This window comes from Orbicella franksi, chromosome 10, assembly GCF_964199315.1.
Source record: "Orbicella franksi chromosome 10, jaOrbFran1.1, whole genome shotgun sequence".
NCBI lineage: Eukaryota > Metazoa > Cnidaria > Anthozoa > Scleractinia > Merulinidae > Orbicella > Orbicella franksi.
In genome coordinates, this window is record NC_138154.1 from 8985859 (window position 1) to 9121780 (window position 135922).

Sequence of the window (135922 nt, forward strand, 5' to 3'; positions counted from 1 at the left end):
CTCGTACAGTTATCGTTCTATTTTGGTTGGTCATTCGGATGGACCTTTTGGGAGCAAATCTCCCATGGTGGGGACCTTTAACCTGTCAAATGCCCGTCAAATGCCCGGGAAGGGATGACAACACTTGGTATTGACAGAGCCATTACGGCTCAGTGATGTTGTCCATTTCTCATTGAATACTCTTCCGATGCAACCAAAGGTACGAACAAACTTCTAAAGACTGCTGTGACAGATTCTTTATCTCAATTAATTAACCGACATAAGACAAATTCTCCAGTAAAGACGACGTCAAGAGCTAAGTACTGAGGCTCGAGATACTTACAGTCAAACCTGTATTAAGCGGACCCCATATTAAGCGGGCACCCTCTATTAAACGGACAGCAGTGCAAGCTCCATTTTTCTTTTCCCACATTCACAGTAAATAATACCTGTATTCAACAGACACCTCTATTAAGCGGACGCGGACAACTTAAACTTAACTTTTATGGTCATTTCTACTGTTAGAAAACTGCATTAAACGGACACTGCAAAAGAATGCATGATTTTAAAATCTTAAAAGTTGTTGTCACTGACTAAAAATCTTAAAATAGACGTTTCGGCTAAAATACTATAACCTTCTTTAGTGATGAAATGAATGTTAATGGCGTCTAAATGTAAATGAGATGTTTATAAGAATGTGAGGAACTCGCTAAGGATTAATTTAACATTTTGTAAATGTCTGGAATATGCGCGTGGTCATTAATTGAGTTCGGTTCGCGAATGGAATGCCATTAACATTCATTTCATCACTGAAGAAGGTTATAGTATTTTAGCCGAAACGTCTATTTTAAGATTTTAAGTCAGTGACAACAACTTTTAAGATTTTATTACTATGCCTGACTACAGCAACAGTATTTTTAAATGCATGATTTTTTTGTCCACGTTTTAGTAGATCGGTCATTCAAGTTTGCCAACAAACTGAGCTGTCACAGAAATGTAATCTTTTGTTATTCGGTTTTATTTTTACAGAACTTTTGTTCTTGTTTGATTTTGTGAACCTTCACATGATTCGATCAATATAGATACTGTTACTGTATATTGAAACCGCTTTGCCTCATGCACTTGTCATTGTTTAAGGAAATACGGTGGCAGAGTTATCGATCGTTCACAAGAATGCTATTTGTCCCTTTCAAGGTCTTTTAATACCGACCAGTATTGATATGACCCTTTTAAGACGAGGCGAATTCTGAGGGAACCTGTTTTCAAAGGACATCCTGTATTAAGCGTACACTAGCAAGGGTCCTAAGGGTGTCTGCCTAATACAGGTTTGACAGTACTCCCTAATTCTCGAATGTCACATCAACCGTCATGTGCTGAACTTCGAAAAAAAAAAAAACTATTATCATGCAAGTATGTTTTGTACTGCTCGGTTATGTAAGTACCACAGCAGGCTCAGTTGGGTACATTGGTTTTACTGAGGCTCGTTCTTGTATTAGAACTAATTTTATATTCAGTCAACCGTTCTTCACAGTCAGTGAAACGAAATTCCTCGATCCCATCGGAGAAGGTCGATAAGGTTGGTTTCCAAAGCAAAAGTTTTCAGGGAAATTGACTGGCCATGGGAGATTGGACGTTCCAATATACTGAAAACTTAATCTGTAGAAAACTTCATGATATATTCAGTAGCTCCTGGGCCGGGTTGTTCAGAGCCCGATTAAGCTAACCCAGAGAAAGGTAGAATTTTGATTTGAGTTTTGTAACTTTGCGGTGAGGTTTTCTGTATATTTTTTGGCCTTCTGTTTTGAGCTTTAATAATCACTATATACACAGAACAAAGCAGCAAAAACATTTGTATAGAAGAAAAAGTTATAATTCGGTTAACTTTGACGAAATTTCACACCGGAAAAACACTTTTGGAGAACTTAAATGGTGAACTAAATGCGACTAAATCTGTTCTTTAATACATCTTTCTTTTTCTAGTATCTGAGTTACTCGACCGTTCGCTCGTTAGATTTTTTACGAATGGTTTGCAGAGTCTGCAGACGGCGCGTAAGCCAATTCAATGACAAACCTGCGAAAACAAACCCACTTGTAACCCAATTTACCGCAAGAAAAAAAGATAAACATGTTATTGTCCGGCTTAGGGTCGGTCCGTATAGTGAAAAACTGTGACTTCGACCTTGAAAATGCTGCCCTCGACCTGCGGCCTCAGGCAGTATTTTCAAGACCTCGATCACAGTTTTTCACTATACGGACCTCCCAGCCGGCCAATAACATATATGTTTTTATTTAAGATCCTTAAAGAACCTGCTTTAACTCGTTTCATGGCCTCAGGATACGAGGTCAACCCTTAGCAGTAAACCAATTGGCTATAATCACTGTTGTTAAGGATGTGATCACAGACTGACTGAACCGTAGTGTATTTTGAGCTAGGCTGGGTGTTTCAGTTCGCTATTTTGAACTGCGGTCCACCGAAATTCCGCTTAAGGATCGAACCTAATTTTTCATTTTCTAGCCTAGAATGTATTAGCAATCCGATAAGTAAGCAAAAGGAACAGATTTTTGGTGTCGGCGTGTTGATTTCCTGCTTTAAATGAGCAACGAAGGAGAGGAGAATAGTTTTAAATGAAGTAAAACTGGTTTACGAGTGATCTAGATGAAATCAGTACTGAAGTCGGGGTAAAACGTCAAACATGATATGACGCGAGCCTATTGTTTATAGTCTTTCTGGCATCTCGATGAGTCAATGCGTTCGTTACCACGAACTTGTCAAATTGCAGAACACAGAAGATACTCTACAGTCAAATCATGCAATAAGGTTCAGTTATGTCCCTAAAAACATCTGGCCATTGGGCCTTATAGACTCAGGTTTTATATTTTAACAAAGTTTATACTCTTCTTCCAAAAAGATCACAGGCGGCCCAGACGTTGAACACGATTAATAAGTGACATTATTCTGTTGGCGATTGCGTTACAATTTTAGCCGTTTATAAGACAACGTATGAGAATGCTTCGAAAATTACTCTAAATGCTACGTGTAGAAAACAATTTGTATAAAATGGCTTACCTTGTGTTTGCATTGCGTTATTTTGATGTCTCTGGGTTCCTGGAGGTGGTTTAGAGCCATTCAGGCGAGTTTTACTTTCTGGCGGTTCGCTTCCCCTAAAGAGAAACGAAAGGCGGGCGACCCACTGGCCCGACGGCACGCACTCAAAGCTCTGTACAAACATGGTCTAATCTCGTCAAAATTGCCTCATGGCAGCCCTCGATTACTCTTCTTCCCTTTCGCTTTCTCCCAAGGTTCCAAAGTTTATGTTAATCGCCCGAGAATCGCTGGTTTTCCAGCTCTTGCTTTCCATTTCTGCTCCGTCTCGATCCGTAACCGATTATCTTGGGCACAGGATTTGAATTTTAACTTAACGACCACGCCATCGTGACAAAGTCGCCTCCAACCGCCGAGAGGCACGGGACATTTTTTGATCCTGCAAATTGCACCGTGCCGCAGTGTTAACAGAAATTAGCGCCTAAAAGCACTGTTAATTGCAAAAATACAAGAAGTAAACAATGTTCAGCTGAATTTAGCGCCTAAAAGCACTGTTAACTGCAGCGAGAGATGGCAACAAGTAACTGACCAATTCCCCGTGCCTCTCGACGGTTGGAGGCGACTTTGTCACGATGGCGCGGTCGTTAAGCTAGAAATTCAAATCCTGTGCCCAAGATAATCGGTTACGGATCGAGACGGAGCAGAAATGGAAAGCAAGAGCTGGAAAACCAGCGATTCTCGGGCGATTAACATAAACTTTGGAACCTTGGGAGAAAGCGAATGGGAAGAAGAGTTATCGAGGGCTGCCATGAGGCAATTTTGACGAGATTAGACCATTTTTGTGGAATTTACGGAGCTTTGAGTGCGTGCTGTCGGGCCAGTGAGTCGCCCGCCTTTCGTTTCTCTTTAGGGGAAGCGAACCGCCAGAAAGTAAAACTCGCCTGAATGGCTCTAAACCACCTCCAGGAACCCAGAGACATCAAAATAACGCAATGCAAACACAAGGTAAGCCATTTTATTCAAATTATTTTCTATACGTAGCATTTAGAGTAATTTTCGAAGCATTCTCATACGTTGTCTTATAAACGGCTAAAATTGTAACGCAATCGCCAACAGCATAATGTCACGTATTAATCGTATTCAACGTCTGGGCCGCCTGTGAAAAGATCAACTTTCCAAGAAACGCTCTCCGGTGTATTCTTACGGTGTTTTCAAAATTTAAATTCTTAAATTTTAACCTCAGTCTCAGCTTTGTTACCAAAAGGGTTCCTGCAGAAAAAAAAAACACCGTTTGTTCTATTCAGGTTCACGTTCGACCAAGTGACCACTAAGCCTGTGCTAAAAGGTCTTATTAGAAATTAAACCAATAACCACATAGACCGCGTTTCAGTAGAGTGACTTAACAAATGTGTTTATCACTTTTAAGTCGAATTATACCATAAATTTCTGAAACGAAGTATTAAATTTAATTAGATCACACGTTAAATCAAGATAGGCCCATTTTGTTTTGTGGAAAGCGGAAAGTAAAACAAGCCACAGTTTTTTAAACACTCTCTAAGAATTGTCCTTTGTAAAAGAGAAGCACAATGAGAGCTTATTTGTCTTAATGCACCCTTCAACGCTATTTACAGTATCCTGGAAACATGGTTTCTTATCGCGTAAAATGTATTCTTTTAGCTCGTTAAGTGTCGACAAAAGCTTTTATTATTGTGGTCTTTCGATTTTCTCGTCGGAGAAAGTGTTAAGTAGAATTTTTCCTCAGTTTCCAACCGCTTTGGTTGCTAAAGAGTGGTTCTGCCTGTAATATTCCTAGCGGTATGTATTTTCTGTTACTGGATAGTGCACGGCTTAACAAGATTTGTTCCTTATTTCGGATTCGTTCAGTTGCATGGGGGGTTAAAATTAGGAGAAATTCTTTAGATTATTTGCAAAGAGTATTCACGAGCATTGCATCCAAACGTTATCAAAGGCAAGGTAGTTTCGTTGGTTTAGTCGTGTCTGAGTTTCGTCTTGTGCACTTAAATATTCGTACAGCAAGTTAAATAATTCACGTGTCGACTGAGAATAAAGACTTCAAGTGGGTGGATCTGTCAGATTATTTTATCTGCGTTCAACGGGCTTGAATTTGAACTCTGTGAAATAGATTAGAGCCATTGTGTGGGCGGCTTACGTTTGTCAGAAAAGTTGAGTGTGGTACAACATATACGCATATTTACTCTAATCTATTTCACAGACGTGGAGTCTCTCGATCATTAAGCGAAATTCACCGAGTCTTTCAGTTTTCCAATTTAATATTTCGTTTTCAAACAACCTGTGCACATTGCCGCTTTCTCGATTAGTTACGTTATCAATTGTTTTAGTAGAGGTCTTATTCTTGTCTACAGTCTGCCTTAGTCCACGTGTCCAGTTGATGGCAACGGTAAACAACATAATTTTCATGCCTTCTCAAAAGGCTCTACATTTGAATATTCTCGTTTACAACGCACGATTGGTCATTAAAGGTCATATTTTGGAAAAAAAAATTGTTTAGGTGACCTCTCCTGAAAACTATTCGCTACACGGAACATTTTATGTGCAAGGAGAAAGATCAGATATCAGTGAGAAAGCGCAGGGGCATCCAACGGATCTTTTCGGTAAATTATCTGTTCAGAAGCCCTTTAAATTAGAATAATAAGAATGCAAGATGAACAATTTATGATTTTTCTGTTCAGGTATATACCCAACCCCGGCTTAACAGCTTAACAATTTGTTATAACAGCCTTGCATGCTTTACGTTGTGGCAGATGATATACCTTGGTGTTTTATCGCTTGGCCTGACCCAGGTTAAACTGCGATGGCGTGGATAGTTCTCAGTCCATTTGACCAGGGGTATTGTGGCACAATATGTAGCCTTAATCGATAGCAAAACTCGGTTATACCTTAGATGTATCATGTACGTTGGAAATATTTCGCATTTTTAAGCACCCAGACATTTTCTCGACTTATCATTGAATATGGGCATTGAAATAAAATGTTGGTTGTTTTAGCATTTACGCGGAAAAGCCGGTTCGTCAACGGTTTGTGCAAATGGTAAGCAAAAATCTCCGATGGTAAGTTCCGTTCCAATTAAGTTCGACGTTCCGTTTACTATGACAATATGACCGAAGTTACCGGAAGTTCAGGGGAAATGGTAAACAATCATTGATTTAACTATAAACAGATGGGAATTCACAGCAGGACATTTTCAGGAATTTTGAAAAGTTGGTTTTTGTAAAGGGCGGAAGACCGAAAAACTCGGAAATTCGAAACCAGGCTGCGTTTGAGCTAGGCGGGCCCTCCACCACTGTGCAATCAATCTACCCCCCCCCCCCCGCCGATATATGATTTATAGATCTATTGTTCGCATCGGTTTTTTTGTTGTCATTTTTTTCTAATCCCTTTTTTAATTTCACTTCACAGAATATTCTTATTGCGACACCATGACGGGAATTCGCTTGTGTTCTTTCAAACCCCTCGTTGCTTACTTTGGAATCGCCATCTTGGTACTAATAGCAAGAAGAAATTTCCTTCGGAAGAATTCACCTTCCACGAAAGGATGGAGTACATTCTATCAAGAACTCGCACTACAATTAACCCATTCGCAAAGTACGCTTGTATTTTATGATACTAAGTCAGGATTTCTTTTTAGAATTGAGAAAACAGAGCTTTGCAAGGCTATTTTCTTGTAGGAAACTGGATTTTCAATAGAGTAACAAAACTCACATTACTCGGACGGCTTTAACCTGAGTGAGGTAGTAAAATAACATGGAAGAGTAAAACATTTGGAAGCTGATTTAGCTTGATATTTTTTGTCTATTATTTAATTTTTACAGTGCACACGAGGTCCTTTAATCCCGAACGTGTACCAGAGAGCCTTACAAGACTATTACGAATGTACGATGACGTCAAAACGTTCGTCATGTTCATTGGATACCCCCATACCATAAAAGTGTTACAGGAGCCATATTGGACGCACATCCTGAAATTCCTATTCCTCAAGAATACGATTTTATTGGAAACTGGAGGATGTACCAGCACAAAAACCTACAGGACTCTGGCCAGCAAAAGCATATGTTGGTTTTCGATATGCATTATCTTTCTACTTTTCAAGCAGTCTTCAGAAACAAAGCCAATAAACCGAGCCAATTCTGGTTATGGACTTCTAAAGGCAATGGTATACACTATCACTTTGTTCCTGATGCATGGCAGGGAACAATTGGTGGGAAAGTAAAGGTTAAGCAATTTTACTTCTCGATTTACTGAATTTTCCAGTTAGATAAAAAAAACTTGGTTGATGCATGATTTTACCAGCTGATATGAGTTTGCTGAGCAACGATTGAAAAAACTCCAGGAAGAAAAAATGAAAGTGAAGGAAACAACGAAAGAATTTCTCATTTTCACAGAATGGAGTAGTTTTGAACCACTGCTATGAGTGGATAATTGGCTGCTTTATTGACTGATGACTAACCAAAAGGAGTAACAACAATAACACGACCAAAAATCCACGTGTTTTGACGAACGTGTTAACTCTACTAGCAATCTTTAATAAACAAGTTAAAATCATTTTGCCTGACCATAAACGTTTTGGATATTTCCGATGTTTTGTTAATTTAAAAAGGCACGCTAGTCGCCAGAAAAGAGCTGGAATATTGTGGAAAAAGTCATTTGATACATCAGCATCAGATCGAGGTTATAGCCATTTTATTGTATATGTGATCTAAGCGTGAATATGGTATTACAACCTGCATCGTCCCCGATAGACCACATTCGATATATCAGTATTCTGACACGGCTCCGAGGCTTTCAGGACAAACGTCTATATTTGATGCATGGTGTTTTCTTTTCATCCAAGTCTCTTTTGGGGATCGAGGGACAAAAGAACTTGAAATTTGACAATGTTATCCTGAAAGCCTCGGCCCCATGTTAGAATATCGGATATATCGAACGTGGTCTACTATAAATAATTACTTAATCTTAGAACCTGATAAAGTGACCATGAATAGGTTTGTGCTATGCTTTTGAAAAGCAAATTGAATGTTTGCATTTCACGTGGATTGACAGGTTTTCTGAGATGGAAGTGGATGGGAAACATCTAAGAAACTGATGGAAAAACCAGGAACCTTTAAAGTATTTGAAGACATCCAGAATGTAGTTGGTGTTCCAGTCAAGTTTATTTACGTTATTTCAAATCCATAAGATGTCATTGCTTCCAGTGTAATTAGTCACCCGTTTGACCCCCACAAAAAGGTAAGACAAAAAGGTATGAAGCGTTAATGTAACACCTGGGTTCTAGAGCAGATGAAGAAACGAGTGATAAGGTTTGTTTTAAGCTCAGATAGTGATTTTTCTCATATATGACTCAATGCTTAGGATGTGACAGCCTTCTTGTTTGATCGGTGGTAAACAGACACGGTAGCCATATGGAGCATTTGCCTGAGAATAGCAGCTTTCACTTAGGAATTCCACATGTAAGTAAAGGAAAATATCAGTTCTATCTATGAATATGGAGTGAAAAGACTTTGAGCTTTGTAGCTGCCATGCATATCTGTCTTGATGATTTGAGAGACTGTTTTCAACTAATGAATATTGATTCTTATTTCATTTTCAGATGAACGACACCGGAGCAGTTCGCAATGCCGTAGAAAACGTCTTTACACTTGCGGAGACCAATGAACGAATAAGGAAGTTATACGGTGATGCAGTCTTGGACATCTCTAGCGACCAACTTATTTTTAGCTCAAGGGAAACGCTAAAGAAGATATGCATATTTTTAGACGTCACGTGTGTCACAATATTGCCTTCTATGTTCTTTATTTAACGACGCAACGGGTACTACACGACACCAAAAACGGCCAACATGGCGGATACCAGAGGTTCTTCTTCAAGCTCCCGAGGCCCGATGGGAGGACGTGGCATGACGTAATATGACATCTCCCTTCCTTTAAATTTAACAACAACAGCAACGAAATGGAACGTATTCTATCCCTAGTCTCACCTCTCCTGAGTCGGTGCCAAAAATTAATGTGAATTGTCATAGACTCAATCAATCCGACTGACAAATTAAATTTTTTGAGCTTCGCTGTTTCATTTCGATTTACTAACTTCTCTTTGTCGTAGTCACTTTTGGAATTTAACACTCAGGGTTAAATTATTAACACAACGGCTTTGTGCATTCGTACTTATTAGTCTAAGTCCCGAAAACTCTTAAATGTGTTACACTTAACATTTAAGAGTCCCTGTCCATAAATACGGAAAATAACTCGGCAAGGGTCGAAAATTCGATTTCGCTCATATTTTTACGGTAGATAGGCTAGGGCATGACAAAAACTACTAGATAGTTTTTTTGGCAAAATATCCTTTTATTTCAAAGAAATATGCAAATTACCAAATCCCGTTAAAATTGTCATTTGACGCACCATTTTATTAAATACGTTTGAGAGCCTCGCGTGGAAAACCACATCATTCTTTCGTCTTTAAAACATTCAAATATTTTTGTGCAATGCTGAAATGTGTACTGGGTTGATTTTAGGGAATGCTGCGTTGTCTTTTTGGATGCAAAAGAATTAAATTTCAAAGACATGTATTTCATTCACTTAAAAGTACTCCGTGAAAATAATTGATTTTCACCATGTGCGAAACCTTCAAATGGATTAAGCTTCTGGTGGTTGAATTGCAGAAGGATGGCCTACAGATTCCTGTAAAAATTTCTTTGGGCAAATGATTGTGGGCGACGCGAGATCTTTTCAAAGTACGTCAAAAATGCAGATATTTGACCATCCGTCGTCAAATTTCAATTTACGGGTTAGACATATATTTTAGCACGCGCCACATGTCTTGAGCTATATTAAGTTGAAATAGACACAGAGCTGATAATGATTTCGAAATGTTCTATTAAGCGGCCACCTCCCATTTCCCCGAGGGAAGCCCACTGTGTTATATGTAAACCAAAGATAATTGCACAGCGCGAAAAGACCTAGGTATGAGGTTAGCGTTTATTTTCGAATATTTCGTGTTAAAGTAATCCTCGGCCATGGCACAGTAAACTACATGGAAAAGTCACAGGTTTGCGATATCCGTGCATGATGATATCAGTAAGTTTCATCAAAATTAAACGATTGCAGAAAAGAGTATTTCTTCATTTCATTGTAAACTCTTTGCTTTTGTTCCTCAGTCCACACCACTGTTGTTCTTGTTATCGATGGTTTGCCAAAAAGGATGTTTTCTGCTTGATGAAGGTAATCCTCAATACATTTGACTCGTAAAAATGAACATATTGTCTTCATTGTTTCTCTCGGTTTTAATATCAGTTCATGGCTTAAAATGTCCAACACTGCTTGATCGCCATAAAGCTGTTTTATTCTTTCGTTGGTCTCGATAAGCTCAAAGAAGGACTTTATGGCATTGTCTAATGCTGCGGGTTTGTCTATCTGAAAATTGATAAAAATAAATAGATATACATCCATAAGTGATCAAAGTGGCTGTGAGCAACTGAACTCAGAAAATAAATTATAAAAAGTCAAGTTAAAAAAAAAAACACAAACACAAAAAATACTCTCTAGACCGTCTAAACAATTGACGAATCACAGAGTGGCTGTGAGCCACTGAACTCGGATAATGATTTATGAACGGCTGAGAATGGAGTTTTTGCATTAATTAAATAACGCGAGTCCATTCATAGCGTATGTCCGAACGTAGTCGTTCGAAATTAAGGTTACATCGTGTTGTACAGTCTCCCACTACTCCAGCTCCATTGAGTGACGAATGACGCCATTGTCAAACATCCAAACAGATCCACGAATCAGCACGAATGAGAAACATGACCAGAAAGACAGCTATTCACCTCCTCGAACAATGAGCCATCGACTCGTAAGACTTTCGCGCGACTCTTGCGCCTGCTGTTCTAACAACCAAGCGTATATAATTTGTAGAAAGCAATATAATAAATATGTTTCAACGCATTTCTTCAGATGTCGATATGGCGCAGTAGAATAGGTGATTGCCCGCCAAGCGAGGGATTGTGAATTCGATGCCTACCGGGCTCAATATTTTTTTTTCAATTTTTTCATTTTTTTTTACTTTTTTTTGTTATTAACGGCTACTCGTACCCTCGTGTGCTGTTTTCGGGTTTCCCACTAAATTATTTCTAAGTTTTTCAGTACCTTGGTTTCCCCGTCGTTTACTTGAAGTCTTACGTTAAAGAGCCTCAGAACCCAAGTCGAGATTATGTCGTAAGGATTTCTAATGACGTGAAGAAATTTTAGGGGAATTCCTAGAGTTTCGTTAAGTTCCTTAAGAATCGAAAACTTCTCAGGTTTCTCTGTTAGCTCCATGGTTGTTCCTCCTCCTCTCTTGTCTCCAATGACCTGTAAATTGAAGGACCACTGACTGTTATAATTCACTTAATACACTTTTTAGCAGAAATACAGACAAACCAAAAACCGGCACAAAGAAGTGGATTTGAGAGAGAGCCATGTAAAATGATGGCAAATCTCCCAACCCTAGGGGTGACTGTTAGTTTAATTATAGCAAGGATATTTATTTCAGCGTTGGAGCCTTCGTCTAGCTGGATAAGTGAAGCTCACAGGAACGAATAGCTTTTCCCCACTTGCCCTCTTGCCGACCGAGTAAACGTTATTTTCCACTTCTGGTGACATTGTTTATCTCGCTAGAAAGAGCTAGAAGTACCAAAATGAACGAAGAAATTCGGGAAGTAAGGATTCGATACACCCTGCTTATGGCTGGTAAAAAACCCAATTGGTTAATCCTAGAAGACACAACGATAAATGGTATGGAAGGCGTATGCTATACGCCGAAAAACCTATGTCATGTTATAAAACCCTTGCATTTGCATTGTCTATGGTAGTCTGAATTCTTGCCTCTTCCTATTAAAAATAGTCCTTGAAGATTTTGCAAAACTGTCTCCGTATGGTGGAAATTTGTGAACACTTCATTTTCCTGAAATCGTGCGTACAAATTGAAACAGATCCTGCGCATGCTCTGTTAAGACAGAAGCTGAAGCAAAAGTGGATTATATTTACACAGGGCCTAAATGATGTGAAGTTTATATGAAATAATTCATATATGAACTGCGGTTGTAGATGGAAGTGAAGAATGATCATCGCAGTAAATTTTCCAATTTAAGCAATTGGAAAGAAGAAGCCTGAAAAACTCAATTAAGTGGCCTCGCTCCCAATGCGTGGCTTCATAGCTCAGTTGGTAGAGCATCGCACCGGTATCGCGGAGGTCACGGGTTCGAATCCCGTTGAAGCCCTGATTTTTTTCAGGCTTCTTCTTTCCATTTGCTTAAATTGGAAAATTTACTGCGATGATCATTCTTCACTTCCAACAGGGCCTAAAGTTCAATGTTGACTAATAACATTCTTGGTACTTTCCGAAAGTAAGCTGTTCAAAGTATTTTACGTCAGGAAAAGTAGTAAAGTGCAAGTGGTTTCTTGAATTGTGGCGGCGATTGAGGCTGAAAAAAAGTACAATTTCCCACACTTAGGGGACAATTTTTCCCTTTAAAAGTGCCATTATACCTTTTTTCTCCCTGCCTGTTCTTGGGATTATCCAAGCTATAAAACCGTAACAGGAAGCTACAGATCTAAATCTACTTTGCAAGAGAAAATCCGAGATTTCTTGGTGTTGTCTTAACATAAAGGAAAAGTGTTGGTCCGAAACTGCCTTTCAGTATTCAATTACATCGTTGCCACATTTTACCTGTAGGCGGCCTACAGGAACATATTCAATATTTTTTCTTGATGAAAAGCAAGCGAAATTTAAAACTGATCGCCGTGGGCTACTGTTGAGGTTTAAGAATTAATTTTTACGAAGGTACCTATGAACGACCGTTTCCAAAAATATTAAGACTAGCTATTGTCCATATACACCTAATATGTCCGGCGTCAAAATGAAGACATGGCTTGCAGATGAAAATTCGGATGACCTTGGTGGGTGTCGAATGTGTCAAAAATGTAAACGACATTCGACTATATGAAGCACAAGACAATCGATCAGAATTACCTTGAGTTTGCCGTTGAAAGTTCCTTGCCACGCGCCGGGAACATGATACGAATAGATTTTATCGTCAATAATAACAGGTTTTTTAGCTCGAACCCCGAAGGCTGCTTGCCACGTGGAAAGTGAGTGTAGATTATAAAAGAGAAGATATTTTTTCATGTCAGAGTTTCTTAGGGCGTGGTCTCGGTAGACGTTCCAGCGCTGTATAATGTGATATTCATTAGGAATGATGATTTCTTGATGTGCGTCTAAAATGGATCCCACCAGACTGTGTGAACTTCTCGGGTATCCAATAAACATAACAAACGTTTCAACATCATCGTAGAGCTCGTAAAGTTTGGTTAAGCTGTCAGGAAGGCTACCAGGTATGCAATGAGAGTCCTGAAAGACTATGCAAAAGACCGTAGCATAAAGCACCCGGTAAATAATAGAATCAGCAACAATAAGATGCAGACAAATAGTCAAACTGAAAATGAATGGGACTTCGGGGCTCTGGGGAGGTTTCTATCACAATCGCAATTAACTAGAAACAATGTCAGAACCCCTAAGTAGTTTACATTCGCTATTAAGCAAAAATTCACCACTTTTCATTAATAATTTCATAAACAAGAATTTGATATTCGCAGTTTTTCGCTATTAATTTAATAAGAAAATTGAAATGCAAGCAATATTTGCATTATCGTTTTACAGTAGCTTTACAACCATATGCATATGCGAATGTACTATCGTCTCGAACCCATCTTTCATCATCACAAAAATTAAAGATACTTTACTAACGGATAAATCATAAGATTTACCTCTTAAAACATTCATTTTATTCATCATTGGACCCTTACTGAACAATGTATCTTGAGACCGTTGTAATCTTACATGTTTTTTTTTTCATGTCATTTTTCTTCACACATCACTACCTTCTTTTTTTTTTCAAATAAGCAAACATTTTACTTGTCGAGCCACAGAATTCACCTGAAGGAAAACCTCCGCATTCATCTTTCATTTTCCGATGAGTTATTTGTTTTCATTAAAATATTGTTTGGAATTTACGTTATAATCTGAGATATCAACCATTCTTTTTTCCTTCAAAAGTTTTCATGTACATATTAAATATTTCCTCTGTCCAATTTGGTGTGTAACCTTCATCAGATACTTTCCTCTTATAGAGCGTTTTCACGTGACGTCATCAGATTCTCAAATCCAAAACTAAAGAGCCATCAAAGTTTTTAATTCTAGTTAGGCATAAGAGGTACTAATTTTAGATCTGTTTGCAACTTTCCAGCTCAATAGCGTCCTTCGTTTGGAAACCAGCGCATTTTGAATTTCAGAGTTATGGCGGTGCGTGACATAAAGCTACGATCGCGTTTGTCGAAAAGTATGCATTTATCTCGTGCTTTTTAGCCGTTTGAGACGTTAAAGTTTTTGGAAAAGTGCTTGTTTAAATGTTTGTTCGTTCAGTTCAGTTATTCAGCCGCCTAGTTAGCCAAAGCAAGTTCCAGATGTTAACACTATTTTCCTGCCGCCATATTGGTGTCCACAGATGAACACCAACATGGTCGCTCCATACTAGGCTCTGTAAATTTGCATGGAACATTTCGACGAATATCTCAACTTTGGGACAACGCACACACTTTAAACTTAGAGAGCTGTGTTCTTTAATTATCTTCTATAACATCACAATTTCTTGACTTTATCCACTGAATGGTTTTTGATTTTATTTTTTATTGCGTGACAGTGAAAACGCTCTATATTTAGTTTTTCTACATTTTATCTGCAAGTTAAAATTGCGGTTTATTTAATTTTCTTGGCTTGTTACTATGGTACAGTACGTTACAGCGGTTATCAATCACACGCGACCTTCAGCGCCAAAAAAGTCTAGACACAACCTAAGTTTTGGTGGACGTCAATCATCTCCGCCTCCTTGCCGACTGTATGCAAAATTTACCTGAAAGTTAAACCCTGCAGCCGTCCACTCGTAAAAATTATCATTTTACTTTCGGTATGTACGGCTAACAACTGCATCCTTGAAATCTATAAATGAAAACGTTTGTCGGGTTTTTCAACGGCCATGCGCATGCATGAATGACCCCGAGAGCAAGCAAATCTACACGCAAACAAATTATTTCTGCACGTATTTTTCTTGGGGTTACGGACTGAACAATACTTAGTTCTATGAAACTTATAACTTATTACCTTACAAAATTATAAGGTTTATAGGACGTTTAAGTCTTGTTCAGTCCGTAGCCCCAAGACAAATACCTGCAGAAGTAATTTGTTTGCGTGTAGATTTGCTTGCTCTCGGAGTCATTCATGCATGCGAATGGCCGTTTAGAAACCCAACCTGCCCGTCTTCAGTTATAAATTTCAAGGAATATTTACCGCCAATGTATTTAGTGAGCTAGCCGTACATACCGAAAGTAAAATGATAATTTGTTCTAGTAAACCGCTGTAAGGTTTTACTTTTTCAGGTAAGTTTTGCATACAGTCGGGAAGGAGGCGGCGATGATTGACGTCCACCAAAACTTAGGTTTTGTCCGGACTTTTTTTGCGCTGAAGGTCGCGTGTGATTGATAACCGCTGTAAGTCCTGGTAAAGTCCAAACTTTTTTGGTTTTGGTAATGAAAGTTTATTAACTAGAAATAAAAAAAACTGAATTGCAATCTCAAATAATTTATATGATTCAAATGGACCAAAATTCAATCAAATTGTACGTAACGAGATTCGTAAAAGCATTTATTCAGATTCAGTGCAATCATCTTTGCTAGTAGTGGTTATTTACATACAGTCTAACCTCCCTCAAGCGACCACCCAAAATGTCAAACCTACGAGAGATGGTCGCTAACGAGAGCTAAGACCATATTGGGCCAACATTTTGCCTCATTAGAATATGGTAACTGAATAGAATTGCCCCATGCGTCAATGCCGATGCGATGTTTTATTCATTTGAAAAGGCATTTTGAAGAACAAAAATCCGGTTTTTCCCATAGAGAAATTTCCGTCTCTTGTACTACCCAGGAATACGATAATGTTACAACACCTTATTTTCCAATTTACCCTCTATTTTCCGTCGAGTGGTCGCTTACGGGAGGTTAAAAGTAAAAGAAAATTTCAAACTTTTAGCTGTAAAAGTGGTCGCGGTCGCTTTCAAGAGGTGGTAGCAGCAATCTCAACGTCAAATTGAGAACGCCTTAATGGTTTTCAAGACTTTAAACGGTCTTGTTCCGGAATATCTCACGTCTAAATTTATAAAGCGAAATGAATCAAGCTATTCTCTGAGGGACTCGGTAAACAAACTTGTTGTCCCCTTTCCAAGAACTAACTACATGAAAAATAGTTTTAGTTACAGCGGCGCTACCCTTTGGAACAGCTTACCATGTAACATTAGAGAGTCTGGTTCATTAAACAAATTCAAACGCCTTCTCTACCATAATTTTTAAGCACGGCATTCATGGAAACCAGGATTTTTCTTAAGTGGCATATCAATGCGAGTTAATATAATGTTATGATTTGGATTTTTAGTCATTATTATGTAACTTTTTCTACCTGATATTTTTACCGTGTATAAATAATGATTAAAGAAAGAAAGAAAGAAAGTGGTCGCTTACAGTAGGTTCCAAATATAGTGATTTGACTGAGAAACTTTTGGTATTTTGGAAAACTGGTCGCTGAGGAAAGGTGGTCGCAACCGGAGGTTCGACTCTATTATAAGTGGGTAACAGTTAAATAAAGTCGCACGTGGCTAAAAATGATAGTCATTTCACTTCGCTGAAAGGTTTTCGTATGACTTCAAGGTTTGAATTGTCCAATTAAATTTCTCTTCATAATGTGTAAATGGCTTAGACCAATCAGGTTGGGCGTTACAATTAAATTAAACTGACGCCAACTTTGACCATTGCACTCGCTCTATAGTTTTTATTGAATGAAATGGCGGCGTCGGCGAGATTTTTCCTAGTTTCTGAAGATACTATTGCCCGTTTTATTCAAGAAACTGAAAAAAAAAAAAAATACCGAGCGGGACCGGGCTGTTGAGGGCTTTTTGAAGGCAAACAAAAAGTTACAGGATCTTGAAAAATAGGAAGCACAAGAACTGGATCTTGCTGTGAACGATCATCTCCACTTGCCGCAAGCATCGAAGGAAATCTGGAGAAGAAAAACTGCAGATATTCTACTACCCGGTCAAATAGCAATATTTTGCTTTTTCTGTGACACTCAACGATGATTAATTAGTGTATGTTTGCTCTTTCGGGGGCTGTTTGCGCAGGAGCAGATGATTGATTAAACTAAGCTCTGTTGTCCTAGTTTTTAATACCTTATCGCGAATGAGCGAATATTCGCGCTAACCTGACGCTAGGTTCTTTATTGGAAGTTGTACAGGTTCGATTTACGTCTTTGTTGCGTTTTATCGATGATCAATCTTAGCTAATCTCTAAGCTTTGTTCGTTCGCAAAAGGGTCCAAAAGAGGAATCCTCGCACCTTTCGCACTCTTCCGTCGCTACCGGCTCCGTCATATTTCGCTTCAAGCTTAATTTTATGTTTTTGTCCTCTCTCTTTATTACTTGTTTCACACACTTCACGATATCTAGTTTAGTAATTTTTGCTGGACTTTGTACTTTACTTTGTGATAAAGTCTTTGTGCTAGAATTTAGATATGGAGTTTCACCATTTTCGTCAATTTTTGTCCGCCATTTTGTCTGTCGGAGCTGTCACGATCATTTACAATTTCACCTTTTTGCACTCAATTTTACTTTTCTGCACTGAGAAATATCACTGATTTGGGATTAATTGACTTGTTTCTTAGCCAATAACAATACGCAAGTTGCTGCTTGTATATTATCATGATAACAGATGGATTAAAGAAGATAGTGTATTTACATATGCACATGGTTATGTTAAGTTGATATTAAAAAATGGCGAAAAATTAATTTTTAGCTAGATTTCAAATCTTCTTACAAAATTGTTATTGAAATTTTCGATTAACAGCGACTCTAAACTACTTAGGGGTTTTGACATTATTATTAGCTTACTGTGATCGTAATAGAAATTCGTGCCAGAACCCCGACGTCCTGTTACAATATGGACACAATAGATTGTTTATTGACATTGATATGATTCACGTGACATTTGATCATAGTATGATTGGCATCACTTATATGTTCAATACTCGCGATAGCTCACTGAACGTGTAAGATCACGAAAGTAAGAGACTTTCGATTGACTCCTGAAGAGCCGTTTGTACGTCTCCTGATAGTAGACCAAACCGAACGTGTTACACGTCGCAATCCTGATCACACGGAATATAATTATGGTAAATAATTTACACCTCGATCCCTTCCCGAAGTAGAGGCCAAAAGGAGGCAATGAACACATCTTATGACTACAAATTAAGATGATTTCCGCAGAATATTCGAGCAATAATGGCAAAAAATAAGTTACCAAAAAAACCTCATGGCATGGTAATATTTTGACTACAGTTAAGAAGATTCGAACTTATCAAGACTTTAGCTCTGTACTTAGTACCCGTCATTTATTGCACTCCTCCGCTCTTGTTGCACTCGCTTATACACGCCATAATCAGTTTAACACTTATTACTTATTTCAAAATTATTTGGATGTAAAGTTTGTGATTAACTTACTTGACAAGGATTGGTTTAAAGTTGAGTCTTCTGGAAACGATGAAATCTCAGCTGAACCGTTCCAAAGATACCGTCCAACGATGAGAACGAAAAGTAAAAATGCAAAGCAGATAAGGAGATATTTCAAAGGTTTCACACGGAATTTCATTCTTTCCTGTTACGTTCTTTGAAATGATTTCCAGGTAATTACCAGCAGCTGTTTGGCTTTCACAACGACTTTGGCCTTCTTAGCTTGGGGAACGTCTAATGGCGCAGGTTAAAATCAACTGCAAAGTGTGTTGGTAAAGCATGAGGTCACGTCGATGAGTCATAGAGGCGCTAATATAAACGAAAAGGTCGGACGTGGTTTCATTGAATATAAATGCTGCTATGCGACTCGCTAAGCCGTCGTTGCGTATGATACAATGAATAAGCAAATATAGCCCCAGCAGCATCAAGATTCTCCGATATGTTTGTACCTTCAAACGTTGTCTTAATTGTTTGATGTACAGCATTTCGTTAAGAGGAGGACCTTCTTAGTTGCTTTAACGTGTTCAAAAAAATGTAGAAATAAATTTGACTGTTTAATCATGGAAATGCTGTACATCAAACAATTAAGACCACATTTGAATGTATAAACAGATTCGATCCGCGCTTGTCTTTATTTACCTTAATTTGATTTATGTAAATTTGCAGGTCTTTACTCTTTTGAACTCGCTCTTTTTATTCATTCCTTGATAATGGCGTCATGAGGTCGCCGAAAAGTGGGAACATGATTTCGTTAGTTTCTACTCGCCTGTGCATTTCTAAACCTTTATTAACAACAGTTAATTTGTACCTCAAATAAAAGGGAAAAAATTAACATAAAATATTTTTGACGTAAAAAAGGTAACAGGGCAACAAAAATAACCATACGAAGCTAAACTAGTTAGCTGCCTATTAAATGATATAAGTACAGTCGACTCCCGATAACTCGAGCCCTTGCTAACTCGAACCTCGCGCTAACTCAACCCAAAGTCGATATCCCCTGGATTTCCATCATACATTTACTGTAATTTTACCCTCGATAACTCAAACCTCCCGCTAACTCGAAGCAATTTTCGTTTCCCTTCAGGTCATTTTCTATATAATTCTACCCTCGATAACTCGAACCGTGTCTGTCAATACGTGACAAGTCAAAACAAACAGTGTACTGTACATTACACACAAAGTGTCAGTTCAGTTTATACGAAATTAAGCGTTGAAATGTGTTGTTCCATTTTCACTCGGCTTCCCTATTCTGTATAATTAAATTTGATTAAAATGTACACTGCATGAATATAAGAAGGAAATCCCATGCACTTTGAAAATGTAAATCGCATGAGCTTCGTAACGGTAGCCCGACAATGGGGCCATTTATACGAGAAAAATAATCCGCAGCTTACACAAGCCGCAAATTGAATAAGACGCGAACTTGACCATTTATACGTGCGTGGCTTATAGAAGATGCGAAAAGCTCGTATAAACGGTTCACGGCTTATTCGCGACTAATGCCTCGCTTCGGTGTTCGTTGTCATAGCAATCGCGGTCTAGTCAAGGAGCAACCAGGAGGAACGAAACGAGACGGCAGGCTTCTTCGCGAAGAAAACGATGACTCTTCGGGTTTTTATTAAAAACTAAGCTTCAGTTAAGTATTTTGCACTACGGCTTCTAAATGAAATTTTTGGAGTCTCTGAAAAAATATGAACGAAAGCCGAGACAAGCTGAGGCGATCAAGAATGGTGGGAGCGGAATGTGCAGGAGATGGATCTACATCTTACATTTTAACCGAGATTTCAGGCAAAACTTCAGGGTGTATATCGCCAGGAATTTCTTGCTTTGGCCTGTGCTCCTCTTGCGGACGCGACCGCGGATGAGGCATCAACTATCGCATCCATTTTTTTTTCCAGATCGGAACTGCACGAGCGCTTGAGCGAGCGCGGGAAAAACTTGCGCTTGCGCAGTGTGAGTTCGCGTCTTAAGTAAGGCGCAAACAAGCCGCGATACCATTTATACGAGTGGCTTCGCGTCTTACATAAGCCGCGGCTTATTTAAGCCGAGCTCAAAATCCTCGTCTTACACAAGCCGCGGCTTATGTATGACGTGAACTGACTAAAATGTATCGTTTATACGGCAAGCTCGCGTCTTATTTAATCCGCGGCTTGTGTAAGCCGCGGATTATTTTTCTCGTATAAATGGCCCTATTGTCCTCTTTAAAAAAGCCTGTACGGTTCACAGTTCCTGGGCTTCTCCCTGCCACTTTCCTTTGTTATATCTTGCACATTACGTTACGTTCCCATTTATACAGTAATTTAGAGATGTATAGTTTTATTTTCACTCGACTTCTCCATTCTGTAATTAAATTTAATTAAAATAGTGCATGGATAGAAAAAACTTAAACACCGTTTTCCCCTTATTTCCGGTCATTTGTACTCAACTGCCGATAACTCGAACCTTTTTCAATTTCCCTTGAAGGTTCGAGTTATCGGGAGTCGATTGTACTAAAACCTTTGGTGAGAGTATTCATAATTAGGTACAGTGTAAATGAATAAAAACATCTAGATTGATTAGTTAATTTAGGACGTTCGCGCTAATTGTTTATGCACGTCCGTACCTCGCACGCAAATTCACACGCCACGTAATGCATCGATGCGCGCGCTAAGTAAAATAATGAACAATGATAGGGCAGATGGCCATTGCTATAGCTTTGCCTGGATTTAACGATCTTGGACGTTCGGTGACCCCTATTTTTGTTTTGATGGATCATTTTCTCTATCGATTTTCTAAGTTTAGCGAAAAAATGAAGAAAATCTGTTGACTAGAAGTTTACACTTTTTGCAAAATGCACCATCGAATTCCGTTCTTTTTAGCTCTTCGTTTATCTGTGCGACGGTTTCAAATGCCTCTTGAAGGGTTAAGTTTTGTGAAAACGTTGGTAACATTTGGAATTATTTACGCCACAGACCCACTTCTACAAAATATGACCAAGATCGTTTGCCTCCGTTAACTCACCATAAATATTTTAAACTACAAACCCCTGTAGACCATGCTGAATAACGAGCGCAAATTTTTCAAGATCAGGGTAGTTTTCCACACGCTTTTATCTCTGAAGCGAAGTCGGTGACCTCCAATTTTTTTGCATTTCTGACACGAGTAACTCATTATCTGACTGCAGTAAAAATTAAAAAAAAATCTATCAACTGGAAAATTTTCGCGCGAACGTTCTTAACAGCGGTCGGAATCTACAGTTCAACTGAGTTATTGCACACTAATAGACACAAAAGTAACAAAGAAAAAAAAAAAAGGAAGAATAAAACATACAGGGGCAAAAAAAAGTTCTGTCAGGTAGTATAGATATCAAAATGAAATCATTGTTAATACCTGCTAGTAAGCTTTGATTTAATTTGACGTTTGAAGGCTCGATTATTTAGGGTCTTATTTGAGTGGTCAATTTCATTCCAGAGTTTTGGCCCTGAAAATCTAATGTTAAATTCATATAGTTAGGACGAACTTCGGGTAGATAGAAAGTGGATCGAGAAGCAAAACGGCCACTTGTATACTGTGAATTTGCTGGACATACTCACAGTAGATAATGTTTATTCCCTTTACGCTTTAAAATTCACTCACCGCTAGCGTTAACGATCACTATCCAATATATTTCGCGAGACGTTCTATTATGCTATTGACGTGGATAGTTACAAGACCAAAGCAACAAAATTTGTACAAGCCGTAAGTTAGATCGAATACTGGCTAGCAGATATTCTCGTTTAAGGCAATTGATATTTAGAAAACCATACCACAACACCTAACAGATCTGAATGAGTACGCTCTTTCTAAAAACATCAAATGCTATCCACTGTCTAAACAATGTCCAAAATCGTTCTCTCCTAAATCTTGCCCGTTTTATGTTATACTTTTTTTTTGTTTCATTCACTGTTATTGTAATTTGCTTCGTTCGTTTGTAGTTTATTGTTTATTATTTTATTAATTTCTCCCGGCGCTCTTTTCTGATACCTCCCCTTTACCGAAAAGTAACTAATTTTGTAAATATGGGGGCCAACTTGGAGATTGTTCGCGCTGATATTAAAGCTAGCAGCTACAGAACTGAGCCGACTTTATGTTAGAACTGGCATTTCAAGAAGCATAAGCCTCCGTTGCAAGCTAGTTCCAGTCCAATACCGAGAATACGAATATGGTCTATTGGAAAGTCCAAAATGTGTCTCGTGGCAAAACGACGCCTACTTATAATACATGACACTTTGGTTCTTGAATGGTTTTCTTCCTCACGAAATGTTAAATTTGCCTTTTGGTACGGAATGCTGAATTGATTTCCCCTGCGATTTAAACTAACAAAATTTCGACTTCTCATTTTAAGAAGGAAACTTCACATTTTGGCGAAAAAAAATGGCGCCCCGTGCAATCTAGGCAGACCCCGTGTTTTCTACCAGAACCAGTGTTTTCCACACCCCGTGTTTTCTAGACTCCGGCCCCTCGTTTTCCTCTAGCTCATTGGCGATATCAGCCTTCTACTTTGCAGCAAATTTGTGTCTATTCGAAGCGACGAAAATTAGCATCGAATACCTTGGCCGTTGGTTGATGAAATCGTAACATTTTCCGGATTTCTTTTGATAAATACAAAAAAGAAAGATAGTTCTTTGTACCTGTGTCAAGATATTTCGAGAAACTGCATTGGTAGACCCAGCACTTAAGTAACAAGAACTCCTTCGATCCGCTATATTGGAGGGCCCGCCAAGATCACTCAAATTCGGCCCTCTCGATATTTTCCAAATAACAAGACTGAATGCCAAATTTCATCAAAATACGTGAGGTACGGTTTCCGCGACATTTTTATATAGCTCGAAGATAACTGACATTTTCACACACACCCCCACCCAGACGTTCTTATCACGGAGAGCTTAAGGAATGATGTTCAGACAGGGCTTAAAGGTCCTTAGAGGTAAGGCTTATATGCTATTTCGGAATTGGCCTGGTAACCTGGCCAATTCGATATATGTTGAAATTCAGTCACAATTGTTTTAGAACAAAAATTCGACACAAATATTGAAAATTCGACTTCCTTGCGTTCTACGCAAGCAATGGCGAGACTTAATATTCGAGCTTATAAAAACTCAGATTGCCCTTCCCTTCTTGCGAATACAAACACACTGTGCCGCATAAATTTGGATTTTCAGACGCTGAAACTATAGTCTGTAATTTAGTTTAGCACTCACAGGTTATTTGGCTGGTACATAGCGCGAACTGGGCACGCGCCTCCCCGATGGTTATGCGCGCGCATGGCATTTCCCGACCAGTTTTAGACAACATGTGCACAAATATCTGCGTATTTTCACGCGTGGATTTTGCGTTGATATCCCCAATATTAAATTTGTTCTGAGTTGAGCTTATAACTGAAGCAATTCTTTTTTGCGTTGAAAATAAAAAAAAAAAAAGAAAATCAACAGTGACACGCACGCGCCCAGTGCAAACAGATTCTCTATTAATCGATATGCTGATTCGACAAACGCTTTGTTTAACAAGGTAAGTTTGTTTGATCTTTAAGAAGTCTCCTTTCCAAAAGTGAACCTTCATTTATTTATAAAGCAAACCCTATTAGTGAATTGCTAGTAATTTAATTGGCCGTCATACTTGACGTCATCTAACGGTCTTAATTACGTGACGAAATAAACAAAAAATGTGCGCGCGCCGAATAAAGTTTGTTCGGTGGTGGAAACTTTTCGGATGGTTGATTGAATCGATCAGCATGATTCGTTGGATATTTCTAAGCGTTTCGTTGGTTCTACTAATAATAGGACAAGTGGATTACAAAGGTAGTGTTGAGGGCTAGAGAATATATGAATTGTTAGACTAGATGTTTTAGTCAAAAAAGAAAAATTCAGTTTTTCAAGCGATGGCTTAGAATACTTTTCTCGAGAAAACTAATTTGTCAGAAAGAACTTATTTCCACTGAGCAAAAATATGGGAACCATTCACTTAAGCAAAATTAACTAAACGGTATCTTAAAATCCTTTGCTCTTATAGTTTTGTTGTTTCACACGACCCATTACTCCAAAACACAAATTAGCTTGCTTTCCTCTAGATTAGCGGCGAACGCGCAAAGGATTAAACACTAATCTGAATTCACGCCAACCGAGTAATTAATTGATTTAGTCATGAAAATGCGCTTTTTAAGATGAGCAAGTCGTTTTTCTCGGAGCTCTATGAGAAAAGAAAGCCGACCAAGCGCACAAAACAGAAATACAACTTATTATATTTTATCTTTACTCATAGATGACACAGGCGTGTTTCACAACACCCCTAAAGAAGTAAGACAACTTAACTCGTCCTTCTTCCAGGTTTGTTTCCATAGCTTTGTATTTGGAAGTAATAAGTCGTGGTTTTAAGGCCGATGAAATTAATTACGGTGTACATATACTTAATTGTCTTTTTCGAGCCAAGTCTCCAGCATTTACAAAACAGAAAGTGTTTCTGTGTTCCTATAAAAAAAGTCATGATAAGGGAAAAATTGTCGCTCCGTAATTTCCAGTACTCGCATGATGCAAATTAACCTTGGACTCTCTGTACGGGACGGAAAATTTCTCCGTCTTTTTTTTCGGGACAAGCTGACTACAAAAATACAAGTTATTTTCCAACAATTTTACGATTCATTTTTCTCCTTTTATTTACGTTTTAGACTGGCAGTGTTCAATTAACTGCAGCGTTTAGTTGCGTTGATTTTACAGGATTAATCAAACTGATTTATTTGGAGGTAAGCTAGAAGAGCTGTACTTTTTTTTATGGATTATTAACGAACACTGCAATTAATCATAAATTTGAACGAAGACTCATACCTCGGAAAATTTGGGGAATTAACGGAGCTATGGAAAAAAAATGCAAGCCTCAAGTTTTGGTTTTCCATCCACTGGCACGTCCCTACGGACTTTTCATCCTTTGTTACTGTCACTTACAGTTAAGTACCGCTGAATGTGAATACATAAGCCTACGTTTCTCCAGATTTCTTTCATTTCAAAACGTTTGTCTAAGAAAAACGTTTTGATTAATAACGTTTGTTATTTAAACGCACTTCCCGATAGCCAAAAGCATTTGGAAGTGTTTTATTGCAGTCGGCTCATCATCGGTGTTACACACAGGAAAGGAAAGATAGTTGAAAGAAAAAGAAAAGAAATCTGTTATTCTTAATTAAAGTTGTTTCACCTACGTAAGCCATAAAACAGCCAAAAAATTTTCAAGAGTGATCGTGCGGGATTATTCGGGACAATGCGGAGGGAATATTAGACCGACAGTGGAGTAATCTGATTTTTGATTTTAGTTATTGGTCCTCTGAACTTACAAAGTCGTGTGATAAAAAACGTTATTGCTTCTTTTCAATATTCTAGTTGAAAGGACTATCGATGGTGACATTGCTCGCCAATATTCCCCTTGGGTATTTTATGGTAAGTGTATAAATACAAATAACGTCTTGGATTTAATCCTTGGTTGAGGTGTCGCGAGTAAGTTAATTGAGTTACAACTTTTTTCAGGGATGGCTGTTTAAGAAAGCGTTTGGACGTAAAGGTGATTACTTTTACTCGTTTACTATTCTGTATATAAACAGAAATTATTTTTGATTGGCTCACACCCTTGTTACGAAAGACCGCTTAAGATTTATGTCGTTCTAACAAGGATTTTTTTCTCAATTTATATGTCTAAAACCATTATCTATAGGGAGCGCTGTTCCTTAAAAATACCCAAAATGCTTTCATCATTCCAGTAACTAATACGCGGAGTTTAATACGAAACATTCGATTGCCACGAAACAAAAATGAAAGCAGGAAACAATGTTAACGGTAAGATTCGGAAGCTGAAACAAAATCGTTAAAAATATGAAAATATGTATTTAAAATTAAGGCTTAGGAATTTCAAAGACGCCCTAAAATCGCTTCAACATTCCAAGCGATTTGATACATTCTTCTTCAATCCTATAAATGGAATAAACAGCTTGTAAATCGACCTTAATTATGTTTCGGTTTTCTCTTCTCTTATTAGACAAGGAAAAGGAACAATTGCTCTTGCAGTTAAAACAGTATCAGAAACTTTATATGAAAATGGAGGTAAAGACTGCATACATGACTAAAAAGTTGTCAGCTAACACACAATATTTTGGATTGCACCATGATATACGATTTTCCAATTTAGCGAACACAAGGTAACTTTTTTTAAGTTCACTTAGTTTAAATGACTAGTAAGTGATAAGCAATACATGGGTCAAGTGCTGTTGTTTCTAATCACTCACTGGCCCATCCACATGATTCATATTTGTGATAAAATTTGTTTCCACGGCTACTGCCTCCGCAGCTGGCATTGCTCGTAGGCTCGGAGGATTAGTTTCGCGTTGACTGGATAATCCAGTTCAGAACATCTGACCACATAAATGTCTTTAAGCCTAACTGCAGGTTCGTGAAAGTATTCAGCTAAAGGGATTACTACAGTAGTCCCTCGTTTTGGTTCAGTTGAGCGTGACTGAAAGCATACAAGAATGCGTGAAAATCGGCTCGCACAAAAAGAAACGACTCGCCAGATGGTTATCGCGTTTTAGCTCCTAGTTACTCTGAAAAAAAATTGGCGAATTCTAGTGTAGATTCTCGCAAAGAAAATTAATTGCATAGGTCATGTTTCCTCTTGGCTGTATGTCAAAGTAACTTAACAACATTTTTGTTTCATAGAGGACGCACTTGCAGGATAGACGTGCAAGAATAGACGCCAGAAATGACTTGGGCCGAGCAAATGCCAGGCTCCAAAGAATGGAGAGAGAATACAAGAAGGTAAAAGACGCATAACCTACAGGGATAAAACCTCTTACCAAAAGAAATGGTAAAAAACGCTTTCCATACAATACTCAATTCTCTTGCGAAAGTAGCTAATAAACTCGCGCTTTTCCAGTCTTTTTTTTATTAACAGTAGGCTACAAGGATCATTAACCTATAAGGACAAGTTTAGTTTTTCCACAGGGCTTTGGGATGTACCAGTTATCTTGTGTTTTATTTTCACAATTAATTATTTCAGGTAATTAACTATTTAACATGAATTATGCGTTTGCTAATGTTGTCAATATTAGTATTTTTGTTTAATTTTTTCAGTTGGCCTCGACAAGTGTTGAAACATCAGAATTAGGAAAGCAATCGGCAAGAGCTCTGTATGAAGAAAAGGTTTGTAGATATTTACGTTTTCGTGATTCCCAGTCGTGAGACATGCATATCGTCTGATAAATTCATCTCTCCCTTGTGTTATGCAGCTCTCAGTGACACCTAACAATAAGAATTCTGTCAAATCCGAGGTAAGTGGCAGGTTATCTTGTCAAGCAGAAACTCGTGAAACAAGCCCAGACACAGAAAGGGGCATGATATCACAAGTGGAAACTTTTTTTTTCAGTTGTATGTCTATCAGAACGTAACATTATTCCTATTTAGCTTACTGATTTTCAGTCAAACGCTTTTAACAGTGATAAGAATTCTGTGGATAAAAACAAAAAGAAAACGAAATACAAAAAGGTTGCGTTAGGTTAGTAAGTTAATGTAAGGTCGCCATGTAGTTTTTTGGCTGGTTTGTGGTACAAATATTTACGTTATTGATGAAATAGCGCTGTTTTCGATGGGATATTTATTTGTGCATAGCGCTGATGATTGTAACTCTTTTTAGGTATCCCCAATTAGCAGCAATGCTAAATCTCATTGACACGTAAATAAAGTTATTATTATTATTATTATTATTATTATTATTATTATATAACAGCATTCCAAATCTGAAGTCAATACTTATTCCAGCAATGTTTGCTTACAATGCTTACAATATTTGCAACATCTTTCTATCAACCAAGCGATAGGTGAAGAGATGTTTAAGATATAATTTCAATTACTGATCAATTCTGCTTTCTGAACTGTGGGTGGTTATTGACTGAAAATTTGCATTGATGTTTGGTTCTTTTTAGCTGACGTCATGGAAAGATAAAGCTTCTGAAAAAGAAAGGCAACTGGCCGATACATTGATCGAGGTAAAGGTAGCGTGGCCAAGTGGTTAGGGCGTAAGGACTTTGAATCGGGAGGTCGTGGGCTCAAGTCCTATCTGACCAAAAGCTGGTGTTGTTCTCGATAACTGACCGGGGTCCAGTACAGTTTATAACAAACCTAAAGTATTTATTTTTTGCAGTAAAAGCTATAGTAGCAAGTGGAATCCATTTTTTATTTATTTTTTCTTGCCTTACAGGCGAGAAGGGGAGGAAGAACGTTTTTAATATAGCAATTAAGCCGATGGCCTACATCGAAAGTGCGATAACAAAAGAGGCGCCGGCCTTCAAGAAGGACGGATATCGTCTTTTGTTCCAATAACTTTTTTTTTTTTCGTTTGTTCAGCTCTCTGTGGTGTCTGACAGTGAGAAATCTTTCAGAGTGGAGGTACGTTTTCACTAGATTTCTCAAAACATTAACGAAACAGGAAGCGATGACGAAATTATCAAACAAGAAAGTAAAACTTGAGGTCACCGGGTCTAACAATTTGGAAGTAAAAGTTTTTAGCAGTGATTAGCAGCTTCTGGAGACATCACGATGGGAATTCAAAAATGGGAATTATCTCAAGAAAACTGGGTCAGGAACATAAGTCCATGTTTGACCATTTTAAAAACTTGCAGATGAGAACTAACTTTCAAAATCGAAGCCCCTAGTCACGTTCAATATTTGTCCTTTTTTCAGCTGGCCTTGACAAAGGCGAAGCTGGATATCATGGATAAACAACTTAATTTTTGTCATCCACAATATCCAGCTTCGCCTCAGGTGATTCTATTAGTTTGTTTAAATATGGATAATACTTTTTCAAAAGGGAAATTCGGCTTTGGTTACTCAATACGTAGGTTTCTAAACTTATCGTATGGCAAAAACGAAAAATTACAAATGATTAGATGGAAGCCATGATGGCTGCTCAGTTGGTAGAGGATTGCAGGAAGTATTGCAGATGTCATGGGTTTGAATCCCGTTTAAGCCTGAATCTTTTTGCGTAGCAAACTCTTCAACGTCTTCCACTGCAGCAATCAAATGCCGCTATCAGCTACCTACTAAATATAAAATATATATCATATAACCCGGCATACCTCAAAGCAGTTTGCCAAATTATATCATTTGCTTAAAGAGTATTTGACGATGTTAAGAACTAGCAGATGAGAGCTACATTTGAAAATTGAAGCCCTTACTTACTTTAGTAGTTTAGTTACTTTTAAATATTTTTTTTTTTAGCTGGCCATGACAAAGGCGAAGCTTAGCATTATGGACGATAAACTGTTAAATTCTGCCAAAGAGGTAACTCTATCAATTTCCTTAAATACTTTAATATTTTTGGGAAACGAAAAATTCTGCTTAGGAACCTCCATAATTAACTTTTCCATAATATGGAAACTATGATAGCTCAGTGGCTAGAGTACCTGCACCGATATCACGGAGGTCATGGCTTTGATTTCTGTTGAAGCTTGAAGTTTTTCGGGCGTCATTTTCCCAGTTGCCTAAACTGCATGGAAAACTGCGACGATCTTTAGTATTTCACAGGGCTAGCAAATAACCGGCAATAATAGGGAATGCCCGTCTCGCCCTGCACGATTAGGACAGGCCCTGACATTTCATGCACTCGACAAGAGACGTTCAAGATATAATTTCCAATACTGGTCAGCTCCGCTTTCTGAACTATATAGAATCATTTATTACGAATTTGCATTAATGTTGGGTTCTCTTTAGCTGGCTTCATGGAAGGATAAGGCTTCTGAAGAAGAAAGGGAGCTGACAGAGGCACTGAACGAGGTAAGATGTTTACCAGTTTGCACGGATATAGGAGGCAGCGTGGCCGAGTGGTTAGGGCATCGAACTTGAAACCCGGAAGTCGCGGGCTCAATTGCCAGTTCTGACTTGTGGCTGGTGTTGTTTTTGGTAGTCCCTTGTTGTAATCCCTAGCCACGCTTCAAACATAACCAACTGGTTTGCCTTCTGTCGGTTCAGATTTCTAATCGCTTATCTTTTGACATTTAATTGCTCGGCCCCACTGACCAGGGGTTAGAAAAGTTCATGTATTATATTTTTTTTATTCTAGAGTATTTCCTTTTTGCCGCAAAAGTGAAATCGAAGTTTTTCTTCCTTTCTGTTACACTTATGAGAAGGGGCGCGGAAGGGGGCGCCGGGAGATCTTAATTTATTGCTTTTTGGTACAGCCAGTAGGCCAATGGCCTGTATCGAGACTGTCCTTTTATAGGTTTGTAATTAATCAACAAGAGTTAACCATGGATAAAGAGATGTTCAAGACATGATTTCAAATACAGATGAATTCCGGTCCGCTATCTGTGAAAATTAATACAGAATTGTTTGCGTTTATGATTTTTTCTTTTTAGCTGGCATCATTTAAGAATAGAACTTCTGAAAAAGAAAGGCAATTAGCAGAAGCGCTGACCAAGGTAAAAGTTTCTAGAATGCTACAAACCTAAGGTATTTCCCATCGCAGTAAAGTGATAGATAGCCCTGTAATTATTGTCGACGTTTATGATCGAAGTGGAGTTCAATTTCATTTAATCATTGCGTGACATGCGAGGAGGAAGAGGTTATAATACGAAAGAGGATTTTGAAATCTTCCTTTCAGCTCAGTTTTTCTTATGGTTGGTCTGTTCTTTTGTTCGAGCGCTCACGTTCTACATGTACGTTCAATGTTTTTGTAACTTTATGTAAGTGAACTGTCAAGAGTTAAAATCCAGATTGAGTATGCTCTCTGAGCTGTGATGAACAATGATAAAAATTTCAATGAACAATGAAAAAACTTTTCATATAATTAATGGATGGAACTAACCTTAACTGCATTAATCAAGCCTGCTGTGAAACTCTATGTGTGCAATGGTCTAGCACATATATTGATCTACTTAGTACTAGTGGGTTATTCTAATCTAACTGGCAGGCAATTTTTTCATCTTTCAGGCTAAATATGTACTTATGTATATGGTACTTTTTTTACCAAATTTCAGCCTGAGTGTTCTTAATCAACTTGTTCTTTTATGCGGGTTTTTACTGTAGCGGTGTTTTCGATGGGGTATAGCAGCATTCCAATTCTGAAGTCAATACTTATTCCAGTAATGCTTGCGGTAGCGTTTTCCAGTAATGATTGCTTACAAACCTTACAATGTTTGCAACATCTTTCTATCAACCAAGCGATAGGTGAAGAGATGTTTAAGATATAATTTCAATTACTAATCAATTCTGCTTTCTGAACTGTGGATGGTTATTGACTAAAAATTTGCATTGATGTTTGGTTCTTTTTAGCTGGCGTCATGGAAAGATAAAGCTTCTGAAAAAGAAAGGCAACTAGCCGATACGTTGAACGAGGTAAAGGTAGCGTAGCCGAGTGGTTAGGGTGTAGCACTTTGAATTCGGAGGTCGCGGACTCAAGTCCTATCTTATCGGTAACTGATCGGGGCCAATATGGTTTATAACAAACCTAAAGTAATTATTTTTTTGCAGTAAAAGCTATATTAGCATAGTGGAATCCATGTTTTTCTTTTTTCTTGCCTTACGTGCGAGAACGGGAGGGGGACGTTTTCAATATAGCAATTAAGCCGATGGCCTACATCGAAAGTGCGATAACAAACAGAGGCACCGCCCTGATACCATCCGTTGTTCTAATAACTATAATTTTTTTGTTTGTTCAGCTCTCTGTGGTGTCTGATAATGAGGCTTCTGTCAGAGTGGAGGTACGTTTTAACTGTATTTCTCATTCTCATAAAACATTAACAAAGCAGGAAGCGATGAGGAAATTATCGAACAAGAAAGTAAAACTTGAGGTCACCGGGTCTAACAATTTGGATGAAAAAGTTCTTAACAGTGATTAGTAGCTTCTGGAGACATCACAAAGGGAATTCAAAAATGGGAATTCATTTCAGGAGGCTTGGTTGGGAACATAATTCTTTGTTTGACGATTTTAAAAACTTGCAGATGAGAGCTACATTTCAAAACCAAAGCCCTTGGTCACACCAATATCTGTTATTTTTTCAGCTGGCCTTGACAAAGGCGAAGCTGAATATCATGGATAATCAACTTAAATTTTGTCATCCATAATATCCAGTTTCGCCTTAGGTAATTCTACTAGTGTGTTTAAATATGGATAATACTTTTGGCAAAAGACAAATTCCAAAGCAGTTTGCCAAATTATATGATTTGCTTAAAGAGTATTTGACGAAGATGAGAACTTGCAGGTGAAAGCTACATTTCAAAAGTGAAGCTCTCATGATCAGTTGCTTTAGTCACTTTCAACGTTCGTTTTTTTAGCTGGCCTTGGCAAAGGCGAAGCTTAGCATCACGGACGATAAACTGTTAAATTCTGCCAAAGAGGTAACTCTACTTATTTCTCTAAATACTCATAATATTTTTGAAGAAAGAAAAATTCTGGTTTGGAACCTCCATAATTAGCTTTCTCATGTTAACGCATGGCAACAAAAATATATACAAATAGATATATGGAAACTATGATAGCTCAGCGGCTAGAGCACTTGCACCGATTAAATACACACCAACAATTGTCATAACGTTGATCGCTCGCTGATCGCAAAGGGAATGCTTACTAATATGGCAAGTGTTCCCTTATACTTGCCGGACGTGGCGTGGAATTTCCGTGGCGGTATTTAATTATGATAAACAAGTCTATCACTCATATCACAGAGGTCATGGGTTTGAATCCGTTTGAAGTTTGAGGTATTTCAGACTTCATTTTCTCAGTTGCCTTTATTGAGTAGAAAACTGCGACGTTCTTTATTATTTTATAAGGCTAGAAAATAATCAACAATAGCCAGGAATGCCCGTCTACATTAGGACAGGCCCTGACATTTCATGCACTCGACAAGAAATGTTCAAGATATAATTTCCAGTTTCGCTTTCTGAACTGTGTAGAATCATTTATTACGAATTTGCATTAAAGTTGGGTTCTTTTTAGCTTGCTTCATGGAAGGACAAAGCTTCTGAAAAAGAAAGGGAACTAGCAGAGGCACTGAACGAGGTAAGATGTTTGCATGTTCAGACGGAGATAGGAGGCAGCGTGGCCGAGTGGTTAGGGCATCGGACTTGAAACCCGGAAGTGGCGGGCTCAATTCCCTGTTCTGACTTGTGGCTGATGTTGTTCTCGGTAGTCCCTAGTTCTAATCCCTAGCCACGCTTCAAACATAACCAACTGGTTTGCCTTCTGTCGGTTCAGATTTCTAATCGCTTATCTTTTGACATTTAATTGCTCGGTCCCACTGACCAGGGGTTAGAAAAGTTCATGTATTATATTTTTTTTATTCTAGAGTATTTCCTTTTTGCCGCAAAAGTGAAATCGAAGTTTTTCTTCCTTTCTGTTACACTTATGAGAAGGGGCGCGGGAGGGGGCGCCGGGAGATCTTAATTTATTCCAACTGGTTTGCCTTCTGCTGGTTCAGATTTCTAATCCCTTATCTTCTTTAATTTATGTCTGTTTCTGACATTTTTACATTTAATTGCTTGGCCCCACTGACCAGGGGTTAGTAAAGTTCATGTATTATATATTTTTTTATACTATAGTATTTCCTTTTTGCCGCAAAAGTGAAATCCAAGGTTTTCTTCCTGTCTGTCACACTTACGAGAAGGGGGCCGGGAGGGGGCGTCACGAGATCTTAATATATCGTCTTAAATACGACCAGTAGGCCAATGGCCTGTATCGAGACTGTGCTAACGAAAGGAAACACAGCGTCCTTTTTTAGGTTTGTAAATAATCAACAAGAGCTAACCATGGATAAAGAGATGTTCAAGACATGATTTCAAATACAGATGAATTCCGGTCCGCTATCTGTGAAAATTAATACAGAATTGTTTGCATTTATGATTTTTTCTTTTTAGCTGGCATCATTTAAGAATAGAACTTCTGAAAAAGAAAGGCAATTAGCAGAAGCGCTGACCGAGGTAAAAGTTTCTAGAATGCTACAAACCTAAGGTATTTCCCATCGCAGTAAAGTGATATATAGCCCTGTAATTATTGTCGACGTTTATGATCGAATTGGGGTTCAATTTTATTTAATCATTGCGTGACATGCGAGGAGGAAGAGGTTATAATACGAAGGAGGATTTTGAAATCTTCCTTTAAGCTCAGTTTTTCTTATGGTTGGTCTGTCCTTTTGTTCGAGCGCTCACGTTCTACATGTACGTTCAATGTTTCTGTAACTGCGTAAGTGAACTGTCCAGAGTTAAAATACAGATTGATTCTGCTTTCTGAGCTGTGATGAATAATCATAAAATTTCGCATTAATTATTGCATACCTTTTTAGCTGGTCTCATGGAAGAATGAAGCTTCTGAGAATGAAAGGCAATTGGCAGATGCGTTGAACGAGGTAAAAGTTTCTGGAATGCTACAAACCTATGTTAGTTGCCTTCTACAGTAAAGTGATATATAGACCTGAGATTATTGTCAACGTTAATCACCGAAATGGAAGAGCTTCATCTCCAAACATAAGCTCGCCAGTAACTACTTTCAGAATCTGTCGTTTTATTTTTAGCTGGCCTTGACAAAGGCGAAATTGGACGTTGTGGAAGACCAACTGTTAAACTCTACAAAGGAGGTAATAACTTTGTTGTTTCTTTAAATATAGATAAGTGCATTTCTCTTAAGTGGAAACTCTGCTTCCAAACCTCAATAATTAGCCTTCGATTGCTCTAAATGTGAAGTATTCAGTACTCGTTAAATTAACAATATAATATTTGCAATAATACCTGTTTTCTTTTAGATGACCTTGTTACATGAACAGATTTTGAACAAGGACGAGGAACTGGCAGTGAAAGACAACAAGGTAATAACCTCCATGCTTATTGTTATCTTACGTCACCTTCCCTCACGAAGCATCAACGGGCAATGAAGTGATGTTTTTTCTCTTTTGAGTTGTGTGAAGTTAGGTCACTTGCTTCACTCACTACTAGCTTCATGACTTTACTAGACTTTATGTGGAGACGTTCTCGTTAAAAAAAAAAAAATTACTCTCGCTCTTGCACCTTACCTCTGATCTTAGGGACCTTTTATTTTCCTTTATTCAATGAAGGAAATAGCAAGGTCCCTAAGATGAGACGTGAGGTTATAGCTGTATAGACCTTATTCATAAATGGCTGACAATTAAAATTCTTTTGTATCAATTTAATTTACCCCAACTAACCTCGTTTGAGAGTAAAAATTCTTTTGAATTATCAACTCGAAAACGAGGTTAGTTGGCTAATTTTAATACCCACAAAAGAACTTTTAATTTTCAGCCATTTATGAATAGGGTGTATGTGGAGAATCAAAATAACGAAGTTGTTATACTGTAAGAGAACACGCATTTGAACACGCATTTGAAACCAGGTACTCTCTTTTATTAATTCCATAAATTCCTTTGTCATACAGTTTCGTTAGGGAGGATGTTTCTTAATTAAAGCTGGACATAGTTTGAAAACGGATTTTACGAGTGGTGGCGCATATTCGAAAATTACCAGAAAGATTAAATTTCTGTTGAATGGTATTATCAATATAGAACTGTTTGTTAAAAGAAGCAAAATAGGACTTTTCTTTTACCATCATTTTAAATGGATGTGTCGCTGGTAAAAGTATGTTGTGAGGAAGGTTAAAGAACTGGAAAGTTGCCGTTTTCATTTCTTTTACCTTTCTCACAACCTTCTAGATTTGTTGTGTAACTTCACTTACCTCACAGATATTTTGTGCTGTTTACTTTAGAACTAATACATGTAAGTGAGATGGAATGGAGTTGAAGTACCTTTCTATTAGATGCAGACAGTAAGAATCATAAACCATAATAATAACCCATCGTCAGTGCCATCAACATCTATGTTAAAGTACTTGAAGGTCTTTTCTGTTAGATACGGATAATAAGAAAGATAAACCATAATAATCCATCACTTTATACAAAGAAGAAAAGGGTGGTTACTCTAAACTGCGATTTAAACTACCTATAAGTAACTGTAATCGCCAACACCATCACCATGTACCAACGCGTCTCTGCCGGAAATGAGGACCACAAAAAAACGTGGAAAAGCAAAAATAATTCCAGGGCTTGGTTCTGAGGTTTTTACAGTATGAGTTATATTACCAAGTGGTACTGGGTCGTGTGTTCTCTTACCTTGGGTTGTGCGGAGTTAGTTCGTTCTCGAAAATTACTGATGAAATTTTAGAATATTGAGTTAGCTACAAATATGAACAAATATAATTCTGCTTTTTCAAAGTAAGTTAGAAAATGTTGCTGTTCATTTCCTTGTTTCATTAAATGGAAACATGGTGAGCAAGAACACGGAAATGAAAGTTGTGGAAACTAACGTAGCAACTTAGCTATGTTTTATCTTTGCCTTTACTTTGTGGACAATTTTACCATTTACACTACAGTGTAGGTATTAGTAACTGAAATAGACTAGAGCTAAAGGTGTTACATGCGGACAGTAACTATGAAGGCCCGTTTGTTCATGATGACCACGGAGAGTTAACTGAACCGTTTTAGTTCTTTTGAATTGTTAACAATTGCTTCCATCTGGTATGCCAAACAACCATCGAGGAATAAACAGTCGTTTTTTATTATTTTGGGTCCAGCAGAATGAAGCCATTCTTTAATCTCACCGATGAAATTTTAAAATTTTATCTTGACTGATCAATTAAAAAAAATGTTTTTAAAAATGGAAATATCTTGCTTTTTTGAATAAAACAATGAAATATTCACAATGATAGCTGAGTTCCACTGGATTGCCTCGTTTAAGGAAACAATTGTGAACAGAAACAATGAGTTTAGGAATAACAAAGAAATAAATATTTCTAACAATATCAGTCTTGATTTTTGGTAGGTTTCTTCAATGAATGAGGATATTCAGAAAAAAGAAAAGGAGCTCGTATTGGCAAACAACGAGGTACATGTAATGAGTTGAAGTTATAATATTGTTCCTCGCCATGTCCAGCTCCTTAGAAAGATATGTTGAGTTATTGCACTTACCTTGTAGATAATTTGTGCCGTTTACTTTAGCTCCAGTAGGTAAAAATGACTGAAGTAGATGCAGACACTGTGAAATGATGAGAAGACAATTTCACTTATGACCATGTCTATTATCTTAAAACATTAGCCGTTTATTTGGACGTTGTTTTGAATTCTTTCAAATCATCAGCATCAACAGCACCTCCACTAGTTCTAAGATCAACCCCGTTCCCTTCCCGAAAATGAGTTCACTGAGAACGAAAAAGGAGGAGGTGTGATCTTGGGTACATTTTCATCTTTCTAAAACAAACGATAACATTCTTACAATAATGCTTGAAATTTCTAGATGACCTCACTACATGACCAGTTTGTGAGAAAGGTGAAGGAAATTGAGATCGCAAAGAAGGAGGTAATGACTTCTAGATGTGTTCTGTTATCGTACTTCCATTGTAGCCTGATATTAAGTTTACCTTGGCAGTGGTAACAGAGCACTATGAAATGCGTGTCAGTTCGTTGGTTAAGGACATTGATTGAAGAGACCTTTTCGATAATGTTTAAATTCTAGATTGCTGATTCCATAAAATTTCAACTTTTGCCGTTCGCCGTTCGTAAGTTAGTCGATTTAGATTGGAGTAACTGGAGCGAATAGAAATCATCCTGTCAATGCATTGAAAATTGTCAAAATTACGCCAAAATAAAAGGAAAAAGATTGTTTGTTTTCTAGCATGCGTAGCTTTCTCAAGAAATAAAACTTCATAAAACACACATCGACTTTAGCCGCCGCCATATTGCATTTCCACTAAGGATCAGTGCCTTTCTACGGACAACAATTACTTGTTTGCCTGAAAATTATAACCAATTTGTTGAAAATAGGGTTATTTTATTCGATTTCAGCGTTTTTACGTGGCATAAAGTAAAATTCAAGCCAATAAAGCTTGAGGTAAATGACTTACGTGACAACCTGCCTCTTGACGTCGAAAACGCCAGACGAAAACATCGAACGCGACGTCTGGTTCTGGTCACCTGACCCCTAGCCGTTTGCGGTAAAGGTGGATCTAAAAGTCTATAATTTTCGCTTATACTCCAATATGAAAAGGCCCAAAACACCAATATGGAGATATTTTAAAGCGGATTGTTGAAAAGAGAGCAAATTTAAATTTTTAAACCAGATAACGAAATATTTACAACAATGTCTTGATTTCTTTTAGATTTCTTCATTGAATGAGGCACTTCGGAAAAGAGGAAAGGAACTCAAATTAGCAAACAACGAGGTAATTTCATTACGTGTGTTTCATAATAGCATTTTCAAACGACAACACACTTACAATAATATCTGAAATTTCTAGATGAGATCATTACATGACGAGTTTGTGGGAAAAGCGAATGAACTGGAGATCTCAAAGAAAGAGGTAACGACTACAGATGTGTTGTGTTACTGCTGCACTTACCTTGTAGCCTGATGTTTTGTTCTGTTTACTTTGGCAGTAGCAAGAGAATAAATATACATAACAATATCAGTCTTGATTTCTTAAAGGTTTCTTCACTGAATGAGGGCCTTCGGAAAAGAGGAAAGCAACTCGCATCAGCAAATAACGAGGTAATAACTTCATTACGTCTATTTGATTAATGTAATTACGTTGTACAGTTTACTTCAACTCTGAATTGTAATTTCTATCTTTATGCTCCTTTTAGCTCTTTGAATCAGTCTGTAACATGTACTTCATGTAACAGTTTTTAATGCTCAAAATTATCTTTGGTCCAGGTGGTTTTACTGTCAAACAAGCTCAGTGCGATGAACGAAATGGAACTGTCATTAAGAGCTGAGGTAAGACTAAAAGCATTTTTACTTAAAAAAACTGTTGCATTGTTAGAATAATGAATGAAAGTGATTGTCGTCAGGAGAGTTAGGAAATCGTTTCAGATTAATACGGTTTTAAATTTTAAAGTGGTCTTTCACTTAAATGGAAGTTATAAATGATACTCGTTTTGATATGCAGTTATTGAAAGCTAGAGAAAAGGACTGCAAGGAGTGTAAGGGATTACGGTAAGAAACAGTTCTTGTGAATTTGACGCTGTTCTTTAAATGTTTCTGTCTTTCTCTGGATGTATATTAAATTTCAAAAAATTTTCAAAACCGAAATTGTCTGAGGTCATTTGGTATGAAAAAAACATCCAGAAAAAGGTTTTCGTCATCAATTCCTTTCAGAAAATAATATAACCATGTATGGATCACCCTTGGGAGGGGTGCGTTAAACCTTCGACAACAACAATTTTTTTTATTTTTTCTGACGCTTCAGTAAGATGTATCAAGACTTGATGTCCGAGTATGAAAATCAGGACAAGTTCAGGAGAATTCAAGTGAGTGCATTGACGCTAAGTACTTTCGATAACAACTGAAATCATGAAATTATTTTCAGTAGTTCTTAGTTAAGAGAACCTGTTAGGGGTAAATTCCGACAAGCGACATGGCCTTGAAAAGGCGACATGAGAGCTATGAATTAGCGAAGAACGACGGAATACTCCAGCGAAATAGAGAAAGCGACACCAATGGCAAGATAGACCGACAACGAATTTTGGAACTGAGAATACATCGATTGTTTTAAACGTCTGAGTCGAAGTGAAGACGCATTTCCAGAGTTTTAAATGTGTTTTCCTCTCTCACGCGCGGTGTCGACGGGTCGTGAAACCCAGGCTTTCTTATATATGCTAAAACGGCCACGTCCAATAAATCGAGTCCGTCATTGCTGAGTATTTTTTCTCACTCTCAGCTGAGTGAGCCCTAAAACGCGTAAAAACACGCTTAAGGAAAAAGGAAAGAGATCTTCGACCGTCTGCTTCATATTTTTATGAGTGGGTCACCAGTGAAAGAATATGAAGTTGTATTATCAACAAATGGCATTATGGAAGGAAAAGAGAGACAGGGGAAAGCTGCCAAGGTCTTCTCGTCTTCAGCAGAAGATAAGGGTTACGCCAAATTCAAAGGAAGAATATAGATAGGAGAGATTATCTCATTGAGGCCGTTGAGATGTTGAGTTAAAGAACGGTTGTTAAACATAACATGGTAAAAATAGTCATAGGTTCGATTGTACATTAGGTACAAATACTGACTGGAAAATGGCTGAAAATAGCAATTCCGAGCCTCTAAATTTCAAAAGTTCCTGGGGGAGCATGCCCCCACATCCCCTAGGAGGTTAGCAACTTCAGCGCTCGAAAGCATGCCCAAGCCCTTAGGAAGCATGCCCCCAGCCCCTTGGAAGATTTTGAAAAATTGAAGTTGCTAAGAAGTCTTTTCCTTCATTCTGAGTCGAAATATGATGCTTTAAAAGTAACCATAAAGTAACCATTAAATCCACTGACTGGAGAAATGCTGGTTCTGCATAAGAATTCCTACTGCTAAAAAGTGGTCGAAGCAAGTGCAAAGCATACAAGGAGTAAATTATATCCAAAGAGATACTTAATTATATATGTACTTGACTAAAACAGCAAGGAACCTTCAATGCGTGAGAAATAATCGTTTCAGCGTGACAGCGCAAGGTTGAATTCGCGTGCGTGAGCCTCATGCTCAATGCGTGAGACTTGAGAGCACTGTGTCGGTTTTTTTTTTAATAAACAAAGGTGTTACGATGTGTTATACATGTAGCTTCGTTTTAATCGAAGAAGGTCAAATTTCCTGACACAACTCCTCTGAGACGAAATTCCGACAGGCGACATAGGAATCTTGCGAAATGCCGACATGGCTGGTGGCGAATTTCAGACAAGGGACATGAGCACCCCCCCCCCCTAACGTAACAGGGCCTCAGTTAAGCCCTTGCAATTCTTTAAAACTGTAATGTTTATCAGAAATCAGGGATTATCACTTGTATCATGAAGCTACAGGAGTATTTCAATTTCAAGGGTAGAATAGTAATGACGAGTCCTTTATTGATCCTAAATTTCCATTATTTTGATACTTGTTATAAATTGCTCATATTTATGTTGAATCTTTTTTAAATTTAGCTAAACAAAGTGAGACTACAGGCTGATGTGTATTTGGTAAGTATAATAATTGGCAAATGGTTTTCACGTATGGAAAAACAATATTCCTTTGGATCAAATTCCATGTAAGCGTGATATGATTGTCCATTTGATATTGCATTTTTTCAACCACTACTATCTTTTTATCTTTTTATCTTTTAGCAAGTGGCAAATGACCGTAAATGGCAAAATGACATTCTCCGAGAGAGGTACGTTATAAAATGCGCTTACATTTAGTAAATTCTCACCACCTAACACAGTGTCCAAGAAAGACTTTTTTCCCATCAAAAGAAAAATATTTTTCACCATGCCCATTTATTTCTTTTAAAGTTAAAAATTAAGTTGGGAGATTAAAGGTATTCTTTCAGGTAGATGCTTCGATGACAAGTATATCAGTATCTTTCCTGTACAATGGTGTTGTCTTGTTAATTCAGCGACAATCATGCAAGAATCAAAAGCTTTGAATTTTCTCATAAGATCCAGCATTATAAGTGGAAACGGATCTGACAACCTCCGAAGCAAAAAGTGACAATTTGACCACCCCCGTATTCCAAAGGGGATTAAAGCACCAAACATAATAAAAAATATCTGTGAATCTCGGTGAAGTGGGGAATAATCAGTTCAATTCACTAATTAGGGAGCTTAAACAAACCACGACGGCAAACGAATGTGGACAACGAAAGCACTTTTTTGCAATTTCGTTTTAAATTTGAACGCTTTCTTCACACATTTAGCTGGAGCTAACTCTGAAGCCTGTATACCCACTGAAAAAATTTAGATATAATGCGATATTTGTGAGTAAAATCACTTGGCGTTAGCCTCGGGGTCGTGATCGTCGTTGCTCCGTATTTTCTATCAAGGGAATGCTGATTGACTTTCAGAAGTTTAGAAGTTTAGCAGCAGTACATTAAATCGTTTATAGAAATATATCTCTGGGTAACCTCCATGTTGTTTTATTTATAGGTTGAACTCTTTAACGCGACAATTCAAACCCCCATGATATCAGCAACATTTATTCTCTTGGATGAGATATGTCCTACATTTTTATAAAGAAGAGCTCCTTACTGTTGTTTGTATATAGATTCTAATTGTTAAGAGTAAAGTTATTGTTCTTCATTCGTTTTGTAATCGTCATTGATGACAAGAACACTTCTTTCGTAAATAAAAGGCCCACTGGTTCAGTGGCACATTGATCGATACTCGATATACGTGTGTATTTTATTTAACATCCTCAAAGAACCTGCTTTAACTCGCATCATGGCCTCAGAATACGAGGTCTACCCTTAGCAGTAAACCAATTGCCTATAATCACTGTTGTTAAGGATATGATCACGTGCTGACTGAGGCGGAGTCTATTTCGAGCTGGGTAGGGATTTTGAACTGCGGCTCACCGAAATTCCGCTTGAGAATCGAGCCTAATTCTTAATTTTCTAGCCTAAGATTTATCTGCAATCTGATAAGTAAGGAAAAGGAACAGATTTTTCGTGTCGGCGTGTTGATTTCATGCTTCGAATGAGTAACGAAGGAGAGCAGAATAGTTTTAAATGAAGTAAAACTGGTTTATGACTGATCATGAGGAAATCAGTAAGTCGGGGTAAAACGTCGAACATGACAGGAGGCGAGCCTATTGTTTATAGTCTTTCTGGCATCTCAATGAGTCAATGCGGTCGTTACCACAAACTTGTCAATTGCACAAAACAGAAGATATTCTGCAGGCAATAAGACACGCTCATAGCTTAGGTTGAATTATGTCCCTAAAAGCATTTGGCCATTGGGCGTTATAGACTCAAGTTTTCTATTTTACAATCCATCCAAGTGAAGCGTACCCCTTAAGATTACATTAATGAATTGATTATTTGAATATTGAAGCCGCTAGTCCTTTCAAGAATGCAATAATAAATTGATTATTGGAAAATTGAACCCACTAGCCGTTCCAAGAATACAGCTAATGGGTTTAATGTTCAAAAAATTCAATTTAATATTGATTTTAGAAATGACTAGCGAGTTCAATTTTCAAATAATTAATTCATTAATGTATGTAATCTTGAGGGGTACGCTTCACTTGGTTTGACTGTAACAAAGTCTATGCTCTTCTTCCAAAGAGATCAACTTTCTAAGAAACGCTCTCCGGTGTATTCTTACGGTGTTTTCAAAATTTAAATTCTTAACTTTTAATTTCAGTCTCAGCTTTGTTACCAAAAGGATTCCTGCAAAAAAAAAAAACAATGTTTGTTCTAGTAAAAATAGAACTGTAACCAGGATAAGACATATTGGAATAAAAACGTTCTCTGGTTAAAAATATATTAAAAACATAAGCTTTCGGCTATCAGTCTATAGCCTTTAACGAATGAAAAATGTGGCGCGCAAGCGAAAATATATACGAATGGGGTGCGAAGAATTGAGAATAAAAACAAGCGTGAAAAAAGCTAGAAGATAAAAATGTAAATGAGGCCTGATTACAATAAAATCGAGTATTGCCTAGGCAACGGTTTTGAGTTGTTTTCCGCGTCGACGGTTTTTGCTGTGTGCCAAGATTCTAGTGTTTTTCGAACGCGGTAATTGCCTTTGTCAATGACACAAGCATTGTCGAAATCAATGGAGTGATTGTTTTGCCACGCATGGTTGGCAACATTAGAGCCATTTGAATAGTTCTTCAAGTTTCGTTGATGTTCCTTTTTTCGGGTTTGGAAGCATCTTCCGGTTTCTCCTATGTAATTCCAAGGGCAGTCTTTACATGGAATTTTGTAAACAACATTACATTGAAAATCGGAGGGTTGTCTGAACTTTGGTGACGGGAATTCTTGTTGAAGGGTTTTAAGTGGTTTGTTGACAGCTCGGATATCATTTTTGCGGAGTAATCTTGTGAGGGGCTCGGTTAGGCCGCTGATGTAAGGGAGACATGCAAAACCCTGGTACATATTAGATGGATCAGCCCATTTTAAGAACATAGAAACCAGTTCTTCTGGTGGAGGAACTGTAGATGGGGGTGGCTTCTTATTGAGAATGTTAGAAATAACAGCCGGTGGGTAACCATTAGCTTCTAAAGCGGCCCTAACATGATTGGTTTCACGTGTTTTTCCTTCAAAGTTGCTAGGGAGGTTGGATGCCCGGAACAAGAAGGTCGAGGCCGTGCTGATTTTGTGTTCTTTTGCATGATGGGAAGAGAAATCCAAATAACGGTTAGTATGGGTTAGCTTCCGAAATATATAAATAAAGGCAACTCCATTTCTTCTGGAAACCAAGGTGTCTAAGAAGGCAATTTGGCCGTTGTTTTCAAGTTACATCAGCGGCCTAACCGAGCCCCTCACAAGATTACTCCGCAAAAATGATATCCGAGCTGTCAACAAACCACTTAAAACCCTTCAACAAGAATTCCCGTCACCAAAGTTCAGACAACCCTCCGATTTTCAATGTAATGTTGTTTACAAAATTCCATGTAAAGACTGCCCTTGGAATTACATAGGAGAAACCGGAAGATGCTTCCAAACCCGAAAAAAGGAACATCAACGAAACTTGAAGAACTATTCAAATGGCTCTAATGTTGCCAACCATGCGTGGCAAAACAATCACTCCATTGATTTCGACAATGCTTGTGTCATTGACAAAGGCAATTACCGCGTTCGAAAAACACTAGAATCTTGGCACACAGCAAAAACCGTCGACGCGGAAAACAACTCAAAACCGTTGCCTAGGCAATACTCGATTTTATTGTAATCAGGCCTCATTTACATTTTTATCTTCTAGCTTTTTTCACGCTTGTTTTTATTCTCAATTCTTCGCACCCCATTCGTATATATTTTCGCTTGCGCGCCACATTTTTCATTCGTTAAAGGCTATAGACTGATAGCCGAAAGCTTATGTTTTTAATATATTTTTAACCAGAGAACGTTTTTATTCCAAAATGTTTGTTCTATTCAAGCTCATGTTCGACCATGTTGACCACTAAGCCATGGCTCAAAGGCTTTATTTGAAATTGAACCAAGAACCACATAGACCGCGTTTGGAGTGACTTGGCAAATGTGTTTATCACTTTAAACGCGATTTATACCATAAATTTCTTAAACAAAGTATCAAATTTTACTAGATCCTACGTTAAATTAAAATAGGCCGATTTTGGTTTGTGGAAGGCGGAAGTAAAACAAGCCACAGTTTTTTCTTAGCATTGTCCTTTGTAAAAGAGAAGCACAATGAGAGCTTATTTGACTGAATGCATGCTTCAACGCTATTTACAGTATCCTAGAAACGTGGTTTCTTATCGTGTAAAAATTGATAACTCTGGCTCATTAAGTATCGCCGAAAGCTTCCATATTTCGGTCTTTCAATTTTCTCGTCGGAGAAAGTGGTAAGTACATTTTTTCATTACTTTGCAACCGCTTTGGTCGTTAAAGTGTAGTTCTGCGTGTAATATTCCTATCGTGTTTATTTCTTGTTACCGGATAGTGCACAGCTTCACAAGATTTGTTCCTCAGTTATTTCGGGTTTCTTTGCATTGGGGTTAAAATTATGATAAACTATTTCCTTTAGATCATTTTGCAAAGAGTGTTCACGAACATTACGTCCAAGCGTTCAAAGGCAAGGTGGTTTCGTTGGTTTATTCGTGTCTGAGTTTCGTCTTGTACACTTAAATATTCTTACAGAAAGTTAAATAATTCGCGTGTCCACTGAGAACAAAGAACATAAGATGGATCTGTCAGATTATTTCATCTGCGTTCAGCGGGCTTAAATTTGAATGAATTTAGGTCCGTTAAATAGACTAGAGAAATTGTATGGCCGGCTTGCGTTTGTGAGAAAAGTGGAGTGTGGTTCAGCTTGCGTTCTGCATACGCAAGCTGTCCACATATTTACCTTAATCTATTTCACGGACGTGATGTTTCTGGATCATTAAGCGAAATTCACCGAGTCTTTCAATTTTCTAATTTAATATTTCGTTTTCAAACAGTCTATGTACAATTTCGCTTTCTCGATTAGTTACGTTCAGTGGTCAATTGTTTTAGCAGAGGTGTTATTCTTCTCAAAAGTCTGCCTCAGTCCATGTGTCCAGTTGTTGGCAACGATTTGTTCGGTAAACAACGTAATTTATGTGCCTTTTCAAAAGACTCTACATTTGAATATTCTCGTTTATAATGTAAGCGTTAAAATTTAGTCCCGTACGATTGGTCGTTAAAGGTCACATATTTTGGAAAAAAATGTTTAGGTGACTTTTCCTGAAAACTATTCGCTACTCGGAACATTTTATGCTCAAGGAAAAGGGACATTGTTTATTCAGTGGGTGTAGTAAACCGAAGAGAAATGAAAATAATAAGAATGCGAGAGGAATAATTTATGATTTTGTTTGGTTCAGATATATACCCAGCTTGTTCAGATATGTACCCAACCCTAGCCTGCGCCGCAGAGTCTAAAACGGGGATTTTATGACACGTCCGGCTGCAACGCAGGCTAACCTAGCCCCGGCTTGTTTTTTTTCTTCAATCGCCAACTTAACAGTTTGTTATAACAGCCTTACAAGATTTACGTTGTGGTAGATGATATTCATTAGTGTTTTATCGCTTGGCCTGACCCAGATTAAATTGCGATGGCATGTATAATTCTCAGGCCATGTGACCAGGGGTATTGTGACACAACATGCAGCCTTAATCGATAGCAAAACTCGGTAATACCTTAGATGTATCATGCACGATGGAAATTTCATATTTTCAAGCACCCAGACATTTTTTTCGTCTTATCTTCGAATATGGGCACTACTAAAACATGGTTGTTTTAGCTTTTACGCGGCTGGTTTGTGCAAATGGTAAACAGAAATGATTTATAGATTTATTATTCGTATCGGTTCTTTTGTTGTCATTTTTTTCTAATCTCCTCTCTTTTCATTTCACTTAACAGAATATTCCTATTGCGACAACATGACGGGAATTCGCTTGTGTTCTTTCAAACCCCTCGTTGCTTGCTTTGGAATCGCCATCTTGGTAGTAATAGCAAGAAGAAATATCCTTTGGAAGAATTCACCTTCCACGAAAGAATGGAGTACATTTTATCAAGAGATTGCACTACAATTAACCCATTCGCAAAGTACACCTACATTTTATGATATTAAGTCAGGATTTCTTTTAAGAATTGAGAAAAAAGAGCTTTGCAAGGCTATTTTCTCGTAGGAAACTGGATTTTCAATACAGTAACAAAACTTACGAGATCTACATTACTCGGACGGCTTTAACCTGGAAGAGTAAAACGTTTGAAAGTTGATTTAGCTTGATATCTGTTACTTTATTATTTAATTTTTACAGTCCACACGAGTTCCTGTAATCCTGAACGTGTACCAGAGAGCCTTAAAAGACTATACCGAATGTACGATGACGTCAAAACGTTCGTCATGTTCATTGGATATCCCCATACCATAGAAAGTCTTACAGGAGCAATATTGGACGCACATCCCGAAATTCTTATTCCTCAAGAATACGATGTTATTGGGAACTGGAAAATGTTCCAGCACAAAAGCCTGCAAGACTCTGGCCAGCAAAAGCATATGTTGTTTTTCGATATGCATTATCTTTCTACTTTTCAAGCAGTCTTCAGAAACAAAGCCAATAAACCGAGCCAATTCTGGTTATGGACTTCTAAAAGCAATGGTATACACTATAACTTTGTTCCTGATGCATGGCAGGGAACAATCAGTGGAAAATTAAAGGTTAAGCAATTTTGCCTCTCGATTTACTTACTTTTCAAGTTAGATAACCAAACTTGGTTGATGCATGATTTTTCCAGCTGAGATGAGTTTGCAAGACTGAGCAACTATTGAAAAACCTCCACGAGGAAAAAAACTTGAAGGGAACAACGAAAGAATTCCCCATTTTCACAGAACGGGGTAGTTTTGACCAACTGCTATGAGTGAATAATTGGCTGCCTTATTGATTGATGACTAACCTACAAGAACAACAACAACAACAATAACACGACCAAAAATCAACGTGTTGTGACGAACGTTTTAACCCTAGTAGCACTCTTTAAGATACAAGTTAAAATCAGTTTACCTGACCATAAACGTTTTGGTTATTTCTGATGTTTTGTTTATTTAAAAAGGTAAGCTAGTCGCCACAAAAGAGCGGGAATATTGTGGAAAAAGCCATTTAATACCTCAGAATCAGATCGAGGTTATAGCCATTTTAGTGTATTATGTTACCTAAGCGTGAATATGTTATTACAACTGGCATCGTCCCCAATAGACTACGTTCGATATATCAATATTCTAAGACGGCTCCGAGGCTTTCAAGACAAACGCCTATATTTGGTGGTGTTTTCTTTCCATCCAAGTCTCTTCTGGGAGTTTAGGGACAAAAGAAACTTGTAAATTTTACAATTTTATCTCGAAAACCTCGGCGCCATGTTAGAATATCGGATATATCGAACGTGGCCTATCGTAAATGATTACTTAATCTTAGAACTACATAATGTGACCATGAATAGGTTTGTTTCATAATTACTTGCTTCTTTGAAAAGCAACTGAAATGTTGCATTTCACGTGGATTGACAGGTTTTCGGAGATGGAAGCGGATGGGAAACATCTAAGAAACTGATGGAAAAATCAGGAACCTTTAAAGTACTTGAAGACATCCAGAATGTAGTTGGTGTTCCAGTCAAGTTTATTCACGTTATTTCAAATCCATACGATGTCATTGCTTCCAGTGTAATTAGTTACCCGTTTGACCCCCAGAAAAAGGTAAGGCAAAAAGTTATGAAAGGTTAATGTAATACCTGGGTTCTGGAGCGGACGAAGAAACGAGTGATAATCTATGTTAAGTATAGATAGTGGTTTTCCTCATAGGTGAAATAAAATGTACAGACTCAATGCTTAGCATGTGACAGCCTTGTTGGTTTGATCGGTCGTAAACAGACATGGTAGCCATATGAAGCATTTGTCTGAGAATAGCAGCCTTCACAGAGGATCTCTACATGCGAGTAAAGGTCAATATCAGTTGTTCTACCTTTGAACATGGGTTAAAAGACCTTTGGACCTTTGTAGCTGCTATGCATATCTGTCTTGATGATTTCAAAGACTATTTTCAACTAACGAATATTGATTCTTATTTCGTTTTCAGATAAACGACACCGGAGCAGTTCGCAATGCCGTACAAAACTTCTTTACCGTTGCGGAGACCAACGAACGAATAAGAAAGTTATACGGCAATGCAGTCTTGGACATCTCTAGCGACCAACTTATTTTTAACTCAAGGGAAACGCTAAGGAAGATCTGCATATTTCTAGACGTCACGTGTTATGATAGCTACCTTAATAAAGTTGAAAGGCTATTGAATGGTCATTCCATAAGAAGTCGAAATCTTGTTGCGTGGAGGAAAGAAGACAGAGATTTGATTACTACCGAGGGGGCAAAGTACTCTTTCCTTCAATCTTTTACCTTTGACGATGTTTCCAGCTTTACTCACTGAATTAAACTAGTAGTTTAAAACGTTTGTCGAATAGATACATTATATCTATGCGTTTTGACCAAATCGCACAGGAATGCCAACGAAAAGTATCAACAATGGGAAAGATTGTGAAAAAGCCAATTTATGCATCAATATCAGATCGAGTTTATATCCATTTCATTGTATATTGTTACTTAAGCGTATCTATTGTATTGAATACAACCTGCCTTGTAAAAGCTCGTTCCTGACTTAAATGTCTGTAGAATTACTGATTGCTAGTATTGATCCTTGTTCACTTAAAATAATGAAAGGAGTCTTCTTATTAGAGTACAGCTGACACCATAACCGTAGACCTGTTTAAGAGCGACAATAAACCATTTCACTTCTTTTCATGGGCCACTACCAGTCCGTTACCCTGTCACGTCGATTTATATGGTTCTGCTAATGAAATGACAGTTTTCAGATGCACAGTGAATTGTCATAGACTCAATCAATCCGACTGAAAAATTAAATTTTTTTGCGCTTCGCTGTTTCATTTCGATTTACTAACTTCTTTTTGTCGTAGTCACTTTTGGAATTTAACACTGAGGGTTAAATTATTGCCACAACGGCTTTGCACATTCGTAATTGTTATTAATGTTATTATTATTAAAAATGTTACTCTTAACATTCTTAACATTTAAATCTTTAGGAAAATGATAAGTTAGATTTTAAGTTTGGAGCTTTTTGCGGTTTTATCGAGGGTATAGGGTTAGGGTTAGTTGGTGACCACGGTAGCAGGGTCAATTTCAACTTGGTGGCAGGGAACATTAGCACATTTGTGATGAAAACAAGGCAACTAGGACCTCCCCACACCTGGGATACCCTCAGTATCATCCTCTATAGAATCCGTTGTCACTATTGCTCCACTGCGCATTGAGATAACATTGATCTTCAGTCAAATTAAGAGGCTATTAAGAACAAAAGGATTTTATACTAAAGAAAATAACGCTTAGCGTCCGTCCCAAAATTGGACGTTATTACAAAAAAGTAAATAAGCAAGAGCGCAACTTGTGAACCACGTAAGGTAATGTGGCCGAGTTTTGAAAGAACGTAAATCATCATTATGACCGCAGCATCAATTAGTGTATATTTTCGAATATTTCGTGTCCAAGTAATCCTCGGCCATGGAACAGTAAACTGCATAGAAAATTCACCGGTTTGCGATATCCGTGCACGATGTTATCAGTAAGTTTCATCAAAATTGAACGATTGCAGGAAAGAGTATTTCTTCATTTCATTGTAAACTCTTTGCTTTTGTTCCTCAGTCCACACCACTGTTGTTCTTGTTATCGATGGTTTGCCAAAAAGGATGTTTTCTGCTTGATGAAGGTAATCCTCATTACATTTGACTCGTAAAAATAAACATATTGTCTTCATTGTTTCTCTCGGTTTTAATATCAGTTCATGGCTTAAAATGTCCAACACTGCTTGATCGCCATAAAGCTGTTTTATTCTTTCGTTGGTCTCGATAAGCTCAAAGAAGGACTTTATGGCATTATCTAATGCTGCGGGTTTGTCTATCTGAAAATTGATAAGAACACAAGTAAAAATTATTCGTCAGTGGAAAACGGTATAAATTTTTGGACTACTAGTATTTAAAAAAATACCACTCGTGGACCACTATATTAGTTCAAAAGGGTAAAAATTTTTGGACTACAAGTATTTAAAAAAATACCACTCGTGAACCATTATATTAGTTCGCAACGGTATAAATTTTTGGACTACAAGTTTTTAAATATCTACCACTCGTGGACTGTATCAGAAACCTAGAAGTATCAGCTTTGCAAATATGGTTTCAAATTCTCCAAAGATTTTAACTGACTTCAGGATTTCGTTATTGAAACTGAATCTCACTGCTGAAATTTAGCATTTAAGAGCAGCTTCGCCTAAATATCAACTAGACTTGGAAATAGCGAAAAAATCGAATTTCTTCAAACTCGCCCAGAATGAAGCCCTACGGGCACTAGTTACAAAAATATTGTTTTAAGTTCGATAAATCAAAAATTATTTTTTTTACGCAATTTTTTCGTTCGATGCCCCAAATCGGCCAAAATCGATCGAAAATGAGCGGCATATTCAGAGGCTCGTAAACTCAAAAGTAAAAATCTTCATAACAAACTGATTGCACGTTGTATTTGTACTTCCTTTCTTGTATATTTAGAGCTAAACAGATCGCGATTTGATTAGAACCAAAATATTTCATGATTTTTCTAAATTAACGACCCAAGACAGCTAAACGAGAGGTCTACATTTAGCCTATTTTCAAATGCTAAAAAGGCGTTCTGGTACACGGCTTTTCCCAAAACGACTTCTTTGGTCTGAAAGAGCATTGTTTCTTCTTCAAATTAGTGAAATAAAATTTTTGGGTAAATAAAATCGCGAGCGCTGAGATAGCGAACTAAATGCAGCACTTCTTCCTGAAAACGTGACCTTTGACCAAAGCGTAACGGAAACCGATTACTGCAAGAAAACCCGGAAGAAAAGCAAACGCTTCGTTATTTTGAAACATTTTCAAGTGATTTCTCGCCGAAACCATTATTGCAAGAAACTATTTCCAGATATGAAATCTTACAGGGTCAAAGAAGGAGCTAAAGGGCGCATTTTGACACAATAACTTTGTTTGCTGAGAATTGAAGTCAATGACCGTTAACGAATTCCAGTGAAATTTGCGAACTTGAACTATGTTACCCGATACTTACCTGAATATTTATATTTATAGCAGAATCGTCTTCTTGGATTAGCCTTCAAAAGATGCTCGATCCAGCTTTGGAAACCTCTAAAAGAAGAAATGGTTAATGTTCCGTGACCTGCCCGCTGCTATAAATTCCATGCACACGCCGACCGCATGTTTGTCGTAAAACTAACTGAACTCCACTGACAGTTTCCATAGGCAACCCCAAAATACACAATCCCGCAAAATGTAAAGTGAAATTGGCTGTCTTCGGGAACAGTTAGAAGCTAGAGTCACGTTCCATTGCCTTTAAAAAGTGCTTGATTTTACTTCGTTCACTCAGTAGTTACTGTCACGTTCGAATACTGTGTATCAGTCACGCCAAAACACTGCAGACCGTGCAGACTGAGTAAGTTTCCCATACAAAGTCTTTTACGCGTTTGTCTATTGAATCAAAAGTCACATACTGCGCTTGTGCTGCCTGTTGATAAATGACAAACTTTCAGATATATTGAACACCATTTTGTAACTAGCGCCAAAAAAAAGAGTCAAAATTAAAGGCTCAAACAAGTCTGCACGGTCTGCAGTATTTTCGCGTGACCGATTTACGGTATTCGAACGTGACAGTAAGAAATACTGCGTGAACAAAGTCGACACAAACAAATAAAATCAAGCACTTTTTAAAGGTAATGGATCTTGACTCTAGCTTCTAACTGTTCCCGAAGACAGCCAATTTCACTTTACATTTTGCGGCATTGTTTATTTTGGGGTTGCCTATGGAAACTGTCAGTGGAGTTCAGTTCGTTTTACGACAAACATGCGGTCGGCATGTGCATGGAATTTATAGCAGCGGGCAGGTCACGGAACATTAAACATTTGTTTCCAAATGTGGATCCAGCTTCTTTTGAAGGTTAATCCAAGAAGACGACTCTTCTATAAATCAGTATAAATATTCAGGTAAGTATCGGGTAACATAGTTCAAGTTCGCAAATTTCACTGGAATTCGTTAACGGTCATTGACTTCAATTCTCAGCAAACAAAGTTATTGTGTCAAAATGCGCCCTTTAGCTCCTTCTTTGACCCTGTAAGAGTTCATATCTGGAAATAGTTTCTTGCAATAATGGTTTCGGAGAGATATCACTTGAAAATGTTTCAAAATAACGAAGCGTTTGCTTTTCTTCCGGGTTTTCTTGCAGTATTCGGTTTCGTTACGCTTGGGTCAAAGGTCACGTTTTCAGGAAGAAGTGCTGCATTTAGTTCGCTATCTCAGCGCTCGCGATTTTATTTACCCAAAAATTTTATTTCACTAATTTGAAGAAGAAACAATGCTCTTTCAGACCAAAGAAGTCGTTTTGGGAAAAGCCGTGTACCAGAACGCCTTTTTAGCATTTGAAAATAGGCTAAATGTAGACCTCTCGTTTAGCTGTCTTGGGTCGTTAATTTAGAAAAATCATGAAATATTTTGGTTCTAATCAAATCGCGATCTGTTTAGCTCTAAATATACAAGAAAGGAAGTACAAATACAACGTGCAATCAGTTTGTTATGAAGATTTTTACTTTTGAGTTTACGAGCCTCTGAATATGCCGCTCATTTTCGATCGATTTTGGCCGATTTGGGGCATCGAACGAAAAAATTGCGTAAAAAAAATAATTTTTGATTTATCGAACTTAAAACAATATTTTTGTAACTAGTGCCCGTAGGGCTTCATTCTGGGCGAGTTTGAAGAAATTCGATTTTTTCGCTATTTCCAAGTCTAGTTGATATTTAGGCGAAGCTGCTCTTAAATACCCAAAAATATAAGACTCTGTTCGGCCTGGCAAAAAAAAAAAAATAGGTTCTTATAAAAACGAATCACTCCAATGTTGATGGTCTAAATCTGGCTTTTTAAAATCGTGTGAGCAATTTCTGACAAAAAGTTCTTGTGTATATGTTTCCTCTGATTTACTGTTTGTTGGATTTTCACTAGAAATATGTTTGCCATAAAGCTACAGTGCAATATAGACAATTTAAAATCTAAATATCTTGTAAAATAAGATATGGAAATGTATTGAGGTTTTCCTTGGACCTTGATTGTTTTATCTCCTGAGCCATGCAGTTAGCGACCACTCAGTTTTGTCCATGTGGAATAAAAGAAAATACATACAACCTCTAAAAAACAAGAACCTATTAAGAACCTAATCAGCCTGAATTGTGAAAAATTACCCTAAAATATAAGAACCTGTTCACTCTGACCTCGGAAATTCTAGGTTATTATATGCGGAGTTTTACTGTAGTCGCTGATAATCAAGAGAGATGTGTCAGTGAAGTATATTTGTAGACCCTGATATGTCTTCCGTGACGTCCCTACCCAAAAACTAGCTATAGGCACTCGGAAATCAACAATTCAAGGATTGCGTAAATAGATAGGTACCTACGAAGTATTACCTGTTGTTAAAACATTGTTGTCAGTTAATGACGCGCTATCACTTTCGCTTTCACTAAGCAATAAGTTTTATGAACTAAATAAATTATTTATGAGACGAAAACAATATTGGGCCGTTTGTCAGTTCTTATTTCAAGCGTCGAAAGCAGTTTCAGTGTATTGTATAAGTACCTGAGTTTTTCCATCATTTACTTGGCGTCTTACGTTAAAGAGCCTCAAAACCCAAGTCGAGATGACGTCGAAAGGATTTCTAATGACATGAAGAAACTTTAAAGGGATGTCAAGAGTCTCGTTGAGTTCTTCAAGAATCGCAAACTTTTCAGGTTTTTCAGTCAGCTCCATGGTTGTTCCACCTCCTTTCTTGTCTCCGATGACCTGCCAAAAGAGGCAGAGATCGGGTTTTTATATAGAGGACGGATTTGATGTAGATGCTTAAACAAAAAAAGTGTGTGAGACGCGGTGTCTTAGTAGTTAGCCTGCTGGAATGTGATTTGTGCGGTCCGGGTTCGCACCCTGTGTTTGTGGGTAAGGCACTCTACGTGTACGGTTGTTCTTTTCACATATATAAAAATATGGGAGAACCGTCACCGTAACCTGATAAATGCTGAGAGTTATCACCGATGCACTAGCACCCGTCATAACAATCCAAATTGGTCACAGAGAGCATGGTCCATATCTAACAACGTCAGCTGCAGACCACCTATCTATCATTTTTCATAAACGCTTTTTATCTTATCATTTAGTATCATTCGCTCACAATGAACCTAGAACTAGCCTGAGATCTGCGCACCTATTACTCAAATGGTTTAACAACCACCTACACTGACCTTCAGTTTACCATTAACACTTCCTTGCCACGCTCCAGGAACATTGTAAGAATAGATTCCATCGTCAAGAAAAACAGGTTTTCTAGCTCTACTCCCGAAAGAGGCCTGCCATGTGGAAAGTGAGTGCAAATTATAAAAGAGAACGTATTTTTGCATGCCGGAGTTTCTTAGGGCGTCGTCTTGGTAGATGCTCCACTGTTCAACGATGTGATACTCATGGGGAATGATGATTTCTGGATGTGCGTCTAAAATTGATCCTACCAGACTGTGTGAACTTCTTGGGTATCCAATAAACATAACAAACGTTTCGACATCATCGTAGAGCTCGTAAAGTTTGGTTAAGCTGTCAGGAAGGCTACCAGGTATACAGTGAGAGTCCTGAAAGACTATGCAATATACAGAATAATGCTAGTGGCCGAGAAACAACGACAATATCATCAGCAGCAACAATGGAGTAAAAAAAGTCAAACAAGTGCTTGGCAGTTACTATCACAAATATTGCCGTTCCTTTTGAAAAGGATAACTCTATGGGTTTATAAATTTTTTGTGATCAGGTAAAGTGAGGTCTGCATGGGCTCGTCAGACCGCTGCTTATCTCCGGTTTCTGTCGCATGATCAAATTAGTCCCAACTGGAGAAGTCGTTGTCATGATGTATTTCAGTCACTTATTATGGCAGATTCAGATGTTGGTTTTATTCAGTCACAAAATGGGAAGCATGTTCTGTATTTTCTTACCATGATAAACTACCGTACTTTGCTATATCACTGTACGACCGTGACTCTTCTCACTTAATCCTACCGAGAAACTAATTTGTTAATTTGTTAAGACTTAGTGAGGTTGACATGAGCTTCTCTGCAAAAAGCCCTCCAGTACCGCACATGTCAAAAATCTCTTTAGCGCATGCAATTCAGACCATTCGATAAAAACGTTTCATGATTTCTGAGGAAATCAAGCTTAGCAAGGTCCTATAAGAAAAAACAGAAAAAGAAATCACTGAGTTGGGTTGGACCGAATGGTGACTCTCGGTTGGATGAAAGAAACTCGCTGCGCTTGGTCAAACCTGTGATTGAGCGCCTGATGATCGCAGATTAGACTGAGCTCCGTCCGCGCTCGGTATGTCTAGACTTAAAAATTTCCCTTCCCCGTCCACCCAGTTAGTCAATAGGCTCATACTAATAACTTTCAGGCATTGAATTTATGGGAAAGTTACCTGGTGAGGATTGATTTGAAGTTGAGTACTCTGGAAACGATGGGCCCGCACCCGGACCGTTCCAAAGATATCTTCCAGCAGCAAGTAGTACGAGAATCATAATCCCAAAGCGTAGAAGTAGAGATTTCGAAGATTTCAGGCGGAATTTCATCCTTTCGTACTGCCTTCCTTGAAATGAAACTTGCTCAGTAATGATTAAGAACCTGTAAAACACAGCTGATAAAGAACCTGAATAAAATTAACTCCAAATAGAATTTGATAATTAAATGTTGTTTATTTGGAGGGGATGATGTGCTCTTTAATGAGTAATAAGGATTCCGAAAAGGATATTGATTCCGGATTTTGGAATACCCAATAATAAAGAAATTAAAAGCCAGACTTTGAAGCCCCAAAATCTTTCTTCAAGCTTCTTCAATTAAAGACTTGAATTTCAATTATTTGCTGTTTGCTTCTTTTTTTCAAAATCTGGAATAGAATTTGCAAAACTGTCCCTGTAAGCACGGTGTGTTTTCCTCCAATTATGCACACATTGGTGTGTAGATATGTTCGGCTGCAAATCAACCGCTTTGTATTGAAAATTCCGAAATCTGGCTTTCCCAATCGGAAGCACGGTCTACTATTTAGGTATTGCTATAAAATGCGCACCCTCAACTGGAGGATAAGAGACTACTGCTCTCGAGAACAGTTTTGCAAATCCTTTATCCGGCGGATTTTCCGAACGAAAAAGCCCTCAAAATTTACATATCGATACAACCCTAGGTTGGATTTGTCAATCAAAATCTGACTTCGAATAAGGATTTTTGTCAAAATTTGTTTCTGGTGTTTTAGTGAGAAATCCGATACCTAGATTTGAGAATTCAAATCCGGACTTCTCGATCCAAAATTCTCTAAGATAGACAACAAGATATACAAGACAAGTGCAAATGTGCACGCTTCTAGTCCAGGCGGTGTTGGACACGGTTCACGTGACAGTATTCGACCAATCATATGTCGTCTCAGCCGGAGCAATGGCGGACACATTTTTCGTTGCGAATGGAGAGTAGGTTGTCGTTTCTCGACCGATTTCTGCACTCATCGTGGGAATCAAACGAATCTTTTCTAGGAGCTGCTAGTGTAATATTTAGACCAATTATTTACCGAGTCTCAAGTGCAGGTAAGCAATTTTTGCATCAGAACTAGTCAATGGAAATCATGCTATGTTGAAAACGTTTGTTTACCACACGCGCTTGACATGGATATTCTTTTGGTCGTTTACGGGGGTAATAGGGATCAGTATTTTGAATTATTTTTGCGTGAAACTTTAGTTCGAGAGCTGAACTTTAAGAAAAGTCTGGCGGGCCCAGGCGGGCCCCGTCGTCTTAACGGTCAAAATCGGACTTGAAGTTGGGGCATTTTCCTTGATTTGTCAGATGTTCGCGGTATTTCGCGGGAGTGATTGCGTGAATTCTACCCTTTTTTTAAGAGTATAATTTTGTGGTTCGGCTTGTTCCCTTTATATCTTAATGTTTTCTTGTTATTATTTTTTTTTTGTAGTGCGTATGTCATCCGTTTGTTTGGCCGATGTTCAAGATTTCTGGATCCTGCTTTGGATACTAGTCCATTAAAGATATCATCTCATTTTCAGTGAATTTTCACTATCATGATCACTGCGACACTGCCTGTCTTGAATTGTTATCTCGAACAGAAATTTACTACTCTTGGATCGGATGTTATTGTTCAGTCATCTATGGCTGATTATTTTGATCTTCCACTTCTTTATGCTTGTTTTCCTTTGAATGTTGGTAGTAGTGGGAGACTATACATATGCTTAAATCAATAAATAATAGGTGTTTCATATGTATAGTTTCGCATAATTGTCAACCCAAATGCTGAATTACCAACTGGTATTTTATAAGACTATGGGCTTGGAATTAACTTTGCCATCATGATTTCCCAAGAACTACATTTATTCCCTTACACTGTAGTGATCAAACAGGGAAAGCTACAGCATGCTGCTGTTTAGGATATCAAATTTAGAATGGAATAGACCAAAGAACACATAATGACATAATGCGAGTGACTACTTAGAAAGCTGCATGGCAATCCCAAGTTTTTAAGAGCTACTGTGAGTGTTCAATATAGTGCATCCGCTTTTATTCTGAAGTGTTGTTACAATTTAGTTATCTCAGTAAACACATCTCACTATAGATGATCTAAGATACAGCTACATGCTAGATTATTCTGAATTCAGTTGGTCACAGTCATTACGAGTTGACACGAGGAAGTGCTGTGGAAATGTTAATATCAGTACATGATCATTGTGTTGTTGACCACAGGACTTGCAAAATTTTAAACTGACAGATATTTCAAATGACCTACATAGTACTGTTCTGGGTAAAGAGCTCCCTTTAGTTTACACAAGTTACAAAATTTGAACCTTAAACTTCAGCAGAGGTGTGATATGAGGACATGCAGTGAAGGCATGTCAGGACCATGAGCTATTCATTCATTGTTAATTCACTGTGCCTATCATTCACAATCTTCTAGTTTTATTTACTAATTTAGAAGTGAACGTAGTGTTGGCCGCTGTGTCCAGAATATGGCTTTTGTGCTATGTTGCCGGTTTTTTGTTGTGCTTGTCAGTATTTTGCAAATATTCAGTTTTTAAAAAAGTATACTTTGGAATTGAATTATTATTTGCAAGTACATGTAAGTCTTTTTTTTTCACATCTCCCATCTGCAATTTTAGTTGCAACCACTTTAAATAGCACGAGGTATATTATTTGTCCAAAGCATTCATTTCATGTAACTCAACCAAGCCTTCTTTTCATTGAGCCCGATTTCCCTTTTACATGGCCTCACATGCACTGAGAACTAAGGAATGGTCACTTGGAGCAAATACAAGTTACATCCAACACCTAAGCACTAGGTGAAGAGAAATCTCAAACTCTCATCAGTTTGAACATTGATATTGCCAGTGGCAATGTCCGAGGCAAAGTCATTTGTAGACCTTTTCCTTTCAACACATTCAAGGAAGTAGAGCAAGAGCAAAATCGTGTTTATCACATTGACTACAAATTTAAATAGATCCACACAGTACATATTTCATCTTGGATTTGTAAGTTGAACAAGAATTTACTGGAAGTGTGACCTGGTACAGGGGACCAACACAATTATTTTTTACCACTTACATTGAAGCAAAACATACCTTACTTCACCCATCAAACCTCTGCTTTCTTAATTCCATTTATTGCAAATTATTTTTGTTATTTTGAAAGAGCCATAGCTCATTTATAGCAAGCTGTTTATGATTCCTTTTGATTAACAAGGAAATACAGCGCGCGAAACTCGATTAATCAAGCTTTACACAAGTTTTCAAGGACAAAACATTGCTTTGATTTCGAATTATTCAACCCTTTTTCTTCGTAGGTTTTACTTCTCCGCTCTCTTATCGTTGAACGAAAACATGATATCTGTCAACAACCATGTTGTTTGCCAGCGATACACTCATACACTTCATACACAAGTCGAGATATCTAAGAAGGAAAGTGCCGAAGGTAGGTTCAATTCCGGCAAGTTAAGATCGAATTCGAAGAGGTCAGAAACGGAAATAATTTATCTTTCAACCGTAGAGATTCGACGAACCGCGAAGCTTCGATTCCTAAAATCATCTGTTCAGCACTGAAAATGGTGGCTTTGTAAATCGAGCAGAAGTCATCTACAGCTTACTTGGCCTGCGGAACATTTGATATGGATGTCATTCCAGATTTCTTTCAGCATCGGAAGCTAGCGAACCTCCTATAAGTCATATTTCCACATCACTACCAGCGCGTGGAGATGTTTGCCGTTCAGCGATCAGATGAAAATGAGCTCCAGGGAGAATTTCTCCTGGCATGCTTTGCGAGTCGCGTCCAACACCGCCTGGTTCTAGTCACTGCCTTCGCCGCAGTTGTCGCTAACTAATCTCCCTTAATTCAAAACTGTTTCATGTTATTTTGTCGACCGTCAACGAGTAACGTGATCAATATTTTGCTTACATTTTGTTACGGGCATTCAAAACAATATTAATGAGGGAGTTTAAATAAACAAAGACGGCGACGCCGACGAGAAAAAATTTCAAATTTCAAATTTCAAATTTCTCCAAATCTTCAGAACTTTCTTGCACATTTCGAAGCCTTCCTCTGGAAAACAACAACGTGAAATGAACTAGTTCTGAGGATATGGAGAACGTGAGCTAACAGATAAGTCCATTTTTTACTAGACGTCGTCATTGGCGTCGCCGTCGTCATTGCTTAAATTAAACCCTTAAAGAAACTCTCACCAGCTTATCGTCGTTTCTCTGACGAGAAAAGCTCCTGTCCTTTATCGGCGTCTCTCTAATATCATCTTGGATTTTATCTATGTAAAATGTATTTTTATGTTATTTTCTTCATTCTTTTACTTGACGAGAGAACATATAAAATAATATAAAAAATATAAAATAATATAAAACTTTGAACATTACCGTAAAACAATAATAATAAAAAATATGTTTACCAGGGCTTATAGCTTTCGAGTGAACTCTGGACCTCTGCAGACTTAAATCTCGGACGTCTGCGAAACTTCGATTACAAAGTCATTTAGACAGTGAATTTAACGTCGATGAATAGTGTCGCTATGCGATCAAAGCAATCGCAGAAATATGCATACAATAAAAACTTAATTCTGTGTCAGTCATTTCGCGCCAGTTGACGGCTTCTTTGTCGTTGGATTTTAAACGAAAATAGTAATTGATGAAGGGTTTTGTTTGCTTTTGCTAGATTGACGTTTGCTTTTTTAGGGGGATGGAAAAGAAAACCCCTTTGTTAACCAGCCCACCAAAATCTTTTCCACTTAGGATGAACGCCCGGCGGGTGCCATTAATTACCGTAAAAAAGAGGTACTGTACTAGTGCGAATTTTTCAATCATACTGAGTATGGCAAAAGCGCAAATTAATCCTGTCGTTTTTGTTACATAACATCCATGAGCTTAGGAGGCAGTCGGATGGCGCTCACTCACTCACCCACTCACTCACTCACTCACTCACTCACTCACTCACTCACTCACTCACTCGATTCTAATTAATTTACTCATTAAACCTGGATTAAACAATTTTCTCCTACCTCCCCTGCTAAGTATTGTTTTTATCCAAGAGTGTTCAGTCGTCTTCAGGAAGGTTCTTTGCCGAGGGGGGACTAGAAAGGCGTACATTTTCGCCCGATAAATCGAGAGCCTGGGTGCGAGTTTGTCGATCACCTCGAAGATTGAAGTCGGCTATTTTGGTTTCATGTGATTGTCGTTCGTAAATATGTGGTGTTTTTTGCCTATCGGCTTTTGCTCACACCTAGATGAAGGCTGGTAGAGGTATTTCTGACTGTGGTCATGTATCGTTCACAACAGCACGGTCGGCGAGGTCAAAGAATTGATAAAAGACACCCGGGAAGACAAAGCCAGAAAGTGAGATCGTGATTAACTTTTTTTCTTGGAAAGAGAATTTGATGGTTTCCACTCGCTTTCTCTCGTTGTGTAATGTAAAGTAAGCTTAAATTCTTGTTAGGTTTTGATTTCATCGTTTCTTTATTGTTTTATTTTGTACTCACACATGGAAATTCTGCCTGTGTTAGTATCGCAAGCTCGAAATTTGTAAGCTTGTTTTTAAATACTTAGGGGAAAAAAATTCGAATTGCCTTATCTTTTAGTTTTGTTGTCGTTCACACTACATTTCTTTTGTATTCCATGCAGCTCGACCAGAGTGAAAATTTCTTCACGGATGATATGCAAGGCAACCTACATGAACGATTGAGTAAAATATACACTGCAATATTTTAGTGATGGATGAACAAATGAAGTCCAAGAGACTGTGTAGATCTATTTGTTTGCGAGAAAGATATGCTGTCCAATTGTGTCAAAAAGGCGGACGCATGGTGGCTGGTGATGTAGATTTTTTTTTGCTCCTAGAAATGATAGATTTAAACAAATTGACATCAAAAGTTGAATTATGGAGAAGAGAATGCTTGATACTTGTCAACATAAGTATGTTTTGTAATTGTTGCAAAAATCTATTGACAGAGACATATCTGCAATCCTTTTGAATATTGCTGCATTGCTAGTGAGACTAGCACAAACAATTACCAAGATATATAGGAATAAAATACTGTGATTTTCGTTTCCAAGAAAGAAAATTATTGTTATTTTACTTGCATGCACTACAATATGTAGTATCCTTATTATTGTATTGCACCAAGCTGGGGGACTTCTTCCCACAGTTCACTAAAGGTGCACTTTTTTTCAGGCTGTAGGTATTATAAGGCTTAACAGGACAGGGATTTCAAACATTAATAATTTTGATTATTTATCCCAGAAATAAGATCTAGTGGGCCACATTAGGTTTGTGAAAGGGGTATCAGGCTAGAAGCTACACGTATATGAAAGGAAAGCCTTTCCTGTTAAAAACACTATAAAATGGATAGGTCTTTGACCTTGGGCCAGGGCCTCCTTGTATAAAACTTTGTTACTTCCCTTCCTCCTCTCCATGGACATAGTTCTACAGATTTCCTGTTTACCCGCAAGCTGCAATCAAATTGTTTATGTTTGACTTAGCTTAAAGGAAACAAGATTTTGTCAGTATTTATGTCTCACTTAAGTGAAACTGGGCAAAATACTCTTGGCAGTCCTGGAATTCTCAAGTTGATTGTCTAAAATAAATTTCAAAATCATTTATTGTAATTTTTGCATAACAGTAATCATTGTTATACAGCTGTTTCCTAATGTTAACTGAGCAAGGACCATAACCAACTTACCTTGACCCGAAATGCACTGCTGACTCATATACATAATTATATTGTCAATTTTGGACTGACTGGTAAATATGGTGAACTGTCATTTAATGATTTCATTTTGAAACAGACTGTGGTTATTCTTTGACACTACATCATGTACAAGTTAATATGATGACAACGTTCCAATTTCAATCAAAATTAATTATTATCCTTTTTTTTTTTTAATTACAAGCTGTCTGTGTATACAACTTGTTATTTGATTTTTGTATTTCTTTTCTATCTCGAGCAGTCTGGCCTCGAACCCTGGCTGGGAACATTGTGTTGTGTTCTTGAGCAAGACACTTAACTCTCACAGTGCCTCTTTCCACTCAGGTGTATAAATACGTACTGGCAAATTTAATATTGTGGGATCGGGGAGGTGCGGTGGCCTCATGGTTAATGCGCTCGTCTCCGGATCGAGCGGTCCGGGTTCGAGCCCTGGCCGGGGACATTGTGTTGTGTTCTTGGGCAAGACACTTTACTCTCACAGTGCCTCTCTCCACCCAGGTGTATAAATGGGTACCGGCGAACTTAATGCTGGGGGTAAACCTGCCATGGACTAGCATCCCATCCAGGGGGGAGTAGAAATACTCCTAGTCGCTTCATGCTACAGAAACCGGGATAAGCTCCGGCCTGATGGGCCACTTGGCTCGCATGCAGACTTTACCTTACATTTTACCAACCCTGCGATCGACTAGCATCCCATCCGGGGGTAGTAGAAATACTCCTAGTCGCTTCATGATATAGAAACCGGGATAAGTGCCGACCTAATGGGCCACTTGGCTCCTATGCAGACCTTACTTCCTCTTCGGAGTTGCTGTTTGCCTCTTTGTTAGAACGAATGCTCGTGCGAAACATTTTACATGAAAATGACTTGATTTTCAAGAAAATGAACGTACAGGTGACATGCATTTTCATACGAAAGGTTTTGCAAAAAGACTCGTTTTGCCACAGAGGCAAAAGTCAACTGTTCATCCTTCAGCTGGCTCAGGGAGCCTTTAATTTTATATGTTTGACATTTTCCATTGTCATCAAATCTCATGTACTTTGACGCTCGTGAACTCTGACGACGGAGAGAACGAAACAAGAGAAGTCCAATAAAATCAGAACCGAGAAACAACATGGGCAACGAATGAGTACAACTAAGATGAATTGTGACTGGCAAATTTGAAAAATTTGATCTTGATGCGATATCGCGTCAGTGATTCCAATCATCGTTTATGACAATACTATGTCAAATGACACTGTTAAAGAGAACAGTGCGAAGGATACCATGCAGATACGACAAATATTCCATTTTTAGTACGCCTGCCCTTTTATGATTTTGATATAGAGTACGGTTTTGTATACATGTACTAGATGGTTGCCGCAATTCAAGATTTGCAATTTTGGAAGTAAAAGAAAACAAGAACAACAGAAACAACAACAAAGAGTAAAAGGCAAAGAAAAAGTGTTCAGTGATCTTTAAGATTGTCATTTCCTGTTGGTACCTCTTGATCGAGATAGGCCTGGGACAGACAACATGTTTCAGGTGTCAGCTAATTATTGCTAGGATCGTAGACGTATGTCAGAACAGGTGTCCGCCCTTAGTCTGTTTAAACTTTTTATACGTTGTATCACGGTATATCTGTATACGTTTGTGCTAAGGTTAAAAAAAGTGAACATAATTTTGACTGTTGATCACTAGAAACTGTATGAAGTTGATGGTACATGTAATAATAAAGAAACATCCCCTTTAGATGGAGCGCTTTTTGATAAAGGAGAAGCATTCACTGTCTTGATAGGTGAATGAGTGAAATGAATACGGTGCACCCCTGGTGAAGACACGGTTTTAAAATCTCCTCAAAGATGAAAACTATGAAATTATATATATTTTTTTACTTTTTAATCCACGACAATTTGAGGCATATGAGGACAAATCCTTAATTGAAACAATGTCGTTAAACACCTATTTAGTGTTCAATCTCAGTTCTGTAAGAGTTAAAATACAGAACAAATTTGACTCCTATTTGCTTGCGATCTTTATGGTAGTCAAGACAAAATCAAGTCGTACCCACGAGTCTAATCAACAGAGGCATTCTTTCTCTCGTATAGGAGCAAGCACCACGAAGAAAACATAGTCCTATTAACTCCATAGTTGAATTTACTCTCAAACAGTATGTTTTTAATTACAAACTTTCTTTACCGCTAGTTTAACAAGCTCAAAAATACCTTAACACGATTTAAAAAGCTCTTAATCTCAACGGCTCATAAATAGAAAATGATATCCTCAAAGTCCCTTAAAGTTATATTTATTAGAGGTCTCTTCTCAGTATTTGTCTACTTGAAGACAGAGCTGGATCTGAGTGTTTTATTTAGAAAGGATTACCCAGTGTAGACGGGGTATACTCAAGACGAGTGTAAAAACTTGGAGATTAATCCTGGTCACGTGTTAATGGTAAGGTGGTAATTTTGGTCACGTGTCATGAGGGTGGCTCAATGAGCTACTTCGGCCATGAAATGATACAAACTTCCTCTTCTCTTGGGAATGTTAGCTTCCTTCCCTAAAAAGGAATGCGAAATAAAGAGTGCTGATTAGAGAGTTTTGAGAACATCCGTATAAGAGAGAGCAAGGATCATTGAAAGTGTCGCTGAAAGTATATCCGATACTTTATTTCTTCAAATTTTGAATATGCAGTTTTGCATATTCGTCATCATCAAAGCCACAAGAAAGAAGATGCTCTCAGTATTAGCATTGAGTGCAATGTTATAATCTAAAATCTAAAAGAGCTAGTGTTCTACATTCGGTGATTGACTGAAAGACTGAAATAGTAGTGCAACAGAAGCTTTCCCATTGACGTCCAACCTAAAAAGGATTTAAAAAAAAACTACGAGATAGTGACGAAATAAAAATCACACACAGCACACCGCAGCAACAGGTTGCCTACTATTTAACCACTGTAAAGTGCAAAAAGTACATTTATCCGTGTACAAAAAATAATATTATCTTTTATCCTTACCTGGCTTGAACATGCACCTTAAATCTTGCGCTAGTCAGTTAATACGTAAGGAAGATTGTGTTTTTAATACCAAGGGAGAAACATGACTACACATTTTTTTTATGTTTTATCCCTGAGAATCTGGGCCGGGTTGTTCAAAGCCCGATTAAACTAACCCAGGATTAGCCAGAATTTTGATTTCAATTTTGTAACTTTTCGGTGAGGTTTTTTGCTTATAATGTTTGTCTTTCATTTTTGAGTTTGGCTAAGCTCAAACTACATAAAACTTGAGCAGTAAAAGATATTTTTATGCAAGAAAAATTAATGGTTCGGTTAACTTTTAATGCTAGGTTAGTATTAACCGGCTTGCGAACAACCCGGCCCAGGGGATATATTTTTAAACCGTTTCAATATTATCATCATCTTCTCTGTTTGTCAAACTTCTACTGCGGACAGATAATGAATTACTTGTTTCAGGAATAATAAAAAAAAAAAAATTGGGGGGTCATGGACTTCGTTTCAGAGATAAAGTGTGTTGAAAACTAGTCTGATTTTGAAAAATTGGCACGCGTAAATCAGCTTGGTCTCCAGGGTTTTTAGCTTAAAATCAAAGATAAATCAACGAAGACAAACTATCCTAGCAATAGTTTGTGTAAGTGAGTCCGTCGCTTTAATAATTCCAAATGCTGCCAAAGTTTTCACAAAACTTAATCCTTCAAGAGGCATTTTAAACCGCCGTACAGATAAACGAATAGCTAAAGCGAACGGAATTCGATGGTGCATTTTGCAAAAAAAATCCAACTTCTAATCGATAGATCTCTTTCATTTTTTCGCTAAACGTAGAAAATCAGTAGAGAAAATGATCCATCAAAAGAAAAATAGGGGTCACCGAACGTCCAAGATCGTTTAATCCAGGGGAAGCTATAGCAATAGCCATCTGCCCTATCATTGTTCATTTTATTACTTCGCGCGCGCTCGATACATGACGTGGCGGGTGAATTTGCGTGCGCAGTAAGGATGCGCAGAAACAATTAGCGTGAACGTCATTAAACGGCTTGTTTACTGCCTATTTACTGTCAAGATAAAACTCCGATATGCATGATATGTTGTTATGAACGTGTACAGGCCCATGGACGCCTTATTCAAAATGCTGTTATTGTTGTTGTTGCTCAAAGTTTACTTTACATGTAGTATAGTTGTCGACCGTCAATGTTTCCACAACTCACTGGTTTCTCTTGGGGCCAGTCATTAAGTGCTTATTGACCAATGACAAAGCAAATGTAATGAATAGTATGGCTTGAATTTGATAAAGCAGTGGAAGAATATTCACAAAGACAAAAAACTTAGGAGGCAATCGACTGGAAAGTCACATCTAAACATAACAGTGACCAGAAGTCGTCTGAACGCGGTGTGAGGAAAATTATACAACTAACGAAAATAAACAAATAATATTTACTTTCCATCAGAGTACCGTTTTCAACAAATGACTTCCGTTTTCTGCGAAACTATTAATATTAGCAATAATAATAAGTAGTAACAAAATTATCAGAATTAATTGGAAATAATCTTATCGGCTCTTCATATCACAGACATTTTTAATTTACATTGCGTATATCAACCAAGGCAAAGAAGGTAAACTTTTAATCGCCCTCGTCTCTCCTGTCAGTAATGTTATGTAATGTAATGTAATAGACCAATTTCGATATATTAAAATTCAGCCTAAAACAATAGACCTCAGAACGAGGCTCTGGGGATAAACCCCACAAACTCTGTAGCTATTCCCCAGATCCTCGTACTGAGGTCCATTGTTTTAAGTTGAATTTTAATATATTGAAATTGGTCAATTGCCAAACATCCCAATGTTTGCCAAATGTTTGCTCTGATTGATGTGTTCTGCACCGAACCGAATATTGTGACACTATTTTGTTGATGTTTTTCATGTGCTGTTTATAGGTAGTAGTCAGAAAAACATAAATCCTCCCTAAATGCCTGCCCATGGCAAATAGTTGTATAACTAGTTGTGCATTATTTGACAACTAATCCACGTGAGTCATGGCTTAAATATACTCATACCGTTTGTGCTTTGCTTGGCATATTTTATCCTGCAGCTCATTTACTTTACTTTGTAGCTGGTTAAATCTAGTTTTAATCACGTGATAAGCAGCTGGCATTGAAGCAACATTATTAAGCTGGCTTGTATTATAAACTGGACCCAGACCCACAGAAATGACCGTCACTCCAGCTTTGTGTAATGCCTGAGCAGAGGGTTGAACTTTGTCCCTTGAAGTGCCTTCTGTCAGCACAACGAGAACTTTGGGAACATTAATCCGACTTCCTTTATCAAACAGCTTTTCATTGGCTAAGGCTAATGCTTTTCCCGTCATTGTAAAGGTCCCTGGATAAGAAATATTCTCAATAGCGAGGGCTAAGTCCTTAGGCGAGGTATATTTGTTGAAAGGGATGGCTATTATAGGTTCAGTCCCGTAAGTTATCGCCCCAACACGAGTTTCCTCAGGAGAGATGTGGAATCCCAAAGAAACATTTTTGACAAAATCCAGCATTTTCTTGAAGTTTCCTTTTCCAAGAACCTCAATACTTCTTGCGCCATCGATAACAAATCCGAGGTCAGAAGGGCACTTTCTCTGGGTCTGCAATCGAGCTGCAACTGAACATGCCGAATGGATTTTATTAGTTCGATGATTAGACAACCCCCGGCAGGCAAATTTTGCATTAGCGATAAGGTGGTTATGCGGATGAAGGTATCTGTAGAGTTGAGTCGAAGGTGCGCTAACAGTCGGTATTCCGTCTGCATGATGTGTTAGATGACACGAAGTGAAGCGAGGTGAAGTTAAGTATTTCTGACAGCTATTCCTGGTGATTTGTTAAAGTGATCGAGAGTGATGATATTGTACTCTGTTTGGATGTGTTACAAGAGGCAAGGTGAGGTGAGATGAAGGATTTCTGTTAGTCTTTTGTCGTGAATTGTGAAATGTAGCACTCTATTCTGTCTGGATGGGTTAGATGAGGCGAAGCGGAGATAGTATGTAAGGATCTCTGACAGCCTTCGTGGTTTGGCGAAACGCAATGACAGTAGGTAAATATGCGGTGATGAATTTTGATAACTTGCTGTTGTTTCAGTCAGTCTCTTTTAAAATTTTAATGTAAATTTTGTCCCTTGATATAAGCTTTCAAGCCCACAATTGAGGCTTGAAGCAATCTAAACATAGCTCCTGGTTTTGGGCAAAGCAGCTATTAAATTCACAGTCAGCTGATATTGCTTTGTTTTTAACAGTTGACATAACATTTCAAGCTAGTTTAGTATCTGGCGTTTTTTAAACGGGTCATTCATTCTACATTGAATTCACAAAACACACAAATTAAGTTCTTTCTAGGCGTTTATCCTCTCTAGGTAGGACTTGCTTCCTTGGTCTTCAACCAACAAATCGGGTTTGACCCTTACGTTGTGGATACACTCGAATCTCTAATCTTCTTTCAGGGAAGCTGTGTGCAGGATGATCAAAATGAGAAGCGAAAAACCGCTCAAACAAACATAAGCCTAAGGAGCACAGCGCATAGAGCGGTTTTCAATTGAATGTCGTAAAACCAAAAGTAAACCAATTACTCACCAATTAGACTACTCAGCCAATCTCAAACCACAGTAAAACCGCTACTGAAACCGGAAAAGTAACTGCCAGATTACTTTCGACACTCAATTGAAAACCGCTCTAAAAATTAAAGAGTTATAAGTTTTGTTATTCATGGAGCAGCTCACCTGACCGATTCGCCGACTGGCATATTCCCTTTTGAATTCTCTCCATCAGTGTGTCTGCGTCATTGAACGGGGCCAAGAAGACATGGTCTTTAGCTGGTTCAGACGCAATAACGTCGAGCTGTGTTTTGTTGACATCTCGTCCCACTCCTAGGCAGAACACCTCAATACCTCGCCTTTTTAGTTCTATCGCAGGCCGACTAACATCATCAGTCGAACTACCATCAGTCACTAGTAGCAGCACATTGTGTTTAGACGTGGGGATTGGACTAAACAAGTGCTCTTGAGCCAAGGTGAGTGCTTTCCCTATTTTTATCTCGAAGCTTGGATTACTGGCATTGTCAATAGCTTGATCCATGCTTTTTTGGTCAAGAAATCTGTTAAAGTGGACTACAGACGGCTGTGGGGACCCTCCGTAGACTACCATACCAATACTGTTACCTTCAGGAGACACGGGGAATAAGTGGGACACATGCTTTGCCAAGTCCATCATCTTTGTTGCCTGTTGCTTACCACTGCCTTCAGAAGGCGAAGAACTATCGAGAACCACTCCAAGGTGAACCTTTCCGCATCCTAAAAGTATTGCAAGTATTACTGTTGAACTGTCATGATCAAACAACTAGTATATCTAGCAAGCACCTGTTCCTCCCAAATGACAGCACACTATTACTGTGGTCAACTGGGCCTAAAAATGTTTGGTGTAGTCATAAATGAGACATGTTATACCGCGATAAGTGCTCACATCGATCACGTGGTGTATTTCCCTAGTCATGATCGAAACATGCTCAATCTGACCATTACTGAAACTCCTTCACGGGAACCCCTAACCCTGGGTTTCAATCTTGATTAGAAGAAAGATTCAACAGATTACGGTCTACAGCAAGGGAGAAGCATCGTTCCCGAAGGTCTTGTTACGGGAGATTAAATCACAGAGTAAAGGTAAAATCAAATTCAAGCTCCTGTTTTGATTTAGGGTGTAATTATAACATTCAATACGAGTGCCGATGAGCCGGATAGATTATGTAGCCATTTTTAGCTCGCGTTTGGAAATAAATAATGCAATTAAAGTCATATTTAGGGGAAACTTGTTTCTCATAAACATGTTTATTTTAAACATGTTTCGGCGAAATTGTATATGGTTACGTTAATTTGATTTGGGGTCTAAGAGTACAGTTCTGCCCGTGTTGTTATAAATGTACGTCAGTTCTTTGAATACTTGTCACCCCTTACAGCTTGAAAGTTTACTGCCAACCTAGTAAATCGTGTATAAGATTGTGTTAAAGTAAAAGTCTGAAAAAAAATTATCTTAATGTCACTTTTGGATTAAAAGGTTATTAGAATTAAATGAAGCTCGAAGAACCCAATAATCGTAGATTAAATGCAAATTCGAAAATTACTAGTTATTTATGGTGAGAAATATGCTCACCTTGTCTGTCTATTTCTTGTACTTTATTGTCATAGTTTTCCGCTGCTTTTCCAACTGCTATAACCTTTGTTGGCACTCTATAGTCAGACGGTAATTCACCCTGCCCTTTGGAGTAGCCTTCAGGGTAATTTGGCTGCCTGAAAGGTCCAAAGTTATTTTCACTCGGTGAGGGTGTGAATGCCGGATGTCCTTGAGATCCGGAGCCCGGAACTTTCTCGTGGCTCAAAGTTGCTGGCCGTTGAGTTCCTTGTAAAGTATCGTCTACTTTAGAGAACTGTTTATTTGCATGTTTGTTAGAGTAGTCTTGGCTTCCTGATTTTTCACCGGACTCATCTACGTTATCAGCACCAGTACTGATATGGGGTTTATAATGTTCTGGGAAACCAGCAGCAAAGCGATGAACCTCGGAAATCTGTATATGTTCTTGGTTGCTAGGGAACGTGTCATTCTTTTGATTTAAGTTCTGTTCTCCGTTATCAAATTTGCGATCCCCTTCGGAATCTTTTGAATAGTCGTCTGTACCTATCTCGTTTTCCTCGTCTTCACGACTTTGGTCATTTTCCTTACTTTCTTGATGTTCTACAGAAAGTCTGAATTCCTGCCCTTGGGTATCTCCATGATTCATTTCCCCCGCAGATGTGCCATAATTCTGGCTTTGTTGCTCGTTTCTAGAATCCTTCTCGGAGAGGTGATATCCATAAGAAACGAGCGATGCAGGCTTTTCTGAGGCACCATTAGCTTGGCCACCCTGTTCCCTCAATAAAAGACGCCCATCATTGTCTGGTCTTGAGGATTCTGTCGGCTGAGATTCTTCAGTGTCATTGCCTTGAGGGTAACTAGCTTGAGATTCAAACTGGTGGCTTTGCTTTTCGTTTTGGGAGTAAGGCATCCTGACATTCTCCGACTGCTCGTTACTTTGTGAATACGATAAATCGTTTCCTTGTTGCGGGTTTGAAGCTGTAGACGCGGCTTCGTTTTCAGAGGACGCCGTACTGTAATCTGAGGAAGGACCAATTTGACCGTTGTATGTCTCACATGTACATGGCACCTGTCTGTCTCGCACGATCCCCATGACATCTATGAAGCGAACAAATAAAGTAATGTTTCTTCAAGTGCAATTACCTAAGTTTAACGTGAAAGGATATAATTGTAACGTAATTTCGTTATCACAAGCCCGTGGTACGAACGAGGTAAATCTAATAGATAAATAAGGTGACACTGAAACAGCCAAGAATATACCAGGTAAGTGGAGCAGCTTATCATCGTTTTCTAGATTCATAAAAAAGCGAGTGTAAGACGAAAAATAATTATAATATAAAATTTGTAAATATTAAAACGTTAATCACGTTTTGGAACAAAAAGAGTACAATTTCATTGATAAAAGAGAGTTAAAGAGCCTGAGTAAAACGCAAATATTTTCCAAAAAAGGTTTTAAAACTGCAGTCAGGGATGGACATCAGTAATATACATTCGAATTTGTCTTGTAAAAAACAAGGTTAGCTGTACCGGAGCGTAAGTCAAACAAGCAGCTATCAAGAGGATGATGTTGAGGTATTGGTTAAACAACCGTGGCGATTTTGGGAATCCAATTCAACAGAGATCAATTTCGAGGTTTCCTTGAAACATGTACATAAAACTTTCCCGGAAAGAAAGACAAGGATGTAAAGACAATGAGAAAGCCAGAAATAGAAAAGGGAGAAGTACAGAGAAATATATGAAAAATAGAGACAACCTTGGAACAAAGCTTGTTTTGGAACTTTTTTGCAAGATGTAACTAAACTACTTGGGCGCCAACATGCTCTGATGGTTCACGATATAGTAGGTAAAGTACAAATTGACACAATTAAACCGGCGTTTTCTTCCCCACCATGACTACCTGTCTTCTAAGGCTTCCTACCTCCACAAACTCCTTGAATGATTTCATCCATAGCGTTTGGCAATGTGTCTAAGAATGCGGTAAACACGTGCTCGGACTTGGGTTCCGAAGCAACATTTATCAGCTCCCTGACATTGGCTTGCTTTCCTAAGCCGATAGCTGTAACCTTAACCCCAGAATCTCGCAGCTCCTCTCCAGGTGTTACCACGTCATCAGCTGATTCTCCACTGGAGAACAATATAAGGGCCCTTGGGGCATCTTGACGACCGGAAACAGCAAACAGAGATGCCTTCATTTGCAGAAGAGCATTTCCTGTGTAGGCCTTACCTCCAATATAGGGAGCAATATTTACAGCATCATCAAGCTGTTTGAAGTCGCTAAGGCCCTTGAGATCAAGAGCTGTCTTGACACTATCACCATAAGCCATAAGTCCAACATGAATGTTGCTTTTGTCAAAACCACGCGAAAATATTTTGATAAATTCAAGGACACGGGCATAATATGGCTGAGGAATGTTAGCTGAGCCGTCAACAAGAAAGGCGACGTCTGCTTTGGCCGAACATTCTGTAGATAAATTAAGAGTGAGGAAAGTAATCAAATAGATTTATCAGCTATTCTGTATGTCTCGATCGAGACGGGTTAATCTTTGAAATGTAAACGCTATAAATATTATTACATAATTCTCTCTAATCAATACGAAAGAGAAATCACATTTATCATTAAACACATTCGATATACCATTGAAAAAGAAAAACCTTCTAAAGGACGGTAGAAATCCTCTGGGGAAAGTGGAATAAATTGTTGTGATAGCACGATTGCATGGTATGACTCATACCATCCAATCGTGCTCTTTCATACCTTTTTGAAAAAAGTATGAAATATACCCTTGAGCATTAAGAACCAGTCAGAAGTAGATTTGAGAAACGAAATTGGGCTCCTACCGTACCTTTCTTTGGACATAAGCAGTCTTCAGTTGGCTCTGTATTATAGTAGTCAGATGTAAGATGAGCTTCACCATTATCCCTATCCCGAGAACGTCTGTTGCTTCCTAAACTTGAATTCGATTCTTGTTTCACCTCATCCTGAGTGTGTTCGATTTTTTCTTCGCTGCCCACCCTAATGGATCCTCCTGTATAAGCTTGTGTCATGCTCGTGTCATCATACTCAGCTCCCATGTTTCCATAAGACCCTGCTTGGCCGTCAGAGTTAACTTGTTGTAAAATATTTTGATCGTCATTATGAGCGAGGTCACTTATTCCTTGCATGGCCTCATTATCGTACACAGGTCTTGACTGTTGACTTGCATCCGGCATGGGTTGAGTTTCCTCACTGGGACTTTCCAGAACGTCCCCGTTTCCTGGACCATAATCGTCTCCGGCAGCACCATTAGGTTGATTTTGCATTTCAGTTTCTTCTCCAGGGCCTTGGAACTCTTCCCCATTGGCTTGTCCAAACTCTGTCCCGCTTAAAGTACCCGCTTTGGTTAGGTCCACCATGGGCACTGGCTCACCTTCTTCCAGTGGCTGCCCTTGGTCAGATTCCGATTTTTCATTAGTATTACCTTCCGTTGTTTGATGCAATTTATTTCCCTCAGCCGTGGGAGTAAGCTTACTCAACGCGTGTTCCAGTTGAGGGTATTTCTGTTGTAGTGTGGGTCCACCATCATCCTCCTTTTTTGGGTTAGTTTTCACTTGTTGCGAATTCATTTCAATCGTTGGCTTTTCTTTGCTCATTGATAGAGCACTTCCTTTCATGGAGGAAAGACTGTTGGAATTATCAACTTGTTCTCCATGCTGAGATATTGGGCCATGTAGCTTATTCGATATCTGCGAAGCCTCTCCAGGTTTCGTTCCCTGTTCTTGACTTTGTTTGTCAGATAACTTCGTTTGAGCCACCCCTTCGACCTCTTTCATAGCCTTCACCTTGGAATTTGGTACCATTGGGTTTTGCTGCAAAGCTGTAACCAACGGTTCCTTCATTTCTTGGCCCTTTGAATAATCCGCTTTGCCGGAAGGTGTCGCAGTCTGTTCGTCTTTTGGTGAACTTTGTAATGAGCTTGACGAACCTTCAGCTCTTGCAGCTGACACGTGGCTTGAATCAGTAACATCATTTTCTAAATGTTCTTTATACGTTGCTGGTGATTTGTTATGGTCTTCATCCTCTCGGTGATTCCCCATTTTCCCGTAGTCGCTAAAATGTGTAGGTGCATTCTTCGCATTGAGTTTTGCTTCTATTCCCTTGTTATTGCCCAAAATATTATCTGAATAATGCTGAGAAAATTTGTAATCTTGATTGTCATCCCCTGCTTCATTTTGTTTCATAATGTCAGGCTTCATTGCGTTTAATGGCGTGCCAATTAAGGTGATATATTTGGAGTTCTGTCCCTTTTCTGTTGCAGTCATTTTATTTGAATTAATATGATTAGTTTCACCCTTAGTAGGTGATACCATCAATCTTTCATCCGATCTGCCGTCACTTTGTTTTAAAGCTTCTCCCAGTTTCTTATATTCTCCGCTAACAGAGTTATCGTTGTTTGAGAGCTCCTTTGTTTTGTGAGGCTGGAAGGATCCTTCAACCAGTCCCATCTGTTTTCCTGGAGGACTACCTACAGAAGCTGAGGAAGGGGAGTAGATGCTGCTGACATCTTTCCACGATGCAGCGCCTTGAACGGCAGGCTTCGAGCTCTCGCTCAAAACCTCCGGGTTTCCTTTCGGGTCCGTTAAAGGTAACGGTTTTCTAGAAAGTGGTGTCGGCTGTTTGAAGGCGTTACCTGCAACTGCAGTGTTCGTGCTGGGGATTCCAGGAGAGTTAGTCGTATCTTTGCTTTTGGAATTCTCTGAACCATGTGTAGGGTAGGGTACTAATTTTTGAAACGCCGCAACCTGTTTGAAATTTTTGATGTCTTCACGAGACATTGGAATGTATTTTCCTTCCACTTTGTTAGCATTACCATTGTCGTTGAAGCTGTTCTGTTGCATCGCACCATGGAGATTCTTGGTATATTGTACATCTGTGGCATATTTGTCTTGGTTACCGTGAAAAGTTTGTCCACCTTGTTTTGGTGGGAGTGGGCTATTACCAGCGCCTTCAAGTTGACGTACCTGACCTCCATTCGAAAATCGTGCACTGTGCGATTCTGGGGTCCCAACTGCAAATTTGCCTGGCAAAAAATGACAAAAGAGCTAGTTTACAGAAGCAACCTGATCATGAAAATCAACTCTGTGTATTGCTATTATGTGGTAGAAGGGGATACGTGATGAGCTCTAATGAAACATCCTCAATCGCTTTAATTCAGACATCTTTTAAAAAAAAATTTCCATTTAACGAAATATTTGGGCTGCAATTTTCTGTTTGTAAGAGCTTGTTCAAAAAGAGTTCACTCTCCTTTTGCTTCCGTTCCCTCATTGGTCCTGTTCCCCAATAGAATCTACGGTGTCCTTCGATACTCTTTGTAATCCTGGCAGTCTTCAAAATTCCTGGGAGTCAAAATCCCAGTTCTTTCTTGTAATTGATATAGGGCGTGCTGAAAACAAACTCGACAGTGGTTAGCTGTCAATAACTGTAATGGTTAACCCCGGAGGAATACTCCCTTATATGGGTTATATAGGTATGTGCGGCCCCAAAGGGTAAGGTTTTTCAGTCGTTTTGGTCATGAATAGGGTATCGACTTTGGTCATTTTGGTCTCAAATAGGGTATGGTTTTTTCACGGTAGTCTTGAATTGGGTATGTTTTTTTAGAAGAAGCTACTTTTTCATCATTATCGACTAGACAATCATCAAAAGTCCTTCATAAATTATGTTTAGGGCAACTGTGCTAGCCGCAACGGTCATAAATAGGGTGCTGCATTTTTGGTCACGTCATAAATAGGGTTGGGGAAAATTGCAGTTTTTGGTCATAAATAGGGTAAGGGTTTTGGGAAACGGGCCGCACACCCGCACCCAATTTTTCCGTGAGTACCCCCGGGGTGGTTAACCCTTACAAATACCCATATCCCACATTCACTATTAACCGTAGTGCCATTTCGCCATTTCGCTATTCCGTTTTCAAAAACGCGCGTTGACATATATTTAATCATCAATACTGAGTTGTCGACTGGATATGCACAAGATATTTTTGTCCCTTTTCTATAATGGACTCGGAGAAACGACGAGTATGTTATCTCAGGCGGCTCTTCATTTCCTGTCGTTCGCGTCTATTGACCATGTTCAACACGTAACATACTGCTTGCAATTACTTCAAATTGTCGTTCATACTTTAGTAATTTGCAATTCTGCTTCTATATAACTGATTATGCTGGTTCTTACCACTACATAATTTGACGTTGCAATCTTGACTCTCTACACTGGGGCCCAGGCTTCTACAATCTCTTCCACCATTGGAAGGAAGTGGATTTGAACATTTTCGCATTCGCCTTCTAACACCTCCACTGCATGTTTTACTGCATTGAGTCCATGGAGACCACTCACTGTAATCACCGTTTATAGTTTTTTCCGGTTCCACAAAACTGTAAATATAAAGTGAGTTTGAGATTTTAACATAATGTGCTTATCTCTATATATAGTTCTCAGGAGTAATCAACATTAATAGCGTTTAGGTAAATATTGGAACTCAAAGAAAGGTAGATTATCGCAGGTTTAAAATCACACTGTCTGACGTTACCAGCATTGATTAAAAACCATGCAACAAATGTCCTAAAATATAGGTTGTTTATGAAAATTTGTGTTGCTTAATATTCAGTATTTTGTTCAAGCATGAAAGAGTTGTCTCGCAGGACGTTTTACCGATACACTTGTATACTCCAGGGACCACCTTTACCGTCACCTGACAAAAATAAAAGAGAGAAGTAAGGTAGAAAGAGTTCCTTCACATAGTTATAAAACAGAAAAACTGAAAACATAAGCGCACATATGATTGCTTTCGACAGCCAATTGAAAACTTCTAGTAGTTATTAGTAAGGGAAGCGGTGATTGGGGATAGAGCTGTCATGAAAATGTCGTAGTTTCGTGCCTCGCACCCAGAGTTACTCGTGATTTGAGATGTGTCAGTTCTTGTTCCATTTTGTTTCCGCCCATTACAGGAAATATAAACAACTATACGATTCTATCTGGAAAGAAATGCACCTTAGGTATTATATATGGTCCTTTTTACCATGGTGCCACCCTTAGCAACTGTTACTTTGTTATTTATTTCGTTGCACATACCTTTACAGTCCTTGGAAGGTCCATACTTGCGATAGCGTTTCTCTCCATCAGCACTGGCGAAACACTGGCCTCCATTTTCGATGCCAAATACCTTGAGTCCCTTATCCCCTGCTGCTCGTGCGCACTTAAAAAGAGCGTGACTCCTTCCTTTATAATTAGGATCCATCAACAAGTAGTGATCTCCTTCTAAGGATGGAAGGCCTCGTGCCCATGCATCTCGCCAACAACCCAGGCTTTCAAACCCTGTGGAGGGAGGTTTTTTATAAATCCTTAAGTATTATTTCTTAGAGGTTCTAGATTATAGATGAAAGCAGTTACGAGGTTACAATGACGTTACTTTGCTCAGCCCTCAAATGGTTTAAAAAAGGTTAAGTAACCTGTCTACCCAATCAGAGAAAATGTGTAATTAGCAATCTAATCAACCGAACCGAGAGTTATAAGTCTCAGAGGCGTGTTCGCACGCTTTAAGATAGTTTGCATGGTTTTTCGTTCAGTTCTGACTGTTTTATTGGGTAAGTCAAGTTTATTGTAGCCAAGAACTTGATTGATTATTCTTTATATCAAGGGACCGTAAAAATATGTACTCTAAAATCAATCCAGTTCTGCGTGTAATATGGTTTCCATTATTAGCGAGCGGTCATTTGTTGTCTAGGATGCAGCTCACAGCATTCATGTTAACGAATTTGTATCTTCTACGTCTTGTGTGAGGAGGTGCTCAATTAGCCGTACTGTCTTACCTAGATTCATTTATGTACCAGCTGAATTAGGTATTGTATAATACAAATTGTAATAGTAGAGATAACATTTAGGTTCACCTACTTTGGCCATTGACTTCAAGTTCTCCCGTTATTTGCTGTCTTTTTTCCAATTTTGCAAACTCTTTATCTTCTTCAGTTGTCGCTTGCCCTTAAAAGTAAAATTGCACGTAATAAGATTGAAGTAGCTTGAACGGAATTTATCGAACTGATAACGTATTATAGTCCATGAGCCAAGGCCAAAAAAATACATTGAATACATTGGACTAATAGACCATAGCAACAGAAAAACGTTGCGAGAGATACCGAACGAACCTGGAATATTGCAAACGCAACAGACCTGCACTCGCCCTTTCTCTACAATACTCTTTTTCGCAGTTTATATTTAAATTCGCTCTTTTTACGCCATTTTAGCAACAGCAGACCATTTCACTTAAAGTTAGTTCAGTAAAATAGCAAAACAAACAATGCTCATTACGAAAATGTGACTGACAATCTACAGTTTAAATGCATTTCAAAAGGATTTCTTTCTGTAGACCAAGGTACAGCCACCAAAATATACCAGCATGAAGCGGATTCTACTGTGAAATGAACTCCCACTAAAATATAGAGATATAGTAAAATATGTCGGCCATTATTAAATCTTCGATTCTGATTCCATCTTTCCCACTTTGAGCACTTCATAAAGGTAGTTGACCTAAACACAAGAAATTACTTCTTTAATAAACGCATTTCAGTAGGACATATTTCATTTTCACATCTACTGCCTAATTACCTTTGTCGATTTTGTTGATGTACCTGCCATCCACTTTGTTCCATATCACATTTGCCAAGAGAAAAACAATGACCCACATGTTGAACTGTGTTTGCCCCAACAAACTTTGATATTTCTCTTCTTACGGCTTGGAACGGTCCAGGCAAATCTCGGTTCACTAACATTTGCCCCAGAAAAGACAAAAACACAAACATCAGTAGCTGAGGAAGGATATTGAAGGAAAACTTAGTCTACCACCTAAAAACGAATGATGTAACTCGTACCACTTTAGGCCAAGAGAGATCTGGCTGGTTCCGGTAAAACAAAAACAATGAAAACAAAAACGTCTGTAACTGTTTTGTTTTCGAAGGGACCGGCTCAAGAAATGTGAATATCGTTACCTTAAATGGCAAAGGGAGGCATTCTGATATTTGTCAATGTCCGTAAATCGCTTTTTAGCACGACTTAACCAAGAGGAAATTCATAAATTTCAGAGTCCTTGATGACAAATGATCAAGAACAAATTTGTCTCGTGAATTTTTCATAAAGAAATTCTTAAAAATTAATAGCTCGTAACCTAACAACCGTAAAAGGAGACCATAAACTCTATTTCCCCTCTTAAAAATTTACGAAAGGCAAATACGCCGGGATAAACAAAGAAACGGCTTCTTAGCCGGGCAGAAAATCATTGTCAAAGGACCAGAAGGCGACATTAGAAAATCTATGTTGTGAAGAAACCTGGGTAACTTTTTCTTTTAGGACAAAGGAGTGATTTACTCAACTACACCATTTCTGGTTTTCGTGCAAAGTTCAACACCTTAATTTCGAACTAACTTTTTTGTGCCATATCAATAGATTGTCCTGTACGCAGGCACTGAGAGTAAAGATTGTCGTGAACATTAAGGGAAGATCACATCAATGATTTTTGATCATTTCTTAACTAACTTTGTGAGTGTTGCATAGCAAAGTACTGGTGGAGAAAAATACGTTAAAGACGCGGTAGATTGGCAATAGCTGGTGATACGGGTAACAGCAGTTCCGAATTGTTGAGCCCAATGAGAAACGGTGACCCGTAACATCTCAGTCCATAGACACGTGACTTTTAGCTGTTAAACAAACTTATCTTCTTGTTTTGTAACAGAACCAAACCGCCAAAATCGACCCGCTAAAAGAATAAAAGTTTTTAACCCCGAACCAGTTTTACGTTTGCAGTTTGTTCGTTATGTTTCGTTTGTATAGTATCTTAGTGATTGTTTGGAAAAAATAAGAATGCTGTAATTTTGGGAGAGGTTTTCGCTTTAGTTTATTGTAATAACAAATAGACGGGGTTGATCAAATCCATCACAGCAAATCGACTAGGTAACGATTATGGTCGATCCTCGTGTGGGTTCACATTTTATCCGCCTTTGGGCAATGTGGAATTAACATATCACTTACCTGGTCATACCCCTGTATTGAATTCCATCACAAAATCTTAAGTCGACGTTTTTAAACCACCCCAAGCATGTAATCATGTTTCACAGTTGACATTTTCTTTTGGGGCTAGCCTCAAGTGTCAACTGTCCTTTTTTAACATCGATGTTCATTATGTTCCCGATCATGTGCTCTGGTTTGGGAGCAAAGGGAAATGGTTGCCCAATCGGAAGTAGGTAAGCTCTCGTTTACAGCATGCTGGAAATTCTGTCAGTTGCGGCAGGAATCCTAACAAATTAGAATACAAGTTGGGGAATATACACAACTAGTGATGACGTTTCAATGCTGCAAATGTTAATACAATCCTCGGACTCTTGCTTCCCTTCCTTAAAAAGGGTGGTGGGATAAGAGAGTTTAGGGACCTTACTGGACTATGGTAATACAATCAATCAATCAATCAATCAATCAATCAATAATTTTTTTTCTTAATTTACACATTACAGTTGGACTGGCCCGCGGATACTTGTGCTAATCTGGCCGGGCCAGTCTATCAATAGTTACAAATGTTGTTTTTTACCAATAAATAGAAAAATAGAAAGTTAGGAAAAAAAGTCAATAAAATAATAAAAAGAAAACGAATGAAAAGAATGATAAAAGAAGTGAGGGGTTATAATACATGATATGATACTACGAACTGTAACAGATGTAGCCAGCTGCTCGAGATAAAAAGTGTGGTCCTGCGTGGTGGTCATAGAGTCTCGGCGAACAAAGAGAACGATGGGAAAGAATATTTTTCTGAAGAATACAGGAAGTCTCTTTTGGAACAGGCTTGGAAGCATTTTGTTTGTGTCCATGACAAACGTTGCGTGTTCGGTTAAACAGGGAAACCTTCTTGGGAAATCTACGGACTTGGCCATCGTATTTATAGCTCTCATGTTCTTATAACCCAGTTTGGTTAGTATGAACGGTGAATCTTTCCAGCTCTTTGAGTCAAGGTCAAGGTCAAGACCGGACAATCTCGGTTAATAAGATATTTATTATCTATTCAAAATAAGGTCAACCAAAATTTATAGAATAGTATGAAAGTACAAAATCAAAAGGGCATCACAGACGAAAAACCTGGGCAAAATAGGTCATAAACCTATTGCATACTTGCAATGGTCACAGCCATTTTGTTCAAGAACGTGTGATTCAACAGATTACGTTATTGTAAGTAACTTTGCTCTATTAACTTTCACAGAATTTCTTCGAGATGTATTTCTTCCAGATGTGTAATCCATTGCAGCTCACTCGCCAGCTGCTCTTAATTTTTTTCCTGCTTTCTTCTCTTTAGTTCATCGGAGATGAATGTTATGAGTTGATCTTCGGCCGCTCTTTGTACATTATCACTATAATGCACGTGATCTAATGTACCGTTAGGATATGAGGCGGTCATGGGATACACGTCCAGCACAGGGATACGAGCTTTACACATAGCACTGACTGCATACTTATGGTACAACTCCAGTCTCTAAGGGAGTGGAGCAACAGGAAAGGTTAGTATTTGGTTTTAAAGATTTCTTCCGTGATTCCATGAAAAGTAAACAGAACCGTCAACAGCTTTGCTGTTTCTAGTGTAAAGTATGAAGCTGCTTATAGTTCACCACTCAATTTTCTCCGATTCTTATTGGTTTTAATTGGTTTCCGGACGCAATAGTATTCATCGGTGGAGAGACACTATCTACCCATAGTGTCCGTCCGAGAAAAATACCCGCATGAATAGTACTCGTCCGTGAAAAGTTTTCACGCTGTACCCAAATTCAGGCTGTGCGCATGAATAAATATTTGATTGATCCGCGTTCAGTGGGTTTTGTCTGCCGTTTTCCTTTTCAAATTTTGCATTGCGATTTCACGCCTTTCATCTAAAAAAGCTGAAAGTAATTTAATATGATTTTTGAACTAGAGCGGGAAAACATTTAGCGTGGTGAACAATGAAGACATTAGTAACGCTGTGCATGGACACCGTATAAACAATAGAGTGTTTCTGTGGAGGAACTATCGGCTGATAGCTACCCCGCTGAAATTTGATGTTCTCGAAACAAATATTTGCCCAAGAAGAAGCCTCGAGGGCAAATACGCTAGTTTTAAGAACATCAAAGTTAGAAGGAGGAACTATCAGACCGATAAACACTCTATTGCATTCTAATTTTATGGGATGCCTTATATCATTATTATACCTGATGAGTATGGAATCTCCAGTGAGTTAAGTTTGTAGGAAGTTCTGCATACATTTTATGAACATTCTCTTTTTCTATGGACGTTGTTGTTTTCCAAATAGGAATTGCCATGTCTCCGTTCTTCTCAATAGTCTTGCTCTTTAAAAGTTTCACAATATTATCTATGAGGCGTCTGTAGGTTGTAAAATTTAGCGATATGGAGAAATGGACTCCGAGGTTGAAGAGAAATACACTGTTGTGGGTCGTCATATCCGGAGAGTCAAGAATGTCAGCCATGTGTTGGAGGACAATGGTCTCGTTGAAGTCGTTTGGCTCAAACTTTGTTTTTGCTTCTTGTTCGCTTGTCAGCTGAGAAGTTAACGAAAAGAAAGATATTTAGTCTGCTCAAAATTGTTTCTTTTTCCCTTTGCAAGTAAAAGAAAAATATTGAGCAGAACAACAGCTATGAAGAAATATGACAGAGTTTTAACAAAGACATTTTCCACTCAGACTGGGAGAAGATTCCTTTATTTCATTTTCTACGTGTTTCTGTCGAATTACAGAAACAGTTGTGGAGCTTTGGAAAGTTTGAAATCTGGAAGGTGAGGAGAGAATGTGCAGGAAAACCCTATTGGCACCCCATCCAAACTTCAACTTAAAATCGAGGAAAAGCGAGGAAAGCTAAACGGAAAAGTGAGATAATAAAATACTAAGAGATGTTTTAGCTCCATAATGATAAACCAATTAAATGTTTCGAAAATTGGTTGATTGAAAATAACCTGTTGGTCTTCTCATTGGCTGTCCAATCTTCTGCAAGTTTCTCGTTATGGACAAAAGAGATAAGTTAAGACAGTACTAACAGATATGCATATAACCATACCTCGTATACCCACATATAAGAGCTTGTGCACTTTTGAAAGTGCTTTTTACATATTCCTCGCGATTGAAGTGATTTTAAGAAACGTTGAGAGACAGAATCACCATAAATCCACAGTGTATCTGCCGGTGCAACTTGCCTCCCTTCAACTATCGTTGAATTGGAACCTGATTAAAAAAGGAAAGGAAACATTCTCTGAAACGAGTTTTTGACAGGTATTGATTTATTGACAACCACTCTAACAAGATATGTCATGGTGTCATTGTTTAAAAACTTCTGTAAACCAAACTTTATTCATTCTTCTGTAACTTAACTGTTGAAAAAAGAATTGTAATTAAACAAATAAAGGCAAAAAAAGAAAAAAAAGATATGTCTATGGGTCAGACGGGGTTTGAGTGTTGTGGAGTAGAGACTGATTGAGGAAAGTGAAAGTGAGGGGAGGGGAGAAGGGAAGGTTGGAGAGGAAGCCTTGCAACTTAAAAGAGCTGTACTTTGTTAAATTCTGCAGGCTTGTAGCTTGAAACATAATTAATTATTTGTGTTTATTTGTGTTGATTCATGATTACCTCAACTATGTATTAACTGGATTCTCATCAATATTAATATCAGTAACTGTTTAAAACGAGTCGGCTTTAACCACATTTATGGCCCTAGACGAAGCCTGCAAAAAATTATCTTGTGTCCTTCAAGGCTTGTTGTTAAAATGAGAAGTAATATCTTACCCTGTGCATAAGGCCGCCAAACACCGCTGATCCATCTACCAAATCCATTCTGTAGAAGGTTGCACGAAACACCACAATTCATTGCTGTGTTCGCTGCATGGGAATCATTAGATGCAAATTTGAAAAGTGCAAACTGTGTTGAAGTTGGCCTATTATTAATGTTAACACAGAAATAACTTAATATTTCGCAGAAAATCTACCATAAGGTGAAGAAATAAAGTTTAGTTTAGTCAAAGGTGTGTTTCAATGTCTCTGTCTATCTACTAATCTGCTCACCATTAACCTTTTCATCTTCAACAATGAATACATCTGTATTATATACCAAATAAAAAAAAACAACAACAAAACATTCCAACTTTAACTGTTTAGCAGCCGTACCTAGAGAAGATTGTGTCAAAGAAGCATCAGTGATGAGGTCTCCATTTTGTTGTACTGAGAAAGTGAAGGTCGATTGCCCTCCAAGAGATTCCAAGATAGAGTCATCACCGATGTATCCCAAGATTCCGTCAGGCTGATATTTGCCTTGGATTGTTCCTATTCAGTAAGCACAATCTGTTAATTTCCAGGCGTATTAAAAGCGTTCCGAATTCTAACTGATGACCTGTATTCCACCCAAACATAGTTGTGTTTCTCAACGAGTTCATTTGGAAGAAAGGCGACAATTTTCTTCCCCGTCCTTTTCATGAATTTTCGCACGGAACACTCTAACAACACAAACCAAGCCGAGTAAAGTATTGGTCTTGTTTAAGTTTTGATTTTAATTTCGGTTTTCAATCCTGATGCTACCAGTAGAGTTGTTAATTTCCCCTGACTATGTGATGAAGAAAGTCCATCATTTGTCCTCCGCCTTCCCTAACGTTTCTTAGGTTATTTCATTCTCTTGGGTGAAGAGGGACACGAGTTATGAGAGTAAAAAATATATCTTATAGAGTCCAGACCTCTAATGAACCAATCCACTGGTGGTTCTCGCAGACCATCACACAGAGTAAAATCCAGTGTTATCTGAGCAGTGTAGGTACCAGGCTCCATTACCAAGAACGCCACTTCGTACATTCCATTGTTGTGGTCCCATACTTGCGGCGCGAGTGATGCCGGGCCTTGTCTGATGTAGATTCGCCAAGCGTCTCCACCGGAGGTTTTAATGCGACCATTTTTTGTGACGGATTGAATATAGAAACGACTGAAGTGACCTAATAAATAAATTGTAGATACGTGTTTTAAAATATATTCCGACAGCAATGCATATTTTGAGTTGTTAGCTATAGGTTAGCTGGTTGCAGCTATTGGCAGACTTGTCCAGCATCAGGAACCCATCACTAGGAGCATGCAACTCTCATAGTAAGCCTATGTCGCAGCATTTTTACAGCCCGGTCTATTTTTAGGCTGCAGAGCAGGTATGAGATATTTCATTCTCTTTACTTACCTGCTGGCAGTATCTCCCAACCTTTAATAAAACTTCTCCTCGCATCAGTCCTCCTGTCCGAGTTAACTTGTCTTTGGTTCCAGGCTACTTGACCCTCGCAAGGCTTGGCCATTATTTCCCAGTCTACGCGCCATCTATGCATTCTACACCACTGTTTGTGGAAATCCCTTATGATAGTTTCTTTAACTCCACATATGGGTTTCACGTTCGTACCCAAATAATATAATCTCCACGTGATATGCAGTGTTGTTATGGCAACTCCAAGGAGAAGGATGTTGACCAGGCGTGGACAGAAGATTCGATGAGCTCGGCATCCCATTCCTAGACAACGAATTAAAAGTACGACATTCTTTTCAAACAAGGCAAAAATGACTGTAGTACTGCGTAGTTTTGTAATTGCAATCAACATTTTGCCGTGAGATAAGTGAGACATGATTCGTACTGATGCCACACTGTTTGTGTATTTATTGAACACTAAATTCTGGCATCGGGTTTTACGTGACGGCAATTCATTGAGTTTTCTACAGTAGTTTAATTTGAATAAGTATACATTTCACAAGTGAATAGTGCTTTCGCGCATTCTGACTGGCTGGCTCACAGGTGAATAGCACGTACTATTTTTAGCCTTCAACGGATCTTTTAGGGTGGCACTCGAAGAAATTGCAAAAAAATGTCATTTCAGTTAGTGTTATCTTTTTAGGGCTGATTAAAGCCTGGACTGTCTGGCCGGGTTCGGTGGTTTATGATTTCATTCAGAGCGTTGCAGGTTCGGTGACCGCTAATCGAAAACGTGCGGGCTCTGGGAACGAGACTTCTTTTGAGAGAACTGACTCAACATGCCAAATGCTGTATATAACGAACAAGGTACAGTTCTTACAAGAACAAACTAGCCATAGGATTTTTGTTGAAGTATTAACCTTCAGCGCAGGAGTTTAACTGAGTATCTGAAATAAACCTAAACAAGAAAAGAAATGGCCAAAAGGTTTTACTCCAACGTTCTGTTTCGGCTTTGATATCCATGCCGTCAGAACAGCTGCAGACAAACGGTTAAAAATATAAGTGGTTAAGGACCAAATAAATTTTTGCTGACATCTTTTTCACCGCTCGCATCCCCTCAAGCGACACTAGAATATAGTTTGTATCGACGAAGCTACAAATAAGAACAACTCGCCGTTGAACTTCGCGCATTTAAAGGGATTTTGCATTTTGGACCGCGTTAGTTCGCGTTGTTCGAAATCCGGTTAACGCTTACCAAGAATCAAGAGTTAACCAAAATATTAATCTCATAATTCTTGTGCAAAAATGCTTTTCACTGCATATTTCTTGTGTAGTTTGAGATTATTCAAATTCAGAACTGAAGGCAAGACAAAATAAACAGATGACCCTCACCGCAAGGTTACAAAACTCAAATCAAAATTTCGCTTATCCTGGGTTACCTTAATGGGGCTTTGAATAACTCGGCTGATAATTACAAAGCAATCTCAACAAGGAATTTAAAAGAAAAAAACTCACATCAATCTTGGTAAAGATCCACCGGATGGAATAGAATCAGTCGTTATTGCACTTTGCAAATAAACAGATTTTGTGGAAAAGTGTGTTGTTGTTCTTAGTTGTTGCTAGGAAACCAAACTGCCTCAAGAAACCTTTGCTAAACTCTGCAAGGAGAATTACCATACGCATGCCTGCGGAATAAAACTTTGTGATTAAAAGAACAAAATGAAGCAGAATTTTGATGGAAGGAAGGTAAAAATTTCACTACAAAAGTTGTAAAAATTTCAAATTTCGGAAAATATTTTAGAGTTGTGTTTCCGCACTTTTGACAATTTAGTGAGTTTGTCAATTTTGATGAATCAACATTCCTACTTGTTAGTTCACAGTTGCTTAGTAAAACGGAAAGACAAAAAGCTCAGGTTTAAAAAATTCACCTTACTATTATGTACATTTAAATAAATAAATGGTCCAGAAAAGTCACTAATAAAACAAAAGTTCTTTGTAAATTATCTTCAGTTTCTGTATTACACGCCAGCAGCCAGTTATTAGAAATCGAGCAATTGCCTTGCAATTAAAGTACCGTGCTATTAGCGTACCAATCAGGATATACAACACAATACACACCGCCTACATCTGGAAGCGCATAGATAGAAGCCCAAAATCTCCGTACAGGCCAAGGAATAATTTCTATTCCCCTTGCATAAAACTTGTGAAACCAATAATCGAAAGTTTTGTTTTCTACTCAAATCCTCTAAAACGAAATTTTTTTCATTAAAAATAGTTGCCTTTGCACTTTGGTCGGCAGACCTGCACAAAATGGTAAACGTATGTACGCATTCTTATTAGGACCGGTAAAAATGCATTTTGTTTTAAAGAAGAGCTGCAGTGTGGGTGGAGAGAGGCGGTGGCGGGGGGAGGGAGAGGAGGGGGGGGGGGAACGGAGGGAGCCCTAAGGTGACAATGCAGGCGATATTAGTCATCCATTTTTTTTGGGGGGGGGGTGGGGAGAAATGGCGGATTAATTCAATTTAACCTGTTCTGTTTCAATTTTTTCACAGTTGTCGATTTTATGGTACCTCTTAGGATAGCTTTACATTGGAGGAAGTAAATGAATAAGACTTTAATGTTTTCACGATATGAAATTTGAATAGCCTTCTTTGTAGAACTTACCTTATTGTACCCATAACAGTTTGAAATAGCTTACGAGAAAATCTTCATCTTGATGCGCTGTGTTATCAGTTTAACAAATTGACGTCAGTTTTTTATGCGTCTGTCCTCTTATTGATGATAAATTACGTCATAACATTGTCAAAGTGGCTGTGGAACCACGAGCCGCAGGCGAGTGGTTCCGCAGTAAACTTTGACAATGTCATGACGAAATTTATCATCAATAAGAAGACAGACGCATAAAAAAATGATGTCAATTTGTTTTTTACAATATCAAGACCCCAAACTGGTCAATTGCCGTTAATGAATGAGTGGAAAAGACGCGTAAACTTGCCGTAAACAAAGATACGTGAACTTTATTCAAAATGACGCGAACATTGTCAATAGCTTTTCTCGCTCTTTGATTGGCTGCTTAAAAAAGTCCATAAAAACTCATGGTTAAAAAGTTGACAGTTTGACAGCTGAAAGTTGAACTTGAAAGCTTGCATAAATTAAAATTTTATCCGTCTATACTCTTATTGATGATAAAAATGAGCCAATCAGCGGGCGAGAAATTAGACAGTTACTGTAAAATAAATTTTTGACAATTGTTCAGCTGCCTGATGAGCAAAAAAGAAAGTTCAATTCATCAGATCTTAGCTATCAGGTTAAAAAAGAAAACGAAACAAAACTACAACAACAACAACAACAACAACAACAACAACAGCACTGAACAACAATAAACACAAAAGAATAACGAAACAAAACAACGGCATTTGTCAACTACAGGTAATATGTGAACCAATATACCTTGAGCGGTTTGTTGCCCCATTTCAGACCATATGAGTGATACTCTTGAGAATTCTTCCTTTTAAATTTTCAAACAGTAATGTGTATATGAATGAATAATTTTTAGATGGATAAAAGAATAATTCTCTAGAGAATATGACATGGTCTGTAATGGGAAAACAAACTGCCCAAGCTAAAGAGGTCTATTCTCAACTATGTTTCAATGGATTGAAACTCAATCAGTGATTGCGTTGAATTTGGATCGATCTCTTTGATATTGAGGGCCGAGTTGAAACTGAAATCCTTCGTCGAAAGTTTATTAATTGCCGACCAAGTTAATAGTATTGTAGGGTCACATTTTGATCATAAGCAAAATAACAACCTACTCTAAAAGAGTGAAAAAAGGTTGGTGAAAGATTGTTACCTGTGCTGCGATTGGCGCTCGAGATTAACCGCTGTTTTCAGCGGGAAAATTGTGTTCTTTATGCCATATAATAATTCGTTTATTGAACAAAGCTTGTTGCGTATTTAGGGACCTCCGGTAACATTCATTCATGGGTAACTTTGTTTCGTTACCATTTAATGTGGTCTTTTACACGATTGAGATGAACAAATTATAACAATAATCATTTGTCAACGACATGAGCCCTTTTGATGAGTATGTCATTATGGTCTTAGAGCCAATGTCGAGGCAAAATATTGTTTACATAGAAAGACGAAGAAAACAAAACAAAAAAACCCCACGCTTGGTCGATAATCCGTATCTATCATAATTAGATGCAAAATGAAAAAAATCTATAGTTTTTTTATGCAAGAATCGATTGCTCATACAGAGTGACTATTGACGATCCAAATGGATTTTTTTGTGGCTCTGATGAGGGTAGCTTACAGTTGGAAAAGAAAGCGAAGTCGGTCGTACATTTCAGTGTTGAGTATGACTTTTCTTGCGGGGTTTTTATATTTTGCCGCGGGGCCAGTTTTTGTCGACCAAGCAAGACTTGAGAGAGAACTGAAAGTCAATAACATCGCCTTTGTCATGCAGCTGAAAGCGGCCAACAATGGATATCTTTACGCTTATAGATTCAAACACTGCATAGCATCCATTTGTAAACACTCCAGTATTGGTCTCACAGTTCACATCTTTGCTAATTCTTTTGGTAAAAGCCAGTCGTCGAAAATTCTTGAAGTACTAGCTGCTAATTGCGTAAATGGCTTCAGTGTTAAATTCTACGATGTTGATGAAGTGTTAGAAATAGTTTTACCATCTATAAACGTGATTCAGGTGAGTAAACTTTATGTGAGACGATGAGTTATTATTTTCATTGTATAGTAGTCATTGATCTTTATAACACCTAGATATGCACCTTTACATCTCGGATATTAGAATCAATTGTGTGTACGTTGGGTATTCATGGAGTATTGAATTCACTGCAAAACATCATAGATTTTCTTGCTCTCTTTAATTGTAAAGCCATATGTCCACACACATACCCCTTGACGTTTGTGAACGCGTGCGATTTTTCTACGTCCACACGACTCCGGCGATCGTTTTCGGATAGTTAATGTATGAGTTTTAAACGCTCAAAATTCTATCAAACGAAGAAGCCTGGGTATGAGACTGGCTTTATAAATCTCCGTACGTTGCGGGTGCGGATCGGAAAAGGAAGGGATTTGATTTCTGTTTGTGACTTTATCTAAAGCTTAAACGTTCACAAAAACTAAAAGCATATGCTTGGACATATGTGCACATGTTTGATCAAAATTGACATGATCAGCCATGTCGCCCCATCTCTGACCATGTGTGCAAACTCTGACGGAGTTTTTCTTTCAAGATTTTATCATATTTACGCGAATCGGAATACAGAATTAGCAATTATTGCCTAAATTTTGCGTTAATTTTGTTGTGGTCAGAAACAGGGGAGAAACAACTTCAATTTTAGCTGCTCTGTTCCAGTCGCCCGTTTACGTTATTTGTCCTATTTGACTTCGGTTTCTTTAATTTCTGAATGCCAGTTTGGTTTGTTTGTTTTTATCTTTATTTTTCAGGACGCTATTGAAGTTGGCGGTCGCAATAATAGGAGAGAAGCTCTTTTCTATCTTCCCATTTTCATGAATCTTATTCTTCCTGAAGATGTGTCCAGGGTCATTTTGTTAGATGTAGACTTCTTTTTTTACACTGACATCAAGCAGCTATTTGATCATTTCGACAACTTTAGAAACACAACTCTCTTTGGTTTAGCTTTGGTGCAAGAGCCGGTTTACAGAAGGGACTTTGAAAAATACAGAGAGGAGCATCCGGGAACAAAGATAGGTGATCCACCCCCCAATGGCAGGACGGGATATAGCAGAGGTCTCACCATGATTCACCTCGATAACATGCGAAGATCAGAGCGTTACTATAGTATCCTGTTGTACAACGAGGTAAAAAAATACGCAGAAAAATATCAATTTCAAGGGACTCGAGCTCAGCAAGATTTCTTTGTACTGTTGGACGCAGAACACCATGAAGATCTGTTTTACGTTGTTCCCTGTCAATGGAATCGTCAGTTATATCGCGGTCTTTCACGAGATGTTGATTTTGATAAGTTTCATAATTGCCCAAAACCTATTCACGCCTACCACGGAAACGGTGTAGCAAGAATGCCCACGATGAATAATTTTCATCAGTTTTTGTTTGACTGAGATGGACGAAAAAGAGCTCAGCTTAGAGAAAAGCCGGTCTGGGTTATTTTCCCGGGAGAAAAACTTGGTGGGGGTGTGCGGCCCGCTTCCCCAAACCCTTACCCTATTTCAATCGAAAATCTGCGATTTTTCCTACCCTATTTACAGACCTAACCCTTAAATCAGTACCCTATTTCAGACCTGCCTGAATAGCCTTCCACTGCTTTTCCCTGTCCTTCTTTCAAAGACTTGAAATTAAGTTGGATAGACCATATTCAATTGCTTCCATGAACGTCATATCCTTAAGCATATCCGAGGACAAAAGCTGAATGAAAAAGATTTTTGTGGTACTTGAACTCAGCAAACATTTGCTCTGCGAGTTGTGTCGTTGATCGCGCGCGAAGTCATGACGTATAGTCAGTACTTGTTTGTTCATTGGTTAATGTGTATTTACGTCACCGGTGGAAAGATCCACCGGTAAAATTTGGCGCGCTGCAAGTGGGAAAAGTCCTTTCCAACGGCGAGACCAACAGGCCAGGGATGAATTATTGGAAAGAACTTTTAGAAAGTCTATCTTGGAACAGCACATACTTATATAGCCCATGTAAGGGAGTACCCTAAACCTCTTCGCTACAAATAACGTATACAAGGTTCTTAGGAATTTAAATGCATGAAACAGGACGATTTTGTACATCCTCAAGTAAAAAATAAATAAATAATAATAATAATAATAAAAAAAACAAATAAGGTCTTACGAGATCACCGGTGGTTGAAATACAAGGACGAAATTATATATTACTACCAAATTAATAAGGATCTGAAAACGTGTATAGGGCGGGTGTCTGGAAAACCCGAATAGCGGATAGCGAATAGTACGAATAGTCCCAAATAGTGCGAATGGTGAGGAATAGTCGTCAATAGTCACCACTTTGGTTCAGCACTGATCTGGATCCGTTGAAATTTATCACAGGGAGCAATAGCGTTTCTCTGCGGACGCTAATAGATTCGACAAAGCACGATCTGTGAAAAAAACAAAACAAAACAAAAAAAAAACAATAAAGTACAAATGTGAGACAAGTGGTCTGTGATTAGTTTATCAACTGAAAAGACACAAACGAGCTGATCTGATAACTGGTTATAAAACTTCCCGTGAACAAGAACGCCTAAGCTATATCTTCCGTTAATTATCCAAATAAGCAACAGAATTTCAGTGAATTTATATTACCTTTTCTTCCCAGGACTCAGTCTAGGGTTGTCTATCACTGACATCAAGAAAACAGAAAACACAAGGATAGCCTAATAAAGACGTATTTACGCTTTTGCAGCGGTGAAAACAGAAGAAATTACGTTCAGAAACACCTTTTGTCCTGTTAAGCGTCTACGCTTTTTAGCGGGAAAATCAAATCCCACGTTGCTGCGAGGTTAATTGCGAGGCACTGGGTACCAAAATTTCAGTCATTCGTCGCTATCCCCACCCCATTTGCCACTATTCGCAACTGTTCGCTACTATTCGCACTATTAGTACTATTCGCTTTTCGCTTTTCGCTATTGGGGACTATTCGCTATTCGCGACTATTCGCTATTCGCTATTCGGGTTTTCCAGACACCCGTATAGAGCCGCCCCTGAGATGCTCCAAATTTTTTCAAAAAGTTGCTCAACAGTTGCCCCAAAAATCAAAAAGTTGCTCCAAAATCTGCAAAATTGTTTCATATTTTCTACAAGAAAATGTTAATTACCTTACCAAAGAACCTTTTATCACTGATTCTTGACCCCTGAACATTTAATAGTCTGCTAAAACGAGCTGCAACCTTTTTTGTTATTTCCGTTCATTGTTTCACCCAACCATCAATATTATGAATTTTGAATTTGCAAAAAGGAGTTATAATAACACTATTTTCCACGGACGTTCTTAGCACCTGCGGGGTTAATTTCTATTTTTCTCGGTCGGGATATCTCAGCCCTATCTGGTATGGATAGTTTCCAACCCACTGTGGCTGCTGCCTCAAGTGCTATTTAAGAGGGAATCCACCAGAAGTTCTAGTAACAAGTGAACAAAAACCTAGTACCAAGATTATTTACATCGTATTGCAAACTTCTGTACGACTGTTTTAAATATGTTCTCAAAAAAACTCATTTCTAGCAACAACAAACGTCGAAAACAAATGTTCAGTTGAACTTTGTATGAAACACTTGAAAGTACTGGTGAGATGAAACTGATGATGAAATTTTACCTGTGTTTGCCCAATTTCTCTGAACTTTGAAATTTATTTTCTATCACTCCCATGGGAATTTGATTTCGGTGTTATTTCAGGCGACTATTTTATATCTTCAGCTTTAAGAAATGTAAAAAGGACTGTAAAATACTGAAAATTATTCTGGTACCCAGATTTTTGTCCACTAAAAACTGAAATTGCTCGATTGTCTATCGGATTTCGTCTTAAACTCTTCGGGGTCACTCGAGCAAGGCGTCGTGCTGCGCCATTTTGAATTTATCAATCCTCCGCTGACTATTTGAATCGTCTTTTCAAACCACAGGCAAACCAGTGGGAACAATGCCCCACAATGTGTAAAACTTAGAAATGTTTTGAAAACTATACCATATGTGACGGCTGTGACCAAAAAGACGAAAAAAATGCTTCATAAGTGCTTCATATGTCAGTTTGGTCTCGTTATATATTTGTGCGCCTAACTCAAGATCCAGCGGTAAAGTCGTCTGTAACGAAAACTACGATTTAGAAACATCTGAATGGAGAAACTCTTTCGAAATGAAACAAACTGCGAATATTCAATAACAGCGAAGAATAACGTTCTGAACGGGAAACACACACAGACACAAAAAGTTTGCAGAGTGTTGTCTTTGTGTTATCTTTACAAAGACATTACCACACTATTCGTCGAAGAAAAAGAAGAAGTTACGACACAGAATTTAGTATTTTTTAAACTTGTACTCACTAGTTTATTTATGCTCAGTTTACAGTTACACGTTTTACTGAAACTAGAATACTAGCTTATGCCTGCTGCTAGTTAATTGTCTGTGGAACCGCATCGGTAACCTCACGCGAAATCTTGCCTTCCATACTGTAAAAGATGAAAAATATATGGGCATAAGTCAGCTTTCTTGTAATTTAATTATTTCAATTATTTGGCTTCAGTGGTTTGTGCGTGTGTCTATAGCCGTACAGTGGAGATCTGGTTCATGCGCTGTGTTCTTGGGCTAGACGCTTCAGTCTTACTGTTCAGTTAGAAAAAGGCTGGACAAGTGCGGGGGAAGGAGGAGTGGGGGTGTGGGGGAGTTGGGGGGAGGGTGGGGGCGGGAATGGCAGGCAACACAAGGATGCAAGCATCCCCCCAAGACCAGCGGTACTCCTACTTGCAGGTATATCTAAGAGGTGATGTGTTTCTGAAGCCTATCTTGGACAGTCGCCCAGTCGCCTTAGAATAAAGGCTCTGGGGAAAACTGTCGCGATGTTCTTGCATGAAAATGCAAAGTTAAGGCAGGCCATACCAGGAACGTAATCTCATAACAATCTTGAGTATGAACAAAATCACATCACGTACCAACTGACGGCGTCCGTAGCATTCCGGAGGCGTAACAAAGCAGATATGGGTGCAGCAATAATTTTGAGGGAAGATTCTACCATACAGGCTCTCAACCTAACGGAAAGTAGTTAAAAAGGAAAGACACATCGATCACACAGGAGGTTATGTGAAGAAGGCAAGTCACCTGTTTACCAAAACTATGCCATGCAAAGCAGTGTTCTTCGTGTTCAGCCTCTACTAAACTACTCATGAATTACGCCTAATTAAGTAAGTGATAAGGGGGTACTCCCTTGTATGGGCCATATAGGTATGTGCGGCCCCAAAGGGTGTGGTTTTTCAGCCGTTTTGGTCATAAATAGAGTATCGATTTTTGGCCACTAGGGTATGGTTTTAGCACTGTAGTCTTGAATTGGGTATGTTTTATAGAAGAAGCTTCTTTTTCATCATTATCGATAAGAGCATCAACAAAAGCCCTTCATAAATTATGCTAAGGGCACCTGCGCCAGCCGCAACGGTCGTAAACTGGGAGTATCTAACTTTTGGTCATGTCATGAATAGGATAGGAAAAATCGCTGATTTTGGTACTTTTATTAACTGAGGCAATAAGAACTCGAGCAAATACATACCATAAACTGCGGCTTATATTGGGGGCGGGAGGGCGTTGAGGGGGGGGGGGGGGGCTTCTAAGCGGAATAAAAGACCATTTCAAAACTAGAGCTACAGCAGTGTTTATCGAAATATGTTTTTTTCATATAATGGTTTTTAATTAAGCTTTAAAGCATTACAATAAATCGAATTCTTTCATTTTAAAGGAAAAAAAGGGGCTTTTATCTGGGGGGGGGGGTATAATCGGAAGTAATGTTTTTTTTCTGGGAGATGCCACCTTTAACCTGAGGGGCTTATATGCGGCGTTTTACGGTATCACGGGCCAAGCGTGGGGCAGATATGCTAATTGAGATAAGCGCGGGAAAATGTTCCTAATACTGAGCTGTGTCTCAGGCAACACACAGATGGGTCTGACTTCGTTCCTGACTGGATAATACAGAATGGCATGTTTTATCTATTACAGGGTTGGACCGAATCGCAAGAATTTACTGAACCAACTAGGAAGCTTAGCAAAGACATGTTTGTCTCGACAGTGGAGCGTAAGCTGCTCTATTACCTCATTACCATCTTCATCTTCTTTTTGCTCCACTGGTTCATCTAGTTCATATAGTTCATCTGGTTCATCTTGTTCAGCTGGTTCATCTTGTTCATCTGGTTCATCTTGTTCAGCTGGTTCATATAGTTCATGTGGTTCATCTTGTTCATCTTGTTCATCTGGTTCATCTTGCTCAGCTGGTTCATATTGCTCGTCTGGGTCATCTTCAAACACAGGAAGCTCCTTCTCCAATTTGAACGCCACCGCCAGGGAAATGAGCAAGATGAAAGCAGCTGCAACACGCATCTTGAGATCCTTCGTTTTTGTAAAAAAATGTTTTAATAACCCTTTCCATTAGTCGCAAGTTCAAAATATTATTTTTTTTAATCAGTCGTGTTAGCTTTGAAAATTTGGTGATGAACGCGATGTATTTCACGTTCGTCTCATCTGCCAGCGTGTGGACGATGTTGCCGATATTGATAGCTACTTAAGGTAGAGAATAAGTCTGTTATTTACCGGCCTTGTTTTGTCCATACAGAGAAACACTGTACTTCACGTGAAACTTAGGGCTCAAAATAATTTACATGTCATATTGCCTATATCTACTTGCTCACTTACTTGTGCAGGTTAAAAAGCATGTCCACTGACGATATCATAAAGGTTTTCCATAGAGTGCTTTCTCTTAACATGACGTAAAGGCTTTATTCGAAATGTAAGAAAAAAGAACATCGAGCCCCTGAGGTAATTTCAATTACTGAATCTCAAATTTTTTCGTGTTTGTTTAGCAAATGATGACAAAGCGAAAAAAAAAACTGTTTTCGGTCCTATTGAATCTAGCAACGTCAAATTAAAGCAATGAAAGCTAACAATTTTAACTCATTGGAAAAACAAAACTGTCAAGGATATATCTCACCTTTTCTGACTTTCGTTTCAGGTTCACACTTGGAAAGTTCTTTGCTGGACTGCACTCAGTGTGGTTTGTCCTCTTGAAGTAACACGGCTTTTTATAATGATGATGATCTCAATTGATGCCCAATAATGAACCCTGGCGTGCGTTGTTAACAACTCATTTGATCAATTTGACCGGAAGGAAATGGTTTGTGACCAAACTGCAGAGACCACTCGAGATTTGAAAGCACAATTAACTTGTTTTCCATGCATAAAACTCAATAAATTAGGCGATCGATCGAAGTAACTGCATGAACGAATCACGTTTGTTTTTTAATCTCGACTCCAATCCGCTTTCACAGGTACCTTGTCATTCCGTTGATAGTATTGAAAAAATTGGAAAAAAAAACATAAGTCAGTGGAATCGCCTTTTGACAAACATTCTTCTCATTTCATACACTGTTCGCTCAGCCATGTAATTGCCATTTTAATTTAACATTCAAAATCGATCAAAGTCGATGGACCGTTCACCCTGTATTCGCACCGGTTCAGGCCAAACAGATTGAAGGACAAACAATTAAGATATTTTTGAATAAAAACTTGTAAAACCCTGCAAACATGGGTACGGTGTCTAAATTCTATCGTCACATTGAATTAAACGAATTCTCTTAGATAAAAAGTCAGCCGGTGCTGGCCGCACAGTTCCGTTTCCTGTCACAGGAAGCGGATACTAATTTGCAAATCCTGTATTTCCATATTCTGTTTTATTTATACCCAAGGGTAACTCTTTGGCAGCACGTCAGAGGGGTAATCGTCCAGCTGAGGTACCCTTGTCGATGCAAAAGAAACCTAATACTCCTCTGAAGCGTTCTAATAGGGCACAATAAGGGATTTTATCGAACCCAAATGCGTTGATATCAGGACCTTGACTTGGTTTCTCAAACGAATTTAGGATCTGCATGATTGGCTTTTGCGAATTTTGGCGCGGTAACACGGCGTATCCGCTTCCTGTAACAGGAACCGGATAATGAGGTGATTAGAATCTTATTGTTATTACAGGATATCCGCTTCTTGTAACATTAACGAGGTAACGAGCTTTGAAACAGGAGAGTCTGGGCGCGAGACTGAGGATTAATAGCACCTGCCTTGTGGCACGAGAATAACTCGAGCACAGTGGGGCAGTTATTAGCTAATTATTGAGTAAGTTTGAAGTGAAGATGGCTAGATCCTGGCAAAGTCCTTTTCAGTTCCTGCTTGTTCTTGAACCTCAACTGCGCGTCGTTCCATAGCGGCACGCAAAAAAGAACGAGACCAATATATATGGGTTATTGACCAACTGTGAAGTCAATATGGCTGGATAGTACGCTATTCGCACCAGTCCCTTACTAAGCGAGTGTAAATAAGAGCGCTGCATCTCATTTCAGTCACGTAAGAATCCTTTGGCTGTTGGCAGCCGCAACATTCTCCCTTGCTTCTATGCGCTACCGTGCTTCTCATTTCCTCACCCTCCCTTTCCCTATCCTTTTAAGCTTCCAACTCACTCAAGCCTGGTCGCATTTCTCTATCTCTTATTCAGTGAGCGTGAAACGGACTGTCGCGAATGTTGACCTCGTTCTTTTTTTTGCGTGTCTATGGACCGAGATGGAGTCGAGATTCATAAACACGAGAAAAAAGGAACGAGACCAATATCCTGCCATTTTAACCGAACAAGGTTGGTCAGTAAAGAATTTTAATATTTCATGGCTTTAAGGGAAATTTCTCTTGCGGGACCCGGCGGGTGGCCCCGAGCGGGCAGGATAGCCGTTACTTTTGCCCGCTTTATCTTGCCCACATGTAATAAAGCTGGATATTGAACAAGTTCTTTTTTTGCTTGTTTATTGACCTCTACTGCGTCTCAGTCCATAACGAAACGCAAACAAGAACGAGGCCAACATCAGATCGTCTTGAGAAAACAAGGTTCAAGGGACCTGGTTAATAAATCTATTACATGGGATAAGGAACTCTTTTTCCGTGAGAAAAACAGTGGATAATCCCAGGCGTTCAAAATAACCCAACTTTCCCGCTGGGCGTGATAATTGAATCGCTCTTGGACACATGGAAATCCGAGTCCTTTCAGTGGTGCGAGGCTCAGTGACCGTTCACCTAAGTGTGGCGGTCGTCGCTTTGGAGGAAGCCGACTGCAAGGCATTCCGGGAAGGCATCCAATCGCTCCCCGGTCGGGACGTCTTACAGTTTTATTATCAGGACAAACCGGTACAAACCTGTATTGATCTGATAATGAGTTTATAATGGTTACTGCTGGCATTGAACCAATTATTAATGTTCCCTTTATTTAGCTGTCTTCCATGACACAGATCTTCAAAGAATAACATTAATTGTTGGTTACTTAAACTCTCAAAATAGGGAGGAAAGTGCTGAAAACACAGTTAAAAAAACATGATAACTTGAATTCGCAGAATAACAATTTAACAGTGTTGCTTGGCATTTCCGAAGTACTAAACAGTATTACTGAGAGCTACAAAGTGTGAAATTAAACTGGGTTAGTACGATGGTTTGGTTAAAGGATCAGTCGGTTAGACATATAGATGAGACAAATTAACAGCAATGAAAGCAAATGGATTAAAGGTGAAATAGGAACATGGTAGTTATCAAAATGAACTCGACTTTTTTGTTAGCAACCGATTGGTTAGTTAGCTCGCTATATAATTAGTAAGTTAGGTTGTTGGTTAGTAGGTTGGTTAGTTATTCTTGTGGACTTTTCTTGTGGCTTAAGAACAAGATCAACAGGTTAGTATGTTCAGTTAGTTGTTTCAGTAAGACATGCCGGGCTTCACAATGTTTGTTAGTTTGTTAATTTCGTTAGTAAGTGTGTTAGTCGTAATTAGTTTATTTCGTTGCTTGCTTCGTTAGTAGGTCAGTTAGTACGTTAGTACGTCAGTAGCGCATTAGTCAGTTAGCTGGCCTGTTAGTAAAGCTGGTAAGTTAGTCCATTAGTTAGTCAAGAAGTTAGTTAATCCTGACTGAGTTAGTTTATTAGTTCGTTTTTTTGATTGCTTTACTAGTTAGTTAGTTCGGCGTTTTACTGGAGCAAAACAGTTTTGCAAGAACCAATTCTCTTGGTCTTCAATACTAAGTGTTTTGTTAATTAGAGAGTAGTGTTATTAGTTTTCGTGAGCCACTGAGAGTGTTCGTTACAGTAATAGCTCTTCAGAACTGGTGAATTATCTATTTTTGATAATATCACTTTCAGTAAGTTAAGTGCTTAAGTTCGTTTGCTCATTAATTTGCGAGCTGATTAGTTAGTTAATGAGTAAGATGTTAATTGATTAGTTAGTTGGTTGGTTAGTCAGTTAATGCAAACTAGACCTCAAAGTTTCCGACGACTGTGTTAGTAAGTTGGTTAACTTGTAAGTAACAAAGTAAGTTGCTTATTTTGCTAATTAATTTCTGTGTTGATTAGTTACTTAACAAGTAAGATGTTAGTTAGCTGGTTAGTTTGTTACTTGGTTAGTTATTTTCAGTTACTGAAAAACTTAACGTTATGTAAATTTGTTAATTAGGAATTTGGTGAGTAAGTTAGTTGGTTAGTTAGGACGGAAGTGATTTTAAAAATGATCATTTTAGTTGCTGGCGAGAGATTTGTTAGTTACTGAGTGAGCGGATGTTAGTTGTTAGTTTCTTTGTTGTCTGGGTCCGGTTATGTAGAGATTTGTCAAGGGTGACAGGCACTTTAATCAGTGGGTGCTATCTCGATCAAGTGCATGATGTCAGCTGTCAGTTGGTTAGCTGAAAGTGAAGACTGAAATAAGCAAGTTAGTGGGTTAGTGTTGCGTATCAGAGTAAGTTAGCTGGTTAGATATTGTATAACCTGTCCGAGTATATTAATAAGAATAAGTGAATGTAGATTGTTTGTTAGTAAATAAATATATTACTTGATAATAGATAAATGATTACGGTAAGCTAAGTTTGCAAGGACAAATATCTTCGTTACTCAAGTGAACACAAATTAGATAATTTTCATTCTCAGTGAACAAACTAGTTTTCTGAAAAAAAATTGTTACGACTAGACTTGGGACTTTCTTTTTGTGTTGGTTGTGACAACGTTATTTTTAAGGGCTATTTTCTTGGAAAAGCTGCAATAAAGGTTTTTTTGGCTATACTACTGAATGGACAACTTATATGAAGGCAAATTATAACGACTTAGCGTGTTTGATATTATTCAGTTAGCACATCAGGTGATGGGTTATTTTCAAATCACATTGGTAAGTATGTTAGATATTAGTCGGTGACGTCAGAAATAATATGTGCTCACTGGTTATCTTCAGGTGCCAGCTGGTTACTGTACGGGGTTAATTGCAAGGAAAATATATCCTAATACAGGCCAACAGCGAAGAAAAACAGTTCTAACACAATTTTCATTTACAATATATGAGAAATGTATGTATGGTTTTTCATAACAAAGTATTTCAAATTCACGGTGATCTTATACGTCGTAGCTGGATCCAATTTTTCCAATAGTGTTGATAAACTGAGGTAGATTTTCAGAACTCGTCTCTATGAAGTCTCCATTGACTTGGTAGATGATTACTAACAAAGCTTCTTGATTTTTGTCCAATCAAGCCACTGAATCAGTGCTTAAGACTGTAGTTAGGCCAAGTAAGAAACATTTTGATGCGTCTGAAGATCTCAAGCTGGTTGGCAGATGGACGAGAATGCTTGTGGAGTCCACTTTGATGAAATACAGCTGGAAGGTTCCTGATGTCACACAGTATTCTCTGAGTTTGTCATACTACTCAGGCGGTGTCTTCTCCAGGTCCCAAGCTTGCGAAGGAAGTCTTGTAGGACTAGATCCTAAGCCAGGTACAGAAAGGCTGATGGTGCTGGTTGTTTGGTTGAATGGTTAAACAAAGCTGAAACAAACAGAAAAGCGAAAAGCTAAAACGTTAACGACATGACGTATATTAGAAGACTCCATAGTGGTGTATGTAACTTTCATTTGAAGATGTGGTTATTACATGCAGGGTTTGTGTAAATATAAAAAAATTGATGCCGTAGACCAAGAGAATATGATCTGATCATATTTTCGTGCGTATAGACTTGATATTGAATCAAGCAAGCCGAAACAAAGGGGAGTGTTTCTGTTCCACAGAAGTTTATTTTTTTGCTAAGAGGTTTTTTCTTCGAGATCAGAGGGCCTGTGGAGAGACTATTCTCAAATCCAAAAAAACGGATTCTGCGTCTCAGTTTCTTTTCTAAATAGAATAATCGGCAAGATCACTCGGATCATTGTGCACCATCATGATCCGAGTTATAATAATTTATCTTGGATAAATTAATCTGTTTAGTAAACAAACGCAATTGCTTTTTTGGATCCTAGAATCCAATCCTGGATTCAATTCCCAAAGAAACGCACTCTATAGCTTGGTTTGCTTTATATCGCTGAATTAACGGATTTTACACAGGATTTTGTAACCCCTTCGGAGGATAAACAGTGTTTCATTGCAACTTGGAGTCAAAATTTTTTCTTATGCAGCGAATTCGTGTTCTCTTGGTTTAGATGTGGTGTAATATGTGTGGATGTCGTCTAGATTTCACTTAAATAAGGAGTCATGTCTACAGTGTACGTACAGTTACACGCACAGGAAACTTCGGAAAATTTGTGTAACACGGCTTCTTCTTTCCAATTGCTTAAATTGGAAAATTAACTGCGATGATCATTCTTCACTTTCATCTACAACCGCAGTTCATATATGAATTATTTCATATAAACTTCACACGAAAAGCTTTGTATACATCCTACATTTGACGAGTCAAAGATCTAAAACTTTGAAAATTTAGGGTTTTGTGCAAATTTGTAATCAGGTTTCCCCATGAAGCATTGCCAAGTGCAGTGCTTAACGTCACCGTTAAAACTATTTTTAACAGATGACTATATTCGTCCCCAGAGCCCTCGCGTTTACGGTCTTCGGTGAGAACGAGGTCGCCGATCAGACACAATTGGTAAAACTCAAGATCCCCCATAACTATCTTTGTTTTCACGACTTTAGTTCTTTAACGGGTCACGACAAAACATTGTTAATATGAAATATTAATGTTCGTCTTCAAAGGAAAGCCGGTGTAGTACAATGGTTTATCTGATACCGTGATGGATTACGCGTTTTTGTTAGATGGTATTCGCTCACATGCTGACTACACATCGCACTCAGCGGGGTTTTTTGATTGAATTCGTGCGTTTACGATTAAGCAAACAAATTTGAAACGCGAGGCCATTAAAATGCGTTTGCCTCAAGGCAGTTTTCAAGGAAACATTTTGGAATATTTCACAGAGGAACGGTTAGTAAACTCGAAACTACAATTTTCAACTTTCGGTCAGTTTTCAGAAAGCCCGATATAAAAACAGCTTCGATTCAACGTAAAGAGGAGTAAGACCTATTAGCGCCCACAGGGATCATAAGCGCTGAATAATTCTCGTTGTTTGACAAGATGACCGATGTTTGCGTGTGGGTTGTTTATAACTTTCAGCGGGTCCTATTCAAAAGCAGTCATCCGTTATCTAGAAACAACTCACGAACTGTTTTCAGAGAAAGAAAACACGCTAAATGAAGGACCGTTAGAAAAATTCCATCACGCAGTTTTCCACAATGTCTTGAGATAGTTCATTCTCTCGTCGAACCATTTTCTGGGATTTCGTCAGGGTGTAAATTTTCGTGAGAGTGTAAATTTTCGTTCCACAATTAGCGACGACAATGGCGCATTCTTCTCCCAGGGTGGATGAATGAAACTTACTGTGTCAAGTTGAATGGTTAATTATTTTTGGCTAATCTGAAAGGATGTCAAAAAAGAAAAAAAAATTGAAAAGGCTGGTTTACGCTCCATCTGAATTTTAGTCGTTGCCAAAGAATACCTTTGTTCCCAACAAGAAGGAGAAATTGTGATCCTCTGGCAGCTTTCTATTAGCAAGCACTAACATGTCGCTTGCCTGTGATATTTTATCAAACCAGATTATCAGTTCCTTTAGACGATTAGTTTTAAAACAAAAGCTGGTGTTTGTCAGCTTTAGAACTGCGATGTGTTACCGGCTAGCAAAACATAACCTGTTAGTGTGTTTTTACTATCTTTCGAGTAGCCAGACTCCTTGAAAACTCTCTCCAACTGTAGATGAAAGCACTGCAGTATTTGGCGTGAGTTGAGAAACAAAAAAGATGTGTGGACTTCACTCTTTAGACCATATCTGTATTTTCCAATTGTACGATGCGCATAAATATTTTAGTTGTTTCTCGGACCGGGAAGATAAGTTTCTTGCTGTGTTCTAATTTTCGTAAAGCCACTCGCCGCTTTCAAACACTGTCGCTTCAATCTTCGATTTAACGTTAACTTTGATTGCCTTAAAATCAAAGGATGGAATAACTATTTAACCATTGCTACGTTTTCGTGATTCTAGCGTCAATATTGAAATTTTAATTCGTGATTCGCTTAGCTTTAATTTGTAGTTATTTGCGCAGCTGTATCTGCTACATAAAAGCGTTTAGCCGTACACATATGGAAGAAACAAATTGATTGAAATCGTTCAAGTTTTCAAACTTCTACTCACCAAAGTTTGCGATCATCATTTCCCTTGCATGCAGTTAGTACAATTAGTAAGTGCTTGTCACGGTACAAGCCCGCCAGGGCCGATACGTGAGGTGTTACGGGTATTTGAAGGCTTGCTGTGAGGTTAACTGCAGTATGTGTCAAAAGGAAGCGTTTCACCTGTTGTATTGCGTATAAAGAGGGCGACAAAGTTTCCTTTCATTTCATTGGCTAATATCGTTAACGCCTATTCATGCGCGCGTTACTTTCCAGTCAGCGGTTGAAGGCCGGTATTGATGTTTACAAACAGTAAAAAAAATGCACTTTGTGCGGTTGATAACGTAAATTTGTCTAACGTTTTCATTGCGGGAGATCCTATTGGACAATATTAGAGAAATGACTGTCAAACATATTTTTTTGCTTTAGCATGATTGAAAATTACGAATCTCTACTACGGAAGGCATCACTTTAATTTTGAACTAAAAAATCGCATTATTAAGATATCAGAAAACAATCAACTATCTGCTTAATTGGTATCAGTGCAACCAATCTTTCCTATCGCATGTAGAAAACATCAGATAAGACTAGGACGGCAGCACGCTCGCGAACGAATATTTTCTATAACCTTAAATTATAGTTCAAACGAAACAAATAAACAACTTAAATTTTCTGAATTTTCAACAGTTTTGATAAACCTACCAATATGAATAATTGCTCCAGCCCTGCTGTGTGTATGTTTGCCAAAAACAAAAAAATAATTTCAAGTCTATTTTTGGTATCGACACTGATAAGATCAGTAAACGAAACATCTTGAAAAGCTTTTTACATTAAAGGCCGTAAAAACACCTGGCGGATTTGCTTACAGAATCCCGGGACAGAATCATTCGGCAATTACATCTCTCTCAAAGTACTCATACTCGCTTTCTATCTCAGCTCAGTGCAAATTACTCCTCTGAAGAGAACGTAGTAATAGAAAATGTGCGGCCGTCTCTGTTTAATTACACATGAGATTTGTTTGAACGCGAAACAGCGGAAGTTTTGTTATTTGTGTTGTCTTTATCTTGTATTGACTGTTTTCTGATATACCTCCGATCCGATTTTTTGCCTTTCCGTTAGAAACCGGCCAGTCTTTCGCTGTGACATTTTTGGCAAATTATCTCATTTAGTATTATTGTTTCTTAGAATAAATTGCTTTTTTCAAACTATACATGTGAATTTCAGAACAGGCAAAGCTCGCATCGGCCATCTTCGTTTTTCATCGGTAAATATTCGCTACCATATCGGAGAAGTTCGGGTCAGTATTTGTAGCCTCGATATCATTTACTACGCTTCCATGATTCGCCTCGATACCATGCTTAAGATGGCCGCCGCGTGAAGGAAAGGAACGAAGCTGAACGTTCGCTCGCTGTGCTCGAGAGCAACATGCCTGCGATTGGAGTCATTTACCCTCCACCGGAGGTGAGAAGTATCTTCTCTGATTCATGGTACGATTATGTCGTCAGAGAATGCAGTGTGTGCAGTGAGATGGTTGAATTTTTTGGGATAAAAAGGGACATCATGCTGTCCTGTGAACCGTGAGTTCCTACAAAGTGAACAAAACCACGTTGAAATATTGTGGTAAATCGGACGTGTGAAGAGAGTGTTATCTCCACATAATATCTACCTAAGTGCAGTTAACAGTAAACTTATGTTAAGAAGTAGTTTAATGCTTCAGAAAAATCGGCTTGAATTAGTTGAATAATATTCTATGAGACCTACATGTATTACGTTTTTTCTCGAGCATGACACTTGCTAGTGTTGGCGGCAGTTTGTGTTTTTAAAACTCAGTGACAATTTGTTGAGTTGATAGAGAAAGAAAGTTGCTGCCAGTTGTACACGTAAATCAATGTATTTATGTCGATCAGAACTTATACAAGAATGCACTGCAGATCTACATGTAACTACAAATGTATTTGTGAGCAGCAATTCTTGTGTCCTTAACTGTATGTTCAGATATTGTTGACAAGACTGCAAGCTTTGTTGCTAGAAATGGTAAGTGAATTATCTTATTTACGCTATTTGAGAAGTAGAAAATGGCACGTGACTATACACTCATGTAACCTGATGTAGAGGAGAAATTTTTGGGAAAATTTGAAAGTTTATGTAAACCCAACCCACAGACAAGGGCATTTTACACATGCATAAACAGTTTGTTGAATTCTCCTTAATTTTCTTGAATTAGAAAGTATTTGTATTCTAATTCGTTAATGAAAATAATTTTTGTAAAGGTAACAAAGTGCAATTTTGATACATATCAAAACATTAGCATTCATCCAGTTGTCTGAGGCAGGGACAAAGCGTCCTTACATGTATGCACATTTATGCATGTGCTTACTTCCACAAATCCAGACAAAAAAATATTTATATAATTATTGGTGGAAAGAATCTTTAATAATTAAATTGGCTGGTTCGATAGTCTCTAGTCTCTCCTATGAAACCTACCATCAATTCTACTTCTTATTTTTTGATGAATTGATTTATGAGAATGTCCCTGGAAAACAAGGGAAATGGAATTTACAAGCCCCTGAAAATGAAAATTTCCCAGAAGGCATGCATCCAAACACTGCTAGTTATTCATGCCTGTAACACTCAGTTAACTCTCTTTTTGATGCATACTCCATGTACGAACATTTTAGGGCAATCATTTGTTTGTGAAATTAACAACATGGTTGCCTGAGGACAAATTAACAGATCATCCAGCTACAAATATGATAGAAAACAATGCTATACATGTATAATGAAGGGTAAAATGAATTGAAGGGTTAAGTCTGTGTTGAAGCCTAGTAGCCATCAGGCTGTCGCTAATCTCCAGTTTCTGTAGCATATAAAGCGTTTAGAAGTACATGTATTTCTATTTCTCCCTGAATGGGATGTTAGTCTTTGGCAAGGTTACCCTCAGCATTGGTTTGACAGGATCCACCTAGACACCTTCATGAGAGACTGCAAGACTATAACCCCATCTGAGGCATAATCTCAGACTGCTCAATCCAGAATCTGATGAAGTAACCATTAGGTCACTACATACCCCAAGCATGTTTTAGTGTACATTGACTGTAAACCTTTGACTGTTTTCTGATTGTTGCGTACACATCTTTCATCTATAAACATATCATGTGTGTTGTATTTTAGGTCCTGAGTTTGAATCACGAATCAGGCAGAATGAAATTAACAACCCCAAGTTTAATTTCCTGAATCCTGGAGATCCCTACCATGCGTACTTCCAACAAAAAGTCTTAGATATTAAAGAACAGGATGGAAGAGGTAAGTATAACTGTACATTAATATATACAGTGTAGATACAAGTGTATGTTTTCAAAGGATTTTTGAAAGCTGCGATTTACATGTAGGTAAATGGCACTGTTCTTTATTACATGTGGAAAGTGGGAACTTGTTCTGGCAATGTGGAGGGAAAATCTGGACTTTTGAACATTTATTGCTGTTGTGATTTGATATCCTGTCACACGCACAGATTGCATGTTGTGGCTGACTTTCTGTTGATATACTTTGTATAATTTTGTATCATATTTTTTTTTTATCAGAGCAAGAGCTTGCCCCAGCCACTCCTGTTCCCCAAAAGGTAATTATGCACTGTAGTTTAGTAAGCAGTGACACATACAAAATGTATGTTTGTGAAAATGACTTAACGTGGTACTATGACAAAAATTGCATCTTTCCTATCTAAGTCAATGTAAAGCATTCTTGGCGGTTAGATTCTACCCAAGGTACTTCACAATACGAACAATATAGGATTAGCGTTCTCTGGTAAAAAGTGTTGAAAAACATAAGCTTTCAACAGCTGGTCTACTATCTTCGACGGATAAATAGTTTTGGAAGGAAAGCCTGTGGTATCTTTTTGTCTTTCTGAACAGTAATAATGCCTTAACCATTTCTTTATTTTTGTGACCTGTCTGCACGTTCATGTAGATTAATCACTTCTTTATTCCATGTGATTTGTTTTCAGCCCAAGCCTCTTATGCAGCAGACTCCAGTGGCTATTGTTGAACCACCAGTACCTAAGGAACCACCTCCTGAGTTTGAATTCCTGGCTGATCCACCAACTATCTCAGCATTAGATCTGTATGTGCTTTTATGCATGTGCTTCAGTTTTGTTGAAAAGATAAATTGGTACACTGTAAAGAAAACACCCCGCAAGAAAGAGGGTGGTCAAAGCTTTAGTTTGATTAAAACAAAGAACTTCATAAGCATGTACCTTTTCTTTTCCTCACAGTGCTTTCTAAAGGAAATAGTCAGAAAGCAATTCTCTTTGTTTCTAATGAGTTTTACAGTAGTATAAATCTTCTGTCGCTCTATCACAAATGCCATTCTCTTACTGGCTATACTCCTCACTACCTACATGGACTCTGTTGTTGATAGTGAGTAGCATAACTGTGTGCATTTGTTAACAAAATGGTAGCTGCTTCTTTGCATTTTTGAAGAGGTATACATGTAGACAAGTTTTGAAATTAGGACTAGTAGATTTATACTAAAACAATTACCTAGATTATTTGCTCTCAGTTTTTCTGCATGGTATTTGATGAGGGCTGCATCCTAGTCAACTACCATGCATTAGAAATCATAATTTTTAAATAAAAGTGCTTGAGAAAGTTTAGAAGAACTTAAAAAAAGCTGTTGAAACACTCACCTGTGGTGTTTGTTCCCACTTGTTGCTGAAGGTGACTCTTTTCTTGTTTTGGTACATGTAGGAACATTGTCAAGCTGACGGCACAATTTGTGGCAAGAAATGGACGTCAGTTTCTAACCAATCTCATGAACAGGGAGCAGGTAAGTGTTCTGAAGCTCTGCTGTTCTATGACTGTACCACTCTCCTTCGGCCTTCCAAGTGGCCATTGTCTTGAAATTAAATCATCCACTGCATTCTCCTATCCAAGTTGGGTGAGGGGCCAAACACTATAGCATTATTGAGCTATTGCCAGTTGAGAAAAGACAGTCAGGGGATTACTGAACTCTTGGTGTTTGTCAAAAGGTTTACTGAAAGACATGCACTTTACAAGTACATGTACATGTAATGGTTAGTTGTTTTCAATACTAAGATGGCAGATTCTGTGATGTCTGCAGCTGTAGATGTCTTGATGTTTAGAATTCATGACAAATGGAATAAGCTTTTTTTAAATATCGCTGTTTATTTTAAACATTACATGTAATTTACCATTTGTGTTCCTTGTCTGGATTGCCATTTTAGAGAAACTATCAGTTTGACTTCTTGCGACCACAACACAGTTTGTTCAACTATTTCACCAAACTTGTGGAGCAGTATACGAAGGTGAGATGTTTCTTGTAATAATATTACTGTACCTAAAACAATCACAGAGAGAGACATCAGTTACAAAGGAGAATTGAAAATTGGTTGTGTGGGAATGTTTTTAGGGCTTGTAGTTTTGGGGCTTTGGGCCATAAAATTTATTCTATGTGGGAGCCTTGTTCTCAAAGGTTTTTTCCTAAGGGGGAAGTAGAGAGGGGGAGGTGTTTGCAAAGGGTTTGACAAAATATTTAGAAAATTAGCATGAAACACCACCAAAATGGTACATGTGCAGCTGTTACAAGGTTAACACTATAATATTGATGTGCACCGAAACTCTCCAAAAATAAAAAAAACTGCATCATTTGTGCACAATATTTAAACACAGTCATATAACAATGCATGCTCACAAACTTGCAAAATGAGTGTGCGTCACACCAGTTTTGGTACCGTTCTTTGTACCAGACGGGATAAACAATATGATTTGCTTGTTTTATGTTAGATTGAAAGCTAGGTTGTTTTTTTGGGTCAGTAGCATTTTTTGGGGGTGCAGAAATCAAGTATTGCCTTCTTTGCATGGTCTCTGTTAAGTTTGTGGAGTTGAAACCTACATGTGCTTGTGAGAAGGGTGGTGTAGTAATGTTAATTTTCCTCTCATCAGGTCTTGATTCCACCAAGTGATGTGAAAGAGAAGTTACAAAAAGATGCATACAAACCCAAAGAGGTAGTGTACCAGCACATATGCGTGTAAACTTGAAGTGGATCTCTGTACCATATGGCAGACTTTGACTTTCTTATACTTTTGCACCCGACAACTTTTTCAGTCAATTTCAACCTTGTACCCAGCGTCTTCGTTCCCCTTGACCAGCGTTCGGGAATTGAGTGACCGGGGAAAGATCTGGTTTGAAGTCCAAAAATAGCCTACTCCCAGTTGAATTTGCTTAGTGACAAACATATGGCTCAATTGAGATGCAAATGTTTTACTTCCGCCCATTTCAATTGTTTTTAAAACAAATTAAAATCTCGCCTGTGATGGAGCCCTCGAGAGTCAATTGTTATGTCAAGCTTGCGCAGTATGGACTGAAGACTCAAGGAATGAGTTTGAGTTAATTTGAGCAGTGGTATTTCTTTCACCACCATGCAGGGGTCAACATGCTGATTTAGTTTGTGGATGTATGATAAGAATAAAGGGGTTATAAACAGAGGCTTCCCCTTGTCTCTCACTGAGCAGAGAGAGAAGGGAATCTCTGTCTCACAGGGTAAACATGTAAGCTCTTACAGAAAAGCTGCACCTTCAATGAAAAAAACAAACAAAGATGTTTAGGGTAAAAGCAGGGTTGTCGTAACCTGCAACACCTGTTGCGGCCGAGTACAGTGTATGCTTGATTTTCCCTTGGTGCTATGGGTGAAATTGCCTGTTGTTGATAGAATTCAGCCACAAAGTAACATGTTTGCTATGGGTGTGGAGAACGAGGCTACAGGTGACTCAAAACTTAATGACAGTCCTGAAAAGGTATTGCTTTATGCATGTATCTGCAAGGTTTTCTGGTAGTTGCTTCAGTTAAGTGAGCAACTTTGCAAACTTTCCAGATTCTGGATCGTGTGATGTATCGTGTGGAGTGGATTAGACACCAGGAAAGAGAGAAGAAGAAATTGGAAGATGAAAAAGAAAAGGAAAGAGGTTGGTTTTTGCCATGTAGCTGGACCTTACATGTATGCTTTGAGTATCCATCCACACAATGTAAGAATGAAACTAATGTGGAAATGTTGACATGTACAGCTGTAGATTGACTCAACTACATTTATTTTCTTTTGGTTCTTTTTCGATTTTCTTGTAACACTGTTATTGTAATGACTGATTTTGACATAACCATTTTATTGCTTGGTTTTTTTGTTGCATGGGCTGCTAGGGTCCCAGGCAAAAATCCATTTTCAACATATAACAGTGACTTGCAAATACATGTTGTTGACTATGAACTAAATGTTAATGAGAGTGAATTTCTTTCACTATGTTATCAGATTTAGAAAAGCTGAAATTTTGAGCATTAACCCTTTGATGGAGCAAACGCTTGATCAAGTTTAGGGTTGACCGTAAAAGCCGACCTTTCCATAAAAGTTGCAAAAGTCAGTTTTTCCAATTTTACTTCAGTGATTAATTTCATCTTTGTCAATGTCAAGCTCATTCAGTAGTAGGCTACTGATTTTTTCACTCTTACCTGCTGATGCATCACAGCAGTTTCTTTGGAAACTCATCTCTTTGTTGGTATCATTTAACATTGTCAGTGGTTGACTTGTGATTGTTGTCGCATCTTAAAACTTCATTAACATTCATTGATTAAACAGGAAGCAGGGAATGTTGTACCATCTGCATTGGCCCATGGCAACAACTTTGTTTGACAGGGAAATCTATACTTACATGTTACAGACACTCTTGAAATTCTCGGTCATGTCTCCATAATTGAAGTTTGTGCTTAATATGGGTTTGTTTTGCCAACGGCATGGGAAGAAAAATTGGAGACTTACTGATCAGGGTGCTCTCTTAGCATGGAATCTGCTTAATATTAATTTCACTGAATGATATTTACATGACTATTTTATGATTGTAACTGAAATTACAATGTAAACAACAATGTACTTATTTGTTTTTTTTTTTTTTTTACACAGTTGCATTTGCACAAGTGGACTGGCATGACTTTGTTGTCGTGGAAACTGTGGACTTCAAAGACAGTGAAACAGGTTAGACGGCTTGAAATGCCATGAAATAGGGTTTTGTCTGGAGTCAAAAAACAGAATTTTTACAATTACTTGAGGTACGCTGCATGACTCAGCATGAATGACAATGCATCTCAGTGGCCAGCATACATGTACATTGACATGTTGTGTTTCAGCTTATAACATGTAGTTACAATCAGGTCTTTTATTTACAGTAGCTTTTGGATGTCAAGAAAAGAGTTTACTTCCCTAATTCTCTGTGTGCCAGATAGTGCAAAATGGTGTCACATGTGTTGAGCAACCTACCCTCTTTGCTGTTGCTTGGCTACACTCCAGTTCCCTCACCTGGCGTTGTTCCCTTCCTTCTCAACCATCCATGCCCATGTTGTTTTCTGGCAGCATTTTTATTGTGTTTTTGTTTTCATTTTCTTCAGCTAACTTACCTCCCCCAGTAAGTAGAGAACAGCTTGGAGCCAGGATATTGGCTCAGGAACGATATGAACAACTTCAGGTATGTCAAAGACATTATTTAGCGTTATGGTAAAATCTGTCAAGACATGAGTACAGCCTGCAGTGTTCTTTCACCTGTTCGTACTTTGTGCACCAGGAGGATTTTTGTTGATGTAATATTCACTTCCGATGTACAGAAAAGTGAACCAAAGCTTATCTCTGGTTTCTGTAGCATGAAGTGAATAGTAGTATCTCTATTCACCCTGGGATGCTAGTCCACTACAGGGGTCACCCCACACTTTTAGTTTTTAAGGGTACCCACTTACACACCTACGTGAAAGGAAGGTACCTTTGCCATGGGAATCCTTCGCAGTAACCACCGGGTCATCGTGTCTCCCACCCTTTTTTAGAGCAATCACAGGACTGTTGTGTGGAAAAATTGCAAGATTGTATATTGAATTCCTGAACTTCCACAAATGAAATAACAAACAAACAACCAAAATGAAGCTTAAGCAAAGCCTTTGCGAAAGACGGGGTGTTTGATTTGGAAATTTGGAAATCTGTTCTTTTTCAAAGACCTGGCTCATTGAAAATTTAAACAAGTCATCAAGTCAGTTGTTTGTATTTGTTTCGTAGGACGAAGGAGCTGCTCCTGATGACATGGAAGTCAACATGGATGTGGAGATGGAAGTCGATGAACCAGAACCACCCGTCCTGCAACCTCCACCCCCTCCCCCTCCCCCTAAGGATCCAAGTGCGGTAAGTCAAGTGTAGTTTGTAGAAGCTTAGTGATTTAACTAGTGCAGTGTGGATCATTCACTTCTCACATTAGGTGTAGAGCTCTATGAATTGTTGAAAAACGTCTACTCTCAACAGTTAAGATGTAAAAAAGGAATAAGGGATGTAAAATTTTTTGGTGTTGTTTTGTTATTGCTGTTTTTTGAGTCTGGAAGTGAAATTATTTTTTGAACCATTTTGTAATGTATCCATACTTTTCATCTTGCAGAAGAGCGCTGACTCAAATGAGATTCCTCTTCCACCAATACCCTCTGAGCCCGGCCCCAAACCGCCCCTACCTCCCACAGCCCCTGGCGCCAATATTCAGATCCGACGAGGGTATGATCCCAAGGCTCCTAAAGCAGCTGCACCTCAAGTCCAACCTGATAAGTTCCTGATCTCACCAATCACTGGTGAGCGAGTGCCTGCTGAAAACATGGCTGAACACATGAAGATCAGTCTGTTGGATCCACGATGGAGAGAACAGCGAGATCGAGTGTTACAGGAGAAGAAAGAACAAGAACAAGTGTTTGCTGAAGGTAAATTGAAACAGTTTCGAATTCCTTGAAGTCTATAGAGCTAGGTAGCCAAAGGAAAGTGTTTTCTTATTTCTTTGACATCATTTTGATAACTTCTGATGGCTTCCGTTTCAATTAGCCAATCAAACTGCGACAACTTGCCACTGGTTTCGAACGTTCACGGGTTCAGAATTTTGAAATTCCCATGAGAGTGAATGATGAATTTGACAATTCAACATCTCCGCCCAAGACGGTTCCCAGGTGTTAATTACCCGGTTCAAATAGAAACCTGCAAGGAGTTGTCAAAAATATGTCAAAATTTCTTCAAAAACTGGTGGCAATGGTACGGTGCGTGCACTGTAAATGACTTTAGAGAGGAGTCTGAGATCTGAACCATAACTCATTACGTCTTCTTTAGGCATGTCCATTGGTAGCAGTCTGAAGCAGTTGGCAGAGCGCCGTACGGATATCTTCGGAGCTGGAGACGAAGAAACAGTGATCGGTAAAAAGATCGGTGAAGAAGACACCCGCAAACCAGAGAAGGTCACGTGGGATGGTCACACTGCGTCCATGGCTGCGACGTCACGCTTGGCTCAGCAAGGCGTGACACTGGAACAACAGATCGAGGCCATACACAAGTCTAAGGGACTCACGTAAGTAATGTGCCGCTGTTGTGTTCATTAATACCCAGCCACGTTGCACAACCAGTGAGTAACGCAACCAGCAAGTACAGTAAGTAAGTACGTAACCAGTGAGTGACGCAAGACAAGACCTGACTTTTGTCTGTTTTTCCCAGGCCTTCGGAAGAGAGAGAACGAATCGGACCAAAAGTTCCACAGGAAGAGAAACCTGAAACACAGCGACCACCAACAACGGCCATCCCGCCCCCTCCCTCCATGACCTCGATGTCCACAACGCATGTACCACCTCCACCCCCTCTGTCGACCATGATGAACTTACCACCACCTCCCCCCATGCTCCCGCCTGGTGGACCGCCACAATTTTTGGGTAAGCATTCATTTCTGTTCAAGCTCCAGAAAAGCAACCTGGTAGCCTTTACATGTACAAGGCATTAGAACATTACAGCTGTAGGTCCCATGAAGATAGTGCACAGCTAATCTACGTTCTGATGGCGAATTTTGGAAAAAAACCGGGATATGCTAAAACTTCCTCAATCTATGCCTTCTTTAATTCCTTTTGGTTTATCGTTATCTTTGTAGTCGATATTTTTTGGAGTAAAACAATTCCAGTTTTCTGTTTTTTTTTCATGTCGTTTTATATGATTAGTATTTAGTGACCTTTTACTCCGTTTTCTGTCGCACTAATCGAGTGGCTGTATCGCCCACCCACTAAATGAGATGTTTTTTTTCCTCCTCCTATTTAATTCTTTCCCTAAATTGCATAACCTTAAAACAGTCTCGTGCGTGGAGGATTCCAGGAACAAAAACCGATTACTCTTGGTCTGAATAAGATGCTTCTTGTATTCTTTTCGTGTTACCCTCCCCCAATCAGCATTCTGTGCCACTTCGACAATTGGCCAGTGCCCGTAACCACAACTGGAGGGATGGTTACGTGTACCGGCTCGGATGTGTCTCATGTCAAACAAACAAGATACTAAAAACTCAATTCTTTACGCGTCTATCCCTAGGTATTCCGCCTCCGCCGCCCCCTGGCGGGCTCCCACGGATGCCGCCTCCGCCGTTTGTTAATCCTAGTCCCCCGGTGGCTCCTCCCATGTCAAGTAAGCGGGAGGCAGATGGAGACGATTCGGTTGGCAAGAAGTCGAGGACTGAGCCGGCTGAAGCGAATCTTATTCCTGAAGACGAGTTCCTCGCATCCAACCCCAACCCAGTCACATTTGGTGTTCAGATTCCTCTCATGCCAGACAAGGCCGAGTGGAAACTGGATGGCAATACTATCCGTCTTACTTTACCGCTTACAGATCAGGTGAGTGGGAGACTGGTGACAAGCGTGCCTCCATGTAACTCAAACATGTGATCGGCTGAAATCAAATTGTCTCCGCGCGAAATGTCGCATCAAAATGACAGATCTTTTTTTGAAGCAGCATCCATTTGATTGTCGTAAAACCTAAACCGAAGCAGCAGCAGTGGTCAATACGCAAGTAAGACAACTAGCCAAAGAGAACTTAAAGCAAACGCACGAAGCCGGCGCCCAGCGCGGGAAAAAACACGTGACCAACCAACCTCTTTCCTAGGGTGGGAAAAAGAGAGGCTGGTGACTAACTTGTGAGTACAATGCAACTCCGCACTACAAGTAGTTTCGACATAATTGGAAATTAACTACCAAACGTCTGCTTGAGAAAACCTGTTGATTCTAGGAGGAACTGAAAATCTATTTTGTAAATTCTGGCGAAGAACCGTGAATGTTAACCTGTTGATGTAATTTGTTTGTCTGGTAGGTTTCTGTGATCAAGGCAAAGCTTCACGAGATTACTGGGATGCCAGCTGGGAAACAAAAACTGCAGCTTGGGGTAAGCACTGTTACTGTGATCAGCATTAAAAATCTCCACACTGTTGAAATCGCATACATTGTCTATGTTCCTCTTTGGGAGAATCTGGTTTTAGGTCCAAGAAGTTTTCTGGAGATGATCAGTGACATCTATACATTACTCTATCAATTTATTGTATTAAAAACTTGGAGAGGTGATCATAAGTCCAGGATCGGAGCTGATCATGTTGCTGAAAGAAACGAGAAAACAAGCTCGGGAGGTTTTCAATACTCTGAACACGGTTCCACATGGCCGTTTGGATTCAGCTGGATTTGCTAATTTAAAATACCTGCATATAAGTTTTAAAATCTCAGTTTCTACTAAAATCTATTTAAATCGTTCTTAGTCTCAGTCTCCTTTGCGAGGAAGTAGCTCCCCAGAGCGTGATTGTGCCAAAGATGGATGGCGCACTCTTTTGCACAAATCACTATCTTGTGCATTGATGTTTATTCACACTGTACGTTTGCTAACACGGATCCAGTCAATAACAGAGTGTTATCTTTTGTCTGAGCAACCGGACTAGGAATCTTCCCGACTTTCAGTCATCGTTAACCTCCCACGATGACGCTCTTTAGGCTCATCTCAAGTCTTCTTCCCCAAGAACGTGGGAGAGACATCCCAAAGAACGCCTGTGCAGGAGGCTGAGTCATCATAAGGTTCCTTTCCTTCTTACATAACCTTGCGTGTTGGAAAGTCATTTTGGCGCTGTCGTGTTACGAGCATTTCAGACAAATTCTTAAGCCGAAAAAAGACGAGAATGTACAAACACAGAGAAGAGAACTTTTTAATTTGCTCGAGCCGGACTGTCTGTCTCTAAATATAATAGTCGTGGTAGGAGGACAAATTTTCTTTGTTTCGATGAAGAGGAAGTTTATGTGCTTGGTCTGAGTGGATTGTGAGACTTATCCCCAGACCGCCTGATTCCATTTGATTCCTTTGTCGTGGATTATCCTGTTTATCCGTCAAAATCCGTTTTCCGATTGCTATCCGTATTATAAGGGATCCGTTGGACGGAAAATCGGCTTCAGTCTAGACTAGAATTAATGCCCCTTTATACAAATATTGTTTTAGCTTTGAGAACGCGAAGACAAAGACCTAGAGTACCTATAATAGTTGATTGAGACTGTCGCTCCCACACGGAATACCGTCGTCAGTGACTCTACGTTGTGCTTCTCTCTTCACGCTCAAAGAAGTTGATTAACATAAGTCAGTGCAGTTTAACTACGATCCCGTTTTTCGCGCATTTGGTTAACTTGCGTGCGCTTTGATAGAGTTCCCATCCATGCGCAAATCGACTTTTCGCCGTTTTGCCACCCAAGAGAAGACGAAACAAGTTGATTTTTTTGTTTCCTCTAGCATAGCCTCACGAGTGGGACTAATCGCGCCGGAAATATTAAAATGGCGTCTTTTTGCAACTTGGGGCCTCGTTTAGCCACCCACCGCAAACGCAACTCGTTGGAATCTTGTTGAATGTATTTGTAAAACTTTGCTCAACTTTCGAGCCCGTTTGTCCGAAACGTTTTTTTCTGTAAGTAGATTGTCGAGTTAAAACAAAATCCTCTGATTGATGGTTTCCGTTATTCTCATTATTACTCTGCTTGGTAATGTTTTCATTTTGCCAGAAGAATATCAATGTTGATCGTTGTGGCTGTGAAAAATAGTCAGATAAAAAGCATGTCATTGTTCAGCAGGGAAGATGTGTGAATCCGCAGTTTTCCTGTTTTTTTTCTCCTATCTACAATGCTACGAGGTGTTAAAATTTTGGAAAAGGTTTGGGTTGCCTTCTTCATCTCTTCTCTTTTGTGTTTTTTTGCAGGGCATCTTTATCAAAGATTCCAACTCGCTGGCTTATTACAACGTTACTCCTTCCAGTGTGGTGCAGCTTCAGCTCAAAGAACGTGGAGGAAGAAAGAAATGAGAGACTACTTAAATTCTTTGTCATGTCTTTTTCTTTAATATTTGTACGTCTGCGTGTTTAAATTAAACTGTGCAGGAAACGCTATTACGTTTAGAATAGACTCTGCGCTTGGACGTATGGTTTTTAGCTTTAGATAAAACTTTTAACATGAAATAGTGCAGTTTTTTGAACTTTTTGCCTCGTTTGTTCTGTTCTGTTCTAAATTACACGTCCTCACTCACAGAGCGGTTTTCAATTGAGTGTCGTAAAACCAACGCCAAACCAATTACTTACCAATTAGACTACTCAGCCAATCTCAAAAGGTTGTTAAACCAATACCAAAACCAAAGTAATTGCCTGATTACTTTCGACGCTCAATTGAAAACCGCTCTATCAAAAAAAGAATAAAATAAAAATGAATAAATAAATAAATAAATAAATAGAGTTTTCGGCACTGATAACTTTGTCTTACTCCTGTCCTACCCATAATTCAGCAAGTCTCGAACAGAGTTTACGTCACAGAAGTTGCTAAGCAACAGGTCATTTCTGTTCCTTGCTGACGTAACAACTTTTGGAGTCAGTACTATTCAGTGATTTTTTAGTCATGGTCATAGGCTGCGGAGAAAGTAAGGCTGCTGAAAAACCATTCTTAACCCTTGTGACATTTTCAAAAATTCTGCACCTAACAACACCAACAAAGATGTTCTTTTCGCATTTTCTTTAAAACTGGCACAATCACTAGTGCCCCTCCCCCCCTCCTTGGGGATAAATTTGGGTCGGCTCGATACAGGAAGTTTCTCGAAAAAGAAACGACTTTTTTTTAACGCGGTTCAAAATAGTTAATGGTTCACAGCAGACGACAGTTAACCCTGATATCGATGTGGACCTAATTTGCCATGAGACCATAATCTGTGTTTACGGTTCTTGTAAGGTACATCAATATGGCGGTCGTATACCACAAACTGTAATTGCCAGAAAAAAAGATTCCTTTTAGCTTTGTTATAAAGCCCAAAAGCATGAATTGTACAGCCATAGACTATTAATGGCACTGGAGAGCTGATTGGTCACATAAAATTTAATTGTGTTGTTTGTCGACCTTTATAGTTGAGTAAAAGGGTTCCAGCACAAACGAAAGAGCTCTTTTTGCATTGTGGCCTCGGGAATAATTTTCTGTCGTCCCAATAATTGTCGCGATTGTGTGTCAATTGTCGCACAGTCAGGCGGAACAGCTGCGCGTCGCTGGTCCATTGGATCGCAGGCTAAAGTTGAAACGCGCACGACACGAGGTGGCCATTTTCAACTATTCTTCAGTAGATTTGAGGAATGTGAGGACTGGCTATGAATGGGTAAGATAGTTACTGGGCTGTGTAATTCTAATAGTGTAATCGAACAACCTGTATTCCATACGTTATATTATAGATATTAATGATTGGCTTACCCGCGGGCGTTTGTTGACGAACGATTTCATAGCGTGCGACATTGTTTGTCGTATAAACTGCTTGCATAAGCTCGAAATGCTCTCGTGTTTCATTTGAACAAACTATTTGCAACGAGTCGTTTCTGAATACGCAAAACGAAAACAAAAAACAATGAGAGACTACGATCGATGCACACGGCTCAGAAATACGCACAAGCAAATCCCAAAACACTCTTGAGGGTCTTGATACCTGTGTCGATATACATTCTTGGTAGCCTCTTTGATTATTCTTTTCACAGAGGATCAGGTATCAGTTAAATAATAGGCTCTGTATGTAAGTGTAAAAGGAAAAGATTTCCGGAGTAACTTCTCAAAATAGCCCCAAGAACTGTTTAACGATGTTTTATACGCACTTCCGTTGGCGTCAACAGGGTAAAACGAAAGTTATTTTGCATAAACGCCGCGGGTTGATTTACACCTGTCATGCTCAATATGTACTCCATTAACGTTTGAGATGGGTTTTTCTTCACTTTTGAATTTTGAAGCATTCGCCATTGATCGAAGAAATACGAAACAAAATAGGAGGGAAGTAAGAGGAAGTGACGGAAGTCAGTCTAAGCGTGACACGTATGCCATGCGTGACAATGACAACCCGTTATTTCCTTTCAGTACAATTATCCTGACGGGGAGGTGATAAGAAGTCTTTTGTGTGTGAGTTCTTTCCTTAGGCCAATCAAGCTTTGCAGGGATTTTTGTGCTCTGCAAGAAATATAGTTACGTTGATGTAGACACTGTTAAAGTGTTGTTTGCTGCTATTTTTCCTTCGGGGAATATATATATATTTTTTTGATTGACCTTACCCCACCCCTCCCCTGTTCACTGCTCTAAATTGTCCGGGTCTTTGTTCACGCACACGTCCCACGAATCGTCACTTTCATCAAGCTTTGATTCATTTCGGGTGGTCTTGTGATTTGCAATGAGTCTCACGAGAACTGTAGATGCCGGTAAGTTTTCGGGACTGTTTAAACTAGTGGATTTGATTTTTTGCACCGAAGTGGAAAGAAACTGACAAATTTTCCACCACCTGCTATTGAACCTTTCGGGATCTCTTTCAAAGATTCGGCGGGCCGCCTTCAAGAACGCTGCTTCACGTGTGTACACTGTCCATTTGACTGAAGTTTTTTCGTATTTCATGTTGTTTTTACAGATGTCCATGCTTTGCTGGTGTATATAGTTTCGTTCCTTCTCTGTGTGGTGTGTTTTTGCTTACTCGTTCGGGCGTACAGGCGAAAGCACCAGTATAGAAAACAAAAAGAGCGGCAACGACCATTTATCAAAAGAAAACGGGACTCGCTGTCACCGAGGACAAGTCTGTTGTTTGGAAATCTGGTGAGTTTTCATTATAACATTATTATTATTTCAAATGACGCAGTTTCTCTTTCGAAGGACCATCGAACCGTTGAAAGCATGAGTTGCATTTAGATTTCAAGTGCTTTTATCAAAATCATGGCGTCAAAAATCAACATAGGTGAACAAGTCAGGAATATTGTTGAGTCGCTCATCGAACGAAACCAGTCTAAAATTTTTATCCTACTGTACCAAAAAGAGGAACTACTCCAAGTTTTTTAAGGCTTTCTTGTTTATGAAGTTACAAGCAAACAAAGATCGTGTCCTTGATGTAAATATGCGTGTAGTTTGCCGACCAACGTACATGGAAGGGTAATGAAGCTTATTTTTATGTTAAGATTAGGTAATCTAGATCATATCTCGTTTGGAGGAAATGAGATATTTTGATCTCCTTGCTCTTACAATGTAGTAGACGTGTTTTCATTTGCGATTATTTTGTCGAAGAAATTCAAAGAAAGTTCAAATATCCGTTTTGCGGTTTCTTGAATTAGCATTTCTTGTCGGCGTGTAACTGCATGCTTAAAAATAGATTGCGCGCGAATCGATTCATGAAGTACAGAATGTTTAACCACAAACCCGAGCACAAAGTATAAGTGCAATTTGGGCATTTTTGTGTGTGTGGGCCGTTTACCCTTTCGAAACAATGGATCTGTCATTGTTCGGTTTTCGTCTCATTTTTGGCACCAACTGTAAATTTTCTACGATCACCTGCCGAGTGCTTTCTAAACATTGACAATGAAATTATTAAAGTTAACTGAAGCGTAATTTATTTGCAGTGTTTATTTTAATAAATTGTCCCAAGTCTTTTCAAAACAGCGTGGTTAATTTTAAACAAAACTTTCTGACTTCAATAAACTTGGTGAGAATGCATGACTCAACAGCTTTTGATAGCGTGAAGGTGTAAATATATATTTAAAAAAATTCCCGTATATCAATTGAATTTAAATAATATGATAATGTCGATTTTCATCCCTTCGTTTTATTGTTAGTAACAATTCTGGTTTTGTCCACACTTACACGTGAAGATTAGAAGGAATAATTTAATAGTAGCACAGAGAAGAAGTCAATCAATTTCTCTTGTTATATCCATATGAGAAATATCAGTTTGCATATCAATATTTTTCCATTTGATTCTGCATAAAATTACTGCTAATTTTTGTTGACATTTTTTTTTCAGTTTTAGTGTTCGACACAGATCCAATCAATACATGTAATTTATTCTTGGCCTTGTCAGAATTGTCTGTTTGCTCAGGCAACATCTTTTTCATTGTTTTGACATATGTTTAACCACTGAAAAAATAATCTTACCGCATGAATAAACATAATTTAACAAGCACATACATGGCAAGATATGTAAACTATTCATTATTGATATTCTCCTGTAGCTAAATTGCTTTAATATGCCGATGGTTCCAGTATCTTTACTGAAACCACTAGAAATAATGTTTTTTCTGTGTTGGTGGTCTTCATCCTTCAAACCTACCTTAACTAACACAGTTGGAAACCAATCTTGACAAAGCTTTTTTGTGCTTACTTATTCATGTATACTCACATGGAATGCACTAATTAGGGATGATTCTGAATTTTTCTGTTGATTAAAAATTTAGGATAGATTGTATAGAGAGAAACTGAACATGCTAAAATCCCAAATGAGAAAATGACTGAATAACATCCTTATTACGCTAATTTATCCATGCATGTTTTTAAGTTCAATCCAGTTAGCCTGAAGTTAAATCAGTGGCTTTCCAAATTATTATATTTTTAATCCAGCAGGTTACAAAATTTGTAACCTGCTGAATTAATGTATGTCACTTTTTATTGATTATAATCTAACTTAATCCACCAACTTATTTCCCAAGTTGACAGTGATTATCCTTCTTGTTGACTTCAAGGCCAGCTGTTCTTCGTAGTATCTGGCTAACATTTTGATTTATCAAAATTCCACATTATTGTTTGCAGTCCTTTTGAACTTTTTTAAACTTTTTTTCTGTTGGAGAAGTAGCATAAAATTTTGTGCAGGGAATTTGTGATTCAAAAACAGATGTCCATCCGTACTGTATAAGCATATTTAATATGTGATGTAATTACTCTCAAAATTTTAGATAATTAACATTGTACTCACTTTGTGGGGTATCAAAATGCGGTTAGCCACTACTGTTGGTTGGAGCTACTCTGATGCCCAAGAGAACAATAGAGAAACAAAGCACGTAGCTAGCTCTGATAACAAAAGATCTGCATTGCCAGTGGGCTTGTAGTGTGATATAGATCTGATATCCTGCTTGTAGGAAGCTGTTTTATGTGTGTATTAAGAATTGATTGATGGAAAGAAAAGTAATTATGTTCAAAACAATATCCATGGACAGATCTTGAGAGGTCATGAAATAATACAGCATAATATCACATTGTGGTCTTAGATGACCCCAGAAATTGGGGTCTAAACATCATTGGTAGTCGAATCTTGTTCCAGTCTTCTGAAATCTTCCTGATCAATGTAAATTGTACATGCATTGTTTTGGTGTTTCCTTCATTTTGAAGAAAGCACCTGCAGTGTTATGTGTATTGCTTGATGATTTCGAGAAGTTCTTCAAAGAGCTTCAGTGTAGTATTGCTGAAAGTGTTATCAAATAAGTACACAGTAAAATCCCACTTAAACCCCAGAACATCCACAAGTGCTTTTGAGTATGGCAGAGCTTGTCAACAAACACTCTATTTTATAACATTGACAAAATCGGAAGGTTGTCTTGACAGCAAATGTCCCTGTATTGTGTGAGATTCAAGCTGAATAATTTTCTCCTGAGAAGATCTTCATCTATTTATTTTAACATGGTGTTCCTGATTGGTCAGATTTAGCCTGTTCCAGGCTTTGAGCAAAACATACATGTACATGAAGAAAGAGAACATCAATTCTTATCATGTTAGTCTGCATACAATGAGAAGAAAGGGAGCATGTAAATAAATTGCTTGGAGACTGGGAATTAGGTAGCAAGGATTGGATAAAGTGAAAAGTACATGTAGTTACATTCCTGTTCAGTTTTGCTTTCTCTTTTCTGCTCATTTCTGCTACAATTACATAAGACTGCCGTTTACCATTTAAACACCTCTATATATGGAATGTCGATACCTGATATTTGAAGCTTCTCCTAGGCAGTTTAAATGAGAATAAGGCTACAAGTGGTGGTGATAACTGAAAGAGTTTTTGATGAAAACCATGCAGTTTTAATAATTTCTGGTAGTAAATATTATTTGACTTGATCAAGTGTTTAGTCTGTCATCTGGTTTTACTCTCTTTGTATTCATTTTGAGCAAATCTTTTTATTTTGCTTTGTGACAATAATACACTTAGTAACCCTCTCTTGTGTTCTCTCCTTCTCTTTTCTCAAACAATAACATTATTACTCAAGATACTGGGCAACTGATCGTCTCTAGATTTAGAAATTAGACATAATAAATCATTCACTTGTCAGTTAAAGAGAAGTCAATGAAGTTTTAACACATGAATGAACTACTCCTTGTTGCTCACTTTGACGATAATTATTGGAGAGGTCAAGAATGTTTGCGGCAGTTGGCACAGAGCAAAAACGAAACTTTTGAGTTTCCTTATTTACTGTAGAATTTTTTACTCTAAAGTTGTATTTGCCATGTATATTATTGTGTTTTATTGATTTAACAATTTGACAAATAGAAAACTAGCCTGTACTACAACTGTCCTTCCTGAAAGAAAAAATCGGAGAGAACATCTGTGTGTTGCCACTGATAATCCCATTTCATGCATAAATTGTTTGCGTATAAAAGCTGATGTGACACTTGGACACAACAAAGGAACTTGCCTTCTGCGCATGATCTTTGCATGACATACATGTACAATAACTAGTTAATGACCTTTCAATGTTCACTGTTAACAAAACAGACCACTTGTGGAATAATTTTGTCGACAGACAAATGCTGACTACCTCCGTTACTCTGGCTTTTAAACTTCAACATTGTAAATCTACATCTTACTGTCGAAGTGTAACAAATTTTGATTGTGATCTTGACTGCCAACTCTCAGAATTTTTGTCAGCGCGACCAATTAAAGGCAAAGTGCTGAGTTCTACAATTTACAAACATTACACTTAATTAAACCAGTCCTGCAAAAGTCATATATGGGTGGAACATGATTAATAACAGTAACACACAGACTCATCTCTCTGATTTTTTCTTTTTGGGGAGGGGCAGCTACATGCATCATAGACAGGCTAAGAGAAAACATGTCGCTGTTAAACCCTCTAAAGGCAGGTTTTGAACCCAGTAGACAGTGTCAGTTGTATGTCGTCTGATAGTTGTGACTTAGTTTGCTTTGGCTTTCTCTGCAGCAATTCACAAACAGACCTGTAATAACGCCTTTAAGTTCATCAAAAAGACATCAACAGTCCTTTAGATCATTACTTCAGAATGATCCAAATGTCCAAGACAAGTTGTTTGGAAACAGAACGTGGCCAGAAAGAAATTTCTTAGGTGACATCATCACTTCAGTCAGTCAGCATCCAAGCCAGAAATTCAGAGAATCAAAAATGAGAAAGACCTCGCCTGAGAAAAAGATAGAACCACGAGTGCTCCTTACATCTCATCATTCATGTGTACATGGCAGTGAGGGTGAAGCTAGTGGCTGCGGTTGTAAGGAAGAAGATGGAGCAGAAGCTCACATTTTATTTGAGGATGAAGGAAACAACAGTGATAAACTAAATCATCAAGATACACATGCCCTGGCCATTTCAATTCCTGAATCAAATACGGTTGCTTCATACTTGTCAGAATGTGTTGCATCAGACGACAAAAAACAGTTATCTCCTATGTCCAACCTGGAAGAAAAACCTAAAAATCCACGAGTGATGTGGCATCAGCCCGAAAGCCTGTTTAGGCCAAGCTCCATAGCAGCGAGAGGGGCTCAATCTCCTTCTGAGCAGAAGCCACCTCTGTGGGGTCATTACTGTAACTCAAGTGAAATAGTCGAGAAAGCCAGGTCTAGTGAATGTTGGAGAAAAACAGTGGCTGACAAAATTGAGAAAGCAATGAAATTTGAAGTAAAAGAAATGAAATACGAGAATTCTAACTGTGGCAATGGGAAACCTGACACCTCTGTGGGCTCTGCCAAAAAGATGACATGCACATATTCATCATCAGATAATGGAAGCAATAAGAGTGATTGTGGTCCATTGGGTTATGTTTTCAGTGACAGTTTAGATGACATTCTGGCAAAGAGATCTAGGAGTCGATCACGCAGAAAAAAGTCTGTAAAATCTAGTGACGAGGAGTCTACGACCTGTGAACACAGATCTCTGGATACAAATGATATTGTGGCTAATGCCTCCAAAACGGAAGTGCACTGCATGTTGTGTGGCATTACTTTGCCTAAACCGCAATGTTTCTACAGTCTAGGCTCTTTGTGCACAGATGATGAAATCTGCGAGACAGACTCAGATGACATTAATCGTCATCCCGTAGGTGATATTGACATGGATTCTACATTAGTGGAAAGTCAAAGTCACCACGACACTGGATACACTAGCAGTGAGAACTTTGAAGATGAAAGCACCTTGACAATTAAAGAGCTCGACTCAGTGTGGTTAGACGATAAACGAGAGACTGATGATGGAGACTACGAGAGTTATGATGGAGACCACGAGAGTGACAGTGAAGATGCTGGTGTCAAAGGTGTTGTTATGGGTGATGACGTGGCTCTGAAGCCTCTTGTGTCAGTACGGGAGCCAATAGCAATTAAGGACTATGCTCTGCGGGAATGGAAGAGTGACACGCCCACATCACTTGCAATGAAAAAGGTACAATAAAAGAATTTCTCAATGCAGTAAATAACAATAGGGTACATGTAGATGGTCTTGCTGACTGACATGTACGTGAACGGTATTCTATAACTTTAGGATTACTGCACAGTGTGCAAAGAAAGTCCTGTCTGACAACCTGGGGCTAGTGAATTTTCCAGTCAGGCTAATGAATTCTGTTTGTCACTTGTCTAATGGGAACGTGAAGCTGTTAATTCTTGGGAAACGTTTTGAGGAAATTCAAATTACAGAAGTACTGCGAGAGATGAACTTTTTGGGGGGCTAGTCAGAATGATTTTTGGTCTAATACATTGTAGTTAAAGCTTGCCTGAAGGTAGGGGTTGAATTTTTTTCTTTGCACCCTGCTGTGGTGTTTTCTTTCTTCAAGTTACGAGGTCCTTGTTGATGATCTTCATCTTGTGAGTTACACAGAACCTTTCTCCCCTTTCAAAGAGGTGCAGTGACCTAATGGTTAGCTCACTAGACTTTGTATTGAGCATTAGTCCAGTTAAAGCCCTGCGCTGAGTGAGAGTCACTGCGTTCTGTTCCTGGCTCACAGTGCCTCTCTCCACCCAGGTGTATAAATGGGTACTTGCAAATTTATGCTGGGGGAAAACCCTCCAGTGCATTAACAACCCATCCAGAGGGGAGTTGACATACTCCTGTTGCTTCAAGTTACAGAAGCTGGGATAAGATCCAGTTGTTTGAGCTACTGGGCCAGCACAGACTTTTTCCTTACCTCTGTAAAGAAAAATAGTCCTCCTGTAGAACATCAGTTTTCATCGAGCTCTACATTTAAACTGTTTATGTACATCCTGACACACAAGCAAACAAACAAACAAACAAAGTTAAGAAACCTATTCCAGCTGCATGTAACACTAATAGCCTATTTTTTCACAGGGATATGGTTCCATCTCGACACTCACTGGTTGTCAACATCTCCGTCAGATCAGGGGTGATAACTACTGTGCCATAAGAGCTGTGCTTTTTCAAGCATTAGCTGGCAGACTTCCTATCTTGAATCTATTTGGGGCTGACGAGGACAGCAAACTTGAAAAAGTATGTACACTGTGTAACAACATAGAAGGCATTGATGCTGGTGAGAAAGTGAGTAAAGTCTCTTTATGTGCAAATGACACCACTGTTTTTGTTTGAGACCTTGATTCCATTGCCAATTTACTAACTCCACTTCAAAAGTTTAATAATCTTTCTGGTTTGGAAATCAGCACAACAAAGACTGAAGGAATGTGGCTCAGCAGGTGGAGGAACAAAACCAATACGCCTTTCGGCTTTCGCTGGCCACGGGATTCAATAAAAGCTCTTGGCATTTTCATTTCTTATGAAAACAAAACCAATGAATTAAATTTTGCAGAGAAAATCCAGAACTTAGAAAAGACCCTGAATAGTTGGAAAAAAGAAATCTCACACTTAACAGAAAAATCAACATAGTTAAAACATGCAGACTTTCTAAATTAATTTATAGTGTGTCTGTTCTTGTCATTGTCATTGTGGGAGGCGCGATGGCCTCATGGTTAGTGCGCTCGTCTCCGGATCAAGCGGTCTGGGTTCGAGTCCTGGCGGGGGACATTGTGTTGTGTTCTTGGGCAAGACACTTTACTCTCACAGTTCCTCTCTCCACCCAGCTGTATAAATGGGTACCGGCGAACTTAATGCTGGGGGTAACCCTGCGATGGACTAGCATCCCATCCAGGGAGGAGTAGAAATACTCCTAGTCGCTTCATGCTACAGAAACTGGGATAAGCTCTGGCCTGATGGGCCACTTGGCTCGCATGCAAACTTTACCACCTTTTACCTTTACCTGTTCTTGTCATACCCGAACATTTTATCAAGGAAATTGAAAAACTAATTTTTAACTTTATTTGGGATGGGAAACCGGCAAAGATAAAAAAGTCAACTATCATAGGAGAGAAAAAACAAGGCGGACTGAAGGTGATTGATTTTAACAGTATGAATAAAGCATTAAAAGTTGCTTGGATACCACATTTATAAACCAGGTCTGATGCATCATGGAAAATCATCCCTGAAGCTTGAAAATCTTGGAGGAATATAATTTCTTTCACAATGCAGCTACGATGTCAAGTTCTTGTAATTTAACAACCTCCCAGACTTCTATGGTGACATCTTAAAATATTGGCAAAACATGAGGTCTGCATTTCCAAAGAATACTTCTCCCGACAAAGAAATAATTTGGAATAATCACAACATAATAATAGATGGTAAAGCACCTTTTTATAAAAGCTGGCTAGAAAAAAAAAACATTTTACGGGTTGAAGATCCCCTCGACAATATCGGTAACTTCCTTCCTTTCAATCTTTTCTTTGAAAAATTTCATCTCGAAACCCCCTTCACTCTTTATTTGAGCTTAATTAATTCTGTGCCGACCCCTTGGAAGCTGGCAATAAAAAGGACTCCTCTGCACATGGCGGAAAATGAAAACAACACAACAAACATTTCCACCAATAGGGTTTACTCCACTATGCTAAAAAAAGTCTTCTTACCCCCAACGGCTGAGAGGAAAATTATTAGATATGGTTTTACTCAAGATAATATTCACAGAGTGTACCAACGACCTTTCCAGATAAAAAGTGACATAAACACAACACTGTTTCAATATAAGATTATTCACAATACTCTTCCAACAAAAGTCAGTCTCTTTAAAGCCAAGATATGTGATGATGACATATTCCCACAATGTCTTGCTGACAGGCATTCCTTAGATCATATGTTTTTGTGCTGTCAATTAACTTTATCCTTCTGGGACTTATTCCAAACATGGTGGACTAGCAAAACTAAAGAAAATGTCACATTAACAGAGAGCATGATTCTGTACAGAATTTTCGACAATAGAGAACACCTGTACTCCTTGAATTACTCACTTCTTATAGCAAAGTACCCCATATATAGTAGCTGCTTGCAAGAAAAAAAGCTTTGTTTTGACAGTTTTCTCACACTTCTAAATCAATATACAATGGGAAATTGCTGTTCAAGATAACAACAGTACAAAGTTCAAGACTATAATTATATAGATTTCTTTTGTAACTTTGTATTTTTCGTCTTTTTTGCTTTACTATTCCTTTCTGTTTTTTTCTTTTTACGCTTGCTAACCCAGACATCACGGAAATGTTGAATACATGTAGTAACATGAACTGACACATTAATTGCGCATCTTGAAAAGTGTTAATTTGTTAATTTTCTCCATCCTTTACCATCCTTGTTCCTTTACGGTTTATTATTATGTCTTTACTGCTGTTCTATCGTAGTATTCTGTTATTTTCAGGTTTTTTCAATTTAAAGGTAATTTTGTACATGTATGGAGCCGAAATAACCCAGAATACTGTTCATGACTGAGCTCGATTAGTGAGAAATGTAATGGTTGTCACATCTTGAAAAAAGGCCAATGTCTTCAAGCTGGCAGCCTGTCGGTTGTTTTTAATTTGTCTCAATATTCTTTAGTCTCAATTTGTTTGTTCTTTGACCATTTGGTGTTTTTCTATCTTAGAAAATCATTTTTTTTTATGGTCTGGAAAGCACATTCAGAACAGTGTCGCTTGTTTACTACATCACTGATGTTTCTGATACACTCCTTTCTAGATTCCCAACAAGCTGCTAAGTAATGGAGTTGCTTGTCTTGACATGTGGAGCTTTGCTAACAGATTACCAGTTTCTCAGTCTGAAGTGATTCCCACCTTGGAGAACTTCCTGTCTTTCTTCAGTAATCAAGTAAGACTTCCTTTCTTTTTGATGTGTACCTTGTTTGTCCTGTTGTATGAAAATCTGCACACACATTTGTTTTCCCTGGTGAACTAGAGTTAGTTGCACAATATACATGTATATGGTTATTGACCAAGTGTGAGGTCAACATGGCTGAATATTAGCCAATTTCTTTTACTGTGTGTTTGTGGACCAAGATTGAGTCGAGGTCCATTAACTTGGAAAAACGAACGAGGCCAATATTCAGCCATCTTGGCCAAACAAGCTTGGTCAATAAAGTTTTTATTATATGACTTTCGGGGAAATTTTTCTTGCGGGACACAGCCGGTAGTCCCAAGTGGGCAAGATAGTATGGTCTTTTCCACTTTGGTAGCCAATTGAAGTGCTGGTTTTACTTCATCGTGCCTGCTTGTACATGTAGCCATATGATAAAATGCCAACTGGCTTGGTTGGCTTACTATTGCTGTATACTCCATGGTTCAAATGTGAACATAGAAATTCTCCTCACCTGACCTTATATATTTCCTTGAACACTGGTTAAAAGAATCTTAATGCTATTAGTTAAACCCGGCCAATTTTTGAATAGGAAAACTGTTATAAGTGTGTTCAGATTTTGTGGTAAATGTGGTTTAATAAATTGTAAACAAAAATAAGTAGTATTACAGTACAACTACAGTGTACCGCAACTGATGCAACCCATGTGGTCTAAAGACCAAAGATTTCAAGTCGCGCAAAGGCAAAAGTTTGGTGGCTGTGGCAACCGTGTGGGAGCTTCTAGAGTACAGCTCTGCAAATTATATTAAAGTAAACTGCAAGAACATGTAGTGTGCGAGTGTTATTAAAACAATAAAAATAGTCACGAATTTATCATTATTTTCTGTAGTGTGAAACAAGCTTCAATAAATAATTAGTTGGAAATTTATTGTTAACATCGCAGGTTTTCAATTGTTAAATCTGGGCATAATTTTGTAGGGTGTATGGCCTCTCAGGCTCTGTTGAATAGAGTGGTTTGAATAGAGCGGCTTGAATAGAGCGGCTTTCAATTGAGTGTTATCAAGGCAAAAGCAAACCAATTGCTTTGCAATTAGACTACTCAGCCATTTTCAAACCGTAGTAAAACCAAAACCCAAAACCAAGGTAATTGCCTGATTACTTTTGACACTCAATTGAAAAATGGTTTATGTGGTTGCTGATATTTGATTTCAAACAAGTACTCCTGTCTCCTCCATTGCTGATTTTAGTAATACCTTTGATAAATTTGAGGTGCCTACTAAATTCCATTTAGCTGTCAGCCTGTGGAGTGCTAACAGTTACTGTTTGGCGATAAAGATTTTACTGTACACTGTACTTTCATTTTTCTAATGAGTTTTTTTCTATTGAATTTCAATTTAAATTCTACTAACAGAATAAAAGCCTTTTTTGTGGAGGCACAGTGACCTCATGGTTAGTGTGCTCACCTCCGTATCAAGGGGTCTACATGTAGGCTTGGGGCCTGGCCGGGACATTGTGTCATGTTCTTGGGCATGACACTTTATTGTCAGAGTGACTCTCTCCACCCAGGTATGGGTACCGGCGAGTTTAATGCTGGGCGGGTAACCCTGTGATGGACTAATATCCCATCCGAGGCAGGCAATGTACATTGTAGAAATACTCCCAGTCACTTCATGCTACAGAAACTGGAGATAAGCGCTCGTATACAGACTTTACCTTATGGAAAACGTATGTTGTCTTACAGATCCGCAAGATAGGTGACAGTTCAAGTCAACCAGAGCGAATTGAATCTACACTATCCTTGCTCAACAATGAAACTGAAGAGTTTAAAATACTTGAAGCAACAAAGCTCCTGATGTTTGACATTGCTGTCCAGCTGCACAGAAGAATGAGTCAAGGAGAGGATGTGCCCATATTTGCGATACTGTTGTTTGCTCGAGACTCCAGCAACTCCCCTCGCAGCCTATTGACGAATCATTTAAACAGAACAGGAGACACGGGTGGCCTGGAACAGGTAAGCAATTGCACCCCTCCCTCCCCACCCTACATGTACTTGTAGTTTGAGGATATCCTGTGTTCTGCTTCTATTACTCTTGGATCCCTAAATTTAAACAATCAGAGCTCCTTTCTGATCAACGCACAGTTTTTCATTTGTGTTGAGATGGTATCCGGTCACTTCGCCCCTTGGTCATTTTGCCCCCAGTTACTGTACTTCACCTCAACTAAAAGTCACTTCGCTCCATACAAAAGTTACTTTGCTCCATACAGAAGTTACTTTGCTCAATGATATAATAAAAGTGTATATATGCGTAAAAGATTGTAAAGATGTTATATTCGTGCCATTTATAAAAACGATCTTGATGATATGTTTGTAATTGTTACTCTCTCACTCACCCTAATCTCTCTCTGTCCCCCACGCCATGCTGATGTTGTTGATGTGCTCATTGGTAATTGCGCTCAATGACTCGATCGATTGCATGTCAAAAACCTATTTTTTTTAACATGTCAGTAGTTAAAGGACTTAAAAAGTGACCGAGATCTTGGCGTAGTTACAGCGCGAGTCTAAATATCTTTGTTTGATTACACGCGTTGTTTAGTATTCACTTGTAGCACTTGTTGTTTAATAAATTACCCTCAAAATCTTTTTTATTAAGTCTAAGTGTATTTGATGTATTGCG

At 38.5% G+C, this 135922-nt stretch overlaps 9 protein-coding genes, 1 long non-coding RNA gene and 1 pseudogene across 15 annotated transcripts in view; 6 read left to right on the forward strand and 5 right to left on the reverse strand.

Annotated features, from left to right (window-relative positions):
- The first annotated feature begins 6373 nt into the window (after positions 1-6373).
- Positions 6374-9183, forward strand: LOC145500299 (uncharacterized; annotated as a pseudogene).
- Positions 9184-9632: 449 nt separating this feature from the next.
- Positions 9633-19411, reverse strand: LOC145499879 (uncharacterized). Its single transcript, XM_081479402.1, has 4 exons — positions 18689-19411; positions 13064-13449; positions 11200-11403; positions 9633-10467 (listed from the first exon to the last, which is right to left on the reverse strand). The coding sequence occupies exons 1-4, from the start codon at positions 18834-18836 to the stop codon at positions 10129-10131; spliced, it is 1077 nt and encodes a 358-aa protein (XP_081335528.1). The 5' UTR covers positions 18837-19411; the 3' UTR covers positions 9633-10128.
- A 9114-nt stretch (positions 19412-28525) lies between these two features.
- Positions 28526-31052, forward strand: LOC145500723 (uncharacterized). The gene is made up of 3 exons (XR_014051137.1): positions 28526-29130; positions 29425-29505; positions 29962-31052. It is a non-coding gene; the product is annotated as an uncharacterized LOC145500723 (long non-coding RNA).
- A 16545-nt stretch (positions 31053-47597) lies between these two features.
- LOC145499807 (uncharacterized) lies at positions 47598-50157 on the forward strand. Its single transcript, XM_081479328.1, has 4 exons — positions 47598-47765; positions 47981-48381; positions 49225-49410; positions 49790-50157. The coding sequence occupies exons 1-4, from the start codon at positions 47600-47602 to the stop codon at positions 50135-50137; spliced, it is 1101 nt and encodes a 366-aa protein (XP_081335454.1). The 5' UTR covers positions 47598-47599; the 3' UTR covers positions 50138-50157.
- A 1183-nt stretch (positions 50158-51340) lies between these two features.
- LOC145499808 (uncharacterized) lies at positions 51341-61899 on the reverse strand. The gene is made up of 6 exons (XM_081479329.1): positions 61806-61899; positions 61591-61667; positions 57291-57518; positions 56080-56465; positions 55424-55627; positions 51341-51679 (listed from the first exon to the last, which is right to left on the reverse strand). The coding sequence occupies exons 3-6, from the start codon at positions 57439-57441 to the stop codon at positions 51341-51343; spliced, it is 1080 nt and encodes a 359-aa protein (XP_081335455.1). The 5' UTR covers positions 57442-57518; positions 61591-61667; positions 61806-61899.
- Positions 61900-65919: 4020 nt separating this feature from the next.
- On the reverse strand, positions 65920-81456 carry LOC145499548 (uncharacterized). 3 transcript variants are annotated; one of them, XM_081479067.1, is made up of 11 exons: positions 81268-81456; positions 80888-81044; positions 80177-80263; positions 79358-79600; positions 78938-78977; positions 78461-78660; positions 75102-77315; positions 74177-74719; positions 72280-73356; positions 70857-71426; positions 67171-69749 (listed from the first exon to the last, which is right to left on the reverse strand). In XM_081479067.1, exons 2-11 carry the CDS (start codon positions 80964-80966, stop codon positions 69142-69144), a joined length of 5661 nt encoding a protein of 1886 aa, XP_081335193.1. In that variant the 5' UTR covers positions 80967-81044; positions 81268-81456; the 3' UTR covers positions 67171-69141. The 3 variants fall into 3 exon arrangements, with proteins under 3 accessions (XP_081335194.1, XP_081335193.1, XP_081335192.1); XM_081479068.1 differs by lacking the exon at positions 67171-69749 and adding an exon at positions 65920-66649 and having other exon boundaries at positions 80888-81456; XM_081479066.1 differs by having other exon boundaries at positions 80888-81456.
- Positions 81457-82435: 979 nt separating this feature from the next.
- Positions 82436-89171, reverse strand: LOC145499549 (uncharacterized). Of its 3 annotated transcripts, none has more exons than XM_081479071.1 (8): positions 87497-88599; positions 87012-87263; positions 86452-86607; positions 86074-86166; positions 85355-85518; positions 84496-84843; positions 83693-83789; positions 82436-82567 (listed from the first exon to the last, which is right to left on the reverse strand). In XM_081479071.1, exons 1-8 carry the CDS (start codon positions 87927-87929, stop codon positions 82464-82466), a joined length of 1647 nt encoding a protein of 548 aa, XP_081335197.1. In that variant the 5' UTR covers positions 87930-88599; the 3' UTR covers positions 82436-82463. The 3 variants fall into 3 exon arrangements, with proteins under 3 accessions (XP_081335197.1, XP_081335198.1, XP_081335196.1); XM_081479072.1 differs by lacking the exon at positions 82436-82567 and adding an exon at positions 89009-89171 and having other exon boundaries at positions 82908-83789; positions 87497-87817; XM_081479070.1 differs by lacking the exon at positions 82436-82567 and having other exon boundaries at positions 82908-83789.
- A 2525-nt stretch (positions 89172-91696) lies between these two features.
- On the forward strand, positions 91697-93604 carry LOC145501607 (xyloside xylosyltransferase 1-like). Its single transcript, XM_081481044.1, has 2 exons — positions 91697-92204; positions 92969-93604. The coding sequence occupies exons 1-2, from the start codon at positions 91776-91778 to the stop codon at positions 93602-93604; spliced, it is 1065 nt and encodes a 354-aa protein (XP_081337170.1). The 5' UTR covers positions 91697-91775.
- A 2930-nt stretch (positions 93605-96534) lies between these two features.
- On the reverse strand, positions 96535-99256 carry LOC145500137 (uncharacterized). The gene is made up of 4 exons (XM_081479620.1): positions 99179-99256; positions 98287-98580; positions 97143-97238; positions 96535-96662 (listed from the first exon to the last, which is right to left on the reverse strand). The coding sequence occupies exons 2-4, from the start codon at positions 98569-98571 to the stop codon at positions 96639-96641; spliced, it is 405 nt and encodes a 134-aa protein (XP_081335746.1). The 5' UTR covers positions 98572-98580; positions 99179-99256; the 3' UTR covers positions 96535-96638.
- An 8818-nt stretch (positions 99257-108074) lies between these two features.
- On the forward strand, positions 108075-120988 carry LOC145500859 (splicing factor 3A subunit 1-like). The gene is made up of 18 exons (XM_081480395.1): positions 108075-108187; positions 108715-108753; positions 109891-110022; positions 110301-110338; positions 110723-110838; positions 111465-111543; positions 111962-112042; positions 112680-112742; positions 113609-113699; positions 114683-114754; positions 115165-115241; positions 115817-115939; positions 116187-116496; positions 116894-117128; positions 117272-117483; positions 118124-118422; positions 118895-118966; positions 120801-120988. The coding sequence occupies exons 1-18, from the start codon at positions 108145-108147 to the stop codon at positions 120900-120902; spliced, it is 2184 nt and encodes a 727-aa protein (XP_081336521.1). The 5' UTR covers positions 108075-108144; the 3' UTR covers positions 120903-120988.
- Positions 120989-121125: 137 nt separating this feature from the next.
- Positions 121126-135922, forward strand: part of LOC145500858 (uncharacterized) — a 17121-nt gene continuing 2324 nt past the window's right edge. Inside the window, exons 1-6 of one of the 2 annotated variants that reach the window (XM_081480394.1) lie at positions 121126-122227; positions 123506-123687; positions 128058-129521; positions 130422-130580; positions 133134-133262; positions 134989-135258. In XM_081480394.1, the coding sequence (XP_081336520.1) occupies positions 122224-122227; positions 123506-123687; positions 128058-129521; positions 130422-130580; positions 133134-133262; positions 134989-135258 (2208 nt within the window). In that variant the 5' untranslated portion in view covers positions 121126-122223. The other variant, XM_081480393.1, reaches the window with a different exon arrangement.

What these genes read in the sequence shown, in the direction of transcription:
- LOC145499879 (XM_081479402.1), bottom strand. Translation starts at nt 18,836, where the DNA reads ATGAAATTCCGTGTGAAACCTTTGAAATATCTCCTTATCTGCTTTGCA. An exon ending in TTTAAACCAATCCTTGTCAA is followed by an intron (nt 13,450 to 18,688) that starts GTAAGTTAATCA and finishes TCTTTTGCATAG; the next exon opens with TCTTTCAGGACTCTCATTGC. An exon ending in TAAACGACGGGGAAACCAAG is followed by an intron (nt 10,468 to 11,199) that starts GTACTGAAAAAC and finishes ATCAATTTTCAG; the next exon opens with ATAGACAAACCCGCAGCATT.
- LOC145499807 (XM_081479328.1), top strand. Translation starts at nt 47,600, where the DNA reads ATGACGGGAATTCGCTTGTGTTCTTTCAAACCCCTCGTTGCTTGCTTT. An exon ending in CAATCAGTGGAAAATTAAAG is followed by an intron (nt 48,382 to 49,224) that starts GTTAAGCAATTT and finishes GTGGATTGACAG; the next exon opens with GTTTTCGGAGATGGAAGCGG. An exon ending in CGTTTGACCCCCAGAAAAAG is followed by an intron (nt 49,411 to 49,789) that starts GTAAGGCAAAAA and finishes TTTCGTTTTCAG; the next exon opens with ATAAACGACACCGGAGCAGT.
- LOC145499808 (XM_081479329.1), bottom strand. Translation starts at nt 57,441, where the DNA reads ATGAAATTCCGCCTGAAATCTTCGAAATCTCTACTTCTACGCTTTGGG. An exon ending in TTCAAATCAATCCTCACCAG is followed by an intron (nt 56,466 to 57,290) that starts GTAACTTTCCCA and finishes TATATTGCATAG; the next exon opens with TCTTTCAGGACTCTCACTGT. An exon ending in TAAATGATGGAAAAACTCAG is followed by an intron (nt 51,680 to 55,423) that starts GTACTTATACAA and finishes ATCAATTTTCAG; the next exon opens with ATAGACAAACCCGCAGCATT.
- LOC145499548 (XM_081479067.1), bottom strand. Translation starts at nt 80,966, where the DNA reads ATGTGGGTCATTGTTTTTCTCTTGGCAAATGTGATATGGAACAAAGTG. An exon ending in CATCAACAAAATCGACAAAG is followed by an intron (nt 80,264 to 80,887) that starts GTAATTAGGCAG and finishes TTTACTTTTAAG; the next exon opens with GGCAAGCGACAACTGAAGAA. An exon ending in CAACGTCAAATTATGTAGTG is followed by an intron (nt 77,316 to 78,460) that starts GTAAGAACCAGC and finishes ATTTTTTGCCAG; the next exon opens with GCAAATTTGCAGTTGGGACC.
- LOC145499549 (XM_081479070.1), bottom strand. Translation starts at nt 87,929, where the DNA reads ATGTCTCACTTATCTCACGGCAAAATGTTGATTGCAATTACAAAACTA. An exon ending in TTGGGAGATACTGCCAGCAG is followed by an intron (nt 87,264 to 87,496) that starts GTAAGTAAAGAG and finishes TTTATTTATTAG; the next exon opens with GTCACTTCAGTCGTTTCTAT. An exon ending in TTTGACACAATCTTCTCTAG is followed by an intron (nt 86,167 to 86,451) that starts GTACGGCTGCTA and finishes ATTCCCATGCAG; the next exon opens with CGAACACAGCAATGAATTGT.
- LOC145501607 (XM_081481044.1), top strand. Translation starts at nt 91,776, where the DNA reads ATGGATTTTTTTGTGGCTCTGATGAGGGTAGCTTACAGTTGGAAAAGA. An exon ending in CATCTATAAACGTGATTCAG is followed by an intron (nt 92,205 to 92,968) that starts GTGAGTAAACTT and finishes TTTATTTTTCAG; the next exon opens with GACGCTATTGAAGTTGGCGG.
- LOC145500137 (XM_081479620.1), bottom strand. Translation starts at nt 98,571, where the DNA reads ATGCGTGTTGCAGCTGCTTTCATCTTGCTCATTTCCCTGGCGGTGGCG. An exon ending in AAGATGAAGATGGTAATGAG is followed by an intron (nt 97,239 to 98,286) that starts GTAATAGAGCAG and finishes ACTTTCCGTTAG; the next exon opens with GTTGAGAGCCTGTATGGTAG. An exon ending in GCTACGGACGCCGTCAGTTG is followed by an intron (nt 96,663 to 97,142) that starts GTACGTGATGTG and finishes CATCTTTTACAG; the next exon opens with TATGGAAGGCAAGATTTCGC.
- LOC145500859 (XM_081480395.1), top strand. Translation starts at nt 108,145, where the DNA reads ATGCCTGCGATTGGAGTCATTTACCCTCCACCGGAGGTGAGAA. An exon ending in TTGTGGAGCAGTATACGAAG is followed by an intron (nt 112,043 to 112,679) that starts GTGAGATGTTTC and finishes TCCTCTCATCAG; the next exon opens with GTCTTGATTCCACCAAGTGA. An exon ending in CCCCTAAGGATCCAAGTGCG is followed by an intron (nt 115,940 to 116,186) that starts GTAAGTCAAGTG and finishes TTCATCTTGCAG; the next exon opens with AAGAGCGCTGACTCAAATGA.